The sequence below is a fragment of the Amphibalanus amphitrite genome, unplaced genomic scaffold, assembly GCF_019059575.1.
Source record: "Amphibalanus amphitrite isolate SeventyFive unplaced genomic scaffold, NRLGWU_Aamphi_draft 000494F_arrow, whole genome shotgun sequence".
Taxonomy (NCBI): Eukaryota; Metazoa; Arthropoda; class Thecostraca; order Balanomorpha; family Balanidae; genus Amphibalanus; species Amphibalanus amphitrite.
The window spans coordinates 228,232-370,329 of record NW_024881988.1 but is presented as its reverse complement, the minus strand read 5'-3'; the positions used below and the strand labels follow the sequence as shown (position 1 = coordinate 370,329).

The window sequence follows — 142,098 nt, the reverse complement described above, 5'->3', positions numbered from 1 at the left end:
ATTGTTTAAGTGCTTCATATTCCGACTTTAGCAAATCGCGCTTCTTGGTCTGAAGGAAAGTTGTGTTGTTTGCGAAAATAGCTTCCAACAGAAAAAAATCTTGGAACTGATCCAGTTTTTTTTTTTGCTCCAGGCATGGGGCCTGGTCAGTTCTTCCGTCGACTACCACTTACAATGGAGGACAACTACGACAACAACACGGGGTCTCCGGTTCCGTCTATCACTAAACGCCGTCTGGTCGTGGATGAGGTCGAACTTATGGCCATGAACGGAACGTCGGTTCAACGACCCCCCCCCCCCCCCCGCCTCCCCCAGTCGATCTCGCGTTAATCGTCGGTCACTGCGAGTGTGCAGGTATATGAGCGACCTTTCGTTATTTCCCGTGCGTTTGTTTGTGTATATATATTTACATTTGTTTTTCATGCAGATGATACGAAGTGTTAATAAATGTTCCATTATTATTTTTTAATTTTATAATGTGTTGGATGCTTGAAAGATGCACTTACACGGGAATATTGCAGAATGCAAAACACAATCATTGAGACTTGTTGTTATCACTTATCTAGGATATAACCTTTTTTGCACGTCTTTTCGGCCTTACACAATTTCCTTTTTGGTAATTGATTAGTCCTTTTTGCAGTAACTAGTGAAAGTATGTGCTGCTAAAGAAAGCAGTTTTTGCGAACTTTTCATGCAGCAGCTTTAACTAGTATAGATATTCTACTTTCAGCCCCAATGCTTTCGTTAGCATTATTCTACTTGTCGTGGGGTAACAATAGCGCTAAAACGGTTCATATGTGAGTACGGAAGGTACTAACTGCATGCTATTCTTAGCACCTTTTAAAGTTTAGCACCGCTAGGGTACTGAAAATTGGTCTAGCAGGTGTAGGGTACTACATTTAGTACACGGGTGCTAAACAAATATGGGTACTTACATTAGCACCTTGATACTAAACTAGATCTCAGTGAAGTACGAATAAAATGCTTAGCTTAGCACCGCTAGGGTACTGGAAATTAGTCAATTGAAAAGTACCTCTATGGTGCTTAACTTTTTTTACAGTGTAGGTATATCTCGGAATTTTGATATCGGTGACCTAAGGTCAGGTCAATTTCTCGACCTTTCCATTAGGTATACCCACAGTGTATATAAATACAGTGGCGGCAAATGCGCTTGGTCACGTGACCAAATCTGCACGTGCGGTTGTGGCGAGGGAACTTCCCGAAACTCTGGTGCCAACGGCCTCGCGGCGCCCATAGAGAATACATGGGGCCTTTTCTTTTCAGACCTATCGTGTCTAAACCAAGCCATTTAGTGCAAGGATACGACTGGTTTGAGATTCAGTCGTCTTTTGGCTATAAGTCGGCACAAGAAACGTATTTTTATCGGCAAAATTCGCTAAGTACCAGGTGGTTTTCCGATACGCTGCACGCCTCCCAACCCCCGGCGGCCGACCGGAGGAGTCAGTAGCGCTCCACTTACGACTTTTGGCAATAGCTCAAAACACCTTACAGCTAGAGGGCTGCTATCTGGCACACCTTATCTTTGCTTCCATACGCATCTTTGGAAACCAATTGCATTTCCGTCTCAGGTCAGGGCCCTGTTTCACCGGTGATAGCAGCAAGCTGCTATCACGTTTCGCGAGCTGACGTCATGTTGTGACGCCATACTGTTGACGTAATGGGTAGTTCCGGCGCACGATTGCCGCGACCTTGGCGGCGGCATTAAGTGACGTATGAGCCTTAAAAGTAAGAGTTTACGCAGTCATGATAGTATATATATATATATATATATATATATTTTTGATATATATTTTTTCAATATGATGTATTTAAAAGAAGTTGGGTTTAGGAAAAATTTGGACATTAACTCCGAACATTTAGCTGATGACGTAAAACAATATTGCGGCAATCGTGCGCCAGAATTGCCCCTTACGTCAGCAGTATGACGTCATCACATTACGTCAGCTCGCGCAATTTGATAGCAGCGTGCTGCTATCACCGGTGAAACAGGGCCCAGATCACTGACTTATGACGTCACACGTGAACCTCTGCAATAGTCCCAAAATACCGTAGCTTCGCAATGCCCTCGGTGCCAGAGGAGCTGTCACAGCGAGATGATACTTACAGGGCCCTGTTTCACCGGTGATAGCAGCACGCTGCTATCACACGTGTCAAATTGGGTTTCCATGGAGACATCAACAAACCATGGCGTCGTCAAACTGTGTGATGTCATCAAATATTGCTGCTAACATCTTCACGGCCGTGCGAACAAATCAAACGCATTTAAAGGGACCCTCCCACCTTCAAAAAAGTTTATGAATTGGCATGAAAGTGATGTAGCTCGGTTCAGAAAGAGCGAAAACGAATATCTACCAAATTTCATCGAAAAATATTCACCGGTTTTCAAGATATTAGACTTTTACTTTTGTTTACTTTTTGGGATCTCCGCTGTTCCTAGCGACTTTATTTAAAAGTGCGGCATTTGTTGCGCGCAACGCAGCATATATCACCGCATGCTACAAAACGTTTTAGTCAAACATTTAAAAATCGTTAGATATCTGCGCTGACGTCACACATTCAGAGGGGTATTCCTATGCATTAGCCCCTCTGAATCAAAATGCTGCAATTTTGAAATTGAATATTTCCGATGTAAGGCATTTCTCGATGTTGTGAGGGCCGAAACCGGTAATTGTGAGCCAGGGACCCCATTTTGGCTATCTCCACTCAAATCTAATGTTAAGGTGGGAGGGTCCCTTTAACGACACTGCAACTCTGTTCCAAACGTAGGTATGAAAAAGCTCACGGATTACACGAAACGTCATTACTGCGGCGTCACCACATTACGTCAGCTCGCGCAATTTGATAGTAGCGTGCTGCTATCACCGGTGAAACAGGGCCCAGGACCTAGTATCCTCTAGAAGTCTCAAAACTTGTATATCTCGGATTTCTCCTAGAGGTCACATGAGGTCAGGCCGATCGCATGACGTCACCATTACAAGTCAATGGGAAAAATACGGAAACTGTAATTTTGACGCCGAGAATGATCTAAACCTAGCTCAAGCACATGGAATCGCAATGTCATGCACTTCTTGCAATGCCCAATGCTTCACTTTTGCATCTTTAACCTAGCGTGACGTCATAGGTCACAAGTTTTTTCGTCAATTACTCCTGATAAAATTGAACTGGTAAGTCGGAAAAGTCGGCAATGGACTCGGTAAGCCTATCGAATCGAATGAATACGATATACCTCCTCCGACCAACTTCGTGACCTGAGTGCTTCTGACCTGACTTTGACCCGATGTGAACACCTTATGTTGACCCCACCCAAACAAAAGTGTACCATTTGACGCACCGGAGCATGACAAACATGATGGTACTAAAAACGCGACTCTGCGCCGTTTTTTTTGCAAAGTTATTTCTCAAAACCCGAAATCGTATTTTGGCCCTCGGGGCACTTGACCTGACCATCAGAGGCCACCAGTTGACCTGAGACTTTTAAACCGTGCATCAATCGCTGCGTCCCCGGTCCCGTAACGGCACACATGCTTGTTTTTCCCGCGAGGCTAGCTCTATTAGGGCGAGGGAGTCGTACCCGCCCACTCTCACGGCCTGCGCATGTAAAAAAACAAACTTATAAGTCTGGGGATGATTGATGCAAGATTCTTACAGATAATGGTTGATGAAGGTAGGGTATAAGTTATTAGAGATAAGTGAAACAAATTTGCAGCCCTCAGTAGCCTTGATTTATGCATTAAGAGTTATAGAAATTTGAACAACTGTAAGCTGCAGGCTCAGCTCTTCAGTTTCTACCTATACCTGCAAACACAATAAACTCAATGGAAGAGTAATAATAGTTTAATTGTATTTTATTGATGCTATTCGAGTTTCAATGGTAACTAGGTCACCGATGATTCAATATTATTTGCACGGTATCATTTCCTAGCACACGTCTAAATATTTAGTATCTAAAATATTGCAGTAAAATAAGCTGCGCCACATCTGTCGACAAAATCTGGTGCCAACTCAAGGTCAAACGGAAAATGTGGTCACGTGACCAATGTCCGGCAGCTGGGTATACCTAAGTCAATGGGGGAAAAATCAACTACCTGTTTTTACCACTAAAACGGGTCGGAATGGCCCCATATACCATAAATGACTTCATATACGATCAACCTTCACTACCTTGACTCTTGAGGTCTTTTTTGCTGTTGGGCTGCTGTAAGCCGTAAGGTCATGTGACGTCATCAAAGTTCACCAAAGTTTTTTTGCCAATAACTCCGTACAGGAACAAGATACAGCCGCGCGGATGGTCTCGTTGTGTTCAGCTCGTCAAGACGCATCGAATGATATATATGATGACCTCGAGGTCACGTGACCTGAGGTCAACCTTTGACCTTGACCTTTCGAGGTCAAACATATATATCATTCGATGCGGATTGACGAGAGGATCACGATTATGCCTTTAGTTTGTTCCTATCTTGACTAATTCGAAAGTTATTCGAGAAAAACTCCATATCTAGTGCCGCCATTCTGACTTTCTTGAAATAGGAATAGGTATGAACGTTTTTTTTTTAGACAAAACCTGATTTCGAGAGGTCAACGATATCGTCGATCAAAAAGGTGCACGGTATAACGTTGAGCGATCATGCAACGATAACCCCGACTCTGAGTCGGTAAAATTTTGGCGACTCCGACTCCGACCGATTCCGGCTCCGACTCCCATAGACCCGGGAACAGGGGGGGCAGCGGGGGCGCTTGCCCCCCCAACTTGAGAGCCGAGGGGGCGGCGCCCCCTCAACATTGAGGCAGCGAGAAAAGATCTTTCCTCCCTTTTCCGGACTTTTTCCTTCTTGTTTCCTTCATACATACATCTACGCATCAACACATGGCATTTTCCTTGTCATCTGAATGGTTTCAGCTGATACAGTAGGTATCGATTTGACATCTGCTATTGACTATTGTCATCCCGCTCTGATTTGGGCCTGATCGTGGCCATAAGTTTGGCAGGCCAGATTTTATACTGCACCAGCTTGAGTCAACTTTGAGAAATACATAACGTACAACGGTGGTAAAATCGTTGCTATTATAGGTATAACACAGTTTACCCGCTCCGGATGTGATGGAGGGGTGTGGGGCAATGAGTGCACTGACGTGGCGCCCTCGGAGGGCCGGTATGGGAATAAAGCTCAGCGACACTAAGGGCTTGTGTGGTGCCTTCGGTTATCGGTAGCACCCTCAGAATCACCGGCGTAGGGCCCTCAGAGCCGCCGGTAAGGGGCCTTTAGAGGCACTGGTGTGGGGCCGCCATGCAGGTGCCGGTGTGGGCGCTCAGATGTGCTGGTGTGATTCTCTCAGAGGCGCCGATGAGGGTCCTTACAAGTTACAGGCGTTGCTGTGGATCCTCATAGACGGTGGTGTGGGGCCGTTACAGACGGGTGTGGGGCCTTTAGTGCTGCTGACGCGAACTCTCTACAAGCCGGCAGGGAGTCTCAGTGACCGGCAAGGGGACCTTACGCCGGCAGAAGAAGTCCTGTGGGGTCCTTAGAGACAGGCCCTCATAGGCACCGACGAGGGCCCCACAGTTGCCGTTATGGGGCCCTCAGAAAATTAAGTGTGGGACCATCACAGGCGGGAAATGCCCCTAGAACTGGCACCTCATAGGCCGGTAGGACCTCTCAGAGGCCAGTAACGGGCCTTTGGAGATCACCGAGGTGTCGTTAAAAGCCGCAAGAGGCCCTCAGACGCCGGCGTCGGACCTTTATCCTCTTGGTTCTTTTTGTATACTGGGGTATACATCGTCTTAAGTCGATCTCTACGGAATTCACTAATGGCTAGGCTATTTCATGGCCATGCGTTGCATTCTTCATGCAATGGTCCGCCACCTGGTGGCTGAATTTATATCCTCAAGTTGAATTTGTTGACGCCTCAGCGCTGCAATCTTCCCGGTATCTCGGCGGTCGCAGCATAGAGGTACGTCTCCTAATTATTTTCCTGTTATTTCTTTTTAAGAGTATGACTCATTGAAAACTGTTGTTTTGCTAACACAACCATTCGCTGTTGATCATTGCTTGCAGGTTTTGTAAACAAAATTGTGTGTTTGAAACTTTGCCAGAAAGAATTTAAGTTCATGTATACTAAGGTCCTACTAATGTCCTTGGTCCGAAAAAATTTGAGACGTGCTTAAGAAGTAGCACTACAATATTGGGAGGAATTGGCCTCTGAAAAAATAAATATACACTCGAGTGACCAACGGGATCCTGCACGACGGATAAATGTAAACGTCAGTATACAACGGACTGTGCCTAGGACTAGTCATGTATACTGTAGTATACATGGTCGCTGGGTTAGTTAAAGCCACTTTTTGTGGCTCACATACAACATTATGCCTTCAAGTGGCTCTGTAGTTGAGCGTTGACATTCTTCGAATCGTTGGTGACCTCAATGACCGTAGATCCTCACTCAAAGTTTGATAAATCGCCCGATGAATTAGAATCCGACCCTTATGCACAATGACATAGGCAAGCACCTCCCTAAAACACACCGTACGGCGATTCTTTTTAGAGATGTTGCTTCAGATAATGCTGCAAGGTCTTCCTCTACTGCTTATCGATTCGCAACAGGTGCTACAAGTTCCATATCTTCAAAGGAAATGGCAACTAAAAACCTAAGAGCAGTGGGCAAGGGGCAGAAGAAGCAGAAGTTAAGGGCGAGCGGCGTTGATAATTAAACGTGTCAATACTATTAGCCATTTTACTCCCTAAACAAACGAAAAAATACACTTGGGTGTTTGTATGGAAGTTTTCATGGATTGCATTTCAGTCATATTTTATAGGCTTTGAGTATTTTTGTATATCACAGTATACATTTCATTGCGCATGCGCGATGACCTTCATGGCTGAAATGCCATCAATATGGTCATTATTGGCACCAAAGCTCTCAGCCAAAAAAGTTTCGTTGCTCTCCATTCATGGACTAATTGGCGGGACTCAAGAGGTTATGGAGATCTTAGTGTGGCTACTTAGGGCCCATGAGGTGCTCTGACGAGCCCCATGGGGCCCTTCTGAGTAGAAATATGGCCATCGTTAACCCTCAGCGGTCAAATGGCGCCGCAGGGCCCCTCGGACACGAGGGTCCCCTTTATCCCGATGGGGGGGGGGGGGTACGTGTCCCCTTAGACCCCTAGCTACGCCACTGTTTCATATGCATCATGTCAGGTATTTTAGGCTCGCCCCCCAACTTGAAAATCGTTCCCGGGCCCCTGCCGACTCCACAGCCCTGTAAACAACCTACAAAACCATGGTCATCAGCTAGTAGCTACCATGGTGAACAGTCGGACCTGGCGGTTACCACTGACTGCCGCTGACTGCATTTATAGTTTATACCGCCTTCCCATTGGCTGGAAGTGGAAGCCACAGAATTGACCGCTGGACTAGCAACCGCCGTTGACGTGACACGGGTACCCACTTGCGGTAGCGAGGGCCCCGTAACACACAGACACTGCTACGATTTCTTAGGGGAAACATCGCACGGTAGAACATCGAGGTGCATACCGACAAGGAACCGCAACGCCAGACAAGTTAGCCAACACCATCCAACAGGGAAGAGAGCATGGCCCTGCTAAATTTATTCATCTGCCTGTTCGTGATATTCATTTTGAGAGAAAACCTGGCTGAAGGAGGAGGCGCCTTCCGACGAGAGAGTATCACATTCACCGGAGCCGCCGCGACCACCGCTTTGGCGACCTCGGAGTTGACATGTGCGGTCAAATGTGAAGCGGCAGCGTCGGGTCTCTGTAAAGGGTTCACGCACCACACGAACGGTACTTGTGAGCTGTACAACACGGCAGGTGAGTGGAAAGATCCACTGTGAACTTCTGCACTTCTTTCGATGAGTTAGCCCCCCCCCCCCTCCTCTAACTCGGCTCTTGGGCCACGGCCCACGTATAGCGATACGGGAAAGACGGCGCTCGAAAAAGCGTCATAAATAAGGAAGAAATCACTTGGTCACTTTTTGGTCAGGTCAAAGGCCAGGTCACCAGAGGTTATTGAATGCCAAAATTCGCCGATTTGTAGGTCAGATTTCAATAATTTTCAACAAATCGACGCACAGCTCGGAAACTAATAAAGCTACAGCGCCACGAAAAAGCGCATTTGATAGCCCAGCTCTTATTAACGCTTTTTCTGAATTATTCTCTCAGATTTGACCTACCGTCGACGGTTTTGCCTGCAGGGGATAAAACTGTCAAAATAGCCGATTTTTCGGAGGCAGTTTTCCTGCAGTAACTTTTGACTCAAACCTTGCACGAGCTTTCTTTTACCAGCATCGTGTTCCTCTCGTGAAGATGCGTCGAATAAAGTATCATTTGACCGTGAAAAGTCAACTTAAAAATTTGACCTCAGGTCAAGGTCATGACCTGACCGGTAAGGGTCAAGTTGCATATCAGTCGATCCTTATCGTCGAGCCGAACACAACTAAGGTGTTTTCATCGCTCTAGCATGCCTCTATCAAAAGATATTCGCGAAAAAACTGTCAGATACCATTGGTGACCTGAGATGACCTCAGGGGCATAAAAAGCGGCCACGGGTGCAATTTTCATGTTCCGTTTGTCAAAGATATTGGTAATTCAGTGTTTTAGAGTGTTTATAATGACTTCCGTCGAAAAGAGGCGACTTTCAATTTTCTCCCCTTGACTTAGGTTTGAATGGGAGGTCGCAAAATTGACCTGACCTTAGGTCACCGCTATCAAAGTTCAAGATATACATTTTGTACATACTGTTGCTCTTGTCAATCGCTGAAAGTTTTAAAGCGATCGGTCACTCGGTGTAGCTTTACATTGAAACTTTGTATGTAGTGAGGTCAGTTGACCTGACCTGACCGTAAGTGACCTGGGTCTGAAATTTTCACAACATATGTAGAACAGTTGTATGATAAGGTGTATCAAAAACAGCAGCGCTTCGCGCCGCCGTTTTTGAGATATTCGTGAAAAACTTCAGGGGGTGTTCAAACACCCTCCCAGCAAGGCGCGAGCTAAATATCTAGCCAGTAACGAAACCAATTGTATGATTTCACTATGAGGAGGTGAGATTTTAGGCAATATTTTGTAGTGTTAAGTTGCAGTTATACCTATGCAGTTACTCCCGACCCCGATGCTATCAATCAACCTCTGCTTTTTACAGCGACACTGCTACCAGGAGGAGCTAACGCGGGAATACGAAGCTTCCGAAAAATACATCTGGCTGCAGGTATTGAATTGACTTGTGCTCAATGCTTATTCTGTAAAAGCTAAAAAATCGTGATTTTTTAGATTTCCCATTTCAAAAAATTGGGGTAACCCTTAATAATGTAGGTATTCGTAGTCTAAATTGCTTCTCAAGTTCTTACTTATTCGGCTATTCCTTGCAAATAATACAGATACTATCATCATATGACGGCATGGACTCGGATTTTCTCCGTTAATGAAATGGATTCCCATGCATGTCACTATGTGAGACTGTTGAATGTTGGACTGTTTGCAGATGGCTCTACTGTGTCTTGCGCCTGTCCGGGTGGCTTCAGCTGCTGTGCCGGCCGCTGTCTGATCCGACCCCCTCAGGAGCTCGGCTTCAGCGAAGCTAAAGCCGCCTGCGTCTCGCTGGGCGCCCACCTGGCCGTGCCCCGCTCTGCAGAGGAGAACCAGTGCGTTCTGACCATGGCGGCTGGAGTTGACGTCTGGATGGGACTGTCGGAGCATGGCGAGGACGGAGTGTTCGTGGCAGAGGATGGAGGAGAGCCCATGACGACCGTGGACATCCCTTTCTGGGGTGCCGGGGAGCCCAACAATCGTTCAACGGTTAACTGCATGCAGATATGGAAAAACGCCTGGGATGACACGGACTGCGATTGGCCTCAGAAATTCATGTGTCAACTGCGGCTGTGGAACCGACCGGATTGCGCGTAAAAAAAGGTTGATGTGACGTCACGGATTCTGGCAAGATAACGTCACAAGTACCTTGAAAGAATAGATCTTCGATCGAGAAGGATCGAGATCTAAAAAGATAACGGGGGAAAATAAGTTTTAGTACTGCACGAGTTGCACGAATTTCGTCATTAGGTGTAGTCATTCGGTGTGGTGTAGACCCCACTGCACTTGTTCTCCCCTGCAAAGACAGGTCTTGAATTACTCCTTTGTATATTTAATGAAGCTAGTTGACCCTCTCTCTGGTGCAGTATGCGGCGGAACACCTTCAATTAAGGGGGGGGGCACTGCCGACTTTTGGTCCCATTCTTTCCATGCAACGCCCATGGGGCTAATGTTAAATGCCAAAATCAAAGTGGGCACGGTGCCGCGATGCCCTCCCCGTTCCGCCGCCTATGCTCTGGTGTGGATCTCAGCCAGCTTCACCGTGGGGGGAGGGGCTTTCGGCTGCACCTGATTATCTCGAATAAAGATGCGGAAAAGTAATCGGTAGCTCCAACTCAGTTCTTTCTGAATTTCAAAGGTCATTTTTCAGTCAATTCAACGCTGATGTCACTGGAGGCTAGAATTTGCCTATAATTTTTCCCCGATTTTGATCAGTTTTCGAAAATCGGTGCTATAGCTCGTGAGCCAAAACAGCTGTAGTCGCGGAAAAGCGAAGCATTCGATAGTCCTTTAACCTTCGTCCCAGTGTAACCTTTAACCTTCGATCTGTATTGATGAGCCCAACACCTAACATGCTTTTCATTTTACGACCTGAAATTTGACCCTTCGAGTGACTGCTGGCCATTAGTTGCAACCTTCCATTGTGTATGGGCAAATATATGTTATGATCTGAAAGATTCTGTGGTTTTGACGCGTTCGTTTAACCCTATTAGTGGCAGGGGGGGGGTGTTTTTATCCACCCCTCAGGTTTTTCGGGAATATCTCCAAAACCGCTGAAGCTACGATGCTGAAATTTTCTGACTTTTCCTAAAACTAAATTGGGCACATTCCCTGAAAATTTCAAGTTCATAACTTTACCAGGGGCGGCTCCAGAGCACTGGGAATTGGGGGTTCCTATTCGTGAAGCGAGTCATTTGGGCGAAGATCACGATGCTGATGTATTATAACTGTATGCACCAGTTTTACGAACAGTGAATGAAAGGTATCATGTGATAACACATACAAAGTTATTGTGCATCCTCTTTTGACACGTTTTTGCTATAATAGGCGGATCCAGGCGTCCAAAAAGGGGGGTTATGTTTTACCTCCCAGCATAGGTGCCCTGACACCGCCTATGCATGACCAATACAATTGTAGTCGCTCTCTCATAAGAAAATTGTAACATAACAAGACCATTACCACCCTTTTTAGAAACAGTACCACCAAAAACCTTATTTACTATACTTTTTGTGTACCCCCAATCTCAATGATCTGTATCCGCCTATGATTTTTGAAAATGCATATTTTTAGAATCCATGTGCATTCCTGGTTCATTCTCTATCGATCGGCAAAAGTTGCGTTAAGATTGGTTTAGAAACCTGGCCGTTATAAACAGTCTAAAATGTATCTGCAATTTGCCCGTTTTTACCCCCCTCTACCCCCCTATTGACATTTTTTAATTTTTATTTTTCAGAAATGTAGATCACGTTGAGCGAAATCGAATGCAGTTTGAATTTTGAAAATCGGCCCGTTAGATCTCGAGATATCAAGGGGGGGTCGTAAACAGCCCCCCCCTGCCACTAATAGGGGTAGCCAGGAGCCTGCCACTAATAGGGTTAAGGGGGAGACAGTTCTTATCCCTATTGGTTTATTATTGTGGGGTCACAAAGATGGTCCGCGAGGACGCATGACACCTTTAACATTAGCCCTATGGGCGTTGCATGGAAAGAATGGGACCAAAAGTCGGCAGTGTCCCCCCTTAATTGAAGGTGTTCCGCCGCTACTGGCCATTGCACCAACCAAAGAACAGATATATGGATTTATCCTTTTTTTGCACGAATGTGCCCCACTCTCCCCTACTTCTAATCCTCCCAAAAGCGTGACCACGCATTCAACACTCAGATTTTCCTTTTACTAAAGACTTAACTTCGCGCCCGTTCGTCAGGCTACGCTGCAACTGTCATGCCTACCTACATGTGTGCCGTCACACCAACGTCTTTTCTATTCGTGTAGAGCGCTATGCAATGGTCATATCACTGAAGCTTAACGCTAGACCGTGAATAGTCGTGCTGTGCGAACGATGCATGAATAACAGCTTCGATCACAGATAACAGTAGTACTGGATTGGAAACAGGATTCCGGTGGCTGCAGTAAGAGGCCGAAAACAGAACCGAATATTTCGTGCCTATATTTCGATATCTCCTCTCACAGGCAACAAAAAATATTGGTTTATGTGAATGAAACTTATAAAGAAGCAATCGACTAGCCGTGCTCGTGTTTATTGCTGCATTTTTGCATAATGGCAACTTATTTTACTAAACGTTGCTGGTTACACTTTCCTCACCATGGTGAGGGAACGTATGCCACTGATTTGATTATAATGATTTCTCACTCTCATCCACAAAAAGTACTTGTACATACATGGGAGTTTGATCTCTTTATTCACATGCTAGCTAATCGATACCAGTCCTGTCACAACGAACCATCCAAACGTCACGATTCAAACCAACGTCACAAAACATCCCTTCAAGTGTTACTTCGCTTCCCCTGCCCTCCCAATTTCATCAGCGACCTTACTTCCCCGCCTTACATCTTCTTGACCCTGCTGAGCTTTGGCCTCTTGTCGCTCCTCGATCGGGTTGCACCAGTGCAGTGGCTGGGGTGCCTGCTTCCTGACTTTCGATGGACAGCACTGTCTTGAGTGTCTGTCTCACTTATCAGTTACCATGTTTCCACACTTCCCAGCAAATAGATTGAAAACCGTCGCATACATCTCTGGAAGGAGGCTCCTAAGGACGTCGTGGCTATAATTGCAAACGACTTCCGGTCAGTTCGACATCTCGGTTTACGACTATCTTCGTCACTTCTGCGTCACTTCTTGGTTGATCGCAGACCAGCAGCTGGTTCCTGTTAGCTTTCGTCTTCGGCAGTTGCCTCCAAACCTGGCAGATCCTCACGGTGAGGTCGATGTCTTCCTCGTCTTTCTCCAGTCGTACCTCCAGCGGCGTAGCCCCATGATAGATCAGCACGCTGGCGGAGGCACCGTACTTGTTACGCCTGGTGGCCGAGCGCAGAGCCGAGCGTGCCAAGGCGCCGGAGCTGTGTCCCAGGGAGGCCTTGGCGCTGTCATCCAGGTCCTCCATCTCAGTGGATTTCGCCACCGCGGCCACTAGCTCCTGGATGACAAGAGCACCATCCTGCTGTCATTCCTGCTGTGATGGTGCCATTCGGGCGGAGGCATCGGCGGGGCTGAAACGTGACCAGTGACCCGGAGTACCGCCTCATTCTCCAGGAACTGTCGGACACTCGACCAGTTGTAGTTGCCACCTGATAGCTGATATTGTCATTCGTGAAGAACGCATCGGTCTGGCCCTTCATAACCTGCTTCTGGTGTGAGTGGCGTGCAAATGCCATGGCGTTTCGCTGGCCGCTCGTGCACAGGGGGCATCGCGTAATCCACGCTGGTCAATACTGACAGGGCTGCGCCGCTCTTGAGCCGACGGCGCTGTCTCTGCATGCCGGTGCGAAATGACCGATCTTCTTCGAAATCTTCCTTTCTGAAATGCAGCTCACACACAGCGGAATAGTCCTGATCCCACTCAGCCCGGTCACGGTGACCCATGGCGCCAACCCACTGAGCCCGTAGAGATGTTTCGGTGAGAAAAGCGAATAGGTGGCATGTGAGACATCTCCTGTTCTAATCTTTTGTTCCTCTTGGTTCGTTGGGTTGTAGCCAGAACGGCAGGTTTTTACCGCTCATTCCCCTCCTCCATTGTTGATGTACCTATACGTATGTAAGGCTTTGCACCACATTTTTTTTTTCAAAAGAAAACACCACGCATTGTGCCCTCTAAATGATCAAATTAAAAGTGAAATACTTTAATTTTTAAGCAAATGAAAGTAACTTTGGTAGCTTCGATTTTGAACTTAAACGACAAAACGCAGAAAAGACGATTTCTTGCAATACACAACACACAAATTATCCACCCAGCAGCACGCGAGAATCTCATTTTGGCGCCGTCGCATAAAAACATTCGGCCTCTTACTGCAACTGCCAATATTCTGTTTCCAATCCAGTACTACTGTTATCTGTGCTTCGATATATAATGCATTGAACTCGCAAATCACATTACTATCAGCCCGTGTATCAGTAAACCTTAGCCACCATACAAGTATAGCGCACATTTGCAGTTGGTTAGCTGGTCGGCGCGGTACGGAACTTTGCGCTCGTATTGTGACAGACATGCTCTGCATTAATCATGTTGAATCGAGGAATCCTAGGATCATTACGACAAACATTGCGTCCATCAAGTGTGCTACAAACGTTGAAACAGGACGTGAACACCGTCAAGCATGGAGCATCAATGGTACGGCGGAGGTGCTTACAACCGATGCAAGCGAGTGATTTATTTAAATGGGCTCTCGTATGCGATGTTCTGGCAGCCGAAAGAATCTGTATATAAGCTGCACGGCTACCGGCTAGCTTGGAAAATAGCCGTCGGGCACCGTTCCCCTCTAACTATACGTAGAAGCAGCGCGTCATTTTTCACTCTAAGTTCTTGATTGCGAGAGCGGCGAATAGCCTTTTGGCATCGTGGATGAAAAAGGCCGTAGCCAGTGGCGGATCCAGGGGGGGGGGGGCAAAATGGGCATTTGCCCCCCCCAAACGGCATGATTTTAACATTACGCCTATGGACGATGCATGGAAAGAATCGATAAATTTTTATGGTTTGCCCCCCCCCCCCAAACCTCTGAGCTGGATCCGCCTCTGGCCGTAGCTGGTGAGGGTAGCTTGTACATAGTACCTACTTATGCCACATATACATAGATAGGTAGGTATGTACAGTCCACAGCAGAAGTAATGTGGGGTTTCAGTCATGGGTATGTTCCGCTTCTGAAGCTTAGGAACGATTAGCCAGACTACAATGAAACTTCGAATGTAGCTTATATGTATCGTCCCCTTGCAGCTGCAACTTTAGCTATTGACATCTTCTTTTCGATCACTCCGCATTAAACAATCGCCAGTCAAAGCCAACCGTTGAGATTGGTAAAACCCTACATTACTTTAGCGGTGGGCTGTACGTTAGGGTTGTTCAAAAAACCGAATTTTGGAAAAGTATATGGGCTCATGGCTCATGTGGTGCGGTATTCTTTTCTGAGACCAACGATGCCCTTTTTACTGAAAAGTATTAACTGTTAGGGGCTCCTCAAACGGCTTAAAGAGGACCATGTTACGCCCGCCGACCGACCGGTGTCAATAAGGGCGAGAGTTCGACGCCGCACGGCGGCGGCAGCGCCTTATCGGCACCGCGCGCCACGACATCTGCCGGGCGGCCGGCTGGGCGGTGGGAAGTTATAAGTGCGTGGTCTTATTGCACACGATCGGGGTGAGCTATCCCATGTTTTCGGGGGGGAAAGTTTCAGTGCAGCATCGGTGCGTCTGCCACGGTGGTCTGTATCGATGGTATAGAAAATAACTCAAGCAGAGCTCAGAAAAGAATGAATGATTCCGGGTAGTTGCCTCGAAACAATCCGTTTCAAGAATACAGCTGCCTTCTTTACGTACCGTATCACTTGTTAATTCTTCAAAAAGCAAACTCTGAGCAATAACACACCTCTTTGCGTTGCTGTTGACAATTTACGTTAGTTTTTGACGGTGGCTCGCACCCCCAATATGCTGCCGCGCAACTTTATTCCAACGGCGAAACGGCAACTTCGCGAGAATCGAAAATTCACGATATACGTACAGCACGGGTTGGCAATGCAGTATGCACAAGGACAGAATATGGAGGAGACCCGACAGTCATCGGCCCAAGTTTGGGGGTGGCTTTGACGAGCATATGCGTCACCAATGTCATTATTCAGATACGTTGATGTCAGATGCTGGGGCAACAGAATCGACGCCAGGTGTAACTTAGATTAGCGGGTCGAAAGAAAACATAACATGTCTGGGAATGACAGAGTGGCCACCCTGACAGTGTGACGAAGTGAGACATGAGTAGAGACATTAGCCGGAGTACCTACTCATATAAATCAAGCGCCGTTTATCCAATCCTTCGAGCATAAGCGACGCCGGCAGTCCGGCCAGGGCGGCCGTGCCCACCGATGCCGATCAAGACCCGAATCCAGACTCGGCATAGAACACAGCTCTGCCCTGACGTGACACATTACCCCGGTGTGTCACTCATGACGGATAGACCAATGCAGGAGCCTTGCCAGCTCCTGTTGTACCTACTTCGTTAAATTTTCGATTCTCGCTAAGTTGCCGTTTCGTCGTTGGAATAGAGTTACGCGGCAGCATATTGGGGCTGCGAGCCACCGTCCAAAAGCAACTTAAATTGTCAACAGCAATGCAAAGAAGTCTGTTATTGCTCAGAGCTTGCTTTTTGAAGAATTAACAAGTGATACAGTACGTTAAGAAGGCAGCTGTATTCTTGAAACGGATTATTTCGAGGCAACTACCCGGAATCATTCATTCTTTTCTGAGCTCTGCTTGAGTTATTTTCTATACCATCGACACAGACCACCGTGGCAGACGCACCGATGCTGCACTGAAACTTTCCGCCCCGAAAACATGGGATAGCTCACCCCGATCGTGTGCAATAAGACCACACACTTATAACTTCCCACCGCCCAGCCGGCCGCCCGCCAGATGTCGTGGCGCGCGGTGCCGATAAGGCGCTGCCGCCGCCGTGCGGCGTCGAATTCTCGCCCTTATTGACACCGGCCGGTCGGCGGGCGTAACATGGTCCTCTTTAAGCCGTTTGAGCAGCGCCTAGCAGTAATACTTTTGGGAAAAAAGGGTATCATTGGACTCAGAAAAGAATACCGCACCACATGAGCCATGAGCCCATGTACTTTTCCAAAATTCGGTTTTTTTGAACAACCCTACTGTACGTATGTTATATGTATCTACCTACCTACAGCCTACATATTTCATTGTTCATTATTCTGCACTGTTGTATGGAGACACAGTCGTTTATATGGCCTTGGACACAGCTTTAACCCGCGCACCGACGGGGGTCTGCGCCAACTTAGTACCGACGGGGGGGGGCGGATGACCGCCCCCCCCTGAGATCTCGAGAACGAAGCAAGATAGCGACAAGCGGTAAACGGCATCGGATACGCACGGACAAGGTCTACAATTTTTACTGAGGTCATTTTCAGGTCAGGTCAAAGATGACGTCACAGGGGTCGAAAAAGTCAAAATGGCGGCGCTAGATATGGAGAGGGTTTTTCTCGAATAACTTTCGAAGTAGTCAAGCTAGGAACAAACTAAGGGCATCATCGTGATCCTCTCGTCAATCCGCATCGAATGATATATATGTTGACCTCGAAAGGTCAAGGTCAAAGGTTGACCTCAGGTCACGTGACCTCGAGGTCATCATGTATATCATTCGATGCGTCTTGACGAGCTGAACACAATGAGACCATCCGCGCGGCTGTATCTTGTTCCTGTAAGGAGTTATTGGCAAAAAACCTTTGGTGACCTTTGATGACGTCACATGACCTTACAGCTGCCCAACAGCAAAACAGACATCAAGGTAGTGAAGGTTGATCGTATGTGAAGTCATGTATGGTATATGGGGCCATTCCGACCCGTTTTAGTGGTAAAAACAGGGAGTTGATTTTTCCCCCATTGACTTATAATGGGGAGGTCGCGAAATTGACCTGACCTTAGGTCACCGACATCAAAATTCCGAGATATACAAATTGTAGCTACTAATGACCTAATAACATCCTGCGACTTTCAAAGGCCTCCGACATCTACTGTAGCTCTGGCACGGTGACAAAGTTGCAAAAAAGTGACTTGAGGTTGGGTCATTCAAAGTGACCTGGTGACCTGACCTTAAAAGTTAGGAGGTTCAAACTTGCACACCATGTGTAAAATTGATGAGAGAATAGTCATACCAAATTTCGCGGCGCTACGCGCCGCGGTTTTCCCGCTATCTGCGAAAAACCTCAGGGGGGGCGGATATCCGCCCCCCCCGTCGGTGCGCGGGTTAATGGGTTATCCCTTAAATATGCATAAACTCAAGGGCATTGTCAATTCTGATAAAAGATTAAGAGAGGTAACCCTTTGAGTGTGAATTGTAAGGTATGTTAACCCGCGCACCGACGGGGGGGGCGGATATCCGCCCCCCCCCCTGAGGTTTTTCGCGGATAGCGGGAAAACCGCGGCGCGTAGCGCCGCGAAATTTGGTATGACTATTCCCTCATCAATTTTACACATGGTGTGCAAGTTTGAACCTCCTAACTTTTAAGGTCAGGTCACCAGGTCACTTTGAATGACCCAACCTCAAGTCACTTTTTTGCAACTTTGTCACCGTGCCAGAGCTACAGTAGATGTCGGAAGCCTTTGAAAGTCGCAGGATGTTATTAGGTCATTAGTAGCTACAATTTGTATATTTCGGAATTTTGATGTCGGTGACCTAAGGTCAGGTCAATTTCGCGACCCCCCCATTATAAGTCAATGGGGGAAAAATCAACTCCCTGTTTTTACCACTAAAACGGGTCGGAATGGCCCCATATACCATACATGATTTCACATACGATCAACCTTCACTACCTTGAGGTCTGTTTTGCTGTTGGGCAGCTGTAAGGTCATGTGACGTCATCAAAGGTCACCAAAGGTTTTTTGCCAATAACTCCTTACAGGAACAAGATACAGCCGCGCGGATGGTCTCATTGTGTTCAGCTCGTCAAGACGCATCGAATGATATACATGATGACCTCGAGGTCACGTGACCTGAGGTCAACCTTTGACCTTGACCTTTCGAGGTCAACATATATATCATTCGATGCGGATTGACGAGAGGATCACGATGATGCCCTTAGTTTGTTCCTATCTTGACTACTTCGAAAGTTATTCGAGAAAAACCCTCTCCATATCTAGCGCCGCCATTTTGACTTTTTCGACCCCTGTGACGTCATCTTTGACCTGACCTGAAAATGACCTTAGTAAAAATTGTAGATCTTGTCCGTGCGTATCCGATGCCGTTTACCGCTTGTCGCTATCTTGCTTCGTTCTCGAGATCTCAGGGGGGGGCGGTCATCCGCCCCCCCCCCCCCGTCGGTACTAAGTTGGCGCAGACCCCCGTCGGTGCGCGGGTTAACGGTTATTGTCAGACAAATTATGACTAAAACACACAAAATGCTCAGCAAAGGTCTATAATCGTTCTCCAGCATATGCCTTCCTTATAAATGGGGACAAGCGCGACTGTAACTAAAGCTCTCGCTTGTGGCTTTTCAGGTGAACAGCTTATGAAATATGAATCGCTTATGATGCTAAATTATTCTGCACGGTGCTGACGAAGGGGTGGGTGTTTTTACGCTCCCCCCTCGGATTTTTCGCGAATATCTATAAAAAACAGCGGAGCGCAGCGCCGCCGTTCTTGGCACACCTGTTCATACCTACATCTTTTCCGCACATCGGGAGAAATTTCAGATCCGGGTCATTCAAGGTCAGGTCACCAGGTAACGTCAAGTGGCCTTACCTCAGAAAAATTCCAATGCTCGCGTAGGTACACCGACTGAATGATGCTTTGAATCTGTGGCAGCGAGTGCTAAGAGTAACGAGAGTAACAGTATGCATAAAATGTCTGTCTCGGAATTTTGATATCTGTGACCTAAGCTCTGGTCAATTTTGTGACCTCCCCATTATAAATCAATGGGAGAAAATTGAAATACGTCTCTTTTGAACGAGTGTCGTTCTAAACACTCAAGGCTCAAACATCCGTTTATGCGTAAACATGACACATTGAATCGAAAAATTGCACCCGTGACCCTCTGTGTTTCCCTGAGGCCAAATCAGGTCATGAAAGGTCCCCAGCAGTTTTTGACGATAACTTTTGATAGAGACGTGCTGGAGCGGTGAAAACACCTCATATGTGTTCAGATCGACGATACGGATCGACTTACGAGTATACGCAGCATGACCCTTTCCGCGGTCAGGTCGTGACCTTGACTTGTGGTCAAATTTTCAAACCTATTTTTAAGGTCAAGTTATAGTTCATTCGACGCGTCTCGACGAGAGGAACACCAGCTGGCAAAAGTTATGTCGTGATTGGTCAACAGTTATCACGGAAACACATTTTCGTAAAATCGGCTATTTTCAGAGCCTCTGGAATCTGAATGTTTAACCGTTGAACTCAGGTCAAATCTGAGGACAGTTTCCGGAAAGGCCTTTGAAAGAGCGAGCTATCGAATACGCTATTCTCCGGCACTGTAGATCTAGGCATTGGTTCCCGAGCTGTGCGTCGTTATTTCGAAAATTGTTGAAATAAACTAACTTTGACCTTTGATGACCTCAGGTGACCTGACCATTGACCTGACGTAAACAATTACTGATGACCTATTTCCTTCATTATTTTTTACACTTTTTCGATTGCCGCTTACCGCGTGTCGCTACGCGACCCATGAGAAGCCGAATTAGACGGGGAGAGGGGGGCACACTACGGAAAACTCAGACCACCAGCACGGCGCAGGTTATTCGCAATATGTGGTGTGTACTGAGTATCGAGCGGCGGGCTGGGTAAGCAATAAGCATAGTGCGTGTGAGGCCAGTCCGCCGTATGTTTGCCTCCGGCGGAAAACGCGTGTCCGCCGGGTGTCAGGCAGCGGTTGGCGGCACTTGGGACTTGAGGGCCCGCCCCTCGAGGTATTTGCCAGTGCGGCGGCGTCGGGGCATCATCTTTCAATAGCGATCTTTCCCCCTCAAAATGTAACTCCGCAGCGCGGGGCTGTGGAAGTCCCGACCCTAGGGCCTCTATCTAACGCCAGAGCCTCTCCAGCACCCGAGCATGGATGAATCCATGATCCGAGCGTAGCGTTCGTTTCCTGTCGACGGTGGTCGTGGTGCCTTTCGATGTTTTTTTTTTTTCGATGAGGAAAATGGTCCGATGAGGCAGGCGGCGGACATAACACATCATTACGTCAATGTGCGTCTGTGCAGCGGGCTATATAGCGCTGTGTCCAGAGGGAATGACGCCCAAACTCGACAACCCTGGGCTGATTTTACCGCTCATTCAGACCGTTCTTCTTCGAAACATCGAATAAGCGTGATAAACGGCCCAACTTAGCGCTCCGGTCAACTGATAGCTTCTGAGGAGTGGAACATCATTCTGTAGTCGATACGTGCCTGCTCTTGAGGCTAAACCGTTGACCTGAGGTCAAATCTGAGAAAAATAACCAGGAAGGTCTGTAAAAAAGCTATTGAATGCGCTTTTCCGCCGCGCTCTAGCTCTATTGGTTCCAGAGTTTTGCGTCAGTTTTGTTTTCAAAATTGTTGAAAAAGGCAAAATTTGACCTTTGATAAGCTCCAGCGACCTGACCTTTGACCTGACCTTAACCTTAACTAACTACTTTTTTCATTATTTTTTTTTTTACGCTCTTTCGATTTCCGCTTACTGCGTGTCGCTACGTAGCCCAGGAGCCGAGTTAGACGGGCGTGGGTGCAGGGTGAACTCCTCTCCGCCAACACGACACGGAAAACTCAAAACTCAGACCACCAGCACGGCGCTGGCTAATGCACCCGGTTGGCAGGGGAAGGTAGAAATAATTGTTAAGTGACGACTATGCTGTAGGAAGATCAATTGAAACGATTGTCGGATCCTCTCGCCTTTCTGGATCCAGCAGGTCTGTTCCACTGGCGGATCCAGTCCAGAAAGGCGGTCTTAGTCGCTGCGGGGCATAGGTATAAGGTATACCCCAAAAACAGTTTCTCCAAATTCCAAAACTTATCGGATTTCGATTCCTTACAAACTACTGTGCTCAAACCTTTCATGATAAAAATTGTTTAGTTTTCGTTTTATTGTCGAAAAAACCGCAAAGTTTTGTCGATTTCGGGAGATGTGGGGGGGGGGGAGGATTTGTTCCAATCCAAATGCCCCCTGGATTGGCCAGTGACCCAGGTTCCTACGTTCTCCCGTTATAGGTATATGAATGGTCACTATCACAGATGATAGAACGTATAAAGTAAGAGTCGCCCGACGGTGTGACTGTAACACTGACCAGTGACCCACATACCTACAAGATGTCAGACAAGTTATTGTGAGAAACCGTATTTCTGACGGAGGCAATGTGAACGGTTCATGCGTAACTAAATATGCGGAAAACAGGTGACTATAAATCGTATAATCAAAGCCCAAAAGCTATCGGCATTTGGGGTAGGCCGATCGTCCACCCACCCGCTTAGGGCGACACCTATCGATCAGTTTTACGGCCACCTGTCGGGAATTCACAGAATCGCCTGTCAGCTGAAGAGTAGCGTAGCAGTCTTTTCCTGAGAGCCGAGTCAACTGCGTCCATGCGCTTATTGGTGAATCTCCCTATTCGCTTTGCGATATCTTTCCGAATTTGTAATACCACCAGTGGAAATTCGCTGCAACGTCGACACAGGTGCAGTTCCGCCCCAATACCTCAGCAGCTCGTTACTCGACATCCGATGGGAAAACGCTTCGCAGCTTGCCCCGGCCAAGGCCGTATATAGGCCCCGGCCAAGGCCGTATATAGGCCCCGGCCAAGGCCGTATATAGGCCCCGGCCAAGGCCGTATATAGGCCCCGGCCAAGGCCGTATATAGGCCCCGGCCAAGGCCGTATACAGGCCCCGGCCAAGGCCGTATATAGGCCCCGGCCAAGGCCGTATATAGGCCCCGGCCATGTCGACCACATGTAGACAACATAGACAAAGGCAAAGGCATAGACATTTATTAAGGCGATCCACAGTGCTTGTGGCTATTTACCACCTCTCGTCAATGATATGAAGTGATGGACGGACGTTCGGGTTAGAACATACACTTACACGGACGGATAGGTAGGTCAAATTGATAAAATGTCACCAGCACGGTAGTAGCAGCGCGATATAAAAGTAAAAAAATACCACAGTGAACACTGAACAGTGAACACCTCACAGTCTGTTCAGGCCACAGTGAACACCTCATAGTCAGCTACGTTGAAGTTGTAGTCGCCGAACAGAAGTGCCGAAGAGGCACCATCACCATCGTACGAGTGTGGCAGATTAGAGTAGCTCTCTCCGGTCGAGTCACAACGGTCAGAAATGCACAGGTCGGCTCCGGCGCCGAAGATCGGACCACACTGAGGGTGGTAACATATGGCGTACATTCGCTTCTTCACGGGAAATCTCGTGGGTGGCACGTTCTGATGGTTGACGAGCGTAAAGAGGAACGCCGAGTCTGAATGGATGTAGCGCCCCCTCGCGCCACTCTGCACCCAGGCCACGTCGCTGAACCCACCACAGAGCTGTCCACTTTCACCCAGACACAGGGTGAAGGTGGGGGCCACGCCGTCACAGAGCCGGTGGAACTCCTGAGCGCTGTGGTCGTGATCGGAGGCTCGGTAGAGCAGTCTCCAGCGCTGACCGGTGTCCCCGTACCACTGCGAGAGCAGCTGCTGCAGCCGGCCCGCCGATGGACCGGTCAGTAGCCGGGAGCCCGTGAACAGGTGGCCACTGAGCCGCGGCTGCAGACGCCGGTCCTCCGCCACCCGTTCGCGGCGGAATTTGTCCGGCAGGGCGGCGAAACGGTAGCGCTCCAGGCTGAGCTCCATGGGAACGACGCCAGTAGGCTCGACCTCGTCGGCAAACACCTGACTGTCGATCAGAAGGAGCTTCACGTGGTTGATGACGCCGCTCATGTGGGCGCAGACGCGTGTGCGCTCTTCGTCGCTCCACTGGGGCGCCGGTCTTGTCACGCCGGCACCATGTTTGGCCCAGGCGAGCACAGCACGCCACACAGACTCCTCGTCCAGAGCGAGCTGCTCCGAGGAGATGAGCCTGATCATGGCTTTTCTGGGTAAATTCAGGAAGCCGGCAGTCTGTACACACTCCGCTGCACGCTGTCCGATATATGAGAGACATTTGTCGATCAGCGACCCGTCCTCGCTACCTGTGGCATCTTGGAGGCGCACCGCGGCGGCCAGAAGGGCGCACGCGTTGGCGGCCGACAGACTATCGGCGATATGTTGGTGGCAGTGCTGCCGGAGAGACTCCAGGCCGAGAGCGGCCGCGGCGGCGAGCAGCTCGGGAGCCGTGTCCACGGAGAGAGACACCCGACCCGTGTAGATGTAGATGATGACCTGCTTGAAGACCTCTGGCCGGTAGGCGGGCAGCTTGATCACCGTCAGGGAACCCTGAGAGCCGGTGGTGACGGTGCTTCCGGCGATCTGGCAGACCTCCTTACGATCGGTGCGCTGGAAACTGCGGCACCTCGTCTTCAGGATCAAGGAGTGGGCAAACACTCGCTCCTCCTGTGGCCCGACAAGGAAGACGATGTCTGCCAAGTCTTCATTTTCGGCCAGGGCAGCCAGGTCATCTAGCAGCTGGACGACACCAGCCGACATCAGGTCACCTGTGTGACTCATGAGGTGTGCTAGATGGCAGAGTAATGCTGACGCTGGCTGAGTGCGCTGGTTGGAGGCTGGAGCTCTTCCACCCTGCAGCCTCCTGCTCTTCTACTCTTCGTACTATCGCAATCGTACTAAGTTGAGGAAGCCACGTTCAGTTCAACAAAAAGAACAATTCCTTTGACCATCTTGATGAACACAGTAGCGCACTGCCAAATAAAACTGGTCGATATTGTAGAAACTTTGTTTACACTGGATGACAGCAGCCAAAACACTTACAAAATGCACGACAGCAACCAACCATACGTCACTGTTTATGGAAGACTGTCAACCATCTGTCAACTGCGGTGTCAACCGCACTGAGTCGGGCCTTCTGAGTCAACTGTCAGACTGCCGCCTGTCAACATAATTCGATAAGACAAATATGGCGCACGTATGCCCACTTATGTGTTCTATCATTGTGCCCAGTCCGGCTCTGTCAGCGGAAGCAAAGCAAGCAAAGCCTGCGGATTGGCCTGATTCGGTTGCGTTCGATGAATTACAGCTACCTGCACAAGTAGTGAACACGGTGGCGTATGAATCATGCATATTTTGCATTTTGCACTTTGCAGGGTGAAACAAGTCAAAGTGTTGTTTATTGCTCCTCGAGCCTAGTGCGGGGAGGTTATGCACGTTATATCAACATTGCTATTTTTCCTACTGAAGCTAGTGAATCCAAATATTTGGTACCTACCTAGTGTCATCTTCTGCGTAAGTAAATTGAAATGGTCGGAGTCACCTTTTGTTTTCATTTTCTGGGGATGCCAGATGAGAAGAGATACCTACCTTGGATGAATCAGGATTCAAAATTGCCAGAAGTTCTGAGTACTGTTTAGTGTTTGGTCATTTTTCTGTCAGTACCTATGCTGCCTGTTTCACATGTAAGGTTTATTGTCCTGTTTCACGGCATGATGCTATGCCACGGTATTGTGTTTTGTTTGAGACAACTTTGCCTCAACACTCCAGCATTGTGAGCATCTTGATCTGAGTTTATTGATGTTTCCATGGAAATCATACCTAATCCACTGCTATGCATATTTCGCTGTAGTGTGTTGACGTGAAACAGGGCCCCTAGAGGTGCTGGAACAGGGCCCTGTTTCACCGGTGATAGCAGCACGCTGCTATCACACGTGTCAAATTGGGTTTCCATGGAGACATCAACAAACCATGGCGTCGTCAAACTGTGTGATGTCATCTAAAATTGCTGCTAACATCTTCACGGCCGTGCGAACAAATCAACACATTCAATGACACTGCAACTCTGTTCCAAACGTAGCTATGAAAAAGCTCACGGATTACACGAAACGTCATTACCTACTGTGGCGGGACCACATTACGTCAGTTCGCGCAATTTGATAGTAGCGTGCTGCTATCACCGGTGAAACAGGGCCCAGGTGGCAGGCCCTAAGGCACTTGTGTCATATCACCAACTTTAAAGGGACTATCCCACCTTTAACATGGGGTTTGAGTTGAGATAGCCAAGTTTGCGGCGAGGTTCAGAAACCACTATCTATCTAGGTTGCAACCCCCGCGGCCTCTTGGTGTTGAAGAAATTTGTTCCCTTCATTTGAAAATGGGCCTTGTACAAGGCCCTATCTTCAACATGGAGCGACCGTTAGTGTGACGTCACCTCGTTTAGTCATTCTGATTTAAATGGGTTTGTTCGTTGAAAAATCGCTTAAAACTTGGTCTGAACTTTGTTGTGGTGCCTACAGAGTAAAAAGAATCAGCTTTATGACAGTAATGTAGCCTGGGGAAGGAGGTAATTTTGGGCTGTGACGTCACATATTTGAAAGTTTGTGTTTGGAATATGGGAAGCCTAAGATGTTTAATGAAAAATAAATGCCAGAACCGTGTTCCTGGTCATCCAATCTATAAAGTCGGGCACAATTTAACTGGTTTTAACAACATTTTAGAAGGTGGGATAGTCCCTTTAAGTCAACCTGAGCTCAGTCGTTATACATTGTACCTATTGGCATTCCTTGATGCTGACATGAGTAAAATGACCTTTGCAGCTCACTCATAATGCTGATTTGACTCAGCAAAACTCCCAAGCTTAGCAAGGGAATGTTGATGCTGAGTGTTGACCCCCTGGATGTTGTTTTGAGCAGGAAACTGGGCCCAGTTTCACCGGTGACAGCAGCACGCTGCTATTCCATTTCGCGAGCTGATGTCACACTTCTGGTGGTGTTGGAGGAATAGGCTTGTTGACATCTCCCCAATTAGACACGTGTAATAGCAGCGTGCTGCTATCACCGGTGAAACAGGGCCCTGGATGTACTGAAGCAGAATATGTCCTGCTAAGCAACTCATCTCAAAAGTGAAGCCCATGAATGCTGTTGGCAACAGTGGAGTTGTTGGACATTAAGCTGAGCCACTAAATGCTAAAATCATAGACCTTTTTATCCATTTAACTAAGCTGCTGATTACTGAGACTTGGGAACCCTGCAGTCTGCAGACCTGCTGTTCATCAACCTGGGACCCTGAATGCTGAAGGACCAAGGAGCGAACCTGCTGTGAATGAAGCTGTGCTGCTGAATGCTGAAGCTGACGCTCTCCTACCGAGAGCCTCTGACGATGGAGGAGGCTCCCGCCCGGATCAGGCAGCTGGCAGACAAGGCCAACTATGATATTGACCACTCGCGGCCAGCCAAAATGTGAGTATTGTGTTGTTTGTTCTTTAGACCTAAATGAGGCCTAGAGGTGTTACTTTTATTGGAAATGATGTCGATATTTGTGATATGCACAGCTGGAGGTCAAGAAATGAGTCAGGAGGAAATGCTTTTCTTTAAATTATCTAATTGTTTATTTGAATATTTTGGTGTCATTATGATACAGCTAATCATGGAAGCTTATATTTTAGCCCGCGCACCGACGGGGGTCTGCGCCAACTTAGTACCGACGGGGGGGGGGGGGCGGATGACCGCCCCCCCCTGAGATCTCGAGAACGAAGCAAGATAGCGACAAGCGGTAAACGGCATCGGATACGCACGGTCAAGATCTACAATTTTTACTAAGGTCATTTTCAGGTCAGGTCAAAGATGACGTCACAGGGGTCGAAAAAGTCAAAATGGCGGCGCTAAATATGGAGCGAGTTTTTCTCGAATAACTTTCGAATTAGTCAAGATAGGAACAAACTAAGGGCATCATCGTGATCCTCTCGTCAATCCGCATCGAATGATATATATGTTGACCTCGAAAGGTCAAGGTCAAAGGTTGACCTCAGGTCACGTGACCTCGAGGTCATCATGTATATCATTCGATGCGTCTTGACGAGCTGAACACAATGAGACCATCCACGCGTCTGTATCTTGTTCCTGTACGGAGTTATTGGCCAAAAACCTTTGGTGACCTTTGATGACGTCACATGACCTCACAGCTGCCCAACAGCAAAACAGACCTCAAGGTAGTGAAGGTTGATCGTATATGAAGTCATGTATGGCATATGGGGCCATTCCGACCCGTTTTAGTGGTAAAAACAGGGAGTTGATTTTTCCCCCATTGACTTATAATGGGGAGGTCGCGAAATTGACCTGACCTTAGGTCACCGATATCAAAATTCCGAGATATACAAATTGTAGCTACTTATGACCTAATAACATCCTGCGACTTTCAAAGGCCTCCGACATCTACTGTAGCTCTGGCACGGTGACAAAGTTGCAAAAAAAGTGACTTAAGGTTGGGTCATTCAAAGTGACCTGGTGACCTGACCTTGAAAGGTAGGAGGTTCAAACTTGCACACCATGTGTAAAATTGATAAGGGAATAGTCATGCCAAATTTCGCGGCGCTACGCGCCGCGGTTTTCCCGCTATTCGCGAAAAACCTCAGGGGGGGGGGCGGATATCCGCCCCCCCCGTCGGTGCGCGGGTTAATACTTTATCTGTACATTGCATTTTGCCTCAGTGTCTGGTGGCCATCTACTCACTGCATTTGTTTGGTCACTCACAAAATGCTCTGATTTTCCTCTGAGCATGGCCATGCCCCACGTTTATTTTGGTTTCAGTTGGATCATCAATCACCTTTGTTATGTTTACCCAGTCTCATTTCTCGACATGACATTGATTGAGCTTCAGCACAATGATAGTTATCTGTCCCACTATACTGCTTGAGGTGTGCAGCATGTGTGTGTTGTTTTAGATGACTTTGTGTGTGTGTGTGTGTGTGTGTGTTACTTCGCAACATTTATGCTTGCATTTGGGCCGTCCTTTCATGTCACCTTTTCGTCCTAATGGCGCCCGTCTCGTTTTATTGCGATCTTTAATTGATAAGTGCGCACGTCGTGTTCCTACTGTTTTTCATATTTCATCTACAATTTGTGTCTCATGTCAACTTTTTTGCATGTGGTCAACTCTGAATTATCACTTAGTTCATACCATCAATCATTACATTACCTTTTCCTCCTTCGACTTCTAAATTCCTGTCCCCCTTTCTAGTTAAGTTCCGGCGAAAGTCGGTCACTTCCGGGTGACTTCCGGTAGAAATTGTCCACTTCCGGCTTAATTCCACCGGAAATTGCCCACTTCCGGCTCAATTCCACCGGAAGTCGGCCACTTCCGGCTCAGTTTCACCGGAACTCCGCACTTCCGGCTCAATTCCACCGGAAGCTAACCACTTCGGCTCAGTTCCGGCGGAAGTGGACCACTTCCGGTGACGTCTCGGATCCGCTCTGCCGCAGGTATTATCGCTCCGGTGTGGAGATGGTTCGCATGGCGAACGTGTACGCCGAGGAGGGCAACCTGGAGGGCGCCTACGTGCTGTACCTCAAATTCATGACGTGAGTGGAGGGACTGGGATGCTATGTGTGCACTTCAGTTGACAGAAATCTACAATGGATGGTGTCCAGTAAAGTAATTGCATCCTACGATATGCTGTGTACGCGAGGACCGTGTACAGACTCATTTACTACCTATTTCTCTGACAGTATCTTCCTGGAGAAAATTCGTGAACACCCAGAGTTTCGCACTGTCACGCCTGGCGAGCGAGCGGCCATCAAGCGTCACCTGGAGTTAACGCTCCCCCGCGCAGAGGCTATCAAGCGTCAGCTGATCGCCAAATATGAGCAGGAGCACCGGCAGTGGGTGACGGAGCAGGTCAGTGACCTCTGGAGGAAGGACGGGGGAGGGGATGCAGTTTTGCATTCCAGAAGAATTCCATGACACATTGACAAGTATTGAAATATGTAGACTGCTGTCCCTACATACATGTTAATTGTTATTGCCTAATTAATAAATCTGGTTCATTGCCCTCTGGACATGATAGATGATGCAAATATGTAGTAGAGAACCCCATGAATTGGCCAATTTCTTGCTCCAAAATATGCCTTTAAGCGATGGGCGTCACTAACGTGTACCCTTATTTGACCCTTTTTGGACTCTGCGTGCGACCTGCTCCGATATTACCTGATCTGTAGCCCTCTTTGTGACCTGACCTGACCTGTGTTTCCGTTTGGTCTCTCACAGAAGCGGCGAGAGCAGCAGCTGGCAGAGCAGCGAGAGCGGGCGGCGAGAGAGCACGAGCGACTCGAACAGGAGGAGCAGGAGCGACGCAGGTGGGGACTGCACGAGTGGCACTGATAGTCTGACACTGATAATAGTCTGACCCTGGCACGGGCTGTCACACCTTTTGTCATTTCATATATTTAGTAAAACATCCACGGGAAAAACCCATTCACTTCTACGCTAATCTTTTTACATCTACGCTCACTGACACACTGATAGCTGCTCTGACGGTGTCACAAAGTCGGACACTGAAGTAGACGGACATAACATTGCAGGTCTCCTGCTTCTTTATAACATTGCAGGGGCCGTATTCACGTCGACTTCGTAAGTCGATTTTCTTTCGTAAGTATAATTTGGTATTCACGTCGACACTTCTTAAGTTTTTATCGGCGGAGTTCACGTGAATAAAAAAATTTACTTAATAAGAAGTAGGTCAAAGTTAAGAAAATTCTTACGAAAATGATCGACGTGAATACGGCCCGGCCAGGTCTCCTGCTTCTTTTTCCTCTGCTAACGCTGCCTCTTTTCTCTCCTTCTTCGCTATTTCTATCCCTATCTATCTGTCTGTCTGTCTGTCTGTTATGCTATTTCCCTCTCTCCCTCCCTCCCTCTCTTCCCCTCTCCCCCCTCTCCCTCTCTCTCCCTCCCTCTCTCTCTCACACGTTGTCCTCTCTCCTTTACAGATTCGCTGAGGAAAAGCAGCGCCTGCTGGAACTGGAGAGGCGGCGCGCGGAGCAGCTCGAACGGACTCTGGTCTCCGAGCCCACCGCCGACGGACTGCCTGGTAAGATCTGGGTGTTAATCAGACTGTATGACTGTATTTGAGGCTCAGTACTAGACTGTGGAGACTTTGAGGCTCATCAGCTTTTTTAGGGGGGGGGGGGGGAGTTAACTTGGATTGGAGCTGGTTGTCAGTTAGTTATAACTATGAAGCTGGATTTTTATGGAATAAAATATGGTAACATATTAATTGCAAAAACTTCATACTATGCCTATCATCTACCTGGGTGTCTCATGCTAGACGAGTGAAGAGTCGTACAACAAACCATAGTAGGTACACTGCAGAAGCCAGTAGGTCATGTAATGGGTTTCCACGGTTCATAGTTGTCTCTTAACACCACCCTGGCGCTCGCTTTCTCCCCGTCATAACTGACAGTTCCCTCCCCCGTCCCCCATCTCTCTCTCTCCAGCATACGCGGCGCTACTCCCGGAGCCCCCGTCTGCCCCTCCGAGTTACAGCGCCCTCCAGCAACCGTCAGCACCGTCAGCTCCTGCAGCTCCGTCAGCACCGCCGCCTAGCTACGGGGAGCTATCCCCGACGCGACTGTCGAGGCCATCCTCGGGGTATGTAAGGTGATATTCAGGGAGGCTAGGGGTAGACAGGGGAAGGGACGTGGGAAGGTGGTGGGGATAATGGAAAGACTTGCGGAGTTGTGGGGAAGTAGAAAGATGATGGTGCGATAAGGTCATGGCGTGCCGCATCTATGTCACCAGTCACCAGTCCATTATCGTAATCTTAGGATATGGTATTTTTGTGGTAGGCTCAACTGGATTCATGGATAGTGATGCTGAGTATGATATTGAAACAAAATCTGTCGTCTTTCCTTTTTCATAGAACTGCATTGTCCCTCTGTTTGCGTCACTTCTGCCTTAACATTCCCAATCACCTCTAGCCTTCTCACAACCCCCTTTTTGGCCCTCTTACTCCCTTCTGACCCCCCTCGGACTCCCTCTGACTCCCCTCTGACCCCTGTTTCTGTCTCACAGGGCGCCGGCAATAGACCGCTCTGTGAAGCCCAGTTTCGACCACCAGAAGTCGCTGCTCTCGCTGAGATCAGAGCTGAGAACGGTGGTGGTACCCGACTCGCTGATGCCCAGGTGAGAACTAAGATGGTACTCAAATGAGAACAGTGGTGGTGCTCCGTCCATTGAAAATCGCGACGGTGCTCACGTCATCATCGTTATTATGATTTATTCAGAATCAAATGGTTCTCTGATGAGAAGCCGGGTTGGTGCTATGATCATAACGGTCATATACCTCTGATGAGATCCATTGGCGTGTTAGAGTACAAGGATGCTCTGCGCCAGTGAGAGGCAATTTTACTCTGATAAGATTTAATTGTGTTTGGTGAAAGCCAATCGGTTGCTTTGTCACACTCTTCAGTCTCCACTGCTTACATGACTGGTGTTCATCGGTTCTATGATTTTTACTTACGTACTCCTTTCTAGATATTTTGTACTTGATAGTTACCATGAATTTTTAAGATCCTTGTTTTGTCGACTCCCGTGCTTTGGTTTGGCATTAATTTTTCTCAGCTTGTTATTGTTTGTACTCGCCTCAGGTTCTTGAAGATCGCAGAGGCCAACACGAATCGTAATGTGGAAACGTGTGGACTTCTCTGCGGAAAACCGGTGAGTGGAAGATGGTGTAGCGTCGGTATTAGTGTGCTTACGGTCGTGTGGAAATGTGGTCGGTCGAATACTGCAACCTTTCGGGAGGTCGGGAACTTTGAGGTTACGCCCGATGTCGTCTGAATTTGAGATGAGAAGTGGAGTGTTCTGCTGGAAATCATGCTGCTGCATTATGTTGCTTACTTATGATGTTATGTAACGATTAGATGTTCGTACCTTCACAATCCCCTGTTCCACCATTGACACTCCCCTCGCTTTTCCCCAGTCCCAGGATAATCTGTATATTACGCACGTGCTGATACCGGCCCAGACGGGCACCTCCGACTCCTGTAACATGGAGGGTAATACTCCCCTGTTACACCATTGATACCCCCTTTCCTCCCCCAGTCTCAGGATAATCTGTACATCACGCACGTGCTGATACCGGCCCAGACGGGCACCTCCGACTCCTGTAACATGGAGGGTAATACTCCCCTGTTACACCATTGATACCCCCTTTCCTCCCCCAGTCTCAGGATAATCTGTACATCACGCACGTGCTGATACCGGCCCAGACGGGCACCTCCGACTCCTGTAACATGGAGGGTAATACTCCCCTGTTACACCATTGATACCCCCTTTCCTCCCCCAGTCTCAGGATAATCTGTACATCACGCACGTGCTGATACCGGCCCAGACGGGCACCTCCGACTCCTGTAATATGGAGGGTAATACTCCCCTGTTACACCATTGATACCCCCTTTCCTCCCCCAGTCTCAGGATAATCTGTACATCACGCACGTGCTGATACCGGCCCAGACGGGCACCTCCGACTCCTGTAATATGGAGGGCGAAGAAAAGGTGTTCGCCTATCTGGACACCCACAACCTCATCACACTGGGATGGATACACGTGAGTATTAACGGTGGTATCTATACGGCAGCTAAGCATAGCCTTATCACGCTGGGATGGATACGTGTGAGTAGCAACAGAAGGGAGGGTAGAGGGCGGTCAACCAAGTTGTCATATTTCTGGGATGGATACATAATTAGATGGGTAAAGATGTAATTGTACATGTTTACATCGTTCTACCATTTTAAGCGCATTTTGTTGTGGCGTTGTCGTGTTATGCATGAAAATGAGTCATATGGTATCTCATGAACATAGTTGTTTTGATTCATTGTCGGTTCGCTTATTCGTAAAACGATTCAGCTGAGTGCTACCGTTAATTATGCTCCTGTATGTTTGCTCTTTTCCACCTCTTATGTCTCCACCTCTTCTGAAGCTTCAGCTTCAGCTCCAGAGTAAGAGGTGAAGACCCGCAATCTCTGACCACCACTTCTCGCCTCCCACACTGACGACTCATTCTCCCTCCCCTCAGACTCACCCGTCTCAGACGGCCTTCCTGTCGTCGGTGGATCTCCACACCCACTGCGGATACCAGCTCATGATGCTTGAGAGCATAGCCATCGTCTGCGCCCCCAAATATAACGAGTAAGTGATTGATGACGCAACTAAAAGCCATAGCCATTTTGTGCGCCCAAATATAACGAGTAAGTGACCAACAACAGCTTAATAAAGCCATAGCCATAGTCTGCGCCCCCAAATATAACGAGTAAGTGACCAACGACAGGTAACTAAAAGCCATAGCCATCGTGTGCGCGCCCAAATATAACGACTGACGAGTAAGTGACCAACGGCAACTTAAACTAACTAAAAGTCATAGCACATCGTGTGTGCGCTCAAATATAACGAGTAAGTGGGGATCGGAAGAGGTGGGGTGGAAGAGAGCGGTGCCGAATGCTGTGCAGAAGGTAGGAAGATGAAGTGTGTGTGTGGGGGGGGGGGGTACATGGATGGGAGGGATGATAATTTGTTAGATCGGGACGGAAGGACGGAATAAATTGTGAAATAATGGGACTGCTTAAAATGAAATCGGCTAATGATTGGATATGTTGGGTTGGTTGGTGCTGCTGATTCAGCGAATGTGTTTGAGTGTATGCTGTGTTGTCGAAACGACGAGTCTGAGATTTCTTACTAGTTGAATGACTAACAACTTCCTGTTTGTAACATTCATTGAGGTAGATCATTGTTTTTTCTCTGGCGCTTACATACGACTTTTTCTGCTGCTTCTATGCCTAAATATCGGCTTTATCTATCTTACCATGACCGTCTACGTCGACAAAGCGCCTCACATCCACGTATTTATGACACTTACCATCACTGTTTCTCCCTTTCAGGACGGGATTTTTCATGCTGACTCCTAGTTATGGCCTGGACTATATCGCCAACTGTCACAAGTCGGGGTTTCACCCCCATCCGCAGGACCCGCCACTGTTCGAGGTGAGAAACGTAGCCAGAAAGGTGAACGCGCTTCAGTCTGCTTCAAACATCTTCGACGTGTTTTGGAGCCTCGAGTGTTTTGTCTCATCTATAATAATCTTAAAGGAACTATCCCACCTTCTAAAATGTTGATAAAACCTGTTAAATTGTGCCCGACTTTATAGATTGGATGACCAGGAACACGGTTCTGGCATTTATTTTTCATTAAACATCTTAGGCTTCCCATATTCCAAACACAAACTTTCAAATATGTGACGTCACAGCCCAAAATTACCTCCTTCCCCAGGCCACATTACTGTCATAAAGCTGATTCTTTTTACTCTGTAGGCACCACAACAAAGTTCAGACCAAGTTTTAAGCGATTTTTCAACGAACAAACCCATTTAAATCAGAATGACTAAACGAGGTGACGTCACACTAACGGTCGCTCCATGTTGAAGATAGGGCCTTGCGCAAGGCCCATTTTCAAATGAAGGGAACGAATTTCTTCAACACCAAGAGGCCGCGGGGGTTGCAACCTAGATAGATAGTGGTTTCTGAACCTCGCCGCAAACTTGGCTATCTCAACTCAAACCCCATGTTAAAGGTGGGATAGTCCCTTTAAATCTGTTGGAGGAGGACAAACCAAAAGCATGCATCTCCCTTTGACGGATTCGTCAGATAACGCTACTTCGCCGAGTTATATGATATATCATTGTGTTTTCTCTTCTCCTGATGCTACATCTAACTCTTGATAGGTAGAGCCATCGTCTCTGCTACATTTTTTCAGACTGTTTTACTCTCTTTTTCGCAGGAGGCACAACACGTAACTCTGGACGGAAGTTACGAAATCAGTGTGGTGGATTTGCGGCAGTAGCGACCGGCTGCCCCTTACGCGGCCAGCTGTGGAACTACTGGGCTTGCGACCGCAGCGCCGCGTGCGGCAAACGTTAGAACTACTGAAGGAGCGGCTCTGACACCACAGTAAAGGCCGCCGTCCTAAAGGCCGCCGTCCACTGGTTAGGCGCGCACATTTACGCGCTGAATTTAACATTGGAGTCTATGGGTTGCGCGCCGAATGCAGTTTCAGCGCCTAAAGCACGATGAAGCGTTGTCAGCTGATTATTCATCGGCTGGTCGGCGCTGAATTACTCGCGTATTCGACGCTCACGAGTTGAAATATTCCAACTTTTCAGCGCGTCCTTGACGCGCATACGCCGCGGCGTTTTTATCATCAATCGGGTGTTTTGTTGATATTTAAAACATTTGAAAAGCATTTTTGAGATGAGGTTAGTGTTGCTAATATTTTGAGTGTGGCAGTGTGTGTGTTCTGTGTTTCATCATCTTCCTACATCTCCAGAATAGCATTAAATGAGCTGGTAAGGTAGGTCAGGTGCAATGAAATCCAATCTTCCTCTTTTCCTAAGCATAAATATGCATTAATTACAAATAAAACTTTGCCATATATTAGGTGAGTTTCGTGATAATAGTTTTTCTTCCTTGAAAATATATGTTTATAAGGCATTTCAAGCCTGATATGTTTAATATGTTTGGTTTTGTGGATGCTTGACCTACCTACTTTTTCTAAAGTGAGATCAAGATATTTTGAATGCTGCATATATGTAGCTAGCATTTTCCATCTCCTTTTGAAGTTTGTTTCATATAAGGGTACTGGTGCAGGGGGAAGCGGGAGTCTAGATCCTTAAGTAACTTTGTTTCCGCAACGCAGCAACTCAAACTGCTGCACATGCTACAAAATGACCATTTTTGCTACACGATTAAATGTAAGCCATGCAAATCTGTGCATTTTTGGTTGAAATGAACCCTCAGTCCCAAAACCATAGCAAAGTTTTTTTAGGGACAGGTGTTTTCCATAATTTTGGTTAGGATGTAGTTTGGTTTCAGGGTTGTAGTTTTTTTTTTTTTGGTAATAGTAAAGCAGATGTTAGTTGAAGTTGAAGTTGAGCATTAGTGAGCTGTAGTAGACTAGGTCTATTCAATGCTCACATCGAGCCGGACTAGGAAATGAGCCATAAGGTCAGTTGTGGCGTGAGGATGCAGGTTTGGCAGCCCTGTGTTGGTCTAGTCTTCGTTTGAACATGTTTGTAGAAGTAGCCTCCACCACATCTCTAGGCAATCCGTTCCAGTCATTAACTACTCTGTTTGAAAAGAACTTCAGCCTGTATAGATGACTTGATCTGCCTTTTTTCAGCTTCAGATGATGCCCTCTCGTGCGGTCTTCATGGTCGACTTCAAAGAACTGATCACTGTCCACCTTAACCTTCCCTGTCAGGAGCTTGTATGTTTCAATGAGGTCGCCTCGACGCAGTCTGTCTTCTACGCTAAGAAGTCCAAGACTGCGGAGGCGCTCTGGGTAGGGTGTGCTCCTTAAAGGTTTTACAAGCTTTGTCGCCCTCCTTTGAACTTGTTCCAGCAGCTTGATGTCCTTTGCAGTGTACGGGCCAACAGCCTGCATACCATATTCAAGATGTGGGCGGACGTAGGTGGTGAACAGAGGTTTGAAGTTGTCGAGATCCAGTCTATCAAATGCTTGCTTTAGCATACGCAGGGCCGACATACCCTTAGAAGCAGCTTTCTGGCAGTGGACTGATGGCTTCAAGTTGTTTGTGATGTAAACTCCTAGGTCCTTCTCCAGGGTACTGACTTGTAGTTTTTTACTGGTTGTGCCATCTGACATGAAGTAGTCTACACTTGGATTGTTCGAGCCACAGTGCATCACTTTACATTTTGCCTCATTGAATCTCAAAAGCCAGTCCTGAGACCATTTCTGCAGAAGTGATATGTCTTGTTGGAGAATCTCAGCGTCCTGTTTTGCTTGAATAGGCCTGTATATCTTGGCGTCGTCCGCAAACATTTTCATGTTGCTGCGCACAAGATCTGGCAGCTCATTGACAAACATGATGAACAGGACTGGTCCCAACACTGACCCTTGGGGGACCCCACTGATGACTGAACACCATTCAGAGTGATCTGTCCCTACCACCACTCGTTGTCTTCTGTTTGTCAAAAATGCACTAATCCAAGACAATACATTTCCCTTGATACCATATCCGTAGAGTTTCTTCATCAGTCGCTTGTGGGGTACACTGTCAAATGCTTTTTGATAGTCCAGGTACAGTATATCCACACCTCGTCCTTCATCAATAGCTTTCGTCCAGTGTTCGAGGGCCTCCAGCAGGTTGGTCTGACAAGACCTCTTGGATACAAAACCATGTTGTTGTTGGCTCAGGAGGTTGTTTCTCTCGAGATGAGCTGTCACACTCCTTTTAATCAACCTTTCCATCACTTTTCCAACTTGGCTGGTCAAGCTTACAGGTCTGTAGTTCCCTGGTTTATTTCTGTTACCTTTCTTGTGGATTGGGACAATATTAGCATCCTTCCAATCTTGTGGTAATTGGCCTTCTTGAAGTGACTTTGTGAATAACTTGTAAAGAGGTCGAGTTAGCTGCTCTGCACACCTCTTCAACACAATGCTGGGGATACCATCAGGACCAGGTGCTTTTTGTTCACATAAGTTGACAAGTTCGTTTCTGATTGATTCAGTAGTCATCTCAATGTCTGTGATGGCTGCCTCAGGTTGCACGCGCTCCTCGAAGTCTGGTAGAGGAGTATCACCCTCTTTCACAAAAACAGATTTGAAGAAATCTTGCAGGGCTTCAGCAGTTTCTTGATCATTTGAGGTCAAGCTTGTACCATTTTCAACTGCATGTATAGCTGGTTTGACCTTCTGCTGGCTCCTGATGTACTTGTATAATTGTTTTGGATTTTGCTTGACTGTTCTGACCAATGCTGCTTCATAGTTGTGTCTGTGTTTCCTGATTTTACCAGTAGTGATATTACGCTGCCTGGTGTATTCTTTATAATCTTCGCTTGACTTGGATATAGCATATTTTTTCCAGGCATCATGTTTGAGCTTCACCGCCTTGGTTAGTTCCCTGTTCCACCAGGGCGCAGCCTTCTTGCTTGACTTTTTACTGTGCTTTGGAACTAGGGTTTCAAAACATTTGTTAATCCTTTCTTTGATGCAATGCCACATATCTTCTACTGTCATATCATTTAGCATATTCCAATCAACAATTTCTAGTGTTTCCCTGATCCCTGGGAAATTGGCTCTTGCAAAGTTCAGGCTTGCCTTACTTTTAATTGCCATTCTATCAGGTTTTTCTCCCAAGAAAAGGGTCCACGATAGGACAGCATGATCACTTTTCCCTAGTGGGTCCCCTATGTTGACCTCCTCAATCATCCCTTGCTCATCTGTAAATACCAAGTCAAGTCTGGATGGATCCTGTCCATCTCTGAAACGAGTAGGGTGACGCACATGCTGATAGAGGTAAAGATCTTGTATAGTGTCAAGAAACTTTGCTTCCTCTGAATCTTCACTTCCCTCAACTGTCTGACTTTCCCAATGTATCTGTCTGAAATTAAAGTCTCCCATGATCAATACGTTCCTGGCATTTACATTTGGCACTCTCTTCAGTAGGTTGTTCAATATTGTGTTGTCTTCTGGCGTATTACTTGGTGTCCTGTAACAAACTCCTACTAGTAGGCAGGCATGTTTGCCGATTCTGATTTTGCACCAAACACAGTCATCAATAGCGTCTTCGTTTAAATCATTGCATTCTTCAATCTTCCAGCAGTCCTTTACTAATATAACCACACCTCCTCCCAACCGACCTGCCTTCCTGTCCTTTCGCACCTGCTGGTAGCCATTTATTTCAAAGTCATGCTTTTGCCAAACTTCAGTGATACCCATCACATCTGGTTTTTCCTTGTCTAACCTGCCTCTTAATTCACTAAGCTTATTGCTCAAACAGTTTGCATTTGTATACAAGCAACTCATTTGACAAGTTGAACCTACTTGCCTAGTGTCTGGGGACGACCTTCCCCCGAAAGATCCTGTAGTTCTCCCTTCCTTTTCTGGTCAATTCCTCCCTCAGCCTTTTTTGTTCTTCCCGTTCTTCTGGTGATAGATCATGTGTCAGGTACACATTGTTAAACCCAACATCCTTCAAGTCCCATCTTCTCTTCATCAGTGAATCGACATCCTCTTTGTTTTTAAGGCTGACAAGAAGAAGTCGAGGCTTGGGTTCTTCCTCCCCATCTTCCTGCGTCCTTTTCTTTCCGAGTCTGAAGATCTTGTTTACCTTGACTTCTTCCCTTTCCCCGAGCAGTGCACTTGTTTTTGTTACACTTGTTACACTTGTTTTTTGCAACCAAGGAGTGTCGCTCTAGGTTAGGTTGTAGATCGTAGGTAAGGTTAGGTCAGGTTTGGTTAGGTTTGGTTTGGTTTGATAAGGAAGCATCTCTGGGTACGGCGCCTCTCCTTGGTTGCAAAATGAAAAAAAAAACAAGTGTGATGCCTGCTTTACGACTGCCGTTTTTTATATTTGTGCCTGGTGTACCTTCATTGTCCTGTTTTGTGCCAGACTGAAAAAAATCCATACACTGTGCCGAATGTCTCGGGCTTTCATGAGCCGATATTGTGTGGCTTTGGATGAACATTTGGATGAATACCCATCATCGACATGGTTTATGATTCAAAAGCGTAGGGAGTGAAGTTAGCCAAGGTTACCTAGGTCTTGTGTCTTGTGCCAAAATTTCTTTGTCCATCCGTATGGCAGAATTTTTGGGCGCACAGAGTTACGCTGGATACTGCACCGAAATTTCAGCTCAATCCGCCCGTTACGCCAGACATGTCGATGATACCATGAATTTTTTTCAGTCTGAGTTCAGTGTCTGCCTTGTGCCTTCTGTGTCCTGCCCTCAGCCCTGTATCCTGCTATGTACCATAATACTCCCGAGCTTTCTGCAATCGGTCTGTTTGATGTTCCCTGATTCAGGCAGTGTATCGCGGATGTACAGGGGCCTCTGTTAGCAATGTGACATGATCAATCCCATTTTTCAGCTCTACAAGTGACACCACCTTAGTTGAAGCCGTGAGACGTCATGACGTGCTCTGGCGTCCTCAGGACAGCAACTACTTTAACAGAAATAAGAAGAAGCTAGCATGGGAGGAGGTGGCAAAGACCACTGGGAGATCAGGTAAAACTTACGCATCATATTTTGCTTGTACGTGTTGTAAATGGTGCCAACAGCCACAGGCTCTGCCACGTTTTTAGAATTGGGTTCTAAGCTTTAAAATGCGAACCCTTACACATCCGTGGTGCTTGTATAATTGTGATGTCTCTCAGGTAACAAACACATGTCGCTTGACAAAATAAATTTTCAAGGCTCTCACCAATTTTATTCCCTGCTTTTCAGTTCAGGATGCAAAATCGAAATGGAAAAGTCTGCGTGACTACCACCTACGCAAACGCAGGCAATTGCCAAGTGGCTCTGGCTGCCCGCCACCAGAGAACTCCTCCTGGCAAAAGGAAATGTCATTTTTGGATGATGCCATCAAGCCTAAACCGTAAGTTAACTGCAGTAGGATGTATGTCCTGGATTTTAGTGCACGTCCTGGATCTTTGCATTAGGACATAGAGATGAAAAGTCTTTTTTTCAAAAATGTTGTATTCCAGTAGCACAGATCTTGCACATTGCCCAGTAGTGCTCCATTACTGGAGCAATAAGCATAAGCAATGAACTTCACTGTCGTATTAATTAGTTGCTGTGCTGACTTCTGAGTTTTTTTTTTACCCCTCCCAGTCCATATCACTTTTCCATTAGAAAACCTGTTGTATTCCTGTCATGTATCAAATGCTACGTTCCTTCCTTTCCTATGCAGGGTAACGACAAACTTGACGCAGCCTGGAACAGGATCGCAATCCTTATTCTACTACACAAACCAATACTCCAATGAGGTGTGTAAAGTGATTTCTGGGTCACTCTAAATGATGATCCATATCCGATCTTGGGCGTTTCATGACTCCTTTCAATGCAGTGATTTCGTTGGAAATTAATAAAGCAATGCCGTGACATGCAACAGGCCTGTTCTAGCTGTTTACATTGATTGTTTTTTTCTTGTTTGTTTGTTCATTTGTTTTTAACGAACAGTGTTGCCAAGTTTCATTTAAAACCTTTTGGTCATCATGCACCTTAACAATCGCCTCCTCAGGCCCATTGTTATTCCCAGACTCCGCCCTGTAGAGGAGCTAGTAAGAGGGTCTCTGCCCTGTTATTTACGAGACTACTGGACCAGTTTTCAAAGCCGGTCGAAATTCGAAATGCCCAAATGTATTCCTGATTGGAATTCAGCTCCCAAATAAAGGTTTTTGTAAGTTTTATAAAAGTAACCGAGATACGTTTTTGATATACTCGCAAAAAACCAGCAGCAGGGCGCAGATTAATCACTAAGATTTGAAAAGGAACTTACGTGACCTGGGGTCAAAATTTTCAAAAACGATGCGAAATTGATGTATCATATGCTATACCATGTTTCGCGGCGCTGCGCGCCGCGGTTTTCTTGAAGCGCGCAAACAAAACTGGCAAGTGTGGCCAAAACACGGGCACTCGGGCGAAGGTTAAGTACAGGGGTCAAAAGAGATCCAATGCTAATTAGTGTTATTGCGGCTGTTTAATCGTGATTTTCGGGGCGTTTTTCAAAAATGTTAAATTCGGAAGAATTCGGTCTAGGGTGTTCGGAAGAATTCGGTCGTAGTCAACATCCAAACGAACCTTGCAATTGGCCGAATTTCATTTTCTAACCATTTTTGGTGACCTATCAAATATCTCGCATCAATCTTCACTCACGTAATCATCATGTGTTTCAGCTTTGTGTGTCTGATGAGGACAGCAGCGAGACTCAACTACCAGACGACAGTGCTGGTGAGTTTGTTCAAATGGTATGCAGCCATCATAGCATAATACGAAACTGCCACTGGTGGCTGACACCTGTAACTACGGATAGCCGACATGGCGCCATCTGGTTAAACTGACCTGACTTGACCTACCCCAAACGCATAAAGACATAATCTTAAATCAAAACTTACATGAAATTCGTCATTAGGACTCCGAAAAGCATAACCTCGTCATTTGACAACAACGTAACAAACGAGGACTCTAGTGTCTATCAGTGCCTGTAAGCCAGTCATACATCGATCTGAGCCTAGGACGGCGTGTATTTTAACTGCTCGTCTGTAAGCCACGATGATCTAACTGTGGTGTCCTGGTTGCCACCAGCAGCGAGCTGTGCCTCAGGAGTCCTCCCAGTTGCGACGCTCCTCGGAGGGCCTCGGATGTCCGCGGTGCCACCAGCAGCGAGCTGTGCAGTCAGTTCAGGAGTCCTCCCAGCTGCGACGCTCCTCGGAACGCCTCGGGTGTCCGCGGTGCCACCAGCAGCGAGCTGTGTCGCCGGCCCGAGCCATCCGCGCTCTTCTGGCACCAACGGCCAAGTCAAGCAGGTCAGGGGGCCGGGTGCTCGTGGCGCCGAGAAGCTTGACGCCGCCATAGCGTCCATAGAACGCGCGGTGAGCGACCTCCGTAACCCGGACCTACTATTTGGTCAGCTGGTGGGGTTGGAGATGGAGCGTGTGAGGGACGACAAGAAAGCGGATGCGAGACTGGAGATTCTTACAGTCTTGAAAAGGGCGCAGTCCGATTAAAAGCAGGTGATAACCTTCGCACGGGTGGGGGAGGGGGGACGTTTTTCACACATATTTGATAAAAAATGACCAGAATGATTCAAAACGATCTTATAGCCAGACATGTGCATGGATCCGAGAGGTGGATCTATGATCTGAGCGGATCTCTCGAGCTTATGGGTAAGATCTATGATCTGAGTGGATCTCTCGACACAGTTGAGGGGTTGGATCTATGATCTGAGTGGATCTCTCGACAAAGTTGAGGGGTTGGATCTATGATCCGGGTGGATCCCAGATCTAGATTCATGGGATCGAATTTCAGATCCATTTTCCCGGATCCATGCACATGTCTGCTTATAGCGAGCTATATAATGCCTGTTCGGCGTCTTTCCAGCTTCCTTTGATTCTGAGATAATGTGATGCGGCCAAATGCGTCCCCTCTCCATGCAACCTCCACCATGGCGAACTTTGCTGAGCCTGAGTCATATTCTGCGTAGTGTGTATTTCCGCTGTCTGATCGCTATAGCGACCCTTTTTCAAGTTTTGATTTAGGAGTGAATTCGTTTACCTGGTGTTTAAATGTTTGAGCTCCTTTGCTGTGAAGTTGAAGTTGGACGTTACGTGGTTATCTGACTTTGGTTGTTGGAAAGGGCGACAGTTAATGTTATTTATTTCCACTACTTTCGCGTGCAATAAACGACAAAGGCCGGAAATGCTTGTATTTATATGACAGGTTTTTGAGCGTGACAAATGAAACAGCATTATCACACGGAGCAACACCAGTGGCGTCAAAGACGACTCAATTCCCGCCTCTCGCACCTCTCACTTGCCGACAGAAGCAGCCTGCTGCGGAACGGCTCCCCAGCCACGAAGTGACAGGCTTACACGCCCTCACTGCCCGACAGCAGCATCCTGCCAGGGGACGGCTCCCTCGGCCATGAAGTACCGGGCGAACTGGTCGCGGATGCGCTCGGCCTCCCGAGTGAAGTTGTTGGCGCCCAGCCTGCCCAGCTCGCAGAGTCCGCCCACCTGCTCGCCGCTGGCGTCGGCCTGCTGCGGCTGCTGGCTGTCCGCCTGTCCTTGGTCGCGCACGTAGTTGTGCAGGATGCACGCCGTCCTGACAATAGTGCAGGCGTGCTCAGGATTGACGTTCAGCGGACGCCGGAAGATGCGCCACGTCTGGGAGAGAATCCCGAACGCGTTCTCCACTACCCGTCGGGCGCGCGACAGCCGGTAGTTGAAGATGGTGGCCGGAGCTCCCAGCCGGCTCTCGGTACGTCCGGGATAGGGCCGCATCATGTGCACCGTCAGCGGGAAAGCTTCATCGGCGACGATGACGCTTGGTAGGGTCGTGCCTCTCTGATCGATCGCCTTGGGAGGGGGCAGGTCGAGAGTGCCGTCTTGCAGTTTGGCGGCTAGGTCACTCCTCCTAAAAATGCCCCCGTCCGACTCTCTTCCGGCGCTTCCCACTGACGTGTACACGAACCGATAGGCACCGTCCACGGCTGCCAGGAGGACGATGCTGAAGGACTTTTTGTAGTTATAGTACTCGCTGCCAGAGTTGGAAGGGGCTTGGAGTACCACATGCTTCCCGTCCAACGCGGCCACGCAGTTCGGGAAATTCCACTGGGTGCGGAAGATCTCCTCGCTTCGCTCCCACGTCGCCCTGGTGGGAGCTGGAAGCACCTCCGGTCCCAGTATGGCGATGATGGCCGCGCATGTGTCGTACACGATGGCACGCACGGTTTTCTCGCCGAGGCGATAGCAGGGTGCCAGCGCAGAAAACTCCATGCCGGAGGCCAGGTACCGCAGCGTCACGGCCAGGCGCTGAGCGGGGTCGATAGGTTCGCGGAAGTTGGTGCGCTGGCGCGTGATGCTGGGCCCGATCTTGGCGAGAAGCAGGTCGAAGGTCTCCCGACTCATGCGGAAGTAGGCATGGTGCCGGTCGGGATCCACGGCACGCAGCTCCTGCACCAAGTTAAAAAACTCGCCTCGGGCTTGTCGCCTCTGCAGCACTTCGGCAACCCAGTACCTGCGTCGGGCTCGACGGCGCTCCTGCTCCACCCGGATTCGAGTCGTGCTTAGTGCGATTCGTGCGATGTTTAGCTCCATGTCGTGAATAGTTAATTGAATAATGACGGACTTTTAGCTGATGTGAGAACAATAACAAACGTTGTTTACATTTCCGTCCCTGCTAAGAGATTGTATTGTCTTCAAGAACAATTTAATGAACCTTTTACGGTTCATATAAGAAACTGACACAAATTAAACCACGGTCAAAGGCGCAATTAATTATATAAATAATTATTATTTATCTGTCAGTGATGTGCATTACCACAAATTATATTACATTTTCATGCATTTTTTATCGAATTGTCCTTGAGCTATCATGGCGGATCCCGATGAAATCAAATTCATCGCATAGTCATCGTTAAATTAGGCGCCGAAAATGGTATTCAGCGCCTAAACGATTAGGCGCTGAAAGCGCGCCTAACCAGTGGACGGCGACTTAGGTGCTTCGCAATATGGCCGGACGGAGGTGCCCGTAGCAATATGGTTCGTGTAGTGAACACTGGTCAGGCTGACTGCGGTGGATTGGGCGTGTCCCAATAATTATGCTGTGACATTGGACAATGAACATCCTAGATTTGAGATGTGAGTAAGCAATGTCTAAGCTCGGTGGCTGTAATACAGCGTCAACGCTAGCTGTGATCAATTCAAGATCACCAATGGCCGACTAAAGATGCTTTATTTTTGGCATCGGTGACCACCACGCCTTACCAGCAAAGTATTTCAGCAGTGGTAGAATGTAGGCTATTACCATGGCAGAATCACACCATTAGAAGGCTTTGGGTCCAGATCTGCCCCAGGCTTCAGCCTTTTATTATTGGGGAGGAGCTGAAAGTTTCATAAAGCTCTTGCATTCTTTCTTGCCTATCCAGCGCTGTACTGATGCCAGCCTGGGTGCGGCTTTGGAGTTGCCATTGGACATAAACCCGTGATACGTAACTCCCAGAATGTGAACAGTATGAAATTGTGAGATTGGACTGAACCGACGATCGATGATAAAGCGACTCTTGGTTAGAGCTTAATATGGCGACATTCAACGGTGACAAGTATTTGGTGAGAGTGGTGACCTATTGCTCGATGATGAGAGTCATTTTAAGTTTCTAGAGTCGATGACTATTGACTATTGAATCACCACACCCTGCAGCGCCGGGGAAGCAGTGATTTGGATACATCACTGAGTTAGAATGGGGTTAGGAGAAAGGGTAGGTTGAGTAATGAGTATGCCTTCTGTATAGTAGAGAGGGGTCTTTCTGACTTGTCATGGTCTGCCACAGACCACACGCCGACTGATGTGATGTCGTTATGACGTCAGTGATAACTATCAGTAGTGTTTGGGTGGGTGGATGTGTAAATAGTGTGTACCAAGGCACTAAAGGTGTGTACTAAATCAGTTCTAGTGCTTAAGTGTGGGTTATGCATGATTCAAGTATGTGAGCTGTGCCTCTGTTTACTATGGTGAAATTGTTGAACTATGTAACTGCGTCCACTGTCCTTTTTACGTGGTCAACTGGACGCTTTGGACGGTAAATATTCTGGGCTGTCCTGATTGCAAGGTTGCATTATAATATTATGCAGTATATAATACTGTATTCAGTGTGTCAGAATATATTTAGTGTGCTCTGTTTTCAGCTTGTAAGTTGTACGTCTGGGCAACGTGTCACGATATATAAAGCCGTATCTGTATGTTTCGATGCCCTTTGTATCGTTGGCAAGTCAAACCTTGAGAGTGAGTCTGGGCAATTTGAATTGAGATGGAAGTCTTCAGTCGACGAATTATGTGCAATCAAGAGGCTCCCGATTGTTTTGGCGAAGACATGCGCGAGGCACGGTCCGTCCCACTGTTCGCCCGCCCGGTCCGGCCGGCTAGACACGTGACCCAGAGCGCCGGGGGCTTAGGGCCGTCTAACCGAGTGATGGTCCATACACTTGACCGCCAGGGGCGGGGTCTTTGGGTCGTCGACCCATGAGTGACCCGCGTGGAGTCGTGTCTGTCTAGGGGGGGGGGGGGGCGGCCACTGGGTGGTGGCGAAGCTGCATGGCGCCGTTTTGCGTTTTGCACCTGAGAAATACGACTTCGGGCAACTTTTTTTTTTTTTGCTTAGTAGGCATGAGCGCTGTTCGGCAGCCGGCTATTTTGTGTGCAGGGTATGACGCATTCCGCGAGCCGACGTCACGGGCGATGACGTCGGCTCGCGCGCGAGCCGACGCCAACGACAAACTAACGGGAACCCTCGGACACCCTCGGGGCATAAACCGCGGAGTAGCATATTGAGAGTCTTATAAGGGAAATTCATATATTTCCGTCTCTAAAATGATAATCAGGGTGTCTCTTACCTTTTTACGTATGATTTAGGCTTATCTAACACTTCAGTTGCCAAATATCTGCAATTTATTCAAACGAAGGTATTTTCAGTAAATATCAATGCTTTAGACCGAAATCTTTTGAATAAAAACTCCAACCAACAGAAATAAAAATAACTAATTTTATTCCAACCATTTCCTCCAAATAAACAACATAAAAACTCACTTTTACACACACCATTCATAACAAAGCATACTAACACGCCACTTTTGACAATTGCGGCGTCTAGTGGCGCGCTGCTAGCGCTCTTTTTCGATCGCAGAGACCAAGGCTATATAAACCAGGTAGAACGTTCCCGACGAAAAAGCATGTTTTTTAATCCCACCCAGAAATGACAAACAAGCTCCCTAATTGGACGTTCGTATAATTGCATGCAGATTGATATCAATCTCGTACATGCAGATTCCGGACCCTTTCAAATCGCCTCAAAATTGGCATGTAGACCAAACAGGACAGGCTGATCACGAATCCGAAGTCCGTTCCGAGGCACATATGAAACTTTTCCCGTAATTGACGAATTACGGATCGGCATGCAGATTCCCGACCCTTTCAAATCGCCTCAAAATCGGCATGTAGACCAAACAGGACACGCTGATCACGAATCCGAAGTCCGTTCCGCGGCACATATGAAACTTTTCCCGTAATTGACGAATTACGGATCTGCATGCAGATTCCGGACCCTTTCAAATCGCCTCAAAATCGGCATGTAGACCAAACAGGACTTCAGATTCGTGATCAGCGTGTCCTGTTTGTTCTACATGCCGATTTTGAGGCGTTTTGAAAGGGTCCGGAATCTGCATGCAGATCCGTAATTTGTCAATTACGGGAAAAGTTTCAGATGTGCCGCGGAACGGACTTCAGATTCGTGATCAGCGTGTCCTGTTTGGTCTACATGCCGATTTTGAGGCGATTTGAAAGGGTCCGGAATCTGCATGCCGATCCGTAATTCGTCAATTACGGGAAAAGTTTCATATGTGCCTCGGAACGGACTTCGGATTCGTGATCAGCCTGTCCTGTTTGGTCTACATGCCAATTTTGAGGCGATTTGAAAGGGTCCGGAATCTGCATGCAGATCCGTAATTCGGACGATTTGAAAGGGTCCGGAATCTGCATGCCGATCCGTAATTCGTCAATTACGGGAAAAGTTTCATATGTGCCGCGGAACGGACTTCGGATTCGTGATCAGCGTGTCCTGTTTGGTCTACATGCCGATTTTGAGGCGATTTGAAAGGGTCCGGAATCTGCATGCAGATCCGTAATTCGTCAATTACGGGAAAAGTTTCATATGTGCCGCGGAACGGACTTCGGATTCGTGATCATCGTGTCCTGTTTGGTCTACATGCCGATTTTGAGGCGATTTGAAAAGGTCCGGAATCTGCATGCAGATCCGTAATTCGTCAATTACGGGAAAAGTTTCATATGTGCCGCGGAACGGACTTCGGATTCGTGATCAGCGTATCCTGTTTGGTCTACATGCCAATTTTGAGGCGATTTGAAAGGGTCCGGAATCTGCATGCAGATCCGTAATTCGTCAATTACGGGAAAAGTTTCATATGTGCCGCGGAACGGACTTCGGATTCGTGATCAGCGTGTCCTGTTTGGTCTACATGCCGATTTTAAGGCGATTTGAAAGGGTCCGGAATCTGCATGCCGATCCGTAATTCGTCAATTACGGGAAAAGTTTCATATGTGCCGCGGAACGGACTTCGGATTCGTGATCAGCGTGTCCTGTTTGGTCTACATGCCGATTTTGAGGCGACTTGAAAGGGTCCGGAATCTGCATGCCGATCCGTAATTCGTCAATTACGGGAACAGTTTCATATGTGCCTCGGAACGGACTTCGGATTCGTGATCAGCGTGTCCTGTTTGGTCTACATGCCAATTTTGAGGCGATTTGAAAGGGTCCGGAATCTGCATGCAGATCCGTAATTCGTCGATTACGGGAAAAGTTTCATATGTGCCGCGGAACGGACTTCGGATTCGTGATCAGCGTGTCCTGTTTGGTCTACATGCCGATTTTGAGGCGATTTGAAAGGGTCCGGAATCTGCATGCCGATCCGTAATTCGTCAATTACGGGAAAGTTTCATATGTGCCGCGGAACGGACTTCGGATTCGTGATCAGCGTGTCCTGTTTGGTCTACATGCCGATTTTGAGGCGATTTGAAAGGGTCCGGAATCTGCATGCCGATCCGTAATTCGTCAATTACGGGAAAAGTTTCACATGTGCCTCGGAATGGACTTCGGATTCGTGATCAGCCTGTCCTGTTTGGTCTACATGCCAATTTTGAGGCGATTTGAAAGGGTCCGGAATCTGCATGTACGAGATTGATATCAATCTGCATGCAATTATACGAACGTCCTAATTGGCCAGTTGCCGGCCAGTTGGACTCAAGGTTGGACTTGAGCGGTCGCCATGTTGGTATCGGGGACTCGGCCGGCATCGTTAGGTGTTGAATTATGTGTTTCGTTGTGCTAGATATTGCCAATTTGCTTTGATATTTGATAAATAACGTTGGCTCATTCTTTGGTGACCTTGTATAATAATACGACGATATTTTGATACCGATTATTATGCATCAAACATCATGAGACAAATGTGGCGATTTCCATACCCTTTTGCAGTGCCCCCTCCCCTTGTGTAGTTAGTTAACACTGCTGTCAATTTAGCAGCACTTTGATTATCCAACTACAGTTTGATATTCAGGGTGCGTCGATTTCGCCCAAACTTGCCCCAGGGACCAAGTCTGACACGCTGAGCACGAATCTGGTGTCAGAAATCCGCTATTCTCAACCGATCACCCAAATTTACCGTTTTTGAGTTCGTCCATCTACAGATTGACAAACTCCAGGGGCCATCGATTTGGCCCAAAAATGGGTCTAGGGGACCAAGTCTGACACGCTGAGCACGAATCTGGTGTCAGAAATCCGCTATTCTCAACTGATCACCCAATTTTACCGTTTTTGAGTTCGTCCATCTACAGATTGACAAACTCCAGGGGCCATCAATTTGGCCCAAAAATGGGTCTAGGGGACCAAGTGTGACACGCTGAGCACGAATCTGGTGTCAGAAATCCGCTTTTCTCAACCGATCACCCAAATTTACCGTTTTTGAGTTCGTCCATCTACAGATTGACAAACTCCAGGGGCCATCCATTTGGCCCAAAAATGGGCTAGGGAGACCAAGTCTGACACGCTGAGCACGAATCTGGTGTCAGAAATCCGCTATTCTCAACCGATCACCCAAATTTACCGTTTTTCAGTTCGTCCATCTACAGATTGACAAACTCCAGGGGCCATCGATTTTGCCCAAAAACGAGTCTAGGGGACCAAGTCTGACACGCTGAGCACGAAGCTGGTGTCAGAAATCCGCTATTCTCAACCAATCACCCAAATTTACCGTTTTTGAGTTCGTGCATCAACAGATTGACAAACTCCAGGGGCCATCGATTTCGCCCAAAAATTGGTCTAGGGGACCAAGTGTGACACGCTGAGCACGAATCTGGTGTCAGAAATCCGTTTTTCTCAACCGATCACCCAAATTTACCGTTTTTGAGTTCGTCCATCTACAGATTGACAAACTCCAGGGGCCATCGATTTGGCCCAAAAATGGGTCTAGGGGATCAAATCTCACACGCTGAGCACGAATCTGGTGTCAAAAATCCGCTATTCTCAACCGATCACCCAAATTTACCGTTTTTGAGTTCGTCCATCTACAGATTGACAAACTCCAGGGGCCATCGATTTGGCCCAAAAACGATTCTAGGGGACCAAGTCTGACACGCTGAGCACGAATCTGGTGTCAGAAATCCGCTATTCTCAACCGATCACCCAAATTTACCGTTTTTGAGTTCGTCCATCTACAGATTGACAATCTCCAGGGGCCATCGATTTCGCCCAAAAATGGGTCTAGGGGACCAAGTCTGACACGCTGAGCACGGATCTGGTGTCAGAAATCCGCTATTCTCAACCGATCACCCAAATTTACCGTTTTTGAGTTCGTCCATCAACAGATTGACAAACTCCAGGGGCCATCGATTTTGCCCAAAAACGAGTCTAGGGGACCAAGTCTGACACGCTGAGCACGAATCTGGTGTCAGAAATCCGCTATTCTCAACCGATCACCCAAATTTACCGTTTTTGAGTTCGTCCATCTACAGATTGACAAACTCCAGGGGCCATCGATTTCGCCCAAAAATGGGTCTAGGGGACCAAGTGTGACACGCTGAGGACGAATCTGGTGTCAGAAATCCGTTTTTCTCAACCGATCACCCAAATTTACCGTTTTTGAGTTCGTCCATCTACAGATTGACAAACTCCAGGGGCCATCAATTTGGCCCAAAAATGGGTCTAGTAGGGGACCAAGTCTGACACACTGAGCACGAATCTGGTGTCAGAAATCCGCTATTCTCAATCTCAATCAATCTGTAGATGGACGAACTCAAAAACGGTAAATTTGGGTGATCGGTTCAGAATAGCGGATTTCTGACACCAGATTCGTGCTCAGCGTGTCACACTTGGTCCCCTACACGCATTTTTGGGCGAAATCGATGGCCCCTGGAGTTTGTCAATCTGTAGATGGACGAACTCAAAAACGGTAAATTTGGGTGATCGGTCGAGAATAGCGGATTTCTGACACCAGATTCGTGCTCAGCGTGTCAGACTTGGTCCCCTAGACCTATTTTTGGGCCAAATCGATGGCCCCTGGAGTTTGTCAATCTGTAGATGGACGAACTCAAAAACGGTAAATTTGGGTGATCGGTTGAGAATAGCGGATTTTTGACACCAGATTCGTGCTCAGCGTGTCAGACTTGGTCCCCTAGACCCATTTTTGGGCCAAATCGATGGCCCCTGTAGTTTGTCAATCTGTAGGTAGATGGACGAACTCAAAAACGGTAAATTTGGGTGATCGGTTGAGAATAGCGGATTTCTGACACCAGATTCGTGCTCAGCGTGTCATACTTGGTCCCCTAGACCCATTTTTGGGCGAAATCGATGGCCCCTGGAGTTTGTCAATCTGTAGATGGACGAACTCAAAAACGGTAAATTTGGGTGATCAGTTGAAAATAGCGGATTTCTGACACCAGATTCGTGCTCAGCGTGTCAGACTTGGTCCCCTAGACCTATTTTTGGGCCAAATCGATGGCCCCTGGAGTTTGTCAATCTGTAGATGGACGAACTCAAAAACGGTAAATTTGGGTGATCGGTTGAGAATAGCGGATTTTTGACACCAGATTCGTGCTCAGCGTGTCAGACTTGGTCCCCTAGACCCATTTTTGGGCCAAATCGATGGCCCCTGTAGTTTGTCAATCTGTAGGTAGATGGACGAACTCAAAAACGGTAAATTTGGGTGATCGGTTGAGAATAGCGGATTTCTGACACCAGGTTCGTGCTCAGCGTGTCATACTTGGTCCCCTAGACCCATTTTTGGGCGAAATCGATGGCCCCTGGAGTTTGTCAATCTGTAGATGGACGAACTCAAAAACGGTAAATTTGGGTGATCAGTTGAAAATAGCGGATTTCTGACACCAGATTCGTGCTCAGCGTGTCAGACTTGGTCCCCTAGACCCATTTTTGGGCGAAATCGATGGCCCCTGGAGTTTGTCAATCTGTAGATGGACGAACTCAGAAACGGTAAATTTGGGTGATCGGTTGAGAATGGCGGATTTCTAACACCAGATTCGTGCTCAGCGTGTCACACTTGGTCCCCTAGATCCATTTTTGGGCGAAATCGATGGCACCTGGAGTTTGTCAATCTGTAGATGGACGAACTCAAAAACGGTAAATTTGGGTGGTCGGTTGAGAATAGCGGATTTCTGACACCAGATTCGTGCTCAGCGTGTCAGGCTTGGTCCCGTAGACCCATTTTTCGGCAAAATCGATGGCCCCTGGAGTTTGTCAATCTGTAGATGGACGAACTCACAAACGGTAAATTTGGGTGATCGGTTGAGAATAGCGGATTTCTGACTCCAGATTCGTGCTCAGCGTGTCAGACTTGGTCCCGTAGACCCATTTTTGGGCAAAATCGATGGCCCCTGGAGTTTGTCAATCTGTAGATGGACAAACTCAAAAACGGTAAATTTGGGTGATCGGTTGAGAATAGCAGATTTCTGACACCAGAATTGTGCTCAGCGTGTCAGACTTGGTCCCGTAGACCCATTTTTGGGCGAAATCGAGGGCCCCTGGAGTTTGTCAATCTGTAGATGGACGAACTGAAAAACGGTAAATTTGTGTGATCGGTTGAGAATAGCGGATTTCTGACACCAGATTCGTGCTCAGCGTGACAAACTTGGTCCCTGGGGTAGGTTTGGGCGAAATCGGCGCACCCTGAATATCAAACTGTAGTTGGATAATCAAACTGCTGCTAAATTGACAGCAGTTTAGTTAACAGGCTTGTAAGAACCAAGTGAACTATTTTTTAGTCAAGTGGTCATGATCGTCCCTACATCTAATGGATAATAGTCTTGCGCAAACTTATACAGTACTGGAGGAAGCAGAAGTTACGATTTTGGAGTACGCAAACTTGATATTAAAAAATCTCAGGTATTTTGGCTATATAAAGTGAGAAGAAAAGTTCAATTAATAATTATTTATTACAATTGCAATAATGATAATATCATGATAATTGTACTGTCAGGTATTGATAATAGTCATGTCACGTCATGCCACTAACCAGGCACACAGACACAACACATTTTCATCTTTATGTATCTAGGCATAAGGTATTACAGGCATGTTTTTGCACACCTCTCATGTGCGAGTGGGCATGGCCTCCTTCACAGTTAAGTTTTGGCTGATTGTGCTCAAATTTTGTAAGTACCTACATGTATACATGTAGGTACTTACAAAATTAAAGGGATGTAGATACAGTTAGTCGGGCACTCTTCTTAATTCAGTTTTGTGCACCACTTCCTGCTTTCACCATGCTGTGCCCACTCTGCTTTACAGTGGACAGCTGCTTCTGTGACACACATTAATCTTGCGTTCATTGAAACACTTAGTTTTGAGTGTTTTGACTCAGTTTTGTTGTAACGTTACCTGTGTTTATATTTTCAATAACTTGTTTTGGGCTTCTCATATTTATCTTTTTTTCTTAGCTTAGCAGGTTTAGTGTAAAACAAGTTTTAGCTGACATTTTACATGTTAAGATTACATGAGTGCATACATTTTATAAAAGCTAGTTTGATTTGTTTTTGACATCAAGTAAGATTTGATTTTTGTTTCTGAGATTCCAATGTTATTTGTGGCAAATATTTTCCAAAAATCCTCCATCTAAAGCTTCAAATGAATTCTAAAATGCCTGCATTTTCTACCAGAAACATTATCATTGATACCACCTACAATATTTCATTTTGTCACCAGGTACCTGGACTGGTGAAAAGTGAAAACTGAAATTCATTCATGTCACCATTATCCTACGACCTACCCCTAAATGGAATTGATCTTGTTTCACAAATGAGTTGTACATTGTACAATGTCTATCAGCTGATGTCTCTCTCTTTCAGCACAGAAGATCCTCAGTCATAGTTAACAAAATGGAAAAAAATTAGCTGTGTTTTTAAGATTCCAGTGGTGGCCATCAACTGCTCAGGAAAGCAGCCCAGAATCACTTCACAACAGGTATGTTGATGCATGTACATTGTACATTAACATCAATGTCTGAATGCTGAAGAATTGTTGAACAGGGAACACATTTACCTAGCCTCTAAAAACCACAAATCCTACATTACTTACATAAACATTTTCTATAGAACTTATATTATCTACTTTCATCTGGCTAAGACTTTTTTACATTATATTCCCTCTGTTAAACATGAAAATATGATGAGTTATAGACTAGTATAACAAGCTGGTAATTATATCTGCCTTGTCAGCTTGGCCAACATCTGCATCATGTCTATCACAAAATATGACTGCTTTCCTGACATTTGCATTTGTTCCACTCACCAATTGACCACTTCTACCATCTGCTTGCTCTATGCACAGACATTGTCATAGGGTCTGTTCCAGTCGCACTTCCTAACACCTCTTAACTCCTCCAAGATTGCTTCCCTGTTCCAGTGGCAGCTTTCGCCCCTACAAAGCCAAGAAGGGCCCTGCTCCAACCTCCTCTATCTTGCTCTTTGAGGAGTTTAGATGTGTTAGGAAGTGCGACTGGAACAGACCCATAGCAAAACAGTTTCATCTCCCTGAGTCTGTACTGTCTTTTTCCAGGTTTCCAAAGGATCATCATTCATCAGCACAGAAGGGTGGGAAAGAGAAGGCTGTTCAAATTATGAAAAGCCAGAGCTGCAAAGGAGGTCAAAGATGCAGTGCATTTGGCCCACTCAGTAGAGTTTCACTAGTGGTTCTGATGTGGACTGAAGATTACACGCTGGATTGAAGTGGCCGGTCTGGAGCAGCTGTAGTTTATCATTCTTGCTGATTGTGGCCGAGTAAGAGCCCGCGTTGGCCCCGATCGGCGATCGCTGGCCAAAGCCCACCACCAGTTTGGTGATAGGCGTTGGCTGTGATATCTAGTGTCGCCTATGTGTGAAAAGGACAAGTTGATAACAAAACCTGTTGCGCCATGTTATTAACCCGCGCCCGGGTGGCCCTCAGCCAACTTGGGGGGGGGGGAGGTGTATTCGGCCACACTAGGTTATCTTGGAATGTAGCAAAGCTGGAAAGACGCAGTAAAATCAATCTATAGATCGCTATTTTTCTTCAGAATCATACAGGTCATTTTTGATCAGGTCATCGCTGAGGTCACTGGAGGTCACCAAAAGTAAAATGATGACGAATTTTGGCCCCCGATTTTGACAACTTCACAAATTGGTTCATAATTCGGGAACCAAAGAAGCTACAGCGCCGCGGAAAAGCGAATTCGATAGCTCTTTCGAAAATCTTTCAGGTTATCAGATTTGAGCTAAGGTCAACTAGGGTTAAGCCTCCAAAGGGCAAAAACTGAACAATCGGCTTGCTTCGGAAGTCATCTTTTCTTTAAAAAAATTTAAACTGATACCAACCTTTTATTACGTTGATTTTACCGGCACTGCGTTTCTCTCGTCTTCTTGGCCTAACAAGGTCAGCTTAATAAATTTGACCTCAGGTCAATGTCGTAGAAAATGCCATTTTGCATGTCATTGATTCGTTACATTGAAATTGAGATTAACATCAGTAGCGGCGGAACACCTTCAATCGAGGGGGCATTGCCGACTTTTGGTCTCATTCTTTCCATGCAACGGCCATAGGGCTAATGTTAAAATGCCAAAATCAAAGGGGGCACGGTGCCCCGGTGCCCTCGACCTGTTCCGCCGCCTATGATTATGATGCTTTTAGCGCTCTGGCCACGTTCCATCTAAAATCGATGTACAAAAATAAACTGTTGGGACTTGGGAGGCGTTACATGACCTGAGATGACCTCAGGAGCATACGATAGATCCCGATGTTTGAGTGCTTTTGTTTCAAAAGCAGAACATTTCGTCTTTCGAGTTCCTCATACTGACTGAAACTGGAGACGTCGCAAAGTTGACCTGACCCTAGGTCACCACCGATATCAAAATTAAAGATATTCAAGATGTTGGTACTGATTCTCTCATGCAATAGCTCGAGTTTCAAACTTCTACTTCATGGTGACCTGACCTGACCTTAGGTGACATGGGGTTACTTTTTTCACAATTGATGCGAATCGATGCATTATACATAAGCTATACTAAGTTTCGTGTCGTTTTATCTATGCAAGCACAAAATTGTCAGGTGTGGCCAAAAACGCCCCCACGGCCCACCCACCTGGGGAACGTTAAAGCAGTGATGTATTTTTTTCGGTGTATTCCACGATGCATCGATCGGTGTACTTGATAATGTATTATTTATTGCTGCGTGTGTACGCTTTTCCTCTGTTCAGTGTGATCTGTGATCGGAAAACTACCGATATATCTCCACGCGCATGACTGAAAGAGCTGGCGTGATCTACAATATTGGGTGTCTGTTTTTGTTTGGCATTTTATAAATAATAAGTCAGCTGTGATCGTTTGATGAGACACTGGGACAGCCGGCCTGTATGATCAGCGAACGGCAGGCGGCGGGGCAGTGGTCCGGTGGCTGCTGGATGGGACTGACACCAGCAGATTCAGAGCTGCGATACGCGGACGTTATGTTCACAATACCTTTGCAAAATAATATCTGATAGATATCATGTCCTCGAAAATGTTCTTCAATCAATATGATTTTACCTCCTGGCTTATTCCATAGGGGCCGAAACCGATCGTTTTATGCACGCCTTTTCTGGGCCTCGTTCTCCTCTAAATGCGTGTAGGTAGCAATTTTATTCAAGGGACGATTGAAAGTGCCTCCGATTGGTTTTCAGCGTAGGTGGGATATGGCCGTTGAATGTGAGGCAGTCGATAAGGAACGTCGAGCTGGAACGGTCTTTGGGTAGGTACTAGGTAAGGTATGTGAAAGGCAGCAGTGGAAAACAAGGAAGGGAGGCGTTTGGTGTGAGGTTTCAAATGCTCTATGCATAAGAAAAGTTCATTTGATCATATGACACCGTCCTTTTTATCGCGATACGTGAGCAACGCATGAGACGCTCACTGTTCAGACTTGTAGCGTTAGAGACAGGCTGAGAAGGGACTATTTCCGCGAAAGGATATTCTGGAATTTTAATTGAAAGGAATTGAATTAAACAAAATTGAATTAAAATTGTTTTGAAAGCATCAGTACTTCTTAACACGATACTGACTCATTTAAAATTTCAATTTTTCCCCATTGCGATAGCATAAGAAACAGACTGCGGTGTCCCCGTACGCAGGATTCTGGAGACTGTCAGGCGGATGTTAGTAGCTAAAAGCTTTTGTTCTTTATTTAACAGATAACAATCATTTCTTTTAATACTTTGTAACACCTAACTCACTAGAAACAATCTCTACGGGTTTCCAAAAGTGTTATATTTAACATGTTAGATCCATTACAATATTTTAGCTGCCCTAACCTGTAAATGTAACGGATGCGTCATTATTGAAAACGTGCTAAAGCATAGTATTCTATTGCTGACAAATATTCTGCGTCTGTCAGCCAAAACTGGCCAATCAGAGGCTTTGTTTGTCATTTCTGGGTGGGATTAATAAACATGCGACGAAAAAGTGGTGACAAGCGATAAACGTGCATCAAGTGCTATGATATTCAGATTCACTTTCAAATGCACATTCAAAAAAACTCACCAAATGCAAAGTTTTGGCTACCATCGTGTAGCCAGGAAAGCCCTGATTCTGAAAATATATATCCCAATACATGACACTCAATAGTTTACGAGATATACCTGTTTTCCTTTTGAAGGTCATTCAAGGTCATATAGTGGCAGGTCATCAAAAAAAACTCGCCAATATACACCAAAATTACAGGATATATAGTCCAAAGCAGCCTCCATCGAACGGTGGTAGTCACTATTCATGACACTTCTGCGTTTTTGGTACAGGGGCCATTTTTATTTTCAAATGCCTATCTCGCTTATGTTAACACTGCCTGACTTAAAGGCCAATAACTCCCAAAGTACATCACCGTTCTCTTTCATCTTCTGGTGACACGTTTGCAAGGCCCTGGGGCAGTTTTTGGTCAAGTGCCTACCCATGACGCCTTCTCAAATCGTTTGTACGCGGGTTTGAAAATTTGATATTTTTGGTCATACGGCCAAAGTCAACAAAAAAGAACTCACCAATATGCACAAAAATTACAGGATATATAGTCCAAAGTCACCTCCATCGAATGGTGGTAGTCTCTATTCATGACACTTCTGCGTTTTTGGTACAGCGGCCACATTGATATTCAAATGCCTATCTCGCTAATGTTAACGCTGACTGACTTGGATGGGTATAACTCCAAAAGTACATATTCGATCTTGTTAAACTTTTAGTGACACGTTAGCAAGGCCCTAGGACAGTTTTTGGTCAAGTGCCTACCCATGACGCCTTCTCAAAACTTTTGTACGCGGGTTTCAAAATGTGGTTTTTTTTGGTGATACGGCCAAAGTCAACAAAAAAGAACTCACCAATATGCATACAAATTACGGCATATATAGTCCAAAGTGACCTCCATCGAATGGTGGTAGTCGCTATTCATGACACTCCTGCGTTTTTGGTACAGCGGCCACATTGATATTCAAATGCCTATACTCGCTAATGTTAACGCTGACTGACTTGGATGGGTATAACTCCAAAAGTGAATCTCCGATCTTGTTAAACTTTTAGTGGTACGTTAGCAAGGCCCTAAAGCAGTTTTTGGTCAAGTGCCTACCCATGACGCCTTCTCAAAACTTTTGTACGCGGGTTTGAAAATTTGATATCTTTGGTGATACGGCCAAAGTCAACAAAAAAGAACTCACCAATATGCACAAAAATTACGGCATATATAGTCCAAAGTGACCTCCATCGAATAGTGGTAGTCCCTATTCATGACACTTCTGCGTTTTTGGTACAGCGGCCACATTGATATTAAAATGCCTATCTCGCTAATGTTAACGCTGACTGACTTGGACGGGTATAACTCCAAAAGTACATCTCAGATCTTGTTTAACTTTTACTGGCACGTTAGCAAGGCCCTGTGGCAGTTTTTGGTCAAGTGCCTACCCATGACGCCGTCTCAATACTTTTGTACGCGGGTTTGAAAACTTGATATCTTTGGTGATACGGCCAAAGTCAACAAAAAAGAACTCACCAGTATGCACAAAAATTACAGGATATATAGTCCAAAGTGACCTCCATCGAATGGTGGTAGTCCCTATTCATGACACTTATGCGTTTTTGGTACAGCGGCCACATTGATATTCAAATGCCTATCTCGCTAATGTTAACGCTGACCGACTTGGATGGGTATAACTCCAAAAGTACATCTCCGATCTTGTTAAACTTTTAGCGGCACGTTAGCAAGGCCCTGGGGCAGTTTTTGGTCAAGTGCCTACCCATGACGCCTTCTCAAAACTTTTTACGCGGGTTTGAAAATTTGATTTTTTTTGGTGATACGGCCAAAGTCAACAAAAAAGAACTCACCAATATGCACAAAAATTACGGCATATATAGTCCAAAGTGACCTCCATCGAATGGTGGTAGTCGCTATTCATGACACTTCTGCGTTTTTGGTACAGCTGCCATATTGATATTCAAATGCCTATCTCGCTAATGTTAACACTGACTGACTTGGATGGGACTAACTCCAAAAGTACATCTCTGATCTTGTTAAACTTTTAGTGGCACGTTAGCAAGGCCCTGGGGCAGCTTTTGGTCAAGTGCCTACCCATGACGCCTTCTCAAAACTTTTGTACGCGGGTTTGAAAATTTGATATTTTTGGTCATACGGCCAAAGTCAACAAAAAAGAACTCACCAATATGCACAAAAATTACATGATATATAGTCCAAAGTGACCTCCATCGAATGGTGGTAGTCTCTATTCATGACACTTCTGCGTTTTTGGTACAGCAGCCACATTGATATTCAAATGCCTATCTCGCTAATGTTAACACTGCCTGACTTAAAGGCCAATAACTCCCAAAGTACATCACCGTTCTCTTTCATCTTTTGATGACACGTGTGCAAGGCCCTAAGGCAGTTTTTGGTCAAGTGCCTACCCATGACGCCTTCTCAAAACTTTTGTACGCGGGTTTGAAATTTTGATTTTTTTTGGTGATACGACCAAAGTCAACAAAAAAAGAACTCACCAATATGCACAAAAATTACGGCATATATAGTCCAAAGTGACCTCCAATTAATGGTGGTAGTCGCTATTCATGACACTTCTGCGTTTTCGGTACAGCGGCCACATTGATATTCAAATGCCTATCTCGCTAATGTTAACACTGACTGACTTGGAAGGGTATAACTCCAAAAGTACATCTCCGATCTTGTTAAACTTTTAGTGGCACGTTAGCAAGGCCCTATATCTTGAAAAGCCTTATATCTTGAAAAATATCAAATTTTCAAACCCGCGTACAAACGATTTGAGAAGGCGTCATGGGTAGGCACTTGACCAAAAACTGCCTTAAGGCCTTGCAAACGTGTCATCAAAAGATGAAAGAGAACGGTGATGTACTTTGGGAGTTATTGGCCTTTAAGTCAGGCAGTGTTAACATTAGCGAGATAGGCATTTGAATATCAATGTGGCAGCTGTACCAAAAACGCAGAAGTGTCATGAATAGAGACTACCACCATTCGATGGAGGTCACTTTGGACTATATATCCTGTAATTTTTGTGCATATTGGTGAGTTCTTTTTTGTTGACTTTGGCCGTATGACCAAAAATATCAAATTTTCAAACCCGCGTACAAAAGTTTTGAGAAAGCGTCATGGGTAGGCACTTGACCAAAAGCTGCCCCAGGGCCTTGCTAACGTGCCACTAAAAGTTTAACAAGATCAGAGATGTACTTTTGGAGTTATGCCCATCCAAGTCAGTCAGTGTTAACATTAGCGAGATAGGCATTTGAATATCAATATGGCAGCTGTACCAAAAACGCAGAAGTGTCATGAATAGCGACTACCACCATTCGATGGAGGTCACTTTGGACTATATATGCCGTAATTTTTGTGCATATTGGTGAGTTCTTTTTTGTTGACTTTGGTCGTATCACTAAAAAATCAAATTTTCAAACCCGCGTACAAAAGTTTTGAGAAGGCGTCATGGGTAGGCACTTGACCAAAAACTGCCCCAGGGCCTTGCTAACGTGCCACTAAAAGTTTAACAAGATCGGAGATGAACTTTTGGAGTTATACCCATCCAAGTCAGTCAGTGTTAACATAAGCGAGATAGGCATTTGAATATCAATATGGCAGCTGTACCAAAAACGCAGAAGTGTCATGAATAGCGACTACCACCATTCGATGGAGGTCACTTTGGACTATATATGCCGTAATTTTTGTGCATATTGGTGAGTTCTTTTTTGTTGACTTTGGTCGTATCACTAAAAAATCAAATTTTCAAACCCGCGTACAAAAGTTTTGAGAAGGCGTCATGGGTAGGCACTTGACCAAAAACTGCCACAGGGCCTTGCTAACGTGCCAGTAAAAGTTAAACAAGATCTGAGATGTACTTTTGGAGTTATACCCGTCCAAGTCAGTCAGCGTTAACATTAGCGAGATAGGCATTTGAATATCAATGTGGCCGCTGTACCAAAAACGCAGAAGTGTCATGAATAGGGACTACCACTATTCGATGGAGGTCACTTTGGACTATATATGCCGTAATTTTTGTGCATATTGGTGAGTTCTTTTTTGTTGACTTTGGCCGTATCACCAAAGATATCAAATTTTCAAACCCGCGTACAAAAGTTTTGAGAAGGCGTCATGGGTAGGCACTTGACCAAAAACTGCTTTAGGGCCTTGCTAACGTACCACTAAAAGTTTAACAAGATCGGAGATTCACTTTTGGAGTTATACCCATCCAAGTCAGTCAGCGTTAACATTAGCGAGTATAGGCATTTGAATATCAATGTGGCCGCTGTACCAAAAACGCAGGAGTGTCATGAATAGCGACTACCACCATTCGATGGAGGTCACTTTGGACTATATATGCCGTAATTTGTATGCATATTGGTGAGTTCTTTTTTGTTGACTTTGGCCGTATCACCAAAAAAAACACATTTTGAAACCCGCGTACAAAAGTTTTGAGAAGGCGTCATGGGTAGGCACTTGACCAAAAACTGTCCCAGGGCCTTGCTAACGTGCCACTAAAAGTTTAACAAGATCGAATATGTACTTTTGGAGTTATACCCATCCAAGTCAGTCAGCGTTAACATTAGCGAGATAGGCATTTGAATATCAATGTGGCCGCTGTACCAAAAACGCAGAAGTGTCATGAATAGAGACTACCACCATTCGATGGAGGTGACTTTGGACTATATATCCTGTAATTTTTGTGCATATTGGTGAGTTCTTTTTTGTTGACTTTGGCCGTATGACCAAAAATATCAAATTTTCAAACCCGCGTACAAACGATTTGAGAAGGCGTCATGGATAGGCACTTGACCAAAAACTGCCCCAGGGCCTTGCAAACGTGTCACCAGAAGATGAAAGAGAACGGTGATGTACTTTGGGAGTTATTGGCCTTTAAGTCAGGCAGTGTTAACATAAGCGAGATAGGCATTTGAAAATAAAAATGGCCCCTGTACCAAAAACGCAGAAGTGTCATGAATAGTGACTACCACCGTTCGATGGAGGCTGCTTTGGACTATATATCCTGTAATTTTGGTGTATATTGGTGAGTTTTTTTGATGACCTGCCACTATATGACCTTGAATGACCTTCAAAAGGAAAACAGGTATATCTCGTAAACTATTGAGTGTCATGTATTGGGATATATATTTTCAGAATCAGGGCTTTCCTGGCTACACGATGGTAGCCAAAACTTTGCAGTTGGTGAGTTTTTTTGAATGTGCATTTGAAAGTGAATCTGAATATCATAGCACTTGATGCACGTAAGCGATAATTAGTAGCGGCGACCCTCACTTGTTCAAAACTATATCCGCAAGCAGCATTTACAGGCTAGCGGAAATCGACCAATCGGCGTTCGGCAATACTCGACGCTGATTGGCCCGATGCTCGTGACGAAATTGCGGGGGACTGTAGCTATTCCCCTATGGCGTTTAATAGACTTACGGCTTTTGAAGGGGTTTTATACCAGTTTTTGTTGGGTTTGAGGCCATTTTTGAGCTTGGATATTCTTTCTGTGACTTTTGACTGTGTAATAACGACATTTAATCATAACATTTCTATATAATACCGGTGTCACATCGGCCAAAAAGACCGTAAGTACATGGGATAGACGGACCACTGCTGATGGGGCCACAATGCCGGCGTGTGGTCATCGGAGGTCCATGAGGGCTCGACATAGGCCCTTCATGGGTCGGTATAGGCCCGGTGGGTCCAGTGCAAGCCTATCAGGGGCCGGTGCTGACCCAACAGGGCCCAGTGGCATATAATGTAAGACTGTCTAGGGACGTTGAGGGCTAATGGGGGCCATATAGGACCAATAGGGACCACATAAGTCAATCAAGGGCCATTTAGGCCAATAAAGGCACTTCAGGGGACTTGAAAAGGTCATTCAAGAGCTGTGGTGGGCCCATGAGGGGACGGCACTGGTCCAGCAGGTGCAGTCAGGGGATGTTGTACGGGTTTCTCAGTGGCCCATTTGGGCATATCAGTGACCAATTTGAACCCAGCAGGGGGCTTTGTAGACCTATCAGGGGCTGGTGATGGTTCATCAGGGGCCAGCGTTATCCATCGGGGCACGGCATATGCCCATCAGAGGTAATTGCGAGCCCACGCTGAACAATGATGGCCCTTCAACGGCCCCTAATGGATCTACATTGACCCATGGGCCATGATGTGTCATGTATGCCCCTATGACAGGCCTACTCAGACCCCTGATGGACATTCCCGGCCTCTGATGACCCTATACTGAATGCTGATGGGGCTCTAAGTTTCTCCAATAACCCTTCGTCAGCCCATTATTACCATACGCTGGCACTAGGGGCCCCACATCAGCCGCAGGGCAGTCCGTGCCATGACAGCATGTCTTTTCGACCGATATTACATCGGTAATATTTATTAAAATCATGATTTTATGGTGTCATTATATAGCTAACAGTCATAAGAAATATATTTCAACTCGAAAACAGCTCCAAACAGCATATAATTTTAAAGAAACCCCTCCGAAATCCAAAAGCCTATTCGGGTCCATAGAGAATAACTGCGGTCCCCCGCAATTTCGTCACGAGCGTCGGACCAATCAGCGTCGAGTACTGCCGAGCGCTGATTGGTGAATTTTCCGCTAGCGTGTAAGTACTGCTCGCGGAACAAGAGTTCGTCGACAATCCTCCACAAACGTCTGTCACCATTTTTCGTAATGCTAAACAGCCGGAGCGTACCCCCCTGGCAGAGACCCTGCACGCGCGCGAGCACACTACGTCACGTCCGGGGGCACAGGTATATGAAAAATCGCAGTGACGTAACACTTTTCTCGCTTCTCATTGGTCAATAGCCCGTTGCCGGGGTAACGTGCACGTATGTGAGCGCGGGCAAGAGTACTAGCCGGCCGCCGATCAGGGCTCATGGATATTTTTCCGATAACCATAGCGCTGTTCGGCGGCCGGCTAGCGCGCTAGCCCGCGCACACATACGTGCACGTTGCCCCGGCAACGGGCTATTGACCAATGAGAAGCGTGCTACAGGGGGCACAGGTATATGAAAAATCGCAGTGACGTTGCACTTTCCTCGCTTCTCATTGGTCAATAGCCCGTTGCCGGGGCAACCAGCACGTATGTGAGCGCCGGCAAGAGTACTAGCCGGCCGCCGATCAGGGCTATGTAAATAATTCAACGGTCGTCAAGTTAGATGTAAGCGAATCCTAATCTATAATCTAAGATTCGGAATCAGGTGAGCCCCTACGATTTGGACCAAACTTGGTCAAGGGCGGATCCAGGGGGGGGGGCCAACGGGGCCATGGCCCCCCCTTTGACGCTGAAAGGGGGGGCCAACATATCTTTTGGCCCCCCCTTTCATCCGTGTTCTTTTTCAGAGCCGACTCATGTATTCACGATCATTTTCACTTTCTTATCTACGCCAAGGCCAAACATCTCTATTTTTGTCCAAATATGACAATGGCCCGGCCGTGTTGTACCATCTTAAAACCCCAAATCGGAATTATTGAAGGAAAACTTCATGAGCCATGGATATGCCTGAGCTACTATGGTATCATGATGCTACCATACTTCATTCCCATTATAACCAAAACCTTGAAATGCACGTTTGTTTACACGCCGTATCGCCGCGATCGCCGCACTTTTTCGCTCTAATATCGTATACACTGCCGCGTTGTTGTGTGCAAAGTCCTATATACCTTATATACCGGTTGTGCGTGGAGTCGGGTAGGTAATCACTAATCGAGGTGTGGTAGGTTTGCAACTCATATTTTAGCCCATGCCTTCTTGGCTTAAACTTTCCACACTCACATTGGATTTTAAGATCCAATTTTGCTCTGTTGACATTTATGCTGAAGCCAATTTTGGGACACCACCAAGGCTGTTGTGCGCATATATTTTCCAATGTTTCTCTGGGTTTTAGGAGTATTAGTGCAAATTTTCTCAAATAGCAATGAGAATTACCTACAGTGCAAAGTCAGTGCCTGCAAAGGAGTGAAAAGTTATCTGCAACTTAACCTAGAAGAAAGATGAAAAGATAGACCAGAAAATAAGTAAATAACAACTTGCTTTAGGCACATTTTAAGGACCCACCAAACCATTTTCCAGGATAAGCCATCCATGATGAAAAGACGAGGACCACCTGTGCAAAAGTCCATGATGGACTTTTTCTCAAAGAAAAGTAAAAACAGAAACAGGCAAGTAAAAAAGTATTTGAAAATGTAATGGAAGCCATTCTGGATGCATATATTTGACATGTGTGGTAATTTACAACAATGTTTAATTGGAATTGTATTGTATAATACATTTTGGTCAGTGTTTTAGTCTCAGCCTCTTAGATAGGTGTCTAATTTTGGTGCTGCTTTATTTAAATGAGCATTTTAAAGCAATTAAATCCACCTTTGTGTTAGTATCAACTAATACTACCTTGGCTGCTGAGTGCTGGCATATATGGATAATGGATCACTACATCTGCATTGTTCTGAATTCCACACACCGACTTTTTCAGCCTGGATCCACAGCCATCTGTCCCAGCCTGTGATCCTCCGAGCACCCCTTCTCCTACTCCTGGACCAGAGATGCCCACAGCAACAGCAGGAGCCTATTACAGTAGCTTATGTTGCAGTTCATTCAGGCATATTGTGTTCAGTTATAGTTTAATGAATTCTTGTATTAAAAATGTGAGTATTACATGTATATCCCTCTGCTATGTGAATAGTGTAATGACAGCTATTGTTCTACCTCTAAACCGCCTTTTGCACCTGTGCTGTTGTATTATTGTGCCTGAATCTGAAAGCAAACAAGATTTAATCAATATATACTGCCAGAGCATGCAGTAATATCATCAGAAAAAAATTATACCTTTTCCCAACACTTATATCACTTTCATTTATTTCTAAAACACGCATGATTTTAAGGGCACCGGCAGCCACTTACCTATCGACATCCCAAGTCAGGGGCGAATGGGCCGCGCACACAGAAGGACACGGCCAGAGGTCACGGGGTCGCCTGGCCACGCCGCCGCCCGAATCGAGCTACCCATTGCCACATTCTTATGGTTTGCTTGATTTGTTTTGTTCGGTCGGTCCCTTTGCCACAGTCATAGCACAGTCAAGACTTTTCGATCGGTCTATAACGTGTCGGTGCATTGTAGTCTGCGCACCGACCGCTACCGCCACCTATCCTACCCACTGGTCGACGAGGCTCGCAGCGCTCGCGGCGACCTCTACAGCGACGAGTGCTGACACGGCTCAGCGGCACAACGCGCACCGCTCGCCGGCAGTCACAAATAGTATCTAAAAATAGAATAGTTATACTAGCTTTGTGAATTCTGGCTAAGATTGGTTTGAACTATCAATGGCGCATGCTAGAGCAGAAGCTAATATGAGCGTCATTTGACCATTGTAGTCGGCGCGCCCCTAAGCCCCAATTATCATATTATCATAGAGCGTAAGCTGATTGTACGGGCGTCACCGTCGTGTTACCTATGCCGTCTTCTTAACCTTCTGTCGGTAACCTTGCTTTAGTCTAAACAGACTACTACATATACCTAGATTGTTTTTACTTTTTTATCGGACATTAGCTGGCGGTCCGAAACACCCACTGGTTGTAATGGTAACATGACTTTGACAAACGGTTTTTGAGTGAATGAACTAGAAACGTTGCATTTTCTTGTTTTATTTTTATGCAAATAACATTTTTTTAATATTTTGCAAACGAGCTTGGTGGTGTTCCGACTTCTTAGGTACCTACCAAAGATGCCAGCGCCGACAATCGGCAGCTTTTTTCCTAATATGCTTGCCTAATTGATAAAGTAATTTTCAGAGTCCAACCAGCAGAGTCCAACCTGACCGTTTAGCGACCGGATAGTAATCCTATATCCCCTTGCTTGTCTCTTCAGAGGAGGATCGCCCCTTGGCCCTGGAGTCTCCTGTGACGGGTCCTGGCCCTGGAACCTCATCCTTCACGCCATCTGAAAATCAGTCAGCAGGCTCTCCAGACCAGAGTGGTGGCGATTCAGAGGACATTGTTGGAATCCCAGATGATAGGCCTGTTCTGCCTCCGAATGACTTCGGTTTTTTTATCGCAAAGAAAACCAGCGATGAAGAAAAGCTAGAAGGACTGACCAAACGATGGTGTCCCTCCGAGAAAAGTCAGTTCCCTGTTTCGTATCACACAAAGAATGGGGTGTCCCGGCCGAGGTATCTTCTCCGGCATCACTTGGATACATACAAGTGGCTGGCTGTATCCAGAAAGGGGAACTTATCTGGTGCATGGTGTAGTGTTTGTGTGCTTTTTGGCGAAACTCTTGATGAAGGCGAAGGTGCACGTGGAGGTAAAGGCAGGTCGAAAGGCAAGCTGGTGAGCCGCCCCCTTGTCGACTTTTCTGACTTGACCGGCAAGAATGGTGCTCTGGATTCGCATGCCCAGTCAGCATCCCACCAGGCCAATGCTGCAAAGGCTGCCAGCTTTACGATCGCAATGAAGGATCCAAAGAAAAGCATCGATGCAGTGATGGACACAGCGAGCGAGCGCGAGGTCAGGCGTAACAGGGCAGTACTGACGTCAATCATCGAAACGCTCAAGTTTGCTGTGACGCAAAACATATCACTGCGAGGCCACCGTGACGATGGGCGAATTGATGGGAGTGGTACTCAGCCAGCCGAAAACGATGGAAACTTTAAAGGGCTGCTCCGATTTAGGCTTCAGAGTGGCGACGAAGTACTGAAAAGGCACCTGCAAGATGGTTCTGGTAACGCGCTTTACACGAGCAAAACAGTCCAGAATGAGCTCCTCGACGTCCTCAGGACTTTGGTGCAGGAACGTGTGACAAACAAGGTGCAAAAGGCTCAAGTATGGGCGTTGATGGCTGATGACACTACAGACATTTCAAACAGAGAGCAGATGGCTGTGGTGGCTCGATATGTAGACGAAAATGAGAGTGGCCAACTCGTAATTCGGGAAGACCCTGTCGCTCTTCTGGATGTGATGGACGTCATTCGGCGGTCCGCGAACGGCCCAGAGCTGAAGATGTCGGGGAAGAACCTCGCAGAAGCGCTGCTAGGCAGTATCCGCAAGCTGGGCCTGGACACTTCTCGCCTTGTAGCCCAATGCTACGACGGCGCGGCTGCTATGTCGAGTGAGCGGGTGGGCGTGGTGGCACAAGTGAAGGAAGCCGCACCACTGGCAGAGTATTTCCACTGTGCGTCTCATGCATTGAATCTATCGACGTCACTCAGCAACAAAGTGGATTTGGTAAGAAATGCCTTGGGGACAATGGAGACTGTCGTCGTTTTTCTAACAGATGGTGCAAAGCGGGGCGAAATCCTGCGCTACGCACAGTCATCAAAGATGGACGGCGATAAGAGGCTCAAGCTGATCAAACTGTGCCAAACACGGTTTGTCGAAAGGCATCTCGCTGTGGAGCGTTTCTTGGAACAGCTCAGCGCTATCCACCTGGCACTGGAGCAGATCGCCACGTGGCAAGATCGGCGCTCCAGTTCGAAGGCCACGGCGCTTCTGAGTGCCATCTCGAGGACCGAATTCCTGGTAGGTCTGGTCGTAGTTGAACGGTTGGCCGGCATCCTTCGGCCATTGGCTCTGGCACTTCAGGATAAGCAGCTGGACCTCACTAAAGCCCTACAGTTGGTAGATGCGGTGAAGTCCGTGCTGACGGAGCAGAGAGCCTCCAGTGAAAAGGAATTCGCTGTGTTGATGCGGACGGTGGAATGCGCTGCAGAGAAGCTGAGTGTAGAGGTGAGGAAGCCGCGTCTGCCAGAAAAGTCCGTCTACCGGGGAAATGCAGGCAGGGATCTCTCCACAGAAGCCTACTACCAGATCACGGTCTTCAATCCTGCCGTGGATCTCGTCCTGCAAGACATCAACCTGCGCTTCGGCAAGCACACGCAGCTGACCGCGAGCCTCAGCAAACTCCTGCCAAAGAAAACAGTTTCTACGGAGTGGTCTGACGTGGAGCCAGCCTACGAGCAGTTTAAAGGTCTCCTAGGATCAGTAACTGACTCGCAGGTGAAAGCCGAGTTCAGCGTGTGGAAAGCCATGTGGCGTGATAAACCCAAGGAAGAAGTTCCGACGACTGCTATCAGTTCCCTCAACGCGTGCCCGGCTGAAATCTTTCCAAACGTACATATGCTTCTAAAGGTACTCAGCGTGCTACCAGTAACAACCGCAGAAGCCGAGCGCGTGTTTTCCAAGGTAGCTAGGACACTGACAGCGCTCAAAACGACCATGACCGAGGGTCGGCTCGAGGCGCTCGTTCTGCTTCAGGTACATCGGGACCACATGCCGGCGACCAGCGAGGTCATCAACCGCTTCGCTGCGTCTGCCTGTCGCCGTCGGGAGTTCCGATTGCGCCTGTAGCGCGACGCGATCCTGATCCTGCGCGATGTGGCCCTGACCCTGCGCGATGTGATCCTCGACTGCTCAATGTTATCCTCATCCTGTGCGATGTGATATTGAAAGGCTGACCATATATGTATGTACATACATAATATACATTCGGTTCTGCGCCAGACGTGTCAACTGTCATCACTATCAGATGTCTGACAGATAGGATGACCGCGTATTAACTGATAGGCTGATTGTGCTGATCTCTGTGAACAGGACAGCTAGCATAAACGCGATGAAATCACCTGATTTCAGGAAACACATGTGATATAAATCATACGCGTATTGCACAAAAACAGCTTGGCTTGAATAACAAGTTCTTCATCATGCATCATTTTGTGAGCTTACTTGTGAGCCATTTGTGCCCTAAACCGCTAATGTCATTATGTCAAATGCCATTCCGGGTTGAAAATCCAACCATAAGACCGATTCATAGACTCATATCTGGCTAAACATATCCTGTGCTGAGGGATTCATGCTATCAACATTTTACCACAATTACATGTTTATTACCAAAGTTATTTTTGTCCCATAGGCACCCAAGCTTCTACTAATAAATACACGCTATCACTTTAAGCATCATTCACGTCCATCTGCTTTTGCATGCAGAGCAGGATGCGGAAAATGTACCCCATCACGGCCGGCTTTCTCAATGACATTTTGACTACTCCCAAGTAATAATTTAGGTTTTCTGCCTCCTTATTTGTTGTTCGGATATCGCTGCATGTATAAGCCCACCTTGCAGTTCCCCTTCAATTGGCCTAGGCCTAGCAAAAAATAGTCAGGCGTTAACCCCTCTCCTTAGAAAGGCGCTTTAGCAGGGTATAGGTTGCCACTACGGATTGCCATTTGCAAGGGCGCAGCCAAATTGGGGCCTATTAACCCCCCCCCCCTACCGCCGAAGTACGTGATTTTTTTTTGATTTTTTATTTTATTTGATTTTTTTTTTGGCAAAATTGCAACCTTACAAAATAAAGTGGCCGAAATCCGGGGAGAAAATAGGATTTGGGGGTAGGTTAGGTTCTGCGGGCCCTATCCTAGCGAAAAACATGATGGGCATTTGGCCCCCCCTTTGAGATGCCCCTGGATCCGCCCTTGAACTTGGTCAGTGGATACTGAACTCTTACAATGAAATAATGAACGACATGCGTAATATTTTTGGTGACATGATTGGCTGACGCGTATGACGTCACAATACCATTTATTCTAAACTTTAACAATTCCCCGCAGCTTCACCTTGCACATTTTTTATTTGGAACGCGGCGAACGCGGTCGCCGCCGTGTGAACAAGCCGGTGAGGTGTGGGTTGTGGGTTCTGTATTTAATTATTACTTTACATTATTGCGTGCTCTGTATTTTAAACTGCTCTGTATTTAACCTGCTCTGTATTTATTTTGACATTAAAGGCGCTATTCATTGTTCCTTGTCTTACACACAGCCTGACATGTGGCCATTCTCAATCCTCACTGCATTCAATGTTTAACTGCTCTTAAACGCAGTTCACACATGACCGTCAGTCTGTCGGTGTCGGGCCCGTCACCGTCGACCTGACGGCCTGCAGCCCGTCAAACGAAAGTTGAGATTTGGTAGCTCCTATTGGCTGCCATATAATGTGACAGAAATGGCGCACCATTTTCGAGATTGACGCAGATGGGGGAAGGGGATGGGGGAGAGGGTAGAGGCCGAGAGGTTAAAATATTATTTGAATTACAGAAATAAATTACCACGCATTTACATTTTTATGTCAAATAATGCTGCAACTTTATTTAAATGAAAGACACATCGGTTCGTTGATTTAAATCATGGATCGAATCTCAAGATATCGTGCCGTAATAAATACTTTCATCTCAACAAATGGATGGAAAATGGTATAAATGATCCTAAAAATGCATATAAGCTTCATGCTGCATGATAACGTTCCTTTTCCTCTTCCTCCAACACGCAGACATTCAAACCGACGGGCCCGTCACCGTCAAAAGTTGAACATTGCTGAACTTTCCAAAGCGACGGCCGTCAGGTCCGGCGCCGGCGCAGTCAGCTGTTGCCGGCCGTCGAACGCCGCCGGTTCACACATGCCCGTCGACCTGACGGCCGTCGCTCCGTCGGTTTCGGCCGTTTTGACGGTGTCGGGCCCGTCACCGGCAGACCTTACGGGCAAGTGTGAACTGCGTTTTAGATCTTGAGACCTGGGGCCGTATTCACGTCGATCATTTTCGTAAGAATTTCCTTAAGTTTGGCCTACTTCTTAAGTAAATTTTTTTATTCACGTGAACTCCGGCGATAAAAACTTGAGAAGTGCCGACGTGAATACCAAATTATACTTACGAAAGAAAATCGACTTACGAAGTCGACGTGAATACGGCCCCTGTTATCTTGACATTTTGGGATGTTTCACGGCCGCTGCTCGCACGCAGCTTACAGCTATGCTGCCAGCACATTTTGCGGGCTGACATCACAGGATGCAGTCAAGTCGTGTCCGGACAGTTTTTCGTCCGCAGATTTTCGTCCGACTTTTTTCGTCTCGCATTTTTTCGTCTGTACATTTTTTTCGTCTGCAATTTTTCGTCTGTACATTTTTTCGTCTGTACATTTTTTCGTCTGGACATTTTTTCGTTCGTATATTTTTTCGTCTGTACATATTTTCGTCCGGACATTTTTTCGTTCAATAAATTTTACGTCTGTTCACCCAAGGTTGAGTGAAAACATACTACAATGCTATTCAACTGTGGAGGCAAATGACGTCATAATAATACTCGGGGCGAAGCAGTGCAGTGCCGAAGGCAATGCCTTAGGAGAGATTACAGGCAATGGTAAGTCAAATATTTTTAGGTTAAGTGGTTGTGTATCTGGCTTCAGGCCGAAGGCCTGAAGCCTGATGCATAACCACTTAACCTAAAAATATTTGACTTACCATTGCTTGCAATCTATTCATGCAAGTAACTTTTTCCTTATCCCCCGGTAGGCAAACATCAGTAGGTAAGGTTAGGTAAGGTTAGGTTAGGTTAGGTTAGGTTAGGTTAGGTTAGGTTAGGTTAGGTTAGGTTAGGTTAGGTTAGGTTACCGTAAAATGGGGTGTTAAGGGACAGTTTTGAGGTGTTTTGTTATATAACTCAAGAAGGGTTGGAGATAGAAGCATCAAATTGTCAGCATTTTATGTGGAATTTGGTGCTTTACATGCCTGCCACATTAAAGTTTTTAAGATTTATACCTGCATATTATTTTCTATTACTTTTCATCACTGTCCCTTAGCCCCCCAATGTGGGGTGTTAAGGGACACCTATATTATTCCAAGAAATGGTCATCAAATGCCCACAATTAGGGTGTGGAAGGGCTCACACTTTATTTATTGAAATGTTTTGCATATTCTGTCACAAAACAAGTCAGGTTCATTCACCACTAATGACCTTTTTAGCCAATTACGTGTAATGCAGTTTACGCTTGTGGAAAATGTGCTAATTATAAGGTAAACAGAACCAAAAAGTAATCTTCTGTCATCAATAAAAACCCATGTCGAAGCTAGTCACTTGTCATTATGTTGCCCTCTTTGTTTTAGCCTTTTTATGATGACATCACATTTACCTACATCAGTCTCCATTGACCCATCATTGTAAAAGAGAGTGCGAGATGTTTTGTTACATAACTTAAGATATGTGAGAGATAAAAGCATGAACTTGCCAGCATTTTATGTGGAATTTGGTGTTTTCCATGCCTACTGAAAGAAAACTTAATGAAATTATGTTTATAAAATTTTTTATTTTTTCTTCTCTGTCCCTATCCACCTCAAAATATGAATGTATCCAGAAAAGAGGAAGAGGATGATGAATGAATGGGTGGATTTGCACAAGTTTTTCAGGAAACATGTGTAATACATGTGACAATACACCTATGCATTCATTTTCCCTGTACACCGACTAGTTTATGTGGTACACACAGAGTTTTGGAGATGTTTCAATTTTGTGAAAATGTAGCATGATTTTCAAATCCATTTTTGAACCAAATCACTTGCATGAAAAAACATACCATTTTGTCCTATGGTTAAGAGCAAAACAGTGTCAACTACCACACTGAAGTTTTTATTGAACCTTCTCAAATAAGGAAGTTAATATGACTCAAAGTTTTTCCCATGCAACTGTCCCTTAACACCCCACTGTCCCTTAACACCCCATTTTACGGTACGTTAAAATTGTAGACGAAAAAATGTCCGGACGAAAAAACGCACAGACGAAAAAATATACGAACGAAAAAATGTCCGGACGAAAAAATGTACAGACGAAAAAATGTACAGACGAAAAAATGCACAGACGAAAAAATGTACAGACGAAAAAATGCGAGACGAAAAAAAGTCGGACGAAAATCTGCGGACGAAAAATTGTCCGACGAAAATCTGCTGGACGAAAAACCGTCATGGAATCCAGTCAAGTCACTGAATGTTTGAGTGAACAAGTTTGGTGATGTCTCCTTGGAAGCCCAATTTGCCATGTGTGCTGTGCTGTACAGCAATCGGCCTTCAACAGCGGCAGCAACATATCCCCCACTCTTCAAACCATTCCTATCATCCAACTTTCATCGTAACTAACATCGTAACCCTACCATTCACAAACTTCCTCCTTCCCTCCCCGCACAAACATCAATTTAACGGTAAATCTCACGGTCATTTATGTGTCTTAACGTAAATTCATGGGTTTTTCCCCATATTGAAGTCTTGAAGTCTTGTATATGCGGAAGAAGGCGTACTGCCTGTAACTTCCATTACTCCTTACTGATTGAGTGGGTAGGTATATGGCAGATCTGGGTGAGGATGATCGTGGGATAATTCAAGGATATAATGCTTTGTCATCCAGTTCCTCGATTCGGTGGCATTTACTCCAATTTAAGCCTCTCACTCTTCAAAAACTCGTCCACTCTTCTTTTAAACAGCAAAGTTGATTTTGACCTCACAATTTTCTCTGGAAGGCTATTCCATAAGTTACATGCCCGATGTGTAAGGAAAGACCTTCGTACTCGTTTCTTTACACTAACTTTTGCGATCCGTAACGTGTGTCCTCTTGTATGTCTTGCTTCTGGTTTAAATTGCAACATATCAGCTTCCGTCTTGAGTTTCCCAGTAATAAGTTTATACAATGTTATTAGGTCACCGCGCGTTCTTCTGTACTTGAGTGTAGGTAAGTTCAGTTCTGTCAGCCTTTCTTGGTATGGGACATTGCTCAAACCTGGGACCATTTTTGTGAATTGTCTCTGCGTTTTCTCCAGTAAGTCTTGGTCTCCTTTGAAGGTAGGTCCCCACACACAGTTGCCATACTCAAGTACAGGTCGTATTAGTGTTCGATACAATTTAGAAATCATGTCCTTGTTCAAGTAAGTGAAACTCCGCTTGATAATTGCATGAAGCATCTTGCACTTCTTTGCGACTCTTGCAGCATGCACATGGAACTTCAAATCGTTATCCATCGTTACCCCTAAATCTCTCTCAGAAGTGCTTTCCCTGAGTTGCACTTGGCCCAGTGTATACTTATGAAGTGGGTTTTTTGGCCCGAGATGCATTACTGAGCACTTGTCGAGATTCAATGGTAGCTGCCAGTATTGTGTCCATGCCAGGATGTTATCAAGGTCCAGCTGTAGGTTCCTACTGTCCTGGTAAGAACTAACTGGGTGGAAAATCTTTGCATCGTCTGCAAACAATCGAATGCTGCTTGATTCCATCACCTCAGGCAAGTCGTTTATATAGAGCAGGAAACACAAAGGTCCCAGTACAGTACCTTGTGGGATTCCACTTGTGACATCCACCCAATCAGACATAATACCGTTCACAGAGACACTTTGTTTTCTTCCACAGAGAAACCCTTCGAGCCATTTAACGACTTTTGGTCCTAGCCCATACGCACCAAGCTTCTTCAGTAGTCGTTGGTGCGGGACCGCGTCAAAGGCTTTCTTGAAATCAGTGTAAATGACGTCTACTGGCTGACCTTGTTCTAGATACTTTGTCCACAGATTCATACAAGACAACAACTGTGATTCACACGACTTCCCTGGGACAAAACCATATTGAAAATCTGAGAGTAGTGATTGATCTAGCAGGTGTGCCATTATAGCTTGTTTTACAATACCCTCCATGACCTTTGAAACAACACTCGTAAGGCTTACGGGTCTATAGTTACCAACTTCGTGGCGGTCTCCTTTCTTAAATATTGGTTTAACCAGAGCCATTTTCCAGTCGCTTGGCAGTTGTCCCGAGTCGAGTGACTTTTGGAATAATATCCTAAAAGGTTTACATAGTGCTTGTGCAGTTCCCTTCAGGAATTGGGAATGAATTCCATCAATACCGGAGGCCTTACCCGGTTTCAGATCTTCTAGCCTCTTCTTGATGTCTTCACTTTTAATATTGATGTCTTCAAGGACACTCCCATATGGTCTGGTGTCTAGTGTTGGCATGTCCTGCAGGTTCTCCTTTGTGTACACACTTTGGAAGAATGCATTCAAGGCTTCACATTTTTGTCGGTCTGTTTGAGCAATTCTCCCATCGTCCAGTTTCAGTGTCTCTACAGAAGGTTTAACCTTTAGAGACTTGTTCACATATTTCCAGAAGGACTTCTTGTTGGTTTTCATGGCGCTTACTATTTTGTTTTCCATCTCAAACTTAAGCTTCCTTGTCAATGTTCTTAGCTGGTTCCTGAGTTTGGCAAAGTTTCTGAAGTCAGAGTCTTGTCTGGTAATACAATACTTTTCCCATAACCTCTCTTTCTTTCTACGGAGAGAAAGAGCCTCTTGGTTCATATATGATTGAAGCTTCTTTCTTCTACGTTTTATTTTAACTTCATCCTGGATGATGTTTCTTATAGCTTCAGTTATTGTACCCCATGCCTGCTGTACAGTTTGCATAGATATCTTCTCATCAAGTTTGTAACATTGTAGTCTAGCTGTTGAAGTCCGCATGCTTCCAGTCTTGGTAGAAGTGTTTATGTTCCCGTGTCTCAGGCTTTTGACAAACTGCTGAAAAGTGAATGGCATAGTACATGGATATGGGTTTTCCCATGTTGTCTTGCAGTAAAAGTGGCCACCGGTCTTAGTTAGGACGGCCGGTTTCTTTTGCGCGGCGTAGTTAGGTCGCCGCCCTCCTCGCGAGGCCGGTAACGTAAGTTAGGGCCACTAAAAAAAAAGGCAGTGTGCTGACAAGTCAAAGTGGCAGTGCCTGTGAAGCAGGGCCAAGGACCTCTGACTTAGGTAATTGGATTCCATGTCCTGATACCTGATACCTGATACCTGATATTTGGGGATCATTGAAGGCACTAGGATTGCCCGGTGGATCCGTCGTAGAGAGCTCGGGTAGCATCAACAGTCTTTACTATTGTGGAACGACGAAGGCATAGTTCGTCCAGTGCTTGTCCAGCCGGTTCTTGAAAACATTGGTCGATGGCGAGCAGACGATTTCCTCTGGTAGAGCGTTCCAGTCCGACACAACCCGGGTGGCGAAGTGGTTGCGCCGGACGCGGCTGACCGCTGGCTTCTTGGCCACCTTCAGTCGGTGGCCGCGGGTGCGTGTACTTGGGGCGGGCGAGAAGAAGTCGTCCTTGTCCAGGTCGGAGCGGCCGTGCATGATGTTGAACATTGTTATCATGTCTCCGCGTCGACGGCGGTACTGGAGGGAGGGAAGTTTCAGACTCTTCAGCCGTTCCTCGTAAGGCAGATGTCGAAGTCCAGGGACAAGGCGCGTAGCCCGTCGCTGAACCCGCTCCACCAGCCTCACGTCGGCCGCGTTGAACGGACCCCAGACTTGGGGCCTGAGTCTGAGGGCAATCAATTGCTATGGGTGTGATGCTAGATGCATACCTATTTTTTGCGATACTTGCAGTGTTTCATGTTGGTAGGTGGTGAAATTCTACAGATTTAAGATGATGAATTGTTTTGAGTGATATTAGGGCACCACGGCACGACTTAAGAGGTCGTTGGCACAAATTGTTTCAACTTTCAACTTAGCGATGATAAAATTTTGAGGTCCCCTCCAGCCTCCATAGAATGGGGATGGGGGCCGGGAAGGAAGGGCATAACCAAAGCCAGTGGCTCAGTTGGGTGCGGAAGCCGACGGCCCAGACTGCCACCATGCCCGCCGCCACCAAGCCATCATTCTGCATCTCAGCTCAGTATCCTCTGGTGGAAGGGATGAGCTACAAGATGTCTTCCATCCCTCGGGAAACGTAGCAGAGCGCGGCCAGACACCCTAATGAGCCGCAATCAACGCATCCAAGCGACCGAGCGGCCGATTTGGTGTAGGTACTACTACTGCTCCAAGCCGCACCGGTGCGGCCTTCGGGTGATCTACCCAGAGCTGACGAATGTCAAAAACATCCAAAACAGCGCCAAAAATGAGAGGCGTTCCTATCTCTCGACCGGACCCGGCAGACCGGGGCCCGAGACGGTCGTATACCACCCCTCTGGCCTGCACGCTCTCCAGCTCGCCGTGGCTGATGCTCAGTTCTTGCCCCGCACCTCACGCAGGAAGATAAGTTATTGGCGTCATATAACCCTCAGAGGTTGGACACGCCACAAAACCCAATCATCATCGGAGCGGGCAGCTGCTTTTGGTCACCGCGTTGGTATGAACCGGGGTGTCAGTTTGAGATAGTGCACTGGCTTCGCCTTATTAGCGAGCTCATCGGTCCTTTTATTGAGTGTCAGTGCCCTGGCACCCACCGGTTCCATTGCATCGCATTGCAACTTCCACTGGCACCGCGTGGTGCCTGAAACGCATTTTTCGTGACGTCTCACCACCGATGGCGGCTGAACCGGTCCGGTCCGATCGCCCCCAAATTCAGCTGTCATCGTGACCTTGGCCAACCAGTCTGTTTGCTAGCCACTCTGCCCAAGGCTGCTGGCGTCGTTTGGACTACCGCTCGCGTCGTGGCCTAACACCGTGCGGTCTAACGGCGTCATAAGAGCAGTGGTTCTAGCTTTGCGTTGCTGCTGAAGGTGACGGGTGGATTGTGAAAGTGAAGCGTGACAAGCTGGTGGTGGTTATTGTGATTGCGGCTAGTTACTATTGGATTTGCCGCTTTGAAGCGAACTCTGACTTAGCGCTATGTCAGTGTGAATACTGAATTTGCCGCCGCTTGTTTATTCTGTAGAATCCATTCAGTATCGTAGCATTTTATTGCCTTCTAAGTACCAATAGCATTTGTTGTTCTGAAATATTACGTAGGTAACAACTTGGTGGATGGCTCAAACGGCATTGCTCGTGTTGATTGGCTATGTGTGGGGCTTTTTCGGTTTGTCTCTTGCATTTGCCTTTTTTTGCACGTGTTTTCTGCTGCTTTGGCTTCATAAGCTTTTGCATGCTATTAATTCTCATTGGACCTGTGTTGCCATGCTCCCGCATGCATGATAAAGTTTTGAACGTTGATAAACCCTCTTTGAATGCTTGCCTTTTGTCTGCATGCCACGGTGTAACCAGTATTGATTTATCGATTTAGACGACCAACGTGTTTGACCTTTTGTGGCTTTGTGCGTTAGTGAAATTGTCACCATTTAGACTCGGGGAGTGTTGGCAAGAAGTGCAGCATGCTGCTCCCTTACTTCATTTTGATCGGTGAGTTTTGCACGTGTACTGCAGCTACTGTATCCGTTGGGTCAAAAGTTAGTAGGTTGTTTGCTTTAGCGATAATCAGAAAACATCTTTGTTGTAGGGGACGGTTCCTGTGTCATCGTGATTCGGATTCAAAGTTACGTAACCTTGGCAAACTGTTCGTACCTGTCCCACGATATCTTCATACCTGACCTTTGACCTCCCTCTCTCTACAGCGGGTTCTCTCCTTTCACCACCGGCCTCTGCGTGTGAGCTCACGGCCGAACAGTCTGAACAGTCTGTGGAGAATCCCGTCCGTCTGACTCGCAGTGTGACTGCCATGGAGACTCACAAAGTGGTGCCCGATGTGATTCCTGTTGGACCCGCCGCTGTGCTCACGGTGAGAAGGAAGGGAGGGGAGAGGGGAAGTGAGGAGGGGAATGGAGTGAGATATAAAGAAGAGGCAGGGAGAGTGAAATGATAGAGGGTAGGACTAGGTAGCTGAGAGATGTGGTAGAATGATTGGAAAAGAAGGATAGAAGCGCAGAATAAGAGTAGAATGTAAGGAAGAGAATTGAGGTCTGAGGAAGGGAGAATGTTAGACATGTGAGAGCGCTGGGATAATTGAACTGGATAATAGGAGCTTAGCTTGAAAGGCACGAGCGTTGATCTGTAAACGATTTTACTTCTTAGCGTCACATGGACAGCCTTGTCTAGAATGACGACGATGAGACCTGAGTTGACCTACGGGCTACGCTACGCTGACCCCAGATGACCTTTCTTACTTTTATCTCATCCATCTTTACCCCAGGTGACATACCTAACCTGCAAAGTTATGTGACCTACTCCCTCCCTGACCCCAGGTGACCTACCCGGGCGGTGTGACGGTGGACGGTGGTGCCGAGCTGACCCCGACCCAGGTCAAGGAGCAGCCGCAGCTTAGCTGGGCCGCCGAGAGTGGCGCCCTCTATACCGTGGTGATGACCGGTAAGTTCGAATGTCGGGCCGTTTGTGACTGAGGTACCATGGATTAGTCATCCATGGAGGCACTAAGGTCAGAGCAGCTAATGATGGCTGCTAGCTGATATATGTACAGGGATGGAGATAATAAGATATGTCACAGTTGATTGCTGTTTTTGTTTATCGATTTATCATCGATCAGAACGATTGCATATTGCAAGCTGCTGAAAGGATAGCTGTGTAGGCACTAGTGACTAGGCAGTATGCTCATATGTAAGCTGTGTGTATAAACTAAACACGCTTGTGAAATACAGCAGGACATCGTCGGGCTACCGGCTAACCCTATAAAAATTACCCACTGCACAGTTTGCGTTTACCAGCACCTCCCGTAGCTTTTCCGCGTTTGTCAGTAAGTAGATCCCAGTTCCGTACAATTCTCTCAATGGTCTCACACCCCTCTCTCCTAATCTCCCCTCTATCCACAGACCCTGACGCCCCGTCTCGGGCCGACCCCAAGTTTGGCGAGTGGCGCCACTGGCTGCTGGTTAATGTACCCGGTACGGACCTGGCCGCCGGGGACGCCGTGTCAGAGTTCGTCGGATCAGGACCGCCCAAAGGCACCGGACTGCACAGGTAAGGGAGGTGAGGGGGAGGGGCACCGGGGGAGTGGGGAGGGGAGCCCAAAGGCACTGGACTGGACAGGTAAAGGGGCGGGACGGTGGGGAAGGGGACTGAGGGGTCAGGGATCACTGGAGAGTGGAGGGCTGAGGATGGGACGACCAAACAGGAACTGGATTGCATAGGTGAGGGGTCAATAGAGGGGAGAGGACTACCAGGGGGATGAGGAAGGGGAGTCCAAAGGTGCTGGACTTCACAGGTAAGGGGGAGGGTTACGAACCTTGTCCTGTACGAACCTTATCCGATTCAAACCTTTCAAATGTGAACCTTTTTCCACTACGAACCTTTACCGTTACGAATAGTATCCAATACGAATCTTATCCAATGCGAACGAACAATTCCTTACGAATTTTTGCGCATACCAACCTTGTGTTTACGAACCTTCGTCTGGGAAGCGAGAGGGGTTGGGGACTATTGAGGAAAGTGGCGAAGGGGTGGGATCACAGGAGCGAGGTTGACGGCTGGTGGGGAGGGGGGGGGGGGGCCGTATTAGTTGTGGTGAAGGGTGGGGTTATCGGTATATGTTGTGAGTATTGGTGATTGAATAATATTTGTCAACGTGTTTTCCAATAATTCCTTCTCCCCCGCCTTCACGCATTTGACTGTCAAGCTTGACGGCTGCCCTGACCTGAGGTGACCCGACCTGACCTGACCTCCGCAGGTATGTGTTCCTCGTCTACAAGCAGCCCGGCAAGATCACTGTGGACGAGGCACTGAGGAAGACCAAAAACCAGGTGAGAATGACCAATTAGAGGCCGTATAGGTGGCGATGTCACACAATATGCCGGTCACTAGGGAGTGTTTCGTATGGTGACATGTCAGTTGGACGTTGGTCACGTAGCTTGTTCTGTGCGGTTAGATGGGAGGTTTTGCTTTTTGTCCAATGTCCGAATGATGAGATGAAGACGTTTTGTGATTGGGCGAGTGATTGATAAAGCAATTATATGCCAGTTTTCTATTGTAATACCGCAAAATCAAGACACCATGCTATGATCATTTTATTATAACAAAATTTCAGAGCGTTAACGAAAGCATCATTTACTCTTACGTCTTTTCCGACCTAAAAATGCATTATATAGTCTTCCATATCGTCCATCATCCAATTAATATGCTTACCATATGCCACTTGCTGTCTGCTGAGAATCGTACACTTATCTAACACTTCACCACCCTTTTCCACGATCGACCACAAGTCTAATCTTCCCCCTTCCTCAACAGGCCAAGGGCCGTGAAAAGTGGAGTGTGTCCAAGTTCGCCGAGCAGCACAACCTCGGCGCTCCTGTGGCCGGCAACCTGTACCAGGCTCAGTGGGACGACTATGTGCCCCAGCTCTACAAGCAGTTCAACGACTAGGTGATGGGTCTGATGACGGGGGAAGGATTGGTTGACGGACGGACGGGCGGTACGGATGTACGGACTGACAGAAGAGGAATAGCCTTACGGACGAAGCGACGGACGGATTGAATGAAGTTGGACGGAAGACTGACTAGCAGACAGCAATTGAACGACACACGGACTGGCAGAAGAGGAATGGTCCCACGGACGGACGGAGAGATTGTCAGACGGACGGTAACTGACGGACGGACGGACGGATGGGCTAGTGAATGGTTTTACGGACAGACAGACGGATTGAATGAAGACGTACGGACCTACGAACGGATTGGCAGACAGGCAGACAGAAATAAACGGACGGACGAATGGGCTAACTACTGGCAGATACAACAGAATAATGCTTTTATGGGCCTACGGACGGGACAGAAAAATAGACTTACGGAAGGACGAATGGACCGACGTACGGAATATGAGAAAGACGAGAGGACTGTACGGTTGGACGGACGAACGGGCTGACGTACGAACGGTGAAAGGTACTACGGATTTACGGACTTAGAAGATGTACTATCTCGAGATACATGGATGCACTTACATACGGAATTAAAGAAAGGACGAATGAATCAAACGGACCGTTTTCTGGCAGTTTCTGCTGTGTTTCGAGCTGATGATGAGAAGGGGAGCTATCTGTGTAACCGATGCTGTCATACCTGGGGCTGTAACTACGTTAAACGTTGGTCGCTACGTAATCGTACCGGCTTCAGAATCGCATTCGTATGGCTCTGTATCGTCCTTTTCTTTAGAAGATACCTTGTCGGTAGTGCTATTTGTTTTCTACTGGTGATAGGGACGCTCACCAATGTTATTTGGATCGTAAGATGCCATAATGCTTGGTGTGTTTCGTTTACCGGCACCCCTCCTCCACTAAGGAATTTCACGGCTGGATTTTCCCCCATGTTACGAGTGTTTGGCTAAGAGAACCATGTTTCCATGTTGGCTAGTGATAATCAGTGATCGCCTCAAAGGTGGAATGATGTCCACATGACCTTCCTGGTGGAATGTTCGTGGTGATTTTTTGAATAAATTTTGACTGGTTGTTGGTGTATTGATGTTCGGGACGATATTCGATTATCATCGATTTGCAAAATGCAAGAGTCCTCGAAGCGATGGCTACGTCAGGCCAGTAGGGTGAGAGCCAAGCTCGGTGGTGAGAACAGCATCTTCGGCCAACGCTCCATAAGACGAGAACATGACCCGTGTTGATCACAAAATGTCTGGCGGCTTTTCACTTTTTAACCCTATTAGTGGCAGGCTCCTGGCTACCCCTATTAGTGGCAGGGGGGGGGGCTGTTTACGACCCCCCCTTGATATCTCGAGATCTAACGGGCCGATTTTCAAAATTCAAACGGCATTCGACTTCGCTCAACGTGATCTACATTTCTAAAAAAAAAATTAAGAAAATGTCAAAAGGGGGGTTGAGGGGGGTAAAAACGGGCAAATTGCAGATACATTTTAGACTGCTTATCACGGCCAGGTTTCTGAACCAATCTTAACGCAACTTTTGCCGATCGATAAAGAATGAACCAGGAATTCACATGGATCCTAAAAATATGCATTTTCAAAAATCATAGGCGGATACAGATCATTGAGATTGGGGGTATACAAAAAGTATAGCAAATAAGGTTTTTGTTGGTACTGTTTCTAAAAAGGGTGGTAATGGTCTTGTTATGTTACAATTTTCTTATGAGAGAACGACTACAATTGTATTGGTCATGCATAGGCGGTGTCAGGGCACCTATGTTGGGAGGTAAAACATAACCCCCCTTTTTGGACGCCTGGATCCGCCTATTATAGCAAAAACGTGTCAAAAGAGGATGCACAATAACTTTGTATATGTTATCACATGATAAAACTGGTGCATACAGTTATAATACATCAGCATCGTGATCATCGCCCAAATGACTCGCTTCACGAATAGGACCCCCCAATTCCCAGTGCTCTGGAGCCGCCCTTGGTAAAGTTATGAACTTGAAATTTTCAGGGAATGTGCCCAATTTAGTTTTAGGAAAAGTCAGAAAATTTCAGCATCGTAGCTTCAGCGGTTTCGGAGATATTCCCGAAAAACCTGAGGGGTGGATGAAAACAACCCCCCCCCCCCTGCCACTAATAGGGTTAAAGGCGTTGCTGTCATGCTCGTGCCAGGTTGTGCTCACTGCTCATTTTCCGTACTGTTTGGTTCACAGAAAGTCTACGCTTTATTCTAAGAAAAGACATGTTTTGGAATGTCATCAAGCAAAAAGGCTGCTCCTACTCGAGACATATTTTGGGTAGCAGCATCCATGATACGACGTGATTTCCGCAATTCACGTCCTAAGTTCATCTCAATCTCGATTCTCGGCTAAGCACCGTTCCCTCGCACACAGCTGCAGCGCCTATTCGATGAGTTTTGGCAGGTAGGCAAGGCAGGGCTACAACAGATTTATAGATGTCGCCACCATAGCCTTCAAGGCCCAGTCGCTAAAAATCGCTTGGAAGTGTGGGGATTTGCAATGCGAGTCAAGTCGTCGAGTAAACAAATCCAGTGTTGATGGGAGGTGAGTAATTGGTGAGCACTGCGGGCAGTTATTGAAGTAATTGAAGTAAGAGGAAATGTGATAATGCACCGTGGAAGTAGTTGTGCAACTAGGTGTTTTTGTCTGAACGAATTTGTATTTCAATTTTTGCCTTTGTTTATGATGAAGATTGTGGAAGGGATACCCAAAATCCACTTTTGAGTTGAATGCTTTTTTGAGTTTTGCTGATTGGTCATCTTCTATATACTATTAGTTTGAGTTGGGTGCAATACATGACTGTTATGTATAACCGTGCTTACGGGATATGCATTTGCATAGGCGGGTCTAGGGGGCAATTGGGGCAACGGCCCCAAATGCCTACCCCCTACTGCACTCATCACCCAAATGCAATAAGAATTTGCTGTTACTTTAAAAAAGATGGTACACTTAACAACTTTTGCAAGATAAAGACCATCAAAGCTATTGGTGATGCCTGCGCTGCCCATCAGTGATGGGCGGCCATCACTGCTTACCCCGGCCCTGCTTTTAGGTATTTTTGTTGTGTATATTTCTTTTCAATCATCAAAGCTATCCACTTTTCAATCCTACCTGTTAAAGTATATCAATTGCTGTGCCATTCAGCCCGATATTGTTCAGACAATTCCAAATTTCATGGGTCAGTTTGTTGTCCAGGCCAGGCCATATATGAAATGTGAAGCATAATGAACAGGATGGTATTTAATAACTGGCAAAAAGTCAGTAATTTGGCAAACTTATTGGTTGTTTTGCTATTCCCAACACCTGGATACCTATAGGCTACCTATACCTATAGGCATTATAATGCCTACAGCATCCTACAGGTATTAGGTACCCTATTACATAATGAACATAGTGAATATTGAATTTGCCTTGTATAGGTGAATAATGTCTCTGCATAGCTGATGTATTATACCCACCATTGCCTGCTAACAGCTGACTTTCATTGCTTTGTATGTCACAAACACTGACATTGCTCTGCTGTCTGTTTGCCCCTAGTGACTGCTGCTAATCTGGCCTGTAACCTGCTGTGGACATTGTGAGGCAGTAGATACAACAGAACACTGCCGGAGAAGCATCATCTCTTAGATCTCTGTCTGGCTGATAGCTTCAAGAAGCACCTACCAGAACTCGTGAAGGTCAGCTGTGATGGCCGAGGCTGCCCCCGCTGGCGCTGAGGGTGGCGAGGGTGTCGTACCCTCCCCGCGCCGACGGCCCGACATCGACACCCCCGACCCAGCCGACTCGCCACGCAAAGGTGGGTGGGGCTGAGACGTGCAGTGGGGAAGAGGGGGGAAGGTAGGAGAGAGAGAGGGGGGGGGGAGAAGAAGAGACAAGGTCATGGGGACAGACAACGAAGTGGAGTGATGTGACAAACTGACAATTCCAGCGGATCAGCTTCGTAGAGGTCGAGCGAAGATGTGATCCTAGGAATTCTCCTACTGGCCACGTCAAATTAATATTTTGTGAAGCGGTCATTAGTTTCAGTTCGGTTTTCTCCTTACCCGAATGGCACGGTATGCACTCGGTCTAAGTCTGACAGCGAGGTCGCTCTGTCATTTGACAGATCTAGATCTACCAGTCTAAATAGCTGGGGGTATTCAGGCCACATCCAAACTGCTGGTCTTCTGAATTTTACCTGGAGACCAACACTTTCAAGGATTATGACGTCGATCATATTACGTACATACGTGGTGCACTCCAAAAGTTTTGAGACTTTTTCAGCAGAGACAGTTGTCTGTTTCAGAGAAGCATGAAACTTCTATGACTCTCGAAATGGAACCTCCCGAGTCCAATGCACCTGCTTTAGCGCTCCTGTCACTGCCTGAAGGCCTGCTGATAGACTTTCAAAGTGAAGGTGCCCAGGGCCTCTGTCACAGCCTCACTTATCTCCTCCACATCCTCCGAAAGACGGCCCCTGAGCTTCCCTGTCAGTCTGGGAAACATTCAGAAGCCAGGGGGCCAGATCAGGACTGTGGGAAGGGTTACGGGCGGTTTTGACGCACATCTGTGTCAGATAGTTCGTCTCCATGGTGGACTTGTGGGTGTGTGCGCTGTCCTGGTGCAGGAGCCCCTGGCCACAGTTGAAGAGTTCCGACCTCTTGCGGCGAAATCTCTTTCTCAACTCCCTCAGAACCTTCACGAATCATTCCTTGTTGACCATCTGGCCGTGTAGGTGACCCAGGTTATGAAGTTTTTGCCTTTTTGTTCTAAGTAAGGGACTAATTTGAGCTTCCCAGTGAACCTGCGCTGTCTGTCTTTATTGGGTCTGAAGGAGTCAGTGTGTTTTCATTGGACCTTCTGTCTCTTGGTCTCATGATGGTAAAAATACATCCAGCTTTCGTCTCAAGTCACATAAGAGTCAATTTGCTATGTTTCTCGGGCATTTTTGCCAAGCTAATCCCAAAATTTTATTGCACAGCAACCCTCTAAGTTGTCTTCACATGAACAACCTGACTGTGCTCTACACTGGTCACTGTGACAAGCCGCGTGGGACTTGCCATGTTCAGGGTGACACCGTTGCCGTCTTTTGCAACGTAGAAAAACAAAATTACGCAAGTACGTTTATAACAACTGTGGTAAGGACTTGTGAGAACAACAAGTATCTAGCACTGTTCATATGGATTTTACGAGGCCAGTCTCACAACTTCTGGAGTGGACGACGTAACTACCATCTCATTATACACATCCACTCATTTTACAATGTTACGCTGCATATCTGGCTCTAATTGCTGAAAGTTTCTGGTGCAACAGTTCAGATAGTTGGTGTCTGGTGACGTCAATGTTGACTTACGGCGTCCTCATCAATATACCGACACCCCGCGCTGATGGTGCCTGATCTCATTAACAATATGCGCAGTTGCTAGGGAAAGTTTGCCGGATCAACTTTCTGTGAGACGCTGTGCAGTCGCTGATAACGGAACCCCATTGTGGCTTATGTGAAAACCGCAGACACTAGACAATAAAACGCAAAAAGTCACAGCCTCCTGTATCATCATTCCTTTGGGTTCTGTTATGTCAATGTATATGGAATCGAGTGTGGGATCTTCTATCCAGGATCTCGCTAGATTTACGGCCAACCTGAAGGATAGAATCTATGATCCCTTCGAATCCTACGAAAAAAAAACGAAACAGGCATTGGGCGTGGGATCTCGCAGGATCTGGCAATAAATGATAATGATCTAGGATCTGCATGGATCTTACACCAATACACCATGCATCCTGTACCCATATGTTATTTATGTGACGATAGGTGATCTACGCCAATGCATACCACTTTGCTGAACGAATGGTGATGATATTGGATCTTAATTATAGAAAGCTGGATATACCTATGGTCCATATGATCCCAGATCTAGTGATTGTATCTGATCCTGAATCAATTTATGTGATCAATGCACATCTGAGTCTTAGACCCCAAGAGGCCAAGAGTTTGAAGAACATTGTTCTTGGCTCTTGCTTTTCGGTTATATCGGCCTAAGGTCTCCCCCTCCACCTTCTTTTCCCGAAAATGTGTCTTATGATCCTGGGCAGCAAGCGGCCTATGTCGACACCTACCCTACCATCCGCCAAATGTCTCGCATTGTTGGAAGTTCTCCACGCCCGCAAGCATTTCCATAGTGAGAAACTTTGTCGCGTGGCATGTGTGACTCCGCCGTTGTCATGGAGATGAGTTGGTTGCCATGGAAACGTATTGGCGGCTTCTCCATGGGGAGTATCTGCAGTGGAGGAGGCTCACCTGGGACGTTTGGAGGCCGCTAGTTTAGCGTTCGGGCGCTCAGGTATTCCAAATGGACCTTCATTCGGATGATAATGGCGCCCTCCAGGTGACTGGGGACGTCCAGAACCTTCAGACTTATGCATTCGACAGGGTTATGTGAATGTCAATAGGTATGCCTTCCACGTGGATTGCGATGTGCTTCCCTGGTAAACTGTTTTCTGAAAGCAGGCAGCAGCCTGGTAATGTTGTGCTGGTCCTTGCTCATGCGCTAGTCAAAGGTATTTGCGATGTCAATACCCTTGCAATGCTTATTCCAGAAATGTGTAAAATGGCTAGAATGGTGCTAGCATGAAAAAATTTCAAGGTCCCTTGCACCCAATAGGGGAGAGCGGGGAGAGTTGTATCATGTCCAAGTTGTATCAGGGCGAATTGTGCCAAACTTATCCAATGGATGGCGCTCGCGACACGACCAGCCGACGAGGTTTTCCGGGCGCCATCTTTCCCTGTTCTGTCTTGTGGCTGAGTGGACGCGTCTCGAGGTGAGAGCCGATTTTATGTTTTTTTTAATGTCATTCTAAAAAAATGAGTTGCAAGAAAATGTGTGTTTTGGGCATTTAGATGTGCACGAATTTGAAAGATCTCCGTAGCGGTGGTGAGGGTAGGTTCTAAGGCTGCGTGAGAGAAAACGGATTTCTCCAGCTGTCCGCTGTTTTTTGAGCAGGAGGATGTTTTTTCCAAGATGGCGGCGAAGTACATGTTGTATCAGAGCCGGGTGGGGTATGTTGTAACATGTATGTATGTATGGGTATGTTGCTTTTCATCGCGAAAGCTAAGCCCTGGCTCGCGTTTGTAGGCAGCTAGTCAAGGCTCGTTCCATTTCGGCACAATGTGTTGGCTTCTTTGCTCTTAACGGGCCACTTTTGCGTCTAGTCTGTTGATGTTTCTTTCGGATTGCATTACCCTAAGTTTGGTCTAATAAAGTGAAGCCTTTGAGCATACCTACACATTGTATTAACCCCATTTAATGTTGTTGTTATGTTCAAAACCAGTAGCAAGCACACTCCCTGAAACGTGAAATAGTGATACAAATTACCCCACCATGTGATACAACTCACCCAAGCCATGGGGCAAGTTGTATCAAAAACATTGTTCTATTCGGGAGACCGTAGAAGAAAAACTGGTAGAGGTAGCGGAAAAGTTACTTTGCACAAAAAAGCAGAAGAATCAAGGAAGGGGATAGTATGGAAACAATGAGTTTATCACGGATAGTTACGAGGTTATGGGTCTCGGAGTAAAAACTGATACAACCCACCCCACTCTCCCCTATCATATCTAACGCATAATGAAAACGAAGATCTCCTCAACACAAGCCCCATCCCCTCCCATCAAGTGCTTGTTGCACATACCAGCGGCTTCCATTTATGTATGAATGTAAAGCATGAACGTTTGTTTATGTATCCATTTGATGATATTCTATTGGCTTATGGCTCAGCCCTGTGCACGGCCAATAAGCGGAGCTGTGAAATACCACAGCGCCCATGGCGGTGGCGCTGTCGACTGTAGGTATTGCTCGTCGCTCGAGAGCCGGAGAATGATGATCTTCCGGAAAGTCAGTCTTGGGGCTGGGACATTGCCGATTTGAGTTGGGAGGTTGAAGTATCAATCGAAACCAATTCACAAGCTTTACCTGAATATTATTTCGGAACCGATTTTAAGACAAAAAAGTTGAATTCGGGATCGTTGACCGTAGTTGGGTAAAGTAACAAAAATTGTTGAGCGGGGAGAGGGAGAGGGAGTTGTAACACAAGGCGTGAACAAGCTTAAATGTTGTGGCTTTATGGGGGAGATACGTGTTTCGAGTTTTACACTCTGGGGATTTTGAGTCATATGCCCGAGCCCGCCAAGGATCTCTACATGGCAATCCAACCACGGGCGTTATGTTCATTAAAACATCTTGTGTATATTTGATGCTTGCCGTCTCTTGCCAAGTAAGATAAAATAAAACAAGTTAATGCTTATGAATGATCTTGTCGAATAGCAAGGTCACACTGAATAAAACACAATCGTAAATCAAATGAATGTAGGCGGTCTAAATCAAATGATTATGACTTAAGTATTTTCCCGCCTTGTTACCAACACGGGATGGAGGCTGTTCGTTTCGTAGGCCACCTCGACATCCTGCCGTAATGTCTGTCAAGTGCACATCTCGTAAATCGTGCCGCCGATGCCGTGGAAAAATGAAGCGTCTTCACTCGGTAGATTGTCCAATATGTAGCTCTACCATATCACAAGAAATGTGTACTCAAGTTGCTACGTGCTTACCGTCGTTATTGCCATGCCTCTTGCTCCTTTTTCATTTAATCAGAGATGCATTTCAACAGGCTATGTCTAAGACATTAGTCCTGCTTGCAAGGTCTCATCTTCGGTAATATCTGCTCGCAGTTTTCAGGCTTTTGAAGTTAATGTGATTATTTTCACACTGTTACACACTGCACAGGCATTACCAAGCGCCAAGGCTACGGCATTACTTACTGAGAAATACAGTGACAGTGTCGATCGCTTGTTGACTTTGTTGCCATAGCAGCAAACTCATCTTACCGTAACCCTCATCTGAATTCAACGGAGCATGGATTCAGATCGCGGACCTAAGGTGTCGCCTTTTTGTCTGCGCTCTGCAAACTTTTAAATGCTGATTGCCATAGGGCGAGTTTCAGTACATTTTATGTTGCAGGCGCTACCTGATCAGAAAATGATAACATGAAAGGCTATCCGCGTTTCTATGTAGTTAAGGGAATCTTAAAAGCCGCCGAGAAGTTCACAAGCTTTCGGCGTCGTGAAAAACGGCAGATGATTTTCTGAGAACTCGTTCCCGCTGAGACCTGCAAACTTTCTGATGGCGTATTTTTCACCATCTTGCTTCTATGCCTCTAGCAGGTTTTCAGAGTTTTTTTTTTTCGAAACTTTCCTGTTCGGTCGTCTGTTTTCTTGTTCTTCTCATCTCAGACGCAATGTTAATGGGGAGACTTGTCTAGTTAGGACTGTTTGTGGTGCGCTTTCACACCATATAACATGTTTCGGTGGCTGGCCCGCCGTCGTCGCGGCCTTCGGCTGTTGCTAGGGCCTCATCCCCGACCCTCCTTCTGCTCCCAGCCTGTCAACTGGCTACCCCTCTCCTCTCTCCTATCTTGGATACATTGGCGATAATTGATTGGCATGTATGTGCTGCTTTTGTCGCAGTTGTGCTTTTAATTTCTCTTTTTCTCTCTCCCAACTCCCCTTTCTTCATTTCGCATTGTATCGCTTCCGCACTTGCTCCCTTTCTCTCCCTCTCGCTTTTTTCTCTCGCTCTCTTTCTCACTCTTTCTCTCTCACTTCCTCTCTCTCTACCTCTCTCCTTCCCTCTCCCTCTTCCATCCCTCTCCCTCTCCCTCTCCCTCTGCCATCCCTCTCTCTCTTTTACCCTCTCTCTTTTACCCTCTCTCTCTCTCTCTCTCTCTCTCTCTCTCTCTCTCTCTCTCTCCCATCCCTCTCTCTCTCTCTCACCCTCTCTCTCATACTCCTGTTCCCTGAGAATTCCCTCTTCCCCTACCCCTTCCCTTCCCCTACCCCTTCCCTTCCCCTTTCCCTTCCCCCTCCTCTACCCCTTCCCCTACCCCTCCTTCCCCACATGGTAACCCCATCCTCAGCCCCGTCTCCGCCACCGAGTAGAGTCAACGGACTCCTCCGGGCACCACAGCCCATCAAATATGCACTTCGTAAGAGGTCAGCGCCGATGGACTCTCCTCTGCACTCCCGTGCCGCGACCCCATGCAGCTTGCATGAGGCGTCACGGTTCATGAGGTGTTACCGAAAGAGTCACACTCGGCGGAGCGTGTTTCGTGGTATGCCGCAGTACTGGTTGGGTTGAGAGAAGATGAGCTGGGGGCTGTGAATTGGTAGTGTTGAGAGCCTGAGAGGGTATGGGGACCAAGAACGAGTTTGTCGGATTGTGGAAGGCTGATTGGTCAACCGGTTCATAAATGTGACCTTACTTTTTGTGATTGTGACCTGTTGTGGCACATAAACGTGATTGTGGCCTGAGCAAACAATGGATGACATATCTAGGCGGATGTTGCCTGGTTGGTGTAGCAGCCAGTCCACAAGCCAATGTCGCTCTAATGTCTACAATACAATTGGACGTTGGATTGTCGCGATCCAATGTCGCGATCCGTCGCTCAATAGCATCTGTGTAAAACCACCTGTTGTCTGTTGATGAGTGTTGGGCGATAGCTGTCGTCTGTAGCCGGTTAATAGTGCCACACGCTTGTTTTCTCAACCGACGTGCGACGTGCGATATTTAGCGTGTTGATATTTAGCATGTTTGTTGGCAAACATGGAATGTTCTGAGTTCTATCCTTGGTCGCGAATTGTATCGAGTTATGTTAAGGTCTCCCGTAGGATTTTTAATCGGCTCAGAGATCACTGAAATTAATTTTCTCGTTTGCACCGGAAATCCTTATACGAGAGAGCGTTACTTATGTGTCGATTTTCTGTAAAACGATTGCGTCATCCGCAACACCTACGAAGTGTGAGCATGACTGCCGGTGTTGCTAGTTTTCAGAAAAGAAATATGAAGAATTCAGTCAAAGGTTTAACAACATGCCATTGAATCGCTTCACGGCAATAAGCCAGTCTGCCGTTACCACCAGTCGGCAAGGCGGTCCCATTAGGCTGAATACAATGGACTTGAGCCGAAAACAGCCATTGACTGCCCCCCACGTTAATTCCCTAACTATCACAATACCTGTCTGATATCCAATACTGTAACTACGAGCGGCACTGGCTTCCACATCAGTGGAGACTGAATGACATTCCGTGTGTCCCCTCCCCTCCCCCCATTCACCCCCTATCCGGGATGAGGGTCGTTCCTAGCATCACCGTGCATTGATACAGTGGATCTATGGGCGAGCGATACCTGTGTGTTAGGTATACTTGGATGCGCGCGTCCTGTGGTGATTGTGCTGGCATTGATATGATTGGTGGTGGTGAAGACTAGGCTGTAATGTTATATTGACCCGGCTTGTTACCAAATCATTCGACGCTGGTTAGATTATGCAATGTACATATATGCAGGTATTGTACATGTATCTAACTTCAATAGAATGTGGTTTTTAGTTACATTTACGGCTCTTTGGCTGAGCATAAAACAGCCAAATGATGGTATCTTTTATAGGCAAAGATGTAGATAGATGTGTGGGTGTATTTGAGAAAAGATAAGTACAAAGCGACCCCGGGATGTAACAATCTTAAGTTCTGAATACGTCCTCTTTGTTCGAAAATATCAAAGCATGTCTGATATTTCACGTATGTGTGGGTGTCATCAGCCATGCTACTGTCACGTTACCCACCTGTCATTATGTAGTTTCGTGCAGTCCGTGACCTCTTGACCCTTGCCTGGCGTGTGTGTGTACTGACATATGGCAGAGCCTTCTTTGTGGCTGAGATTCCGCATTGAGGTCTTCTCAGATCTAGGGGGACCATGGAGTCTTCATGCAAGGAGCAGTCACTTAAAAACGAGAAGTTATCGACTAGAGACTCAGGTCAGTCTTTCCACCCGGACCGAAGCTATCAAACGAAATGGATTTGGGCAGTAATGTCTTGAGACCGACGTCCCAGCGGTAGTCATGAAGTTATCCCGCGCTGAAATTCTCATGAAACTCTCCAATGTCTTCTTTTGTGAGGCAGTGCCACTATCGTGGACTTTGAAGATTTTACGCTGTTTTATGCTGCGGATAGTGGCGTTTTCCCTAGCTCCGCTGCTTCTGGAAAATAAGTTGTTTTACAGCTGTGCGAAGAGATGTCATGAACGGGCATGCATCTAGGAGAATTCTGGAAAAACATTGAAATATGTCCGGGGAGAATTCTGAAAAAGTGAAATACCTACATCCGGGGGAAATGCTGGAAGAAATTAATAAATATCCGGAAGAAATTAATAAATATCCGGTTAGAATATCGGAATCTATTGAAGCAGTTGCATCCGGAGCGGAAGCTGGGAGAACTTAATGTGACGTAAGATCTGAAGAGATGTAGCTGGAACTTATACATGAATGAGAATGTTTCCTGCTTGGGGAGGCATAACGTTAGGACATGAATCGGCGAACACATCCGGACAGGCAATGTGGTAATATCTGGCCTTCATCAAGGCTCAGTTGCTTTGCCATCGCGGTCGTCGAGCCGATCTTGATCGTTTCATCTCAAAGCCAAAGCACTCATCATTCGCAGCGCCCCGCAGTTCCCCCCGAACTGCGTATGTCGCCGCCGGAGACCTGTCGGCGACACTCTGTTGCTCGTGCGGTCCCACTTCCGGTCGCCATCATTAATTCCGTAAGCCGTCTCCACCACTTGCGGTCGGAAATGTACGGCTTCCTGTGCATAGTGGACTAGATGGCGGTGAGATGTGATGGTCCCCGTAACACGGCAGAAGGGTGGAGTCTTCTACGGCATTGCTACGGAATGTTAGATTCGTGGAAATAGTCGGTCTTGTAAGGTGACAGTGGCAGTAGGTGGCCCAAAGTTATGTCCTTTTCAAACATTGTTACCCTTTGGCGAACATAAATCTGGGGAAAAACACTTTAGAATCCGGAAGCCTTGTTTTTTTTTTTTAAGTGAATTAACGGGATCAGAAATCCATGCATAAACATATACATCGAAAACCTATTTTTGAACCAATAAGAATGTTTGGCGAATAACGAGCGAACGCAATCGGAAGCAGTGCACATGTGCTCTGTGCATCTGCGAAGTTGGACCTGTCCTAAGCTGATTATGTGTGGCTCCTCTCCGACCGATCCCTTATACCGTACCAACTTTGAGAGCTAGTGGCCCAGCTGTTCTCGAGCTGTAGAAAGATATTAATCTAAAATAGGATCTTCAAAGCTTCATCAATGTACCTGGCACGCTTCAAACCAAATCTGAAAACTCAAAATGCTGAATATTTAGGTAAGTTCATTAGAATATGCTGAATATTTCAATTCCCACATGCCTGACACAAACGCTATTTATTTTATGAACCGGGGCCGGGGATGAGAGATTAGGAACGCCCTCGCAACACCTATGGGTGTTGCGAGGGCGTTGAAGAGAAGGTTATATTCGGGAACCGGTCCGTTGTTTAGTGATGCAACTGTGATTGTCATGGTTACCGCCCTCAGGTAGTGTTTCAACATCGTTCGGCTCAGTTTCTGTTGCCGCGCTGTTTTTATGGCCGAGTCATCATGCCTGATAGGTATGGGTGATGATTAACAGACAGCATGACATGTGCCGTATCGTGTTCATGTTTCTCTTTGTTGTCATGGTAACGAGAGTGGTTGTCTGCAGTTAGCATCTGGCAGAAACGTGATTTTAACCCTCGCCCATGTAGGGGGGGGGTTGGTGCAACCCCCCCCCTGAGGTTTTTCGGAAATAGTGCAAAAAACGGCGGCGCGCAGCGCCGCCAAATTTTGGGTACCTTATGGGGCAAACCTTGCGCATCTTTTGATAAAAAAAATTTGACCGGGTCATGTCAGGTCACGGAGTTATGACGTCACAAAGGGAACAGCCTCCGGCCGGATTTTCACAAACTGAGTGCCAACGCCCGAGGTTTCCTGCCGGTGGTACGGACATCGGTTGATGGATCGTGATGAAACTTCCCATGCATGTTGGGGCAAGTATTGGCTATCATATGGTATAAGAAATTGACCGGGTCAGGTCAGGTCACGGAGCTATGACGTCACAAGAGGAACAGCGTCCGGTACTATTTTTGAAAAGCGCCCGAACCACTATTTTGCTAATTCTTGTCACCTCAATGGGAATATGCAGCAATATTAGCTTCTATAGGGAGCAAATGGACCTTCCAAATCCAAAAATACAATCAGATTTCAAAAATTTAAATTTTGATTTTTCGAATTTCTGCCGCCGACTGTGACCTTGCCGACTTCCGGCGCTCCCAACGCGCCATTTTTAGAGCTAGGGAAACGAAATACATACCAAACGATAGAGAATTGATCAAGAAACACGAGAGTGAAGGTTTCAAGTCGATATCTCCCACCGTTTTGCCGCAATCGCCGCGGAAAGTTGAAAAAAATCTATTTTTCCGAAAATTTGACCTTTGACCGGTCAAAAGTAGGTCAAATGTTGACCTAGGACCAAAAAATATACCACCAATCGCGAGATCTCGGCGAGAGCAATCCGTTGGTCTTTTCCGCTAGGCTCTACGACGCTCCGTTTTCAAACGCCAAGGGGGGGTCGCACCAACCCCCCCCCCTGCATGGGCGAAGGTGGCAGATCGCCGTTTACGGGCGAGGGTTAAAGGCAGTAGTGATCCGTTTTCCTTATGGTACCAAGCGGGTGATGAGTGAATCTGATGGACCGTTTATTGGCTGATGCTATCGATTTCCTTTTAATACTCGTCCGTTAGTATATGCTGGTTTTAGGCACATTTGCCTTCTTTTACGAACTCATTTTATTGCAAAAAAAAAACTGATGTTAAAATCAGAAAGTAGAAATCATGTCTAAGACAGCTATAGGTATAACTTGTCAATCGACATACCATAGTTGAGTTCAATCAAAACTAATCACGACAAAAATTAACCAAAATGGAAGTCAAGCTCAACTTTAACCTGTTCTGGACCATGGAGCGCAACACGTAAGACTGCTGCGATATGATTCGTTGGGGTTTACCCATGCCTTGATGTCACAAGCCCTGCCGATTTTCTTTCTCCTTTTTCTCGATTTTCGCGCGGCGTCTCCGGTGCCGTTTCCCGTGTGGTCCCGACGATGTCATCCTGATCATCGATCACCTGTCACCCTGACCGATCACGTGACATAGCGGGTACCGTGTGAATGATGACCCGGTGGGGACATGTGACTGAAGCCCCGGGAATGGCCTGGACCGCCCATAACTCTCGGCAGGGGGTCTGGGCCAGGGGGAGATTGGTGGGGTGGCTGACTTGCTGAGGCTATGCTCACAGCCCAGCACCTACCAAGAGACTTTGCACAAGAGCATTGCGGTTATATGCGTACGGCCGTCCAATAAAAGATTGGCTGGTCAGGCAAAGTGTTTTTGGGATGATAACTTCGAATGACACATACATTCCAGTGACACGATTTGATAAAAATGAGAAAAGGTTTCGTGCGGATGCTTCGGCAATATATGTTAACAGCATATAGACGTGTTCATCAATGGTGATCGATTTTTGTGATGTAGACAACCAACCACTTTATCTTGGAGGGCCGTACGCCGTCTGTTGTTGTTTCCATATGCAAAAACATAACAGTTTTGTCTACCGTTTGATATTTGCATTGGTACTCGGCATGTACTTTTTACGTAACTATACGCCGGCAGACTTTGTTTCTGTCTTTTGCCTTTTGTTCATGAATCAAAACAGCCTGTCTTTTGCCTGTCTTTAGCTTGTCTTTTGTTCATGAATCAAAACAGCCTGTCTTTTGTTTGTTTCAGGCGCCAGTAACATCTCCACGAGCACGAGCAGTTTCGAGGCAGGGGTGCAGCACGACCCTAATCTGAACAGACTGGCGGTGAACATGTTCACCAAGACCGAACAGTACCTGCAGGGTGAACTGGACGCCGTTCTGGTGAGTTTGGAGAGAGTTTATGTATTGGTACGTGCAGGGTGAACTGGACGCCGTTCTGGTGAGTTTGGAGAGAGTTTATGTATTGGTACCTGCAGGGTGAACTGGACGCCGTTCTGGTGAGTTGGGATAGAGTTTATTGGTACCTGCAGGGTGAACTGGACGCCGTTCTGGTGAGTTTGGAGAGAGTTTATGTATTGGTACCTGCAGGGTGAACTGGACGCCGTTCTGGTGAGTTTGGAGAGAGTTTATGTATTGGTACCTGCAGGGTGAACTGGACGCCGTTCTGGTGAGTTTGGAGAGAGTTTATGTATTGGTACCTGCAGGGTGAACTGGACGCCGTTCTGGTGAGTTTGGAGAGAGTTTATGTATTGGTACCTGCAGGGTGAACTGGACGCCGTTCTGGTGAGTTTGGAGAGAGTTTATGTATTGGTACCTGCAGGGTCAACTGGACGCCGTTCTGGTGAGTTTGGAGAGAGTTTATGTATTGGTACCTGCAGGGTCAACTGGACGCCGTTTTGGTGAGTTTGGAGAGAGTTTATGTATTGGTACCTGCAGGGTGAACTGGACGCCGTTCTGGTGAGTTTGGAGAGAGTTTATGTATTGGTACCTGCAGGGTCAACTGGACGCCGTTTTGGTGAGTTTGGAGAGAGTTTATGTATTGGTACATGCAGGGTCAACTGGACGCCGTTTTGGTGAGTTTGGAGAGAGTTTATGTATTGGTACATGCAGGGTCAACTGGACGCCGTTTTGGTGAGTTTGGAGAGAGTTTATGTATTGGTACGTGCAGGGTGAACTGGACGCCGTTCTGGTGAGTTTGGAGAGAGTTTATGTATTGGTACCTGCAGGGTGAACTGGACGCCGTTCTGGTGAGTTTGGAGAGAGTTTATGTATTGGTACATGCAGGGTCAACTGGAAGCTGTTCTGATGAGTTTGGAGACTGACTAGAGGAGGCCGTACTTGGTGAGTTCCGTGATGTAATTGATCAAAATTGATCTTGTTCAACATCAGGATAAAACAGAGCATCCCCTCCCCGAACATCACAGACAAAAAACCTGAGGCTTACATATTACATAATTAAACTCGCGATTGAGTGCAGAAGCAGTTCGAACCAGTTTTTCACCACTAATCGGCTCAAAAGCACTGCCCCTTTCCTTTTAGTGCATTAACGCTGACATATTAATGGTCTTCAGACATAATCCTGCCTATCGACTGAGATGGAAACGTCGGTATCGTTTGTTCTGGTTCTCACCGGACTTGCGATTAAGAAACTAGTCAGCAGCATGTTTCCGTGGGCAGTAATCATCCGCTGAGAATGTTTCTATTCTGTCGATGGATGGTGTAAACATAAGGCGTGGGTTGTCAGGCCTTTCTACCTTTTCAATACACCGCGGGTGTATCAATATCAAAATATCAAAAGTATCTTACCTTTATATGCCTTTATCAAAGATCTGCACAGCATTCGCTCGTGCTGAATCGGCTCGTGGCCTTTTGATGACGAACAACGTATGGCCCGCAAGTGACAAATGTCAACGGCTAAAAAAATCGTACCTCACAGCGAGGATGAATGCTTAAGGCGCGAAACCAAAGTCCATTCAGCCATTGAAGATGGGGTTTGAATTACAATTGTCTGTTATTCGAAGAGATATTGTGACTTGAGATAGGTACCTCCGTTGTCAGAACGTTATTGTAACGCGTAGAAGTGCATTGCTTAGGCATGCCTTTAATGGGATCCGGTTGTTAACGAGCTCGTGTCGCGTTAAAATATAAAAATAAGGGAACATGAACGATAGAAATGAATGCTCAAGGGCCTCAGCAGTTTTCATTCCATTTCATTCCAGCAGTTTTTTTTGCGCGTTAGCATTCGATGGCGCGAAAAATGAAATATTTAAACCATGCCTTATATGTTTCAGTAAATGAACAGTGAAATTAACAGCATTAAAGTGACAAGCAAAAAAAAAATATTCCGACGACATTTGATTCTTGTCAATTGTTTTCGCTATAATTTCCCCGAAAATATCTATTAATTTTCACTTGAGGTTGAAAGAATACATCAAACCTCCTGGCTCCTGAATAGTTAAAAATGCAGTTCTTTCAAATGTCAACAACGGTTTTTTTTGTTACGGATATTAGCTGTCGTAGTCCCCATCATGAGTTTCGATTTTAGTTTCACAACGTTTTGGCAAGCTGCTGTTCTGGCAGCTGCCCTAAACTGCCCTTTAGTGACGTGTATTTTTTTTTTTTTTTAATTTAGCTCGAATGTTTGAATGAACGGATTGACAGAGCCGGAGTCCACGCTAAGCAGAGCTTGTTGCGTAGACCCCGACCCCTACCGTCCGATCGCGCAATTCCGGGTAACGGGAGAATTTAGATGCCAAAGTTTAACGTGCCCTTCAAAGCCGGACACGGCCTGTCCCACTCAACAGACTTCAACTGGCTGCGGCTGCTCCCACCAACCGCAGACCATCCCCGTCAGGAGTCTCATATATCGAGCGCCGGAGCGTCTCGAACCCGGGCTCTCACTACCGGGAGTCCGATGCTCTACCAACTGAGCTACGGGACAGGCATGAGCTACGGGACAGGCATTTCTTCCACAACCGCCAGTGATTTTTCCCCTGGCTGTACCCCTCCATACGTCATTTTCCGCTCACCGCACCCCTTATGACGTCATTTTCACTGCCAGGGCGAGTACCACCTGCTAACCGAGATGAACCGCCGCACAGAAGCCAAGTACCGTGAAATGCGCGACACTGGCCGGGAAACGCAGACGGCCATTGAACTCCTCAACGCCAAATACCTGGAATTGGAACCGTGTCTTAGGTAAGCACTCGCCTCTATATGTGGTGCATCCCCCTAACTGTGGTGCTTTATTGGGGTCTTCTGTTTGGGCTACCCATCCCGGCTAACGAGAATGTGTGCGGGCATGTGTTGTGAAGTGGTTGATGGATATGGCTATTTGCTAGAGATTCATTAAAATGACTTGCATGCTGTCATCGTTGATGATGACTTGACAAATTTGACGCTCGCTCACGATGCATATCTTATGTCAAGAACGAAGGTTTTAATTCCTTATTTGGGTGGGGCTTAGGGAATAGAGATTTTTACGAGACTCGTTTAAATGCAGCCATGGTCTGTTCCCGTTGCACGTGGCGAGGAGATTTGATTATTATTTAATTTATGACATCGATTAATGGCTGGGTTCTCTAGCCCGTGTGTAACAAAGTTCATCCCCAGCCCCCTGCCTTACTAACAATGTCCTTTTATGGTCCTCGTTCCTTACCTGTGACGCCTGTCCTGACCCGCTTCTGATTGGTGTTATGATATGACGTACATGTGTGACGTTTGTATGTGACGCGTGCTGAGCCGCGGTGGTCACAGCCCCCGGCCGAGTGGAGGAGTTCCGAACCATCTGGCCAACCCATCGCACCCGCGGGAGCCGCTCTCCCGTCGGGCTACTTCTAACTGTACAGTCAATTCTTGTCTCGGCTCATTTCTGAACAATATGTCGTGAAAAGTGGAAGTGTTATATTTGAGGAACGGACTAGACTATCACCGAACATTATTACACCGTGTTATGCCACTCGTGTTAGAAGTTTGTAAGAGTCGCGTCACTGAACGTGACAACAGCTGCGGAGACTTTGCCGTGGGTAACTGTGGGCGAACTGTATTTCCCTGTACCGGTATCTTGGCGGTTTACATTCGTACTAACGTTGTTTTGGTGGTACACTCGAATTTTATAAGGGCTCCTTCTCCGTCTGTGCTAATCTTGGCACCTTCTCCTATATTGTTATTGCCGATGTCTGCATATGGATTAGAGGTGCCCTTTTTCAACCCACCAGCCCGGAATGAGTGGGTAGACAAAACCCGCATGGGTTTGAGCGGGTTGCATCACCAGGAAATACCCTGGTGCGGGTTTTATGCGGGTATAAAAAATATCAGAAACTTAATAGCTAAAACAAAACAAGATTTCCTCTTGAAAATGGAAAATAAATATGCTGCAGCATGACCTAGAATACCTCACGTCCTCACATATGCAGTAAGATGTCCGGGAAAAATATGACTAGAAAGTGGAAAAGGTTTTTGGCGGCTATGCGGGTTGTTGCGGGCTGCTACCCATGAAGTTCCCCATGCGGGTAGTTGTGGGTATCTGAGGAAGGGTTGCGGGGCGGGATGGGTTACCTGGATCCCCAAAAAGGACACCTCTGATATGGATGCTGTGTTGGAAAAAGATGATATTGTTAATCCCTGTACCACCAGGTTGGCAGTAAGCGCTTTCGCCATAAAGTGCCGCGTCAGCTTCTTGAACAAAGATAGAACAGCCGGACAGGCTGAGCAGCACCCCTAACACCCATGACACATATGACGCCGAAGTATTGTAATTTGGATCTATTGTGTCATTCTGTGTTGGAGCTTTTGAACGAGGGTTTCGGTCAGCGATATATTTATCGAATATAATATTGCGTTTTCTTAGAAATTACACGGCGGAAAGGTAACTTATTGATGGCTAGATTCAGATGAAATATATCAACAAAGCAGTTATGAGTTAAAGCTTTGAGTTGAAGAGTTGAAGTTGCATTTCAAGCTTTGTTGATAGAAAATGCAATTACTGAATAGGCGTGCAAGAATAAAGGACTTCAATGTCAAAAGAACATTATATTTAAAGATGCTATCAAAAGCATGCTTATCTGTCAAAGGAGAACGAATGTGGCCTAGAACTTCCTTTCAATATTATGCAATAGTATGTACTTATTTGTTACATCCTGGCAGTGATAACAGTTGAGAAGAGTATTGCCTACATTTGGATGCAAAAGAATTATCAATTTAATATTCAACGTAACATCATAATGATTTCATACTTGATTCTGGTTATGTAATATTTGATGATATTCCTCGACGATGTACGTAACAATATGACAATGATATGTACCAATTAGTGCGTTGCTTTGTGCGCACCCGTACGCAATAAGCCAGTTTCAGGTGTTCGAGAAATAATCACCTGCTAGCGACGCATGCTCCTTTGAACGGCGAAGCGTCTTCAGCTAACGTGGCAAGCGCTCACGCGTTGGATGCATCGGTTCAATGCTAATTGCGACTAGCTGGAACTAGCAATATGCGTGCAATCTGTGCGTCGTTGCAATTTCCTTCGCCTAACCTATTGACGGTAATGATGTTTTGTGTTAATTGCGACTCAAGATCAGTCTGAGTGGGCGATCGATAATAACAGAGTACTTGAGAGGATTTGGAAATAATACATAGACCCGATTTTAATTGTCGTTTGAAGTGTCGTTTCTAGATCATGGCACGAGTGAAGTGGTAAGAGTTTGCATCCGTAGACAAAAACGAAGGACACTGGATGTAACTGGATGATTAGTTGTAAAATAATCTTGACTGGATGTCCCTCACTAAACTCCGTGCGTCAACTTCCAATATCCCATTATCTCGTCACTCGAAAGAGACAATGAACATCAGGTCTTGAGGCGTTTTCACACCAGCAATGCAACGTGACCGCTTCCAAGTAAAAGAAGAGACATATTTGCATGTGACAATTCAATTCAGACGCAACATAAGAGTGTCGGCTGCCATTTCTTAACTTTATTGCATTTCTTTTTTCATGTCCGTTGTACGAATAACCACTTTTTCTTGCATGGTCTCGTGTAAAGGTCGTTCTCCACGGTACATGTTTTGCGCGTTTTTAATGACGTTTTAACGCTTTTTTTTTGATGTTTTGCGAGTTTTTCATGATCCGGCGTTGATCTGTACCATTAAATTACACGGTGCCATCTCCACGGCGGAAGATTTGTCAAAAATCGAAAAACGCGTGGCTTCATAAAATCAAAAAACTGCAAAACTCGTAAAACGCGTCAGGTTGTGTCATGCAAAACTCGTAAAACCTTTAAAAAACGCAAAACTCTCATTTGTAAAACGCGCGATTTTATCCAAACATTTGGATCGAATGAAAGTTTTCCGGTTTTTGACAAGGCTAAGAAGGTAATCCTTCTGCTATTAATACCATTTTACGGTGAAATGGATGCAATGGAAAGTGTGGAAAGCGATGAAACGCAATTTGATTAAGCCAATTCTCATGGCAAGTACTCAGACAACCATACCAATAACTTCTGTTGCTATTCCGACGATGTGGATGTCAAATAATTACATAGTGAGTCTATGGATAACAGATATTACGATATCAGATCATTTCAGATAATTGATAAGTAACTGATGTCATAGCGGTGATAGCAATAGGGTAACGTGATGATACCCCTATAACTATCTTTAGAGCGAAAATCGAGGGGTTAATAGAAGCCGTGCGCCAGATACCTGCCCTGTGGGACAAGAGGGCCACGGCATACAGCGCACGAAGGGCGGAGAAAGATGTTCTTTCTCTGAAATTGAAATTGTTCTGAAAGACTGACACACTAAAACCGTAAAAAGCGAAAAACTCGCAAAACTCGCAAAAGCGTCTGTTAAAAAGCGAAAAAAGCGCAAAACTCTGGTTTGCTAAAACGCGTAAAAACCGAAAATGTTTACACGTGGAGACAATACTTAAAGGAAAAGGGCCACCTTCGTGAAATATGAAGATATCGTTGTTTTTCATTTTGACATTATTATTTTTCATTTTCTTTTTAAAACTGGTGCCAGAAGTGCACAATTCGCGAAAAAGTATTTAAAACTATTTAACATATTGGTACTATGTTGATACTCTCTACGGCACCTACTGTATGATGGCATAGCGATGACGTCACACTCAAGCCAATCAGCATTCAGAAGACAGACTCGTCGGATTGTGTCAGATAAGCTGATTGGTTAAAGCTGAGCTGGTTGGAGCTGATTGGTAAAAAACCAAAGCCTCGCCGCGGGTGGCTGTATTGTCGGATAAGAACGCATTCCTGGGATAAGGACGCATTCCTGGCGTATTTTCTTTTAAAATTGCCGATAACTACGAATGGAGGCCGAAATCGGCAGTAAGGAGGTAGACAGATAGGTTTTCGGACACGGGCTACAAGATGGCTATCTCAATTTCAATCCCCATGTTAAAGGTGGCCCTTTTCCTTTAACCCGCGCACCGACGGGGGTCTGCGCCAACTTAGTACCGACGGGGGGGGGGGGCGGATGACCGCCCCCCCCCCCTGAGATCTCGAGAACAAAGCAAGATAGCGACAAGCGGTAAACGGCATCGGATACGCACGGACAAGGTCTACAATTTTTACTAAGGTCATTTTCAGGTCAGGTCAAAGATGACGTCACAGGGGTCGAAAAAGTCAAAATGGCGGCGCTAGATATGGAGAGGGTTTTTCTCGAATAACTTTCGAAGTAGTCAAGATAGGAACAAACTAAGGGCATCATCGTGATCCTCTCGTCGATCCGCATCGAATGATATATATGTTGACCTCGAAAGGTCAAGGTCAAAGGTTGACCTCAGGTCACGTGACCTCGAGGTCATCATGTATATCATTCGATGCGTCTTGACGAGCTGAACACAATGAGACCATCCGCGCGGCTGTATCTTGTTCCTGTTAGGAGTTATTGGTAAAAAACCTTTGGTGACCTTTGATGACGTCACATGACCTTACAGCTGCCCAACAGCAAAACAGACCTCAAGGTAGTGAAGGTTGATCGTATGTGAAGTCATGTATGGTATATGGGGCCATTCCGACCCGTTTTAGTGGTAAAAACAGGGAGTTGATTTTTCCCCCATTGACTTATAATGGGGAGGTCGCGAAATTGACCTGACCTTAGGTCACCGACATCAAAATTCCGAGATATACAAATTGTAGCTACTAATGACCTAATAACATCCTGCGACTTTCAAAGGCCTCCGACATCTACTGTAGCTCTGGCACGGTGACAAAGTTGCAAAAAAGTGACTTGAGGTTGGGTCATTCAAAGTGACCTGGTGACCTGACCTTAAAAGTTAGGAGGTTCAAACTTGCACACCATGTGTAAAATTGATGAGAGAATAGTCATACCAAATTTCGCGGCGCTACGCGCCGCGGTTTTCCCGCTATCCGCGAAAAACCTCAGGGGGGGCGGATATCCGCCCCCCCCCCCCCGTCGGTGCGCGGGTTAAAAGCACATCCGTTGTGTCACAACCTAATAGCCTGGTTGATGCAAGGGATGCGACATGCTTTCGTAACGTCGCCTAGAGCAGTTATTTCGAATTTACATCGAATTTTCTGCCCATTTTGTGGATGTAGCGTCTTGCGAGCGTCTTGTGTGTTGTTAGTTCCCTACGTTTCGGCAAACTGCTTCTCAGATGTTGCAAGATCATGGGACGTTGTTAACGATGTGCCGTTTACCAGATGCGTTTAGAAGTACCTGTGGTCAGTGGACATGGAACTCAGGCTTCCCTGTTGATAGCAACGGTCCTGGTCAAATGAGAAATCCGGGAACTTATTGCTTTTTAGTAGGGATAGTTTCGCTTTCATTCGTTTCAAGTTCCTCAAGCTTTAGTCAAATTATACTGGAAATCGAGGAGTCCCAGCGTGGCGTGGCTTAGTATTCCCCCTCCTTCATGGCGCTCCCCAAATAGACTGGAGTCTTGTATAAACCAAAGGGTGGCAATTACTGTATATCCTTTTATAGACAATCCATCAGCCCACTAGCGGCTAAAGTTACCTCCTAGCCAACCTAATATACCTTCCGGCCAGCGTCGCAGCTCTCAGTTTTTCCCCACTAGATTAACAATTCAGACAACACCTACTCTATAAAAAGGTCACACCTACGTTGCGTCCGCATGAGCCCATATATGAAATATCTCCACGCCGCTGCACGTTGTCCGCCTATTTCCGGCCAACAAATATTGTCTCTTGTTTCACCATGGTGGATCCCCTGGCAAATCTGTCCTGAAAATAATTTGGAATATCGTATCCAGCGCTCAATTATAAGACTCACTATATGGCATGTATGTATGTTTCGTTCTCCAGCGCTTACCGACATGTAGCTCCTGTAATATACACCCTCCAATTGGTTTTGTGAATGTCTCAAAAACTCATATAGATGTAGTGTGAATAGATGTGGATAGATGTGGTGGTCCTAAAAAATGCCGAAGCTTTTTGATCTTTTGCCGAAGCCATTGATCAAAAGGAAAAACCTCGACATCTTGGGCTGAGTTTTAAAGACAGGCTGGCTTGAGCTCTCTAAATTAAGTTCCGCTGACTACTATTTTCACGAAGGGCAGAAACGCCTCTCTCTCTCTCTCTCTCTCTCTCTCTCTCTCTCTCTCTCTCTCTCTCTCTCCTCTCTCTCTCTCTCTCTCTCTCTCTCTCTCTCCTCTCTCCTCTCTCCTCTCTCCTCTCTTCTCTCTTCTCTCTCCTCTCTCCTCTCCTCTCCTCTCCTCTCCTCTCCTCTCCTCTCCTCTCCTCTCCTCTCCTTCGTCTTGTCCTGAACTGAAATTTGTCAGCATCTGGTTGAACGCATAACCGGCCAGACTGTGCATTGTGCAATGCGCATTACACAAGCATTATATAACGCCAAATATTACGTGGGCGCCAAATATCGATACCCAGACGGCAGCTGCCAGTATCACGCGGCCCCCACTGCAGGCTCTAGCGCTCTGGCTACTTGCTTGGCGTCTCTGCTGACCGCTAGCCAGGGCCTATTTTAAGACAATTTGACTGGGGTGGCCAGGCAGTGGTGGCGCCCCTGTCTCTTGTGTGGGCGCCCCCCCCCCTCCCACCGAAATGCTGATGTGCGCAGCATTTCGATGGGGGGGGGCGACACAATCGAGTCTCAGAATCTTTTATTTGTGACGGTAGTACGTAAGGGCTAATGTTTCGGGAAAGTGTCTGGAGGCGTTTATTGGCATAGTTTTTTTTTCTAACATAGCCCTTTCGGGCGCTGCATGGAAAGAATTCAGCCAAAAGTCGCCTGTGCATGGTGCAACCCCCTTTCGTCAGATAACTTTTACTGCTTATGCCGATGGCCCTAAAATCCCCCCCCCGATCCGTCCATGATAAACAAAACACCTTCCCATCCCAAGGCAGCGGCGTCACTCGAAGTCACTTAACCGGTCGCCAGGATAGGGGAGGGGGGTCAAACGGACCCCTCTCGTTTTTTCGCGAATAACTCGCGTAAAAAGCGACCGATCGCGACGAAACTTTTAGTACCCTCACGATAATCAATTTTACACCTACCCTGAAAATTTTATGACCCTGACCCTAATGACCTTTGACCAGTGACCTACTTTTCAAGACCATGTTTGGTCGGAATCGCGATTCGGCGTGTCGGCTCGCATTAGGCGCGCGTTTGCAGTCTTTTCGTGGTTTCAAGCGTTCAAGCATGTGATATGATGTTGCTCCCATGCCAGCATTAGGGTGGGTGTCAAGGTCACTGGAAGGTCAGGTCAGGTCATTGATCTTTGATGTCCTCAGTTCACTTTTTGGAGTTTTACTTGTTTCTAGGCTAGTTTTTGGAGCTGAATTCGAATTTAGCAATCATTTGAACATTAACGATGTAGTTTTGGTGCCTTCACTACATGTTACGAAGCTGTCAGAGGCGGTTGCCACTTACTACGAATACCCGGCAAAACCCTTACCGGTTGACCTGACCTGACCTGACCCGACCTGGCCTAAATGCATGAAGAATCATCTATGATCATAACTAACATGATATTCGTCATCAGCACCCCGAAAAACCCCATAGGAGCCACCCTTTACGACGTTCTAACAGGTCCCGATTTTCTCGACTTTTGGGTCATTGATCTGACCTGGAAGGTCAACCGATGACCTAGGACCTTAAAATTGGATATCATCGGCTTTTTCTCGTCACGGGCAACACGCTCGTTTTTTCCGCGAAGCTCTAGCTCAATCAGGGGCAAAACGGCAAGGTGGGGGGTCTAACGGCCCCCCCCCCTTCCCCTATACGTCCGCGGCTGGAAAAACATCAATACGGGCGAGGATTAAACCGCCGCCCGCCAGATTTTTCTCTTGGAAATACCCTCGTCAGAAGCAATGCGTGCACGTGCGTTTGAAAATCCGCTGTTGATCACGCGGCCAGTCTCAAAGCCACATCACAATTCAATTTTGCGGCCAATATCTCGCCACGCCACTGCCTCGAGACGCTCTCCAGATTTTGAAGAGCTTATGGCTCTGTAATGCCAAGAAAGATGCATTGGTGACCACTGACCAGTGTTGTAATTTGTATATTGCTATTTGTCATCGATGCGCCATTGATACCTCAACCGAGATATCTTCTCAGTTGTGGTAAGGCGCCTGAATAGTAGGACAATCCAGTAGCGGTATGGCGTCCCTGAGGGGCGCCCCAGTAGTGACAGGGCGCTCCAGTCTCGGTAGGGCGCCCCAGGCGTGACGGGGCACCCCTCAGTAGTGTAATGAAGCCCCAGTAGCGGCATTGAGCCCAAACAGCGGTGGGCGATCCACTGGTTGTAAGGCGTCTCAGTTGTGGCATAGCGCCCCAGTAGTGGCAGTAAGGGCGAGTTAGTTACTTGACTTATTGCTAGAGTAAATGCGCCCCAGTAGTGGTACGGCACCTCAGTTGTGGTAAGGTGCACCCGTTGTGATAGGGCGCCCCAGCTGTGTCAGGGCGCCCAGTGATGGTAGGGCGCCCCGGTTGTAGCAGGGCGCCGGAGTAGTGGTAGGGCGCCCAAGTAGTGGTGGGCGCCCCAGTGGTGGTAGGGCGCCTCGTGGCGGTAGGGTGCACCAGAAACTTAGGGCGCCCCAGCACCAGCGGAACGTCACAGTAGTGTTACGACGCCGCAGTAGTGGTACGGCGTCCCATTTCTGATAGGGCGCCCAAAGGTGGTTGGCGCCCCAATCGTGTCTGGGCGCCCCAATGTTGATAGGACACTTCAGTCGTGGTAGGCGCCCAAGTGCTGGTAGGGCGCCCCATTGCCGGTAGTGTGTCCCAATCGAAGTAGGGCGCCACAGTTGCACTTGCGGCAGGGCACCCCCAGTAGTGAGAGGGCACCCCCATTGGTGGTGGTGGCGCCTCAGTGAGCCCTTTTCCCCCTGTCAAGCTGAGTTGCGCCCCAAGAATGTGTCGCATCCGTGATTGTCGGCAGCCAATATATGTGGGCGGACTTTTGGGCTGTTTTTCACTGGGGTGGCAAAGTAAGACGACTGGGGTGGAAAACCGCACCACTGGGGTGGGTTTTGCCACCCCAGTTAACATGTTAAAATAGGCCCTGCGGCGCTAGCTGCTTTTTATGTGACAGGTGGCGCGGCTGTGACTGACTGCTTGGACGTTGAGGGGTGGGTTAGGGATTCACCGAGATCAAAGTAAAGTGCCCCGATTACCCGAAATCGCTCGATCGGGCGATGGGGGTCTGCGCAACAAGCTCCGCTTAGCGTGGGCTCCGGCTCTGTCAATCTGTCCATTGGAAATGTCGAGCTAATTTGCTGTGAAGCGCTGGTGGTCTCAATAAGCATGACGCCCAGTCTTTGGAATCAGGATGTTGGCGTGTTAATAAAAAAACGTTTAATTGTGTGACGCGGCTGTTACAATTGCCAAGTTTGAGGGCGTGATTAGGTACATTTGATTGGGAAATTCAGTTGAGCTTCGTACGTGCAGTATCAGCATTATGGGCTTTCCCCAGATACATTTGATTATTGCCTCATTTCCGCCTTTCGTTTGTAATTAATTCCTCAGAATTGTTTGTGGGCATGTTCAATTTCAATTTGACATTTTGTAACGCCTCGGGGCACACAGCTACCGGAACGGACTGCGTGGCAGTTCCTCGCGGAAAGCGGTAGCGATTGCTTATTACTAATTGCTATCAAATGATATCGAGCATGGTAAATTGCTAACGCTTTACCAGAAAATGGTTTTTCGATTTGGAGCAGAGTCGGTGGTGCAATGCAGTGAAGTGGCTTCATCAGCTTTTAAACCCGAGTAAAAAGCATTCGTGTCGTAAGATTGCATTTTGTTTCTTGTTCAAATTGTCGCAGTAACGAGTCGGCGCTCTTGACATGTGAAGCCTATCGCCCACCGCCCTACTCTCATTGCCCAACGCCCACCATCCACCGTCCACGGCCCACCACCCACCACCGCCCTCCGCCCTCCGCCCTCGGCCCTCCGCCCTCCGCCCTCCGCCCTCGGCCCTCCGCCCACCGCCCTCCGCCCTCCGCCCTCCGCCCTCCGCCCTCGGCCCTCGGCCCTCCGCCCTCGGCCCTCCGCTCGCCTCAGGGGATCCATGAGTCGGAAATGTCTTCAGCGCCGCTGCCGCCGAACTTTCAGACCATTCCGCCTTCTGCATACTGTATGAACACGACCCACTGACGTGCCGACTGCGGCACCGGAATAGCAGGACGTTGAAGCAACATGTGGAGCAGAAAGGATGGGTTGGGTAATTGGAGTTCAGTTCGGCTGAGACTGGGGTGGAGGACACGTGAGGCCTGTAGGTTACCAGTGGGATTTGGGAAGACGAAGAGGTCGTACTTTTGGGTCCTTGGATGGATGGGTGAATGAGTATTGGAAGACTGCATGAACGAGTAAGTGATGTCTGAACGAACGTGTTGCGTTCCTTGCCAATTAACAAACACGTATGTGCACTGTGGGGAGGGGCAATTTTGTACAGAGCGCCATAAAACATACCAGATAGCTGGAGGGGTGGTTTAGGATCGCGGACGTCTCATGTCGCGTCGCCATGCGTACAGCGCATCATTGCGTCATGCCCAGCTATTGGCCAACGTTTCAGGCTGATCTGAATATCCATCTAATCCTCGGGCAGTGCTGGCAGCTCGTTTGGTGGGCGATGTGTCCAAATGGCTCTCAATTGACCGTATTTATGTGGCGTTTGATCCAGAGCGACATTTGGCCCGTTACGAGTCGAATGAGACTTGTGTGGTGAGCTCCGTTGGGAGGAACGTCGCAGCGACTCGGGTATCCTCTCTGCAATGTTCTCGTATTTTACAGTGGCTGACATGCAATAGGGAGACTGTAAGGAGTTACAGTGCTTCGGACATCCTGCTTGCAATGTTGTCGTATGTTACAGAGGTTGGCATGCAATGGGCTTGCAGTTATATACTGGGCTGTTCCAAAACATTGGTGGAAGTTGGCTGGCGTCTGATATCATAAATCTCCCTCTGGCGTGTCGATGTTTCAGAATTTGCGCTCAATTTGTATTTCACGTTGATGTTAACTGTGCGGCCTTTCCTTTGTGCAAAAAGAGATGTGGGGAATACCCTGTGTGGACTTGGGTTATGACATAGTGGCTTTGGTTATGGCAGATACAGTAGTCTATGGTTATGGTTTTCCGTAAAATTACGTAAAGTACTTACTTAATGCTTATGAAACAAGTTAAGGTTTTTCCGAAGTTACACAGAACCTCTACCAACTCTTATTTCATTAACTGATTTTAATTTTGTTGTTGAACTTGAATTCCGTAGTCCTCTACTTGGATTAATGTGTTTTTAGACCTGTTGTGACCTGATGATTTTGCCAGTTACCAGACGTATTGTTCTTTTTTTTTTAGCCATTGATCTCCCGTAATTCTCCTCAAACACTGGGCTTCCCTAGCGGCCTAGCCCCTTCTTCCTTTCTCTTCTCTTCTCATTTGTCCTTTTGACACGCCGGCCTAGTCGCACGAATCTCTGAACTGCGATCGGGTTTCGAAATAAATCCCCAACAGCAATACCTATAGCCTTGTATGCAATAGCCATATTGCCGGTTGCAGATATTTTTGTAAATATCACATATCCTCCGGGGAGTTTTATACCAGATTTGTCTTTCTTGTCAACGTCACACGATCGCTGTGTCTCGTGAGTTGCGTCATTCGTGCTGCTTTATATCGCTACACGGCTGTACAGTGTACACTGTAAATACACTGAGTTACTTATGTAACGCCTGGATTTACCAGAGCATTGGTGTAAAACTTTCAACTATATTTGACTAGTGTAAGGCTAGACTAGTGTCTTTCCTATGTTAGTAGCGAGTGTTTTACTCTTTTATTATGATGCCTCCGCGAAGGAGCGCACTGTTTTAGGTTCAGAGCGAATGCCCCTACTCTCTTCTTCTGTTCGAAATGTCTTCGGTTCAGGGTAAGAGTTTTTTTCTGATCCCCAATACACGGGCATCGTGTGTCACAGTCGTCGATAGCGACTGGACTGAACACCCCATTTCACATGTCATCATCAGCTCCGTTGGAGCCCGGCTCTGGCCGTGCAGCTATCATTTTCCTTGTGCGTCACTTTGTTCAAGTTGTGCGTCAGAGCCGCCAGGTCATTAGTAAACACGGGCATTTAGCAGACAAGTGCGAGGATCTCAATGCTGGGTCTGCGAGTTCAGTGGATCCATCTCAAGGTAAACCGCTGGCTAGGATCTATGATCACATAAGATCTGGCGACAAGCTTAGGACAAGCTCTATTATACCTATGTATGAATCTCGCAACATCCAGTGAAACCATAGTCCCAGGTGACCCTATACCAGACCCTATACCTTAAATAGAACCATTGCAATCAAAACGCATGGTGCGGTGCATACCCATATGTCGGCATTGAAAACACTGCGCATTTCATCAATGATGTCAATTATGTGTTGTTTCCTTTTGATATCCTCTCCATATCTCAGCCTCAGCAGTAGAAGCGTATTGCTGCATTTAATAAAGCGTTATCGATGTCAGGTCCCCGTTGAACTGCATTACGTAAAGGTACCTGATATTCGCCAATTGATTCTCTTCGCCATTTTTTTCGCAATATGACACGGAAGTAGCGGTAAATCTATCACCTCCCCTAGCTCAGGTACTAGGTATTAATTGCATGTTAACTGGTAATAAAAAAATTAATGAGATTTATGAGAAAGGAAGCAGTATAGTCTGTCTGGGGATCGTATGTATTTACGCATTTGGCCATAAAACGGGGATTTGATAAGATCCTGTCCAATGTTGTTGATCAGTGGTGAATAGGTTGGCAATTTGAAGAAGGATGTTTGCAGTGAAATCTCGTCCGCTTACGCTGAACTTCGAAAATCACATTACAGTGGGATGGAAGATTCAAAAGCAACATTTATTGAACAGCAAAATATGTTCTACATTCGTGGAGCACCTCGTATATCAGAGCCTGTGAATGTATCTGACCGATGGTGCGACTTGCTCTCTGAGCTTATGAGTTCTGGAGTTGATGCTATTTGGAGGTTAACGTACGGCTTACCCCCCGGCAAGTCTTACTTCTGCTAGGATCCTCGGTCTGATTCTTTTTGTAGGGGAGAGTGGGATAAGATGCCCAGGGTGGGAAAGACGCCCCACCCCCTCTAGCGGGGAAACAAAGAATCGAACCTGGAAATTAATGTTCTTAGCGTAAAGCAGAAGCCTGCCTTGTTAACTGCACACAAATTTGCGAAGCTCAGTTGGGCAACGGCTGGCTGGTGATTGCATGTTTTTTATTTGCTGCTTTCAAAAAATATTTTGGCGTCAAAACATTGTAAATATCAAACAAGGTAGATAATTTTTGCGTCCCTTGCTATAGTCGTGATACATTAACATGCGTGTACTGTGTCCCAAACAGTTTGCTTCAGGGTGTAGTTTTATGGCTAACAAATTGTGCTGATTTAATGTTACTTCGGTACCTTGGGGTAAGATGCCCCCTGTCCTGATGGGGAAAGACGCCCCCCTAAATCCGTAGGCTGTCCTTCAAGCAGCCCGTCAAATCATGTATTACATACTTGTGATGAGAGACAAAAGCCGATCTGGGACTATTGAGAGTCCGGTACGGTCGGGTGCTCCCCATGCCGGTCTCTCGGCCCACACAGCGACTTTTTGGGCGGCATCTGACTCTGAGAGCCCTCACGACGGCCTCTGTGGGCCCCATTATTGGTTCTATGGCCCCTCACGACATCCTTTGAGGGCTCCCACGTTGGCTCCACGGGCCGCGCTGGCATCTGAGGTCCCCACGATGGGCTCGAGGGCCCTCAAGCATCATGAAGACCTATAAGGGCCCCACAGTGGTCTCCGAACGCCACCACGGAGGCTTGTTTGGCCACGCTGGACTATGATGGCCCTAACGATGACCTCTGAAGCCCCTTACGACTACTTTTGAGGGCCCTTACGATGACGTTTGGTGTCTACTGCAGGCTCGAAGGGACTACTGATTCGTTCAGGCGATTCACGTGCCTATTTATGTCACTTTTAGTGCAGGGGGCATCTTACCCAGCGCCAGGGGGCGTCTTTTCCACCCTGTGGGGTAAGATGCCCCCTTTCACTTCTTCAGGAAAATGCTTGATAGCAAGAAAAGTTATCATATTTCAGACACGAAAGTGTGATATTTTTGGAGAAAAATGATGTCGGCTTCCGTTGAAACTCCAAGTTTTGGCTTTCCGATCGTCATTTTCGAATAATATATGACATAGTCAAACCCTGGGCATCTTTCCCCACTCTCCCCTAAGCTTTTGTTTGGAATAGGCTGCCTTGCAGAGCTGGAGTGTTTTGGTTTTTGCTAAGAACGCTAAGAAATATTTTTGAACAAACTTTTCCACCAGTGGAGGCCTTTGGTGAGCCTAATCCTGACATAGAAATGGACTGACCAGGTGAGCTGGCTACTAGAGAGAAGACCGCAGTAGTTGCCAGGCTTACCTGCAAACATGGAAAATCTGCTCCAACTAACCCAACGCGAATCTTACCAAATGCAGTGAATCTTTGAACAATCCACAGTAGTTGCCAGACCAACCCACTAACAGTAGAAATCTGCTCTACCTAACCCGACGTGAACCTTACCATAGAGCTCAGCGACCTTACCTTATGCACTATGCAGGTGCCACTGCACATGCGCACGTGCAAGACTTGTTAACACATCTCGAGAGCAGCTGGGCTGATTGCGCTCGAAGTCGGTGGGTCATTGGGGAGCGGTTAGAAGATAACCCTCAGTAATTGGTGCCTCAGTTCGCACTGGTGCCGCGCTCGTGCAAGGCTCAATCGCGTTTGTTCGTTCATAGCCTAAATGGCGCTTTTATGTTTAGTTATGCGTTTTTTACGCGTAGCAACATCAGCATACATTAAGGCTTTTCACTTTAGGTAAATTAGCTTGCTAGTTTAGCAAGGATTCGGTCAGGAAACTGAAAAGCGTCAGGATATCAACGTTGCCGTAAGAAATAAAACTCAATAAAACTGATAAATACATGAGTTGGTAGGTCGTGGCGGAGTTTCCCAAAAGTTCGCCAACTCGTAAATCCGTCTTTCACCTACAATCTTGCTGGTAGGCACTCCACACTGAAGTGTGTGACGTTATCTTGAAGAGTCTCCCTTGACGAATGGTCTCGATGGCGCCTCCTGAACGGTTGGCTTTGGCCCGGCCCCGGGAAGTTGATTAAATGATATTGGGCGGCTGTGGGCCAGAAAGTTTTAAAAGTTCGCTCAGGTATGTGCAGTGTGGTGTCAATATCTTTGAGTTTTAGGTATAGAGCATGCATGTAAGCTGAGTTTGTTAAACTGATTACTCTGTCTGAAGTAGCTAAAGTTGTGAGTTTGCGTCCATTCATGATGCTGGGCGGTAGCGTGCAGCACTTTTCACGTGTAATAACTACCAAAAGTCAAGAAGCTTGGCCTTGGCAACGTGACTGGTCGTCTCGTTGGCTGTTTATTTTGCGGCAACTTTCTGTCGTCATGCTTACGTAGAAATGAGTCTAATGAAGCAAACATGATCCCAACTATAATGTAAAAAAAAGTAACTTAACCAAATTATAGCAACTCGTTCTCTTCGCAGCTGATCTAATCCCGGGAAAACAACGAGCTCATTAATTAAGAATAACAATTCGACAGCTCATGCAACCATGCAATCTTTTTACCGCAGTCCGCTGTCATGCTTTTTGTCCTTTCGTCCGCTCTGCATTGCTCTGCTCTGCTTCGCTTCGCTTCGCTCTGCCCGGCTTTGCCCTATCACCTTTTCTTTCCTGGATCCTGGGAATGTTTTGCGCTGCTGCTAGCTCGGTAAAAATGTGGTTCATTAGTCCTATGCAAATATTGACGGCAGACCATGACGTCTCTGTAGATTGTAAATAACACAAAAAAAGTCGTGCTTCTCGCCGATAATGAGTACATGAGATTGTGTTGTGGTGTATCGCCGTGGTTGTTGGCCAGTATTTTATGAGCTAGCTCTCGCCATTCAGCTATCGGTGCTTTTTTGTGGGTCACATTGACTTGTGTCTGATTTCTTCTGTATACATTCTTATGTATTCTGTGTACAGGAAGTGTATTATAACCAAACTGCTCAGACCTTCATCGTTCGATGTGTCATGTGACCCGCCCTTGTAGGTACCGTGTGACGACATTCTCTGTTCTGTGGTTACTTTTCGCGAAGTTTGATTTGGTTCACTTTGATTTGGCTACAGATAGCTGGAAGAGTATATGGACTGTGTGTCGTTTCGTGACAGTTTATGACTGCATGCAGCATTTGGTCACGTATTGTGGCGCACTGCATCGTTCTGAGCCATGAGGCTGCAGACTTTGACTTTGACGTAACCGCAGGTTGTTTGAAAAGACAAACACTATTCGTTAGAATTGTGTTTTTCTATTGAAAAACAACCGGAGCGGTCGTTCTCCGGGCTATGTTTTGCAAGTCTGGCAGCGAATCGAGACATCTTGATTGGGGCCTAGACGAAATGTACAATCTTCGTAAAAAGTTCAGTGTATAGGCTCCCGGAGGCGATCTACCTTATGGCATCGGTCGCTACTCGCTTAAAACCTCGTGGCACGTGGCACGTGCGATTCCATTTTCCCCGTGTTAAGTGAACGGGGTTTTGGACACTTTTTGCGCGATCGCCAATAGCGGGAAAACGAGCCAAGGAAGAGGTGGTTTTCTTCCCAGCATTTTATGGCAAACACGTTTGGGTACACGCTAGTGTGCGCTGTATACCCCTCAGAATCTCGGAACGTGTCTTTGCACGAGGTCAAAGTTGGAATTTTGCTGTGTCCCATGTTAAGTCAATGGACGGCGATGTCGAGACTTTGCAGAGACATTTTCATTCGATCTTTGTACAAAATTTTAGAGATAGATTTCGCCCAAACTCTTATATCTTGTAAAGGAAAGAGCATAGTACATGCCGTTATGCTTCGTTAAGCTGGCAGAAATCGTTTTTTCTAATAAAGTTCGTTTGAAAATGAAAATTTTTAACATGGAAAGTCAATGGGAGCGTCTTTGTTGCTTAATAACTTTTTACGTTACAGATATCAAAGTGAAAAGTTAATAAAACATACAACTTTCGATGCTCTTTCCAATAATGTATAGAACGTCACTGCACGATGTGCCGTTTTTAAGAAAAGTTGTAAAAAAGCAGGGCTCGACTGTGACTTGAACCCAACCACATTAGAGTATACGAATAGGTGACGGCGATACCTCCCGTGTGCGGATGCGACACTGATTATTGCTAAATATTAGCAGTAGGCCGCCTGTGGGGTGCCTGTACAAACCTTATATCTCTGCAACCACTGGACCGATTCACTCGCGGTCTTTTGTGTGGGATAGCTCCTTCCTTTCTTACACGTAGTGTGCTACTCTCGATGCGTATGGGTGACCCCTAATGCACGTGCCACGTGCAAAACGAAAAGAAGTCAGTTCAGTAACAAGTCTAATAACTCTGTAGTTAGTTTGCCGATTGCGCTGATACTTGGCATGGTTGTAGGCACCCGCCGCGCAATGCATTTCCATGTGTCACGGTTGGGGTGCCGCTGCACGTGCGCACGGGCAGGGTGACGCTTCCAGATCTCGAGAACGACTGGGCCGATTGTGATCAAAGTTGGCACACCGTTAGGGCTCGGCGAGTAGGGTGCCGTGCACAAGTCAGATGGGACCCAGTTTGCACGTGCGCACGTGCAGGCTGACGCTTCCATATCTCAAGAACGGTTGGACCGACTGTGCTCAAATTTGGCATACCACTAGAGACTAGTTAGTAGGGTGCCGTGCACAAGTCAGTAAGTATGTATTTTCATGTGCCGCGGTTGGGGTGCAGCTGCACGTGCGCACGTGTAGGGGTCGTTTCCCGATCTTGGAAACGGCTGGGCCGATTCAGATTAAATTTGGTACATCGCTAGAAACCGGCGAATAGAGTGCCGTGCACAAGTCAATTAGGGCCCAGGCTGCACGTGCGCACGTGCAGGGTCACGCTTCCAGATCTCGAAAACGGCCGGGTCGATTGCACTCAAATTTGGCACACCGCTATAGACCGGCGAATAGGGTGCCGTGCACGTCAGTCCGTAGCACACCGACTCCGGTCTGCACGTGCAAGGCTCATCCTCTCGTTTGGCGGCGGGTAACCGCAGGTTGTTTGAAAAGACAAACACTATTCGTTAGAATTGTGTTTTTCTATTGAAAAACAACCGGAGCGGTCGTTGTCCGGGCTATGTTTTGCAAGTCTGGCCGCGAATCAGTACAACTTGACGGGGGCCTAGACGAATCGCTCAATTTCCGTAAAAAGTTCAGGGTATGGGCTCCCGGAGGCGATCTACCTGATGGCACCGGTCGCTACTCGCTAAGAAGTCTTTTGCGCGTGGCACGTGCGATTCCATTTTCCCCATGTTAAGTCAACGGGGTTTTGGACACTTTTTGCGCGATCGCAAATGGCGGGAAAACGAGCCAAGGAAGAGGTGGTTTTCTTCCCAGCATTTTATGGCAAACACGTTTGGGTACACGCCAGTGTGCGCTGTATACCCCTCAGAATCTCGGAACGTGTCTTTGCACGAGGTCAAAGTTGGAATTTTGCTGTGTCCCATGTTAAGTCAATGGACGGCGATGTCGAGACTTTGCAGAGACATTTTCATTCGATCTTTGTACAAAATTTTAGAGATAGATTTCGCCCAAACTCTTATATCTTGTAGAGGAAAGAGCATAGTACATGCCGTTATGCTTCGTTAAGCTGGCAGAACTCATTTTTTCTTATAAAGTTAATTTGAAATTTAAATTTTTTAACATGGAAAGTCAATGGGAGCGTCTTTTTTGTTTAATAACTTTTTACGTTGCACATGTATCAAAGTGAAAAGTTAATAAAATGTACAACTTTCGATGCTCTTTGCAACAATGTATAGAACGTCACTACACGATGTGCCGTTTTTAAGAAAAGCTGTAAAAAAGCAGGGCTCGACTGTGACTTGAACCCAACCACATTAGACTATACGAACAGGTGACGGGGATACCTCCCGTGTGCGGATGCGACACTGATTATTGCTAAATATTAGCAGTCGGCCACCGTGGGGGCGCAACCTTATATCTCTGCAACCACTGGACCGATTCACTCGCGGTCTTTTGTGTGGGATAGTTTCTTCCTTTCCCAAACGTAGTGTGCTCCTCTCGATGCGTATGGGTGACCCCTAATGCACGTGCCACGTGCAATACGAAGAGGTGTCAGTTCGGTAACAAGTCTAATAACTCTGTAGTTAGTTTGCCGATTGCGCTGATACTTGGTATGGTTGTAGGCACCTGCCGCGCAATGCATTTCCATGTGTCACGGTTGGGGTGCCGCTGCACGTGCGCACGGGCAGGGTGACGCTTCCAGATCTCGAGAACGACTGGGCCGATTGTGATCAAAGTTGGTACACCCTTAGGGCTCGGCGAGTAGGGTGCCGTGCACAAGTCAGATGGGACCCAGTTTGCACGTGCGCACGTGCAGGCTGACGCTTCCATATCTCAAGAACGTCTGGACCGACTATGCTCAAATTTGGCATACCACTAGAGACTGGTTAGTAGGGTGCCGTGCACAAGTCAGTAAGTATGTTTTTCATGTGCCGTGGTTGGAGTGCAGCTGCACGTGCGCACGTGTAGGGGTCGTTTCCCGATCTTGAAGTTAGCTGGGCCGATTGAGCTCAAACGTTGGGACAATCAGCGACACCACCTGGGCCGATAGCGCTCAACAGTAGCCCAGTACCATAGAATAGAAAGGTAGCATGACATGATTCTAGTTACTTTGTGTGTTTTTTGACACATCCACCGTTAGCCAAAAATACTTTCAAACAAGAACGCCAATCTTCATCTGAGGAATTTCGTTGGGTGTGTGTGGTATTGCGGAACAGTATTCATTCAAGCGGCTACTTACGTCAGAGGCGGCAATGCGGCACAGCATGCATTCAGGCGTCTGACACTTCTGCCATCTAGGGAGGAAAAAGGAATGTTTAGCTGAGATGCCAGCCGCATTAACCGCACTCGGTAACCGGCATGACAAGCTTAAGTGGTTCGGCAATTGATATCGAGAAGGTGGTTGATATTGACACAAACGGTCATAATCCAGTTTGGGCAGTGGTCGGCTGGTACTTGCCAGGGTGGTCCCTCATTTTTCGGACGCCACACTACAATAACTCGGTAATTACCGGGCCGATTGCGCTGAGTGCCGGCGACGATCAAAGTTTCAGGAAAATGGAAATGAAGATGCTGACACACATTGTAAAAATCAATTTCGCAAATAAAAACATCCAACACGTCAGTTTTACTTCAAGTGTCTTCAATCCAAGCAATTTGCTTCTGAAACCAGTTTTGAAATATGGCAAAATAAACCAAAAATAACTAAATGGCTAAGTTTATTCAAAACTGTATAGGGAGCTCAGCCCATGCTTCGCACTCGTTACTGATTGCTGTGAAATAAACGGCATTATTATTATTCTTATTGCAAGCACTGCACCTGAATCGCGATGCGCCTGCAACCCAAAAATAGAAACTGACCAGGTGAACAAGGTCACGCGCTGTTTGAAGAATGGAAAATGCAGATGAAGTTGCTTACGTTGCTTCAGGAATTAGGAATTTGACGGTTACGGTTTATAATTGTGCTGTCAATTTCAATAGAGGCGCATACATTACTCGGATTGACGTATTTACACACATATATCCAGTTCGTTACATTGATCATTGTTCTATCACTGCATCGGAACTGTTGTTTGTGCTTGGTTTGTTAGAAGACTGGGACGAAACCAGGATAGACACGGTGAGTGAGATGCCGCCGCACTGTACCATCGCTGTCGAGGCGGCCGTTTCTTTCAGCGTATATTTTTTCCCGAAAAAAGGGAGGCAATCAATGTTAGTTTCACTAAAAGTCTTCTTAAGTCTAAGTCATTCTGGTCTGCGCAATTGATTATAAATCTCAGTACGATAACTGATTACGGTATTCTAAAAAAACTGCGCATCTGAGACAAACGTTGGTTGTTTACAGCTTTGATTCATGTTGCTAGGTGGTTGCCAGGGAGCTAGAGACGCCAAGAAAGACCATAATCTAAGCAGCATTGCAGAATTTACGGTGATACGATAACTGATTACGGTATTCTAAAAAAACTGCGCATCTGAGACAAACGTTGGTTGTTTACAGCTTTGATTCATGTTGCTAGGTGGTTGCCAGGGAGTTAGAGACGCCAAGAAAGACCATAATCTAAGCAGCATTGCAGAATTTACGTACGGTGATATGCAGCGTGTATGTCGCATTGCTAGTGAGGGCCGATAAGAATAAGAAAAAGAATGAGTTGTGATAAGATTGGTATCGGTTACAGAACGAGTTTTGATAAGATTGGTACGGTTACAAATTCGATACCAGGCTTTTCTTATCTTTGTGCCATATTCGCATTGATTCTTTAGGGCTTAGATTGTTTATTTCTTGCGTGATTGCTGTATGGTTGTAGTTTTTTCCTGGAATCAATCATCACAAACATGAAAAACATAAAGGTATTTCGCGATTAATGTGCCATATGGAATCATCAAGGTACAGGTCTCGCGGGTTTTAGCAGTAGGATTTGCCTCTATGAAATTTAGTAAAGTTCCGGCCATATCTTCTTCATAATCTTAAAGGGTTAACGATTCATCCATTTATCGTACACATGCCCGCCGTGATCCTCTTAAATGGCTTCATCGCATATTTAGTAAATTTCCGGCCATATCTTCTTCGTCTTAATCTTAACCCTATTCCTGGCGGGCTCCGCCGGGACAAGAAACTGGCGGGGGGGGGGGCCGATTCGGCCCCCCCTGAGATCTCGAGAACGAAGCAAGATAGCGACAAGCGGTAAACGGCATCGGATACGCACGGCCAAGATCTACAATTTTTACTAAGGTCATTTTCAGGTCAGGTCAAAGATGACGTCACAGGGTAACCGCAGGTTGTTTGAAAAGACAAACACTATTCGTTAGAATTGTGTTTTTCTATTGAAAAACAACCGGAGCGGTCGTTCTCCGGGCTATGTTTTGCAAGTCTGGCCGCGAATTGGGGCAACTTGATTGGGGCCTAGACGAAATGTACAATCTTCGTAAAAAGTTCAGCGTATGGGCTCCCGGAGGCGATCTACCTTATGGCACCGGTCGCTACTCGCTTAAAACCTCGTGGCACGTGGCACGTGCGATACCATTTTCCCCATGTTAAGTGAACGGGGTTTTGGACACTTTTTGCGCGATCGCCAATGGCGGGAAAACGAGCCAAGGAAGAGGTGGTTTTCTTCCCAGCATTTTATGGCAAACACGTTTGGGTACACGCCAGTGTGCGCTGTATACCCCTCAGAATCTCGGAACGTGTCTTTGCACGCGATTAAAGTTGGAATTTTGCTGTGTCCCATGTTAAGTCAATGGACGGCGATGTCGAGACTTTGCAGAGACATTTTCATTCGATCTTTGTACAAAATTTTAGAGATAGATTTCGCCCAAACTCATATATCTTGTAGAGGAAAGAGCATAGTACATGCCGTTATGCTTCGTTAAGCTGGCAGAACTCATTTTTTCTTATAAAGTTCATTTGAAAATTAAAATTTTTAACATGGAAAGTCAATGGGAGCGTCTTTGTTGCTTAATAACTTTTTACGTTGCAGATATACCAAAGTGAAAAGTTAATAAAATATACAACTTTCGATGCTCTTTCCAACAATGTATAGAACGTCACTGCACGATGTGCCGTTTTTAAGAAAAGCTGTAAAAAAGCAGGGCTCGACTGTGACTTGAACCCAACCACATTAGAGTATACGAACAGGTGAAGGGGACACTTCCCATGTGCGGACGCGACACTGATTATTGCTTATTATTTGGCAGTCGGCCGTTGTGGGTGCGCCTTTGCTAAGCTTATATCTCCATAACTGCTTGACCGATTCACTTGCCGTCTTTTGTGTGGGATAGCCTCTTCCATTCTTACACGTAGTGTGCTATTCTCGATGCGTATGGGTGACCCCTAATGCACGTGCCACGTGCAAAACGAAGAGGTCTCAGTTCGGTAACAAGTCTAATAACTCTGTAGTTACTTTGCCGATTGCACTGATACTTGGCATGGATGTAGGCAACCGCCGGGCAATACATTTCTGTGTGTCACGGTTGGGGTGCAGCTGCACGTGCGCACGGGCAGGGTGACGCTTCCAGATCTCGAGAACGGCTGGGCCGATTGTGATCAAAGTTGGCACACCGTTAGGGATCGGCGAGTAGGGTGCCGTGCACAACTCAGATGGGACCCATTTGGCACGTGCGCACGTGCAGGCTGACGCTTCCAGATCTCAAGAACGGCTGGGCCGACTGTGCTCAAATTTGGCATACCGCTAGAGACTGGTTAGTAGGGTACCGTGTACAAGTCAGTAAGTATGTATTTTCATGTGCCACGGTTGGGGTGCAGCTGCACGTGCGCACGTGTAGGGGTCGTTTCCAGATCTTGGAAACGGCTGGGCCGATTCAGATTAAATTTGGTACATCGCTAGAAACCAGCGAATAGAGTGCCGTAACCGCAGGTTGTTTGAAAAGACAAACACTATTCGTTAGAATTGTGTTTTTCTATTGAAAAACAACCGGAGCGGTCGTTCTCCGGGCTATGTTTTGCAAGTCTGGCCGCGAATCGAGACATTTTGGGTGGGGCCTAGACGAATCGCTCAATCTTCGTAAAAAGTTCAGGGTATGGGCTCCCGGAGGCGATCTACCTTATGGCACCTGTCACTACTCGCTAAGAATTCGTTTGGGCGTGGCACGTGCGATTCCATTTTCCCCATGTTAAGTGAACGGGGTTTTGGACACTTTTTGCGCGATCGCCAATAGCGGAAAAACGAGCCAAGGAAGAGGTGGATTTCTTCCCAGCATTTTATAGCAAACACGTTTGGGTACACGTCAGTGTGCGCTGTATACCCTTCAGAATCTCGGAACGTGTCTTTGCACGAGGTCAAAGTTGGAATTTTGCTGTGTCCCATGTTAAGTCAATGGACGGCGATGTCGAGACTTTGCAGAGACATTTTCATTCAATCTTTGTACAAAATTTTAGAGATATATTTCGCCCAAACTCTTATATCTTGTAGAGAAAGGAGCATAGTACATGCTGGTATGCTTCGTTGAGCTGGCAGAAATCGTTTTTTCTAATAAAGTTCGTTTGAAAATGAAAATTTTTAACATGGAAAGTCAATGGGTGCGTCTTTATTCCTCTATAACTTTTAGCGTTAGTAATATATATAGGTGAAAAGTTAATATAATATACAACTTTTGATGCTCTTTCCACTGATGTATAGAACGTCACTGCACGGTGTGCCGTTTTCAAGAAAAGTTGTAAAAAAGCAGGGCTCGACTGTGACTTGAACCCAACCACATTAGAATATACGAACAGGTGAAGGGGACACCTCCCATGTGCGGACGCGACATTGATTATTGCTAAATATTAGCAGTAGGCCGCCGTGGGGGCGCCTTTACAAACCTTATATCTCTGCAACCACAGGACCGATTCACTCGCGGTCTTTTGTGTGGGATAGTTTCTTCCTTTCCCAAACGTAGTGTGCTACTCTCGATGCGTATGGGTGACCCCTAATGCACGTGCCACGTGCAAAACGAAGAGGTGTCAGTTCGGTTACAAGTCTAATATTTCTGTAGTTAGTTTGCCGATTGCACTGAGACTTGGCATGGTTATAGGCACCCGCCGCGCAATGCATTTCCATGTGTCACGGTTGGGGTGCCGCTGCACGTGCACACGGGCAGGGTGACGCTTCCAGATCTCGAGAACGGCTGGGCCGATTGTGATCAAAGTTGGGCACACCGTTAGGGATCGGCGAATAGGGTGCCGTGCACAAATCAGATGGGACTCATTTTGCACGTACGCACGTGCAGGACGACGCTTCCAGATCTCGAGAACGGCCGGGCCGACTGTGCTCAAATTTGGCATACCACTAGAGACTGGTTAGTAGGGTGCCGTGCACAAGTCAGTTAGTATGTATTTCCATGTGCCACGGTTGGGGTGCAGCTGCACGTGCGCACGTGTAGGGGTCGCTTCCATGGATCTTGGAAACGGCTGGGCCGATTCAGATTAAATTCGGGACCACGCTAGAGACCGGCGAATAGAGTGCCGTGCAAAAGTCAATTGGGGCCCAGGCTGCACGTGCGCACGTGCAGGGTGTTGCTTCCAGATCTAGAAAACGGCCGGGTCGATTGCACTCAAATTTGGCACACCGCTATAGACCGGCGAATAGGGTGCCGTGCACGTCAGTCCGTAGCACACCGACTCCAGTCTGCACGTGCAAGGCTCATCCTCTCGTTTGGCGGCGGGCGTTTTTGCTGCGTTTGCAAAGGTAACCGCAGGTTGTTTGAAAAGACAAACACTATTCGTTAGAATTGTGTTTTTCTATTGAAAAACAACCGGAGCGGTCGTTGTCCGGGCTATGTTTTGCAAGTCTGGCCGCGAATTGGGGCAACTTGGGTGGGGCCTAGACGAAATGTACAATCTTCGTAAAAAGTTCAGTGTATGGGCTCCCGGAGGCGATCTACCTGATGGCACCGGTCGCTACTCGCTTAAAACCTCGTGGCACGTGGCACGTGCGATTCCATTTTCCCCATGTTAAGTCAACGGGGTTTTGGACACTTTTTGCGCCATCGGGAATGGCGGAAAAACGAGCCAAGAAAGGGGTGGTTTTCATCCCAGCATTTTATGGCAAACACGTTTGGGTACACGCTAGTGTGCGCTGTATACCCCTCAGAATCTCGGAACGTGTCTTTGCACGAGGTCAAAGTTGGAATTTTGCTGTGTCCCATGTTAAGTCAATGGACGGCGATGTCGAGACTTTGCAGAGACATTTTCATTCGATCTTTGTACAAAATTTTAGAGATAGATTTCGCCCAAACTCTTATATCTTGTAGAGGAAAGAGCATAGTACTTGCTGGTATGCTTCGTTAAGGTGACAAAACTCATTTTTTCTTTTAAAGTTAATTTGAAATTTAAAATTTCTAACATGGAAAGGCAATGGGAGCGTCTTTATTCCTCTATAACTTTTATCTTTAGTAAGATATATAGGTGAAAAGTTAATATAATATACAACTTTTGATGCTCTTTCCACTGATGCATAGGACGTCACTGCACGATGTGCCGTATTTAAGAAAAGCTGTAAAAAATCAGGGCTCGACTGTGACTTGAACCCAACCACATTAGAGTATACGAACAGGTGACGGGGATACCTCCCGTGTGCGGATGCGACACTGATTATTGCTAAACATTAGCATTCGGCCGCCTTGGGGGCGCCTTACAAAGCTTCTATCTCCACAACTACTTGACCAATTCACTCGCGGTCTTTTGTGTGGGATAGCTTCTTCCTTTCTTACACGTAGTGTGCTATTCTCGATGCGTATGGGTGACCCCTAATGCACGTGCCACGTGCAAAACGATGAGAAGTCAGTTCAGTAACAAGTCTAATAACTCTGTAGTTAGTTTGCCGATTACGCTGGTACTTTGCATGGATGTTGGCACGCACCCGGCAATGCATTTCCATGTGTCACGGTTGGGGTGCCACTGCACGTGCGCACGGGCAGGGTGACGCTTCCAGATCTCGAGAACGGCTGGGCCGATTGTGATCAAACTTGGCACACCGCTAGAGGCTGGTTAGTAGGGTGCCGTGCACAAGTCAGATGGGACCCGTTATGCACGTGCGCACGTGCAGGCTGACGCTTCCAGATCTCAAGAACGGCTGGGCCGACTGTGCTCAAAATTGGCATACCGCTAGAGACTGGTTAGTAGTGTGCCGTGCACAAGTCAGTTAGTATGTATTTTCATGTGCCACGGTTGGGGTGCAGCTGCACGTGCGCACGGGTAGGGGTCGTTTCCCTATCTTGGAAACGGCTGGGCGGATTCAGATTAAATTTGGTACATCGCTAGAAACCGGCGAATAGAGTGCCGTGCACAAGTCAATTGGGGCCCAGGCTGCACGTGCGCACCTGCAGGATGTCACTTCCAGATCTCGAAAACGGCCGGGTCGATTGCACTCAAATTTGGCACACCGCTATCAGTTGGTGACATACCAGGGAAATAAGCTAAAATTAGAGCGCTCTATTTATTGCTCCTGCCCCATGTTGAAGAGATACCCCTAAAAGCGTGATCTTTTATCGGCCCTTACGCAGCAAGGCAGTAATTCTCAGACCGGTGGATGGTATCAATAGAAAGAGAATGCGTCAAAGATTAACATGAATTAATTAAAATAACATTAAAATGTTAATTAAGCGTGGAAATTAGTCCCAAACATAAGCTAATTATTGCTCCTACCTCGGCGACGGCGCTCCCCGCAGTCGGCGGAGAAGCTAAAATAAAAGCCACCATCCTCCTCCGTAAGTCAATTTTAGAGCGGCCGAGTAGGCCGATGCGGGGCCACCAAACTGAGGTGAGACGTGGCTAGTAATTGCAAACCGCCATAGAAATCAATATCTTAAGACGTACAATATGGGATGATTACTCTGAAGCTGGAGTGAAAGCATGAGTAGATTGCAAGAAACGAAATGCATAGATTGGTTGAATTATGTACAATAGGCACAGCTCAGATGAAGCCATTTCTATGATGTTGACATATGACATAACCCTTCCTCTCCTCACCTATGATTTAAGTGCATTGGCAGTTACCGGCATAGTTTTTGAGCACGAGTGTAATTCGCCATCGGACCGCAATACATGTTGCTAGGCTGCTGCCATTACAACGAACATACGAATACTGCCTTCATTTGTAGACGTTTGTTTTTTTAGGCGGTCTTTGACGTGCAAGGGGGCATACCTGTCGACAACTTGAGTTTCTCCGAATTTCAAAAACTCCCAGAATTTCAATTCCTTATGCACTGTAGGTACAGCTATGTTCACAAGTTTTCGTTTCCTCCTGTTCTAAAAAGGATGATATTTGTCGATTTCGTGCGTCGCTGATAGGAGGGTGCGTTTAATAATTAGGCCCAACGCTTTCTGCATCCGCGAGTTCCTTCAAAAGGGAACAACAGTTTCCATTTATTACACTATGGGACATGTGACAAAATGACCACTGGAACACGCATGAAACGGAGCTCATATTCCTAAAAATGTCTACAATCATTTCTTTTCTGACACTATTAGCAAATACCATCTCAAGTTAGGTGGTTGACAGACAGTCAATGGAGATCTGGGGAGACTGAGTGATGCCAATTCACCACTTAACTGATAATGAGGGCCGAGGGAAGAGAAACATGCAACATGCACAACTGACAACTTGACAAGTGACAAAACACTACCACTATTGCGCAGTGCACAACAAATTACAGCAGCCAGCCCAAAAAATGATTTTGGTGGCTAATTGCAAAACAAGTCACTAATAAATGTCTTAGTTGCAGCTGAAATCACACTGTTCACACATTGAGTGAGATGCCACAGGTGGTTTGAATCACACTTTGGTTCAACTGCAAATCTGAAGTGTTGTCATGAGGTTCATGCCTCCATGATCACAGCACTTTGGTTGTGGTTGGCAAAACACTTGTAGTCTGCAGAGTTCCACATGAACTGCAGACACCTCATCTGGTGGTCTTCATGTTGCTCAACTTCTTCAGGAGGCAAATGTCGACCACCCAGCGGAAGCATGGTCCTGCAGAAAAGGAAGGTAATGCATAAGGTACAAACATTATCTGCTGAAACAGCTCCTTCTGTTGGCTGTTATTAAACTTTTAACTTAGGTAACATAACAACATGTATTCCATGTATATTACATTTGTTGAAGTAAAATACTGCCCGCTATTTCAAAACCAGAAAATGAAATTATATTGTGGCATAATTCACCTGCTCAGCTATCAGTATCAAATAATAATTAATTTAATATTTGGCATATTCCATATAACACATTCATAGAATATTCTACTTCACGTCACAAGGACTCACAATCTTTCTGTTGGGTGTTTGATTGACGCATTAACTAAGTTTGTCTTAGGTTTTATTATTGCAAAAAATTCATATTGCATTATTGTATCAAAATAATGCCAGCAATAACAAAACAAGAACATGAAATGCCAATGAGCAAGCCGCCTTTCCTTGAAATGGATTACTTTGAAAGGAATTTTAGTTTATTTTAAGGAAAAGGAGAAATGATTATCAGGTAATTATCAGAAAACCACTCAACCAGCAAGTGGCTGGGTGGTTTCACAGCAAACATCAAGCCAAAACATAACTTACATCTATCTAACAATTGAGCCATTTGACTACTACAAGGATATGTGAGCAAAATAAGAATCCAATTATCCAATGTTGACTTCCTTGCAAAGTTTATGCCTTATTTTATGAAAATGTGTCACTAGAATATGATACTTATCATCGAATATTATTTAATTTACGATTTATTTCGATCGGAATGCACATGGAGTCCCGCGCCATTTTCGTCGACGATGAATATGATCGTGTTTCATGAAGAGATAAGGGGTTTCAATGGTCTTTCAAAGCAATAATTTGAAGCAAAAATTTGTAGGAAATAATATGAAGCTGGTTCAAATGGCCATCAACCATTTAAAACACCGAAAATACTCACAGCTCCGTCCCGACGACCACGCAGCACCGCGCACGCCACACTACTGGCACAATGCCAAAACTGCTGTCACAGCGGAAATGATTTTTTTTTCTCGATTGCAATTGTGGAATTATTTATTAAACAGAAGATGATCTTTCCGAAAAACCGACTGATTTCATACACAGATGCATGGAAAATAAAAAATCCCGGTAAGTTTATTTGTATTGTTTTGTCGATTTTGACATGCTCCTAGTTTGCAGCCATATTTCGATATGTTCTACAGGGAGTTCAGAATTATTTCAGGACCAATCTTTTCCTCATTCATTTTCCCGTCAATCATGAAATTTTTAGAGCGGAACAATTGGTTTCCAGGCGGTCCGAGCGGTTTTTGTGAGAAGGGTGCAAAAATCGGCGTCATTTTTAGAGCCTCGACACCAGCTCAACACAGGACCCTATGGGAGACGGTGAAGTAGCGGGAGCAATAAATAGAGTGCTCTAATTTTAGCTTATTTCCCTGGTGTGTCACCGACTGCTATAGACCGACGAATAGGGTGCCGTGCACGTCCGTCCGTAGCACACCGACTCCGGTCTGCACGTGCAAGACTCATCCTCTCGTTTGGCGGCGGGCGTTTTTGCTGCGTTTACAAAGGTGCTTGCTCAAACAACCTGCGGTCCCGCGATGCGGAGCCCAGCATCGCAGATGCTGGTATGTGGAGACTGGTGAGACTGGTGACTTTCTGTGGTGTCGTATGATGGTGCCCAATCGCAACTGTATTGTGTGTGACGGTTCACACCTTTATCTGCTTGCAGGCAACTGGAGGAGGTGGACCGAAGTCTTGCCAAGCTGGAGTCGGCCGCCATTCAGCTGGACTCGTACTCCAAACAGCTGGAGAATCGGTGTCGAGCGCTGGGATCGCGGTGAACAGTGCATGGTGGTACAGCATGATGTCGATGAAGTATACGGGGGACTGAGGGTAGACATGTGGATGCCAGTGTTGCGTGCTCAGGACAGCGTCTCTGCACATTTTTAGTGGACATTCTGATGAAGACATTATAATAGTTTCCATAAAAAGTGAAATTGGTATTGGCACTGGCTTCAAAAGTTACTCACCGAAAATTTACCGGCAGATTCAAGGTAGGACATCGACTTAATATTGAAATAAGGTTTGCCATGTTGACATTGTATCAAAATGTAGGCTGGCGACTGATGAGTGTCCTCTGAGTTTACATTCGAAGTGTGTAACCGCAGGTTGTTTGAAAAGACAAACACTATTCGTTAGAATTGTGTTTTTCTATTGAAAAACAACCGGAGCGGTCGTTGTCCGGGCTATGTTTTGCAAGTCTGGCAGCGAATTGGGGCAACTTGGTAGGGGCCTAGACGAAATGTACAATCTTCGTAAAAAGTTCAGTGTATGGGCTCTCGGAGGCGATCTACCTGATGGCACCGGTCGCTACTCGCTAAGAAGTCTTTTGCGCGTGGCGCGTGCGTTTGAATTTTCGCCCATGTTAAGTCAATGGGGGTTTGGGGGTCTTTTTGCGCCATCGGGAATGGCGGAAAAACGAGCCAAGAAAGGGGTGGTTTTCATCCCAGCATTTTATGGCAAACACGTTCCGGTACACGCCAGTGTGCGCCGTATACCCGTCAGAATCTCGGAACGTGTCTTTGCACGCGATTAAAGTTGGAATTTTGCTGTGTCCCATGTTAAGTCAATGGACGGCGATGTCGAGACTTTGCAGAGACATTTTCATTCGATCTTTGTGCAAAATTTTAGAGATAGATTTCGCCCAAACTCTTATATCTTGTAGAGGAAAGAGCATAGTACATGCCGTTATGTTTCGTTAAGCTGGCAAAACTCATTTTTTCTTATAAAGTTCATTTGAAAATTAAAATTTTTAACATGGAAAGTCAATGGGAGCGTCTTTGTTGCTTAATAACTTTTTACGTTGCAGATGTATCAAAGTGAAAAGTTAATAAAATATACAACTTTCGATGCTCTTTCCAACAATGTATAGAACGTCACCGCACGATGTGCCGTTTTTAAGAAAAGCTGTAAAAAAGCAGGGCTCGACTGTGACTTGAACCCAACCACATTAGAATATACGAACAGGTGAAGGGGACACCTCCCATGTGTGGACGCGACACCGATTATTGCTAATTATTAGCAGTCGGTCGCCGTGGGGGCGCCTTTACAAACCTTATGTCTCTGCAACCGCTTGACCGATTCACTTGCGGTCTTTTGTGTGGGATGGTTTCTTCCTTTCCCAAACGTAGTGTGCTACTCTCGATGCGTATGGGTGACCCCTAATGCACGTGCCACGTGCAAAACGAAGAGGTGTCCGTTCGGTAACAAGTCGAATAACTCTGTAGTTAGTTTGCCGATTGCACTGATACTTGGCATGGATGTAGGCACCCGCCGTGCAATGCATTTCCATGTGTCACGGTTGGGGTGCCGCTGCACGTGCGCACGGGCAGGGTGACGCTTCCAGATCTCGAGAACGGCTGGGCCGATTGTGATCAAATTTGGCACACCGTTAGGGATCGGCGAGTAGGGTGCCGTGCACAAGTCAGATGGGGCCCAGTTTGCACGTGCGCACGTGCGGGCTGACGCTTCCATATCTCAAGAACGGCTGGACCGACTGTGCTCAAATTTGGCATACCACTAGAGACTGGTTAGTAGGGTGCCGTGCACAAGTCAGTAAGTATGTATTTTCATGTGCCACGGTTGGGGTACAACTGCACGTGCGCACGTGTAGGGGTCGTTTCCAGATCTTGGAAACGGCTGGGCCGAATGCGATTTAATTTGGTACACCGCTAGAGACCGGCGAATAGAGTGCCGTGCACAAGTCAGTTGGGACCCAGCTTGCACGTGCGCACGTGCAGGGTGCCGCTTCAAGATCTCGAAAACGGCCGGGCCGATTGCACCCAAATTTTGCACACCGCTCTAGACGGGCGAATAGGGTGCCGTGCACGTCAGTTTTTAGCACACCCACTCCGGTCTGCACGTGCAAGGCTCATCCTCTCGTTTGGCGGGTGGTAACCGCAGGTTGTTTGAAAAGACAAACACTATTCGTTAGAATTGTGTTTTTCTATTGAAAAACAACCGGAGCGGTCGTTCTCCGGGCTATGTTTTGCAAGTCTGGCAGCGAATTGGGGCAACTTGATTGGGGCCTAGACGAAATGTACAATCTTCGTAAAAAGTTCAGTGTATGGGCTCCCGGAGGCGATCTACCTTATGGCACCGGTCGCTACTCGCTTAAAACCTCGTGGCACGTGGCACGTGCCATTCCATTTTTCCCATGTTAAGTCAATGGGGGTTTGGGGCACTTTTTGCGCCATCGGGAATGGCGGAAAAACGAGCCAAGAAAGGGGTGGTTTTCTTCCCAGCATTTTATGGCAAACACGTTCCGGTACACGCTAGTGTGCGCCGTATACCCCTCAGAATCTCGGAACGTGTCTTTGCACGAGGTCAAAGTTGGAATTTTGCTGTGTCCCATGTTAAGTCAATGGACGGCGATGTCGAGACTTTGCAGAGACATTTTCATTCGATCTTTGTACAAAATTTTAGAGATAGATTTCGCCCAAACTCTTATATCTTGTAGAGGAAAGAGCATAGTACATGCCGTTATGCTTCGTTAAGCTGGCAAAACTCATTTTTTCTTTTAAAGTTAATTTGAAATTTAAAATTTTTAACATGGAAAGTCAATGGGAGCGTCTTTATTCCTCTATAACTTTTATCTTTAGTAAGATATATAGGTGAAAAGTTAATATAATATACAACTTTTGATGCTCTTTCCACTGATGCATTGGACGTCACTGCACGATGTGCCGTTTTTAAGAAAAGCTGTAAAAAATCAGGGCTCGACTGTGACTTGAACCCAACCACATTAGAGTATACGAACAGGTGACGGGGATACCTCCCGTGTGCGGATGCGACACTGATTATTGCTAAATATTAGCATTCGGCCGCCTTGGGGGCGCCTTGCAAAGCTTCTATCTCCACAACTACTTGACCAATTCACTCGCGGTCTTTTGTGTGGGATAGCTTCTTCCTTTCTAAAGGCCGCCGTCCACTGCGACGGAATTCCGTCCGGAGTCCGTCCGGAATGTCGCCGCACGCTGGCCGCATCCGGTCCGGATGCGGTCCGGATGCGGTCCGGATGCGGAGAGCTAATAAATGTTTCCTATCACTTATTACCAAATAAAATATTGCAAGTAACCAGCAGCGAATACTCTTGCCATTCTAAGGAAATAATTTTTACTTTCTTCATGATGATCGAGTTCCAATTCTTCGTACAATTCACAATGTTTGCCTCCGATACGGCCCCAAACCACGTCTGTTCCGGACGTTCCGGTTGCGGAAAAGTTCAACGCGTCGAACATCACTCTTCCGTCTCCGTAGCAACCGCATCCGAAACGCATGCGGAGAGCTGACGGAAAATCAACAGCTGATTGCCGTTCGGATGCGGTCCGGACGGAGCGCACACGATTTCCGTACGGACCGGATGCGCCCATAGGGTTCTGTGTTAAATTCCGTACGGACCGCACGCGTTCCGCACAGTGGACGGCGGCCTTTACACGTAGTGTGCTATTCTCGATGCGTATGGGTGACCACTAATGCACGTGCCACGTGCAAAACGATGAGAAGTCAGTTCAGTAACAAGTCTAATAACTCTGTAGTTAGTTTGCCGATTGCGCTGGTACTTTGCATGGATGTTGGCACGCACCCGGCAATGCATTTCCATGTGTCACGGTTGGGGTGCCGCTGCACGTGCGCACGGGCAGGGTGACGCTTCCAGATCTCGAGAACGGCTGGGCCGATTGTGATCAAACTTGGCACACCGCTAGAGGCTGGTTAGTAGGGTGCCGTGCACAAGTCAGATGGGACCCGTTATGCACGTGCGCACGTGCAGGCTGACGCTTCCAGATCTCAAGAACGGCTGGGCCGACTGTGCTCAAAATTGGCATACCGCTAGAGACTGGTTAGTAGTGTGCCGTGCACAAGTCAGTTAGTATGTATTTTCATGTGCCACGGTTGGGGTGCAGCTGCACGTGCGCACGGGTAGGGGTCGTTTCCCGATCTTGGAAACGGCTGGGCCGATTCAGATTAAATTTGGTACATCGCTAGGAACCGGCGAATAGAGTGCCGTACACAAGTCAATTGGGACCCAGGTTGCACGTGCGCACGTGCAGGGTGTCACTTCCAGATCTCGAAAACGGCCGGGTCGATTGCACTCAAATTTGGCAAACCGCTAGAGACCGGTTAGTAGAGTGCAGTGCACGTCAGTTCGTGACACACCCGCTCCGGGCTGCACGTGCAAGGCTCATCCTCTCGTTTGGCGGCGGGCGTTTTTGCGGCGTTACAGAGGTGCTTGCTCAAACAACCTGCGGTCCCGCGATGCGGAGCCCAGCATCGCAGATGCTGGTATAACCGCAGGTTGTTTGAAAAGACAAACACTATTCGTTAGAATTGTGTTTTTCTATTGAAAAACAACCGGAGCGGTCGTTGTCCGGGCTATGTTTTGCAAGTCTGGCCGCGAATTGGGGCAACTTGAGCGGGGCCTAGACGAATCGCTCAATCTTCGTAAAAAGTTCAGGGTATGGGCTCCCGGAGGCGATCTACCTGATGGCACCGGTCGCTACTCGCTAAGAAGTCTTTTGCGCGTGGCACGTGCGATTCCATTTTCCCCATGTTAAGTGAACGGGGTTTTGGACACTTTTTGCGCGATCGCTAATAGCGGGGAAACGAGCCAAGAAGGAGGTGGTTTTCTTCCCAGCATTTTATGGCAAACACGTTTGGGTACACGCCCGTGTGCGCTGTATACCCGCCAGAATCTCGTGGCACGTGGCACGTGCGATTCCATTTTCCCCATGTTAAGTGAACGGGGTTTTGGACACTTTTTGCGCGATCGCCAATGGCGGGAAAACGAGCCAAGGAAGAGGTGGTTTTCTTCCCAGCATTTTATGGCAAACACGTTTGGGTACACGCCAGTGTGCGCTGTATACCCCTCAGAATCTCGGAACGTGTCTTTGCACGAGATCAAAGTTGGAATTTTGCTATGTCCCATGTTAAGTCAATGGACGGCGATGCCGAGACTTTGCAGAGACATTTTCATTCGTTCATTGTACAAAATTTTAGAGATAGAATTTGCCCAAACTCTTATAGCTTGTACAGGAAAGAGCGTAGTACATGCTGGTATGCTTCGTTAAGCTGGCAGAAATCGTTTTTTCTAATAAAGTTCGTTGGAAAATGAAAATTTTTAGCATGGAAAGTCAATGGGAGCGTTTTTATTCCTCTATAACTTTTATCTTTAGTAAGACATATAGGTGAAAAGTTAATATAATATACAACTTCTGATGCTCTTTCCACTGGTGCATAGAACGTCACTGCACGATGTGCCGTTTTTAAGAAAAGCTGTAAAAAATCAGGGCTCGACTGTGACTTGAACCCAACCACGTTAGAGTATACGAACAGGTGAAGGGGACACCTCCCATGTGCGGACGCGACGCTGATTATTGCTAATTATTGGCAGTCGGCCGCCCTGGGGGCGCCTTTGCAAAGCTTATATCTCCACAACCGCTTGACCGATTCACTTGCGGTCTTTTGCGTGGGATAGCTTCTTCCTTTCTCACACGTAGTGTGCTACCCTCGATACGTATGGGTGACCCCTAATGCACGTGCCACGTGCAAAACGAAGAGGTGTCAGTTCGGTAACAAGTCTAATAACTCTGTAGTTAGTTTGCCGATTGCACTGATACTTGGCATGGATGTAGGCACCCGCCGTGCAATGCATTTCCATGTGTCACGGTTGGGGTGCCGCTGCACGTGCGCACGGGCAGGGTGACGCTTCCAGATCTCGAGAACGGCTGGGCCGATTGTGATCAAACTTGGCACACCGTTAGGGATCGGCGAGTAGGGTGCCGTGCACAAGTCAGATGGGGCCCAGTTTGCACGTGCGCACGTGCAGGCTGACGCTTCCATATCTCAAGAACGGCTGGACCGACTGTGCTCAAATTTGGCATACCACTATGTAGAGACTGGTTAGTAGGGTGCCGTGCACAAGTCAGTAAGTATGTATTTTCATGTGCCACGGTTGGGGTACAACTGCACGTGCGCACGTGTAGGGGTCGTTTCCAGATCTTGGAAACAGCTGGGCCGAATGCGATTAAATTTGGTACACCGCTAGAGACCGGCGAATAGAGTGCCGTGCACAAGTCAGTTGGGACCCAGCCTGCACGTGCGCACGTGCAGGGTGCCGCTTCAAGATCTCGAAAACGGCCGGGCCGATTGCACCCAAATTTTGCACACCGCTCTAGACGGGCGAATAGTGTGCCGTGCACGTCAGTTTTTAGCACGCCCACTCCGGTCTGCACGTGCAAGGCTCATCCTCTCGTTTGGCGGGTGGCGTTTTTGCGGCGTTACAGAGGTTAACCGCAGGTTGTTTGAAAAGACAAACACTATTCGTTAGAATTGTGTTTTTCTATTGAAAAACAACCGGAGCTATTTTTTAACCGCAGGTTGTTTGAAAAGACAAACACTATTCGTTAGAATTGTGTTTTTCTATTGAAAAACAACCGGAGCGGTCGTTCTCCGGGCTATGTTTTGCAAGTCTGGCAGCGAATCGAGACATTTTGGGTGGGGCCTAGACGAAATGTACAATCTTCGTAAAAAGTTCATGGTATGGGCTCCCGGAGGCGATCTACCTGATGGCACCGGTCGCTACTCGCTAAGAAGTCTTTTGCGCGTGGCACGTGCGATTCCATTTTCCCCATGTTAAGTGAACGGGGTTTTGGACACTTTTTGCGCGATCGCCAATAGCGGAAAAACGAGCCAAGGAAGAGGTGGTTTTCTTCCCAGCATTTTATGGCAAACACGTTTGGGTACACGCCAGTGTGCGCTGTATACCCCTCAGAATCTCGGAACGTGTCTTTGCACGAGGTCAAAGTTGGAATTTTGCTGTGTCCCATGTTAAGTCAATGGACGGCGATGTCGAGACTTTGCAGAGACATTTTCATTCGATCTTTGTACAAAATTTTAGAGATAGATTTCGCCCAAACTCTTATATCTTGTAGAGAAAGGAGCATAGTACATGCTGGTATGCTTCGTTAAGCTGGCAGAAATCGTTTTTTCTAATAAAGTTCGTTTGAAAATGAAAATTTTTAACATGGAAAGTCAATGGGTGCGTCTTTATTCCTCTATAACTTTTATCGTTAGTAATATATATAGGTGAAAAGTTGATATAATATACGACTTTCGATGCTCTTTCCAACGATGTATAGCACGTCACTGCACGGTGTGCCGTTTTCAAGAAAAGTTGTAAAAAAGCAGGGCTCGACTGTGACTTGAACCCAACCACATTGAGTATACGAACAGGTGAAGGGGACACCTCCCATGTGCGGACGCGGCACTGATTATTGCTTATTATTGGCAGTCGGCCGTTGTGGGTGCGCCTTTGCTAAGCTTATATCTCCACAACTGCTTGACCGATTCACTCGCCGTCTTTTGTGTGGGATAGCCTCTTCCATTCTTACACGTAGTGTGCTATTCTCGATGCGTATGGGTGACCCCTAATGCACGTGCCACGTGCAAAGCGAAGAGGTGTCAGTTCGGTAGCAAGTGTAATAACTCTGTAGTTATTTTGCCGATTGCGCTGATCCTTGGCATGGATGTAGGCAACCGCCGGGCAATACATTTCCGTGTGTCACGGTTGGGGTGCAGCTGCACGTGCGCACGGGCAGGGTGACGCTTCCAGATCTCGAGAACGGCTGGGCCGATTGTGATCAAAGTTGGCACACCGTTAGGGATCGGCGAGTAGGGTGCCGTGCACAACTCAGATGGGACCCATTTGGCACGTGCGCACGTGCAGGCTGACGCTTCCAGATCTCAAGAACGGCTGGGCCGATTGCACTCAAATTCGGTACACTTCTAGAGACCGATTAGAAGGTTGCCGTGCACAAGTCAGTGAGTATGTATTTGCATGTGTCACGGTTGGATTGCAGCTGCACGTGCGCACGTGCAGGGGTCGCTCCCAGATCTTGAAATTGAATGGGCTGATTGAGTTCAAAGTTGGTACATCGCTAGAAACCGGCGAATAGATATTTTCATGTGCCACGGTTGGGGTGCAGCTGCACGTGCGCACGTGTAGGGGTCGCTTCCAGATCTTGGAAACGGCTGGGCCGATTCAGATTTAATTCGGTACACCGCTAGAGACCGGCGAATAGAGTGCCGTGCACAAGTCAATTGGGACCCAGGCTGCACGTGCGCACGTGCAGGGTGTCGCTTCCGGATCTCGAAAATGGCCGTGCCGATTGCACTCAAATTTGGCACACCGCTATAGACCGACGAATAGGGTGCCGTGCACGTCAGTCCGTATCACACCGACTCCGGTCTGCACGTGCAAGGCTCATCCTCTCGTTTGGCGGCGGGCGTTTTTGCTGCGTTTACAAAGGTGCTTGCTCAAACAACCTGCGGTCCCGCGATGCGGAGCCCAGCATCGCAGATGCTGGTAACCGCAGGTTGTTTGAAAAGACAAACACTATTCGTTAGAATTGTGTTTTTCTATTGAAAAACAACCGGAGCGGTCGTTGTCCGGGCTATGTTTTGCAAGTCTGGCCGCGAATCAGTACAACTTGACGGGGGCCTAGACGAAATGTACAATCTTCGTAAAAAGTTCAGGGTATGGGCTCCCGCAGGCGATCTACCTGATGGCACCGGTCGCTACTCGCTAAGAAGTCTTTTGCGCGTGGCACGTGCGATTCCATTTTCCCCATGTTAAGTCAACGGGGTTTTGGACACTTTTTGCGCGATCGCGAATGGCGGAA

General features: G+C 46.8%; 8 protein-coding genes and 1 long non-coding RNA gene across 31 annotated transcripts; 7 read left to right on the top strand and 2 right to left on the bottom strand.

Annotated features, from left to right (window-relative positions):
- Positions 1-7,608: 7,608 nt before the first annotated feature.
- On the top strand, positions 7,609-10,797 carry LOC122392623 (CD209 antigen-like protein E). Its single transcript, XM_043387678.1, has 3 exons — positions 7,609-7,846; positions 9,177-9,242; positions 9,516-10,797. Exons 1-3 carry the CDS (start codon positions 7,609-7,611, stop codon positions 9,935-9,937), a joined length of 726 nt encoding a protein of 241 aa, XP_043243613.1. The 3' UTR covers positions 9,938-10,797.
- Positions 10,798-22,793: 11,996 nt separating this feature from the next.
- On the bottom strand, positions 22,794-24,860 carry LOC122392639. Its single transcript, XM_043387726.1, has one exon. The coding sequence runs from the start codon at positions 24,477-24,479 to the stop codon at positions 23,019-23,021; it is 1,461 nt and encodes a 486-aa protein (XP_043243661.1). The 5' UTR covers positions 24,480-24,860; the 3' UTR covers positions 22,794-23,018.
- A 212-nt stretch (positions 24,861-25,072) lies between these two features.
- LOC122392629 (STAM-binding protein-like A) lies at positions 25,073-47,012 on the top strand. Its single transcript, XM_043387702.1, has 14 exons — positions 25,073-25,211; positions 26,952-27,157; positions 29,177-29,275; positions 29,423-29,591; positions 29,961-30,049; positions 30,683-30,783; positions 31,190-31,343; positions 31,767-31,877; positions 32,342-32,411; positions 33,165-33,302; positions 33,772-33,884; positions 34,631-34,733; positions 35,527-35,731; positions 45,769-47,012. Exons 2-13 carry the CDS (start codon positions 27,039-27,041, stop codon positions 35,587-35,589), a joined length of 1,329 nt encoding a protein of 442 aa, XP_043243637.1. The 5' UTR covers positions 25,073-25,211; positions 26,952-27,038; the 3' UTR covers positions 35,590-35,731; positions 45,769-47,012.
- LOC122392630 (transcription factor Adf-1-like) lies at positions 35,788-43,880 on the top strand. Of its 7 annotated transcripts, none has more exons than XM_043387705.1 (6): positions 35,788-36,091; positions 40,639-40,775; positions 40,995-41,145; positions 41,461-41,536; positions 42,446-42,500; positions 42,858-43,880. In XM_043387705.1, the coding sequence occupies exons 1-6, from the start codon at positions 36,084-36,086 to the stop codon at positions 43,274-43,276; spliced, it is 846 nt and encodes a 281-aa protein (XP_043243640.1). In that variant the 5' UTR covers positions 35,788-36,083; the 3' UTR covers positions 43,277-43,880. The 7 variants fall into 7 exon arrangements, with proteins under 7 accessions (XP_043243640.1, XP_043243638.1, XP_043243639.1 ...); XM_043387703.1 differs by having other exon boundaries at positions 42,855-43,880; XM_043387704.1 differs by having other exon boundaries at positions 35,789-36,001; positions 42,855-43,880.
- On the bottom strand, positions 44,147-45,367 carry LOC122392622 (protein ALP1-like). Its single transcript, XM_043387677.1, has one exon. The coding sequence runs from the start codon at positions 45,365-45,367 to the stop codon at positions 44,147-44,149; it is 1,221 nt and encodes a 406-aa protein (XP_043243612.1).
- A 3,093-nt stretch (positions 47,013-50,105) lies between the features above and the next one.
- On the top strand, positions 50,106-57,290 carry LOC122392641. 3 transcript variants are annotated; one of them, XR_006258561.1, is made up of 3 exons: positions 50,106-50,130; positions 55,191-55,305; positions 55,900-57,290. It is a non-coding gene; the product is annotated as an uncharacterized LOC122392641 (long non-coding RNA). The 3 variants fall into 3 exon arrangements; XR_006258560.1 differs by having other exon boundaries at positions 50,106-50,135; XR_006258562.1 differs by lacking the exon at positions 50,106-50,130 and adding an exon at positions 50,305-50,329.
- Positions 57,291-66,457: 9,167 nt separating this feature from the next.
- Positions 66,458-84,865, top strand: LOC122392624 (protein D2-like). 14 transcript variants are annotated; one of them, XM_043387688.1, is made up of 7 exons: positions 66,495-66,572; positions 66,954-67,042; positions 81,039-81,202; positions 81,666-81,789; positions 82,248-82,395; positions 83,102-83,174; positions 83,659-84,865. In XM_043387688.1, exons 3-7 carry the CDS (start codon positions 81,143-81,145, stop codon positions 83,791-83,793), a joined length of 540 nt encoding a protein of 179 aa, XP_043243623.1. In that variant the 5' UTR covers positions 66,495-66,572; positions 66,954-67,042; positions 81,039-81,142; the 3' UTR covers positions 83,794-84,865. The 14 variants fall into 14 exon arrangements, with proteins under 14 accessions (XP_043243615.1, XP_043243623.1, XP_043243626.1 ...); XM_043387682.1 differs by lacking the exons at positions 66,495-66,572; positions 66,954-67,042 and adding exons at positions 73,203-73,403; positions 80,751-80,826; XM_043387681.1 differs by lacking the exons at positions 66,495-66,572; positions 66,954-67,042 and adding exons at positions 77,227-77,257; positions 80,751-80,826.
- Positions 70,122-71,222, top strand: LOC122392621 (52 kDa repressor of the inhibitor of the protein kinase-like). Its single transcript, XM_043387676.1, has one exon. It carries the CDS (start codon positions 70,122-70,124, stop codon positions 71,220-71,222), a length of 1,101 nt encoding a protein of 366 aa, XP_043243611.1.
- Positions 84,866-86,013: 1,148 nt separating the features above from the next.
- On the top strand, positions 86,014-133,518 carry LOC122392638 (biogenesis of lysosome-related organelles complex 1 subunit 2-like). 2 transcript variants are annotated; one of them, XM_043387724.1, is made up of 5 exons: positions 86,014-86,363; positions 87,357-87,615; positions 99,548-99,681; positions 102,362-102,498; positions 133,089-133,518. In XM_043387724.1, the coding sequence occupies exons 2-5, from the start codon at positions 87,507-87,509 to the stop codon at positions 133,198-133,200; spliced, it is 492 nt and encodes a 163-aa protein (XP_043243659.1). In that variant the 5' UTR covers positions 86,014-86,363; positions 87,357-87,506; the 3' UTR covers positions 133,201-133,518. The 2 variants fall into 2 exon arrangements, with proteins under 2 accessions (XP_043243659.1, XP_043243660.1); XM_043387725.1 differs by having other exon boundaries at positions 86,300-86,374.
- The last annotated feature ends 8,580 nt before the right edge of the window (positions 133,519-142,098 follow it).

What these genes read in the sequence shown, in the direction of transcription:
- LOC122392623 (XM_043387678.1), top strand. Translation starts at nt 7,609, where the DNA reads ATGGCCCTGCTAAATTTATTCATCTGCCTGTTCGTGATATTCATTTTG. An exon ending in TGAGCTGTACAACACGGCAG is followed by an intron (nt 7,847 to 9,176) that starts GTGAGTGGAAAG and finishes TGCTTTTTACAG; the next exon opens with CGACACTGCTACCAGGAGGA. An exon ending in AAAAATACATCTGGCTGCAG is followed by an intron (nt 9,243 to 9,515) that starts GTATTGAATTGA and finishes GACTGTTTGCAG; the next exon opens with ATGGCTCTACTGTGTCTTGC.
- LOC122392639 (XM_043387726.1), bottom strand. Translation starts at nt 24,479, where the DNA reads ATGAGTCACACAGGTGACCTGATGTCGGCTGGTGTCGTCCAGCTGCTA.
- LOC122392629 (XM_043387702.1), top strand. Translation starts at nt 27,039, where the DNA reads ATGCTGAAGCTGACGCTCTCCTACCGAGAGCCTCTGACGATGGAGGAG. An exon ending in GGCAGTGGGTGACGGAGCAG is followed by an intron (nt 29,592 to 29,960) that starts GTCAGTGACCTC and finishes GGTCTCTCACAG; the next exon opens with AAGCGGCGAGAGCAGCAGCT. An exon ending in GAGGAGCAGGAGCGACGCAG is followed by an intron (nt 30,050 to 30,682) that starts GTGGGGACTGCA and finishes TCTCCTTTACAG; the next exon opens with ATTCGCTGAGGAAAAGCAGC.
- LOC122392630 (XM_043387703.1), top strand. An exon ending in AAAGACCACTGGGAGATCAG is followed by an intron (nt 40,776 to 40,994) that starts GTAAAACTTACG and finishes CCTGCTTTTCAG; the next exon opens with TTCAGGATGCAAAATCGAAA. An exon ending in ACTACCAGACGACAGTGCTG is followed by an intron (nt 42,501 to 42,854) that starts GTGAGTTTGTTC and finishes GGTTGCCACCAG; the next exon opens with CAGCGAGCTGTGCCTCAGGA.
- LOC122392622 (XM_043387677.1), bottom strand. Translation starts at nt 45,367, where the DNA reads ATGGAGCTAAACATCGCACGAATCGCACTAAGCACGACTCGAATCCGG.
- LOC122392621 (XM_043387676.1), top strand. Translation starts at nt 70,122, where the DNA reads ATGGAGACTGTCGTCGTTTTTCTAACAGATGGTGCAAAGCGGGGCGAA.
- LOC122392624 (XM_043387679.1), top strand. Translation starts at nt 73,322, where the DNA reads ATGCCCGTCGACCTGACGGCCGTCGCTCCGTCGGTTTCGGCCGTTTTG. An exon ending in CTATACCGTGGTGATGACCG is followed by an intron (nt 81,790 to 82,247) that starts GTAAGTTCGAAT and finishes CTCTATCCACAG; the next exon opens with ACCCTGACGCCCCGTCTCGG. An exon ending in TGAGGAAGACCAAAAACCAG is followed by an intron (nt 83,175 to 83,658) that starts GTGAGAATGACC and finishes CTTCCTCAACAG; the next exon opens with GCCAAGGGCCGTGAAAAGTG.
- LOC122392638 (XM_043387724.1), top strand. Translation starts at nt 87,507, where the DNA reads ATGGCCGAGGCTGCCCCCGCTGGCGCTGAGGGTGGCGAGGGTGTCGTA. An exon ending in GTGAACTGGACGCCGTTCTG is followed by an intron (nt 99,682 to 102,361) that starts GTGAGTTTGGAG and finishes TTTCACTGCCAG; the next exon opens with GGCGAGTACCACCTGCTAAC. An exon ending in GAATTGGAACCGTGTCTTAG is followed by an intron (nt 102,499 to 133,088) that starts GTAAGCACTCGC and finishes ATCTGCTTGCAG; the next exon opens with GCAACTGGAGGAGGTGGACC.